The sequence below is a fragment of the Glandiceps talaboti genome, chromosome 9 (assembly GCF_964340395.1).
Source record: "Glandiceps talaboti chromosome 9, keGlaTala1.1, whole genome shotgun sequence".
Classification (NCBI taxonomy): domain Eukaryota; kingdom Metazoa; phylum Hemichordata; class Enteropneusta; family Spengelidae; genus Glandiceps; species Glandiceps talaboti.
The window spans coordinates 1,038,530-1,176,195 of NC_135557.1; the positions used below are offsets into that span (position 1 = coordinate 1,038,530).

Here is a 137,666-nt window from a genome sequence, read left to right on the forward strand (position 1 = left end):
TCACTCCATTTTGATATGTTTATGCTTTCTTTTCTTTTGGTTAGTTAATTTCTTTCATTGAATTCATTGGGTAACTGAATGTATTTTATTTTTTCTAATACATGTAGTGTACCTACCCATTTATATTTACATGTAATAATCACATACAGGTCACTCCATTCCCACACTGGCTTCAATTCTTTAGTGGTTTTCTTCAAACCACATATCATTTATGATGAATACATCTCACTGGCATAGTTACACACACACACACACAACCAAGATTTGTTTCTCAAGAACAACATGCAAAATGATTTACTTCAACACTGATTGATATGATTCCACACTGTATATTTTTTAATCATGGCGAATAAATTACATTTTCAACATGCAAAATGATTTACTTCAACACTGATTGATATGATTCCACACTTTTCACTGTATATTTTTTAATCATGGCAAATAAATTACATTTTCAACATGCAAAATGATTTACTTCAACACTGATTGATATGATTCCACACTATATTTTTTAATCATGGCAAATAAATTACATTTTCATGATTTTTGAAACTACCCCACTTTATCAAAGCCGTTCTAAAACTGACAGAATATGATATGATATATACGATATGATATATACTTTATAAATACCTATCGTCGGAATATCAACCATCCATTGATAATTTGACCTGGTTTCACGTACATATCATCACATCAGATGTACTAGTCTATCAGCTAGCCCTCGGATGTTCTTCCGATAAAATACGACACACAGCCGAACAACGCTATCGAGGATGTTCGGGCAGGCCCTCACATGCGAACTTCGTTCGCTTATAGTAATTTATAGCATCGAAAGAAAGCCCGAACGTCTAGCAGCAAGACTACAGATGTACAGGCCGTCTGTTGCAACGCAAGTGTCGTCTGCTTCAATTTGGCCGACTAACGTGTACACAATTCCGTTTCGCAATGCACAAACCTTTCAATTGGCATTGACAGCAGTCATCTTATTTTCCATTTCAAGGGAATGTTGACAAATTATCCATAATTTCACACCGTATCACCATGTTCAGTTGGGAGCTCGGAGGTCGATGTCGTGACACCAACGCCGTCGCGACTGTTTTGATATGCACGTGCTGGCTGTGTGCCAAAAAGGGGTCAAAAAGATTTGTGTCCGTCATTCTGATTGGTCAGCTTTCTGAGACATGATCTGAGAGGTCACACCAGTAATCGATATTTCCAATGCACGGATATGTATATGTTATTTGCCAAATACCGTTCCATATCTTGCTGCGAGAGGTAATTTTTTCTGGTATAACGGAGAGCCGGAGGCGAGCCGTTATACCAGAAAAATTACCTCGAGCAGCAAGATGTGGAACAGTATTTGGCAAATAACATACTTATACGTCACCTGCGACTATGAATTCATTTTTGAATGTCTAAAAATGCTGTTTCATGTTAAAATAAAATCACTTCCGCGTTATACTGTTGAGCGTAGTATCATGCACCTCTCTGATAACTGCAATGCGGTTGTTTACATGTCAGCCTTAACTTTATCGTCCAATCAGAGTGCGCGTTTGCTCAGTAGTATGGCGTAATGTTTACTATTTGCATATCACTCAGCGATATATTGAAACTTATAACCATCAGCTGAAAAATGAGTGCGTCTTTGTTTTGCGTACTGTATTCCATTAAATGTACATAAATGTTCGTGATATGTTTTGTTGTTCTAGTTAAGCAAAAATTACACCCTCTGTGGTGGTAATTTTCATATCCTTCATAAATTTAGGAATTCATGTTTACGATCGCGTGACGACCGTGCGTTCGCCGTCACTGGACTTCACGGTTGTGTGTGGAATTTTTGACTATTTCCCTGTGACATGAAAAGTACAGTTCAAAGACTTGTTACAATGTATACAACGGTGATATTTTGTTCGATTGACAACAAATTTGGCATTGGAAATGCTGGTTATAGCTCGATCTCTAGTTGTCTGCTAGATTTGTTTACAAGGGGACGTGCAGTGATCACGTGATACAACAAGCAAAAATACGGCTGTTGGTGAAAAATACGCCTGTGTATCTGCAGGGCTCTCGACCAATCAGAATGCGAGATTGGTGACAGGTGACGTATAAATAAAGTTACGTTACAAAGTTGTCGACGTGGTCGCTAATTCCATCAAATTTTACGTTTAAAATGCATAAACGAATATTCTTTCCAGAAGCTTGTATTGAGGTTATACGTTCAAATCTTCACTGAAGGTTCTGAGAGGCATTTCGTTTTAAACCTTTGAAAATAAGCTTCGTAACAAGTTTTACTCACAAACCTCTGTCTAAGCTTCAGTAATAAATTTTCACCGAAGGTTCTTTCGAGACAACTTCGTATAACCTTTGAAAGTAAGCTTCATAACTAGTTGTGAATACAAACCTCAGTCGAAGCTCAATTACAAATCTTTACCGAAGGTTCTTCCGCGGCAACTTAGTTTGACCTTGGAAAATAAGCTTCCAAAATGGTTTTATCCACAAACCTCTTTCGAAGCTTCATTACAAATCTTTACCGAAGGTTCTTCCGCGGCAACTTAGTTTGACCTTGGAAAATAAGCTTCCAAAATGGTTTTATCCACAAACCTCTTTCGAAGCTTCATTACAAATCTTTATTGAAGGTTCTTCCGAGACAACTTAGTTTAACCAAGGGCATGAGGCAACAATTCTGGTGTCTATCAACAATTGAATAACATGAATAAAGACAATATCAAAAAGTTCCGTCAAGTTTATAATTACTTCATTATCTTGAATCAATAATTAATATCCAATTAAAATACACAGAAAAATACATACAGTAACTTGAAACGCGCTGAAATATAAATAGAATACGGCGGACTGGGACGTTAAACATGCGTAATGCTTGTCTCGTCTAACGTGTGTGGATTGTACCGATTGTGTAGCGCCCCTAACGGTCATATAAATTATCTGTCTTGTCGCGCGCTCGCGATCGCGAGCTCGAATGATTCGAATCTTTGCAACCGTCCATACAAGTACTGGATTTTGAAAATTCAATATGCACGAGCTCGACATTTGCTCAATTTGCTCAATTGCTAAAAAAGGAAGGGTAGGACACTCCGGTGTTCTTTTTCGTCGTAAGATTGAAACCACATCGCCCTCGTTCACGGACGCTTTCTGTTTCGGGCAAACTTACGCGTTTTTGTTTACTCAGTTAAATGATGTTGTTACGTTTTCTCTTTCATTCAAAGGTATATTTTGAAGAGACACAGATATGACGAGTAATGATTAATGATTATTTTTACGTAATTTTATGAAAATAATATAGACCGGAATCGACCGTGTGTTCGAGCCTACCGTAACTCTACGGCATCAAATATTGATTAAACCAAGATATTATCAATTGTGTTTTGGTTTATATCCCTCGCAAAAGACGCACCGTTTCGGAGCTTCAGTTCATATAATATGCTGTTTCGGCAATCTGTTTTACTGTCCCGCAAACGCAATCACTCTGGCCACAACGTACTGAAACATGCGAAATATATACCTCACCACAAGAGGGCAGCAGGTGGTATCGAGCTTCGAGCGAAAATTCACGGGTCACATGTTCGAATTGAAGCGTCCTGATTGGTTTATTCGATGCCATGTCCTACCCCTCTGTATTACAAGTTTCAGCAAGGAATGCGTTTGAGCTCGAGCTCGAGCACGGCAAGCAGCGCGTCACGCATCGAAGCGTCAGCTGTCGCGATCGAACTAAGCGTCGATTTTGCATGCACCATGATCATGTTCCATTAAATCATTACAGACAAAATCTATCCATACATTTTCTTTTCCTTTATTCTTTTTTGGAGTCTTCCATATTTATATAAACTTTTTCTGCGATTATTAAAAATGTTTCATTTTTTAAAAGACCGGAAAGTGTACAAATACATACCCAAAATAACAAATATGTGTAGACGTGTATAATGAGTTTATTAAAATAAACTACAAATAAAGAAGTAAGTATGTAAATGTGACTCATAGCTAACTTGGGTCGTTATTACCTGGATATCATTTTTGGGTTTCACCAGAATTGTTGCCTCATGCCCCTGGTTTAACCTTTGAAAGTAAGCTTCACATAAGCTTTACCCACAAACCTTGGTCTAAACTTCAGAGAAAACATTAATTGAAGCTTTATCGAAAAAAAAAAATTTGAACAAGCTTTACAGTGAACCTTCAAGCGACCTTTGAGTGTCACGAAGGTTTGGCAAAGGTGTTGCACTATCGCGTGTGTATGAGCACGAATAACACGCTATGTGATTGTACGGACCACTGCTGCTAGGAAAAAAATTCTTGGCAGGGATATGATGCACAAGTTCATGTCCAATCATGAAAATTTTTTCAAACACATGTCAGGTATGGGATTAGTCTATCAGCTAGCCCTCGGATGTTCTTCCGATAAAATACGACACACAGCCGAACAACGCTATCGCGGATGGAACATCCGAGTTCGGGCAGGCCCTCACATGCGAACTTCGTTCGCTTATAGTTATAGCATCGAAAGAAAGCCCGAACGTCTAGCAGCAAGACTAGTATGGGATGAGATCCACGCCAAAATTAGGTGTTACCTTTATTTCAATATGATTTTATCATTCAGTGCCATTATTTCTTATTCCATCATTCTATCATTGTTATTTCATCATTATTTTATTATTATTTTATCATTATTTTATTATTATTTCATTCTTGTTTAACGATTATTTCATTCTTTAAATATTTGGTCATGATTTCATTCTTATTTCATTCTTATTTGGTCATGATTTCATTCTTATTTGGTCATGATTTCATTCTTATTTCATTATTATTTGGTCATGATTTCATTCTTATTTGGTCATGATTTCATTCTTATTCCATTCTCATTTGGTCATGATTTCATTCTTATTTGGTCATTATTTCATTCTTATTCCATTATTATTTGGTCATGATTTCATTCTTATTTGGTCATTATTTCATTATTATTCCATTCTTATTTGGTCATGATTTCATTCTTATTTGGTTATCATTTCATTCTTATGCCATTATTATATGACAATTATTTCATTCGTATTTGGTCATTATTTCATTCTTATTCCATTCTTATTTGGTCATGATTTCATTCTTATTTGGTCATTATTTCATTCTTACTTCATTCTTATTTCATTCTTGTTTGGTCATTATTTCATTCTTACTTCATTCTTGTTTAACGATTATTTCATTCTTATTTCATTCTTATTTGGTAATGATTTCATTATTATTCCATTATTATTTGGTCATTATTTCATTCTTATTTGGTCATGATTTCATTCTTATTCCATTATTATTTGGTCATTAATTCATTCTTATTTGGTCATTATTTCATTCTTATTTCATTCTTATTTAACCATGATTTCATTCTTATTTGGTCATGATTTCATTCTTATTTGGTTATGATTTCATTCTTATTTCATTCTTATTTGGTGATAATTTCATTCTTATTTCATTATTATTTGGTCATGATTTCATTCTTATTCCATTAATATTTGGTCATAATTTCATTCTTATTCTATTATTATTTGGTCATGATTTCATTCTTATTCTATTATTATTTGGTCATTATTTCATTCTAATTTCATTCTTATTTAACCATGATTTCATTCTTATTTAATTCTTATTTGGTCATTATTTCATTCTTACTTCATTTAAACAATAATGTATGCCCTCCCAGCCCATAATGGACGAAAGCAAACTTTGAACGACATAATGGGCGAGGCGACAGCCGAGCCCATTATGGAGTGCAAAGTTTGCTTGAGTCCATTATGGACTGGGAGGGCATACATTATTGTTATTATTTTATAGTTTTGCCAATTCCTGTGAATTTGTAGACCGAGAAACGCAAAACAACGTATAATATACACAGCGCTGAACATCGTCTGCCATGTTCGGCCCGGAAGCTGAATACTAATCATAGCGACACACGTACGTACACGTACACACACATATACACTTCAATGAACTGCTGTGAACACAAATTTGTTTCATGAATGCGTTGTATTTTTAAACAGTGGAAATGACAATCATAAGTAACAACATACATTTCGAAAAAATACCTAGTCATATGAAGAAACAGAACACATAAGCTTGTATTGTTATGCTCGTTCCGGGGCCGCGATGCCCAATAAAGGAGTACATTATCAGTAATAATGTACAGCGATGACGTCACAAAATTCACTGGAATTGGTAATGCTATAATATAATCTTGTTTAACGATTATTTCATTCTTATTTCATCTTTATTTGGTCATGATTTCATTCTTATTTCATTCTTATTTAACCATGATTTCATTCTTATTTGGTCATGATTTCATTATTATTTGGTTATGATTTCATTCTTATTTCATTCTTATTTGGTAATGATTTCATTATTATTCCATTATTATTTGGTCATTATTTCATTCTTATTCCATTATTATTTGGTCATAATTTCATTCTTATTTGGTCATGATTTCATTATTATTCCATTCTTATTTGGTCATGATTTCATTATTATTCCATTCTTATTTGGTCATGATTTCATTCTTATTTGGTCATGATTTCATTCTTGCTAGAGAAGGGCGGCAACTACGGCGTGATTGGAGAAATTAACAAATGTGGCCCAGGACAATGGTTCCGAGAACACGGAGTTAAAAAGAATGTCAAAAGAATGTTCAATTAATGTCTGAGCAAGTGACAAAAAGTTTCAAGCTGATGAGCGATCTGCATAGTCATGACATAAAAAAGTAATAGTTTCATGTTTGATTAATGACATATTATTTATTAGTGAGCATTATTGGTCTCAAATTTTATAATTATTTCGTTATGAATATGGTGTTTCATAAATATTTCATGACCAAATAAGAATAAAATCATGACCAAATAAAGATGAAATCATGGTTAAATAAGAATGAAATAATGACCAAATAAATATGAAATCATGGTTAAATAAGAATGAAATAAGAATGAAATAATGACCAAATAATAATGGAATAATAATGAAATCATGACCAAATAAGAATGAAATCATAACCAAATAAGAATGAAATCATGGTTAAATAATAATGAAATCATGACCAAATAATAATGAAATCATGACCAAATAAGAATGAAATCATGGTTAAATAATAATGAAATCATGACCAAATAATAATGGAATAATAATGAAATCATGACCAAATAATAATGGAATAATAATGAAATCATGACCAAATAATAATGGAATAATAATGAAATCATAACCAAATAAGAATGAAATAAGAATGAAATCATGACCAAATAATAATGGAATAATAATGAAATCATGACCAAATAAGAATGAAATCATGGTTAAATAAGAATGAAATAAGAATGAAATCATGACCAAATACGAATGAAATAATTGTCATATAATAATGGCATAACAATGAAATAATGACATAATAGTCTAATAATGGCATAAGAATGAAATGATAACCAAATAATAATGAAATAATGACCAAATAAGAATGAAATCATGACCAAATAAGAATGAAATAATGACCAAATAATAATGAAATAATGACCAAACAATAATTGAATAAGAATGCAATCATTTGTATCACCATTTTTGCTGGTTGTTGACTATAAGATTAACATCAAGAAGATTATTAGTTATTTCAATTTCTCACAGATACGATATGTACAGATAACTGGCCATGTTGTCAACATACATTTGAAAGAGGGTGTTATTATAAATAAATCAGCAAGGGAGGGTAGCAAGACAATATTACATGGAAAGGTATGTAAACTATTGAACCACGATACTGCTAGCCTGTTTACTGTACTGTTTAGATACATTGTTAGCTGGTTGTACCTCTTAGCCCTCACATCAACATGCTAGGGAGGTACAACCAGCTAACGATGTATCTCAACAGTTCATAAACATGCTACGATAACGTGAAATTTGAATAAATTATGTCTTTTTATATCATTGTGATGCATATCAGTATAACAAACACTTTTAGATGTTAACATGCATGGCCAACTGGACATTGTGATTTTGACCAATTAATCATTAATGAGTGATCAATATTACTGTTTTGGGGTATGTAGTGTTAATTGTTTGAATAATTCTGTTATTTTTATTTTGTTTTGAACTCAAATTAAACAGTTCTCATGAAGAGGAAGATTGTGCACCTACATTGAATGAATGAATATCCCCCAAAAAAACAATATGGTAACAGACCTGCATGTGATGTATCCCCGAAGTGAAAGACATTTAAGAACAAAACAACCTGAATGATGATACATTCGTCTGAAGTGGTTCCCAGTAAAAGAATACTCTACAAGACCTACAGTTGACCCAGACTACAGTTAAAGAGTTGACCAAGTCAGCTACTGGTAAAACAAGACCTGTACCATATGAATTGAGACCACAACATGTACTTTCCATTAACTTGTTAATACACATGTACTGCTAACAAGAGAGGATGTGTTGGAGAAAAGGACTAAAGTCAGCAGAAAAGGAGTCTGACAAAAACTCATTGTACTAAAAATGAAGTGAAAATCAAATAAAAAAGTGTCAAAATAGAGTTGAAACAAACTTATGAAAACATAGGAAAAACACTTCTTGCACAGAATACAATTTGCACATTGAAATTAAAATTGTATAAAAATGAATTATTTTGTAAATAAATTTATAGTGAACAAAACACTAAAGCAAAAATATTGGAAATAAATGTACCACATGCTAAATGTTATAGAAATGACTTCACAAGTATTGAAATAAATGTATCACATGCTGAGTGTGGTATAGAATAATGTATAGGAAATGAATTTACAATGCACAAAAACTAACACTATTTCCGATTATGAGTAAATGTCAATGCTGGTAGCATTGCATTGCATAATTTATATAAACATATATCAAATAATTATCATATGGCATACTTGCATTCCTATTGCATGTACTACAATCTGTTAATGTATTATACAGTGTTTAATACAATCATAAACTATCACAAAAAAAGTGTGTAATGTATTTATACTACTGTATGTACACATACCTTATATTGTGGAAATTTAAGCACTTCTCTTAAAATAACCTGTGCCTCACAGCCTAGTTTCTTTGTAGGTTGAACAAGAAATCTGTTCTTTCTATAACTGTTATGGTCACCAATATTCTAGTAAATTAAAACATATCAGAACAATTACACACATCACTAGAACAATTTTAAAATGATGCCAATATTATTGAATTTAACAGAAAATTGGCTGTCACAATCGTGTCACTTTTTAACTTCCTGTGCTCAGAGAATTGATACTAAATATTTGTTTGATGAAGTGATAAGTCAATATCCATAAAAAATGTATTTACACATACAAAAGATTAAGTATTAATGAGTCATTATTTTAAGGTACTATATTACATAAAGTCCTATGATAAAAAAAAAACTAACCTCATATATGAATACAAATGTCTGTAAACATGAGAAATATTAACTAAATACATTAATGCCAATATTGATTACATAGATTTGCAGATATTCAAAATCAAATGTAAATGTAACACATGTTGTTATTATATTAAAAGCTAAGTTTTGAATTTTTAATAATTAAAGTTGTTTGTTGACTATCTACGTACATGAACATTGTTTTTTTTCTATTTTATTTTTATTCCAATAGTTTATTGATAATAACACCCCATACAAATGTAGCTTCAAAGGAAATAAATACATATATTTATCGTAAGCATGAACAACATATGTGATTTTTCAACTGCTTTTGAATCAATAAATATATAAGATGTGTCAGTCTATGTATATGAGTTGGGGGATGGAGAGGGTAGGAGTGGTATGATGATTACAAGTGGACAAAGACATCATTTACAGTCTACATACAACAACTATTATAAGTAGACAGAGACACCATTTACAGTCTACATACAACAACTATCATGAGTAGACAAAGACACTATTTACAGTCTACATACAACAACTATTATGAGTAGACAGGGACACCATTTACAGTCTACATACAACAACTATAATGAGTAGACAAAGACACTATTTACAGTCTACATACAACAACTATTATAAGTAGACAAAGACACTATTTACAGTCTACATACAACTATTATAAGTAGACAAAGACACTATTTACAGTCTACATACAACAACTACTATAAGTAGACAAAGACACTATTTACAGTCTACATACAACAACTATTATAAGTAGACAAAGACACTATTTACAGTCTACATACAACAACTATTATGAGTAGACAGAGACATTATTTACAGTCTACATACAACAACTATTATAAGTAGACAAAGACACTATTTACAGTCTACATACAACAACTATTATAAGTAGACAGAGACACTATTTACAGTCTACATACAACTATTATAAGTAGACAAAGACACTATTTACAGTCTACATACAACAACTATTATGAGTAGACAAAGACACTATTTACAGTCTACATACAACAACTACTATAAGTAGACAAAGACACTATTTACAGTCTACATACAACAACTATTATGAGTAGACAAAGACACTATTTACAGTCTACATACAACAACTATTATAAGTAGACAAAGACACTATTTACAGTCTACATACAACAACTATTATAAGTAGACAAAGACACTATTTACAGTCTACATACAACAACTATCATGAGTAGACAAACACACTATTTGCAGTCTACATACAACAACTATTATAAGTAGACAAAGACACTATTTACAGTCTACATACAACTATTATAAGTAGACAAAGACACTACAGTCTACATACAACAACTATTATGAGTAGACAAAGACACTATTTACAGTCTACATACAACAACTATTATGAGTAGACAAAGACACTATTTACAGTCTACATACAACAACTATTATGAGTAGACAAAGACACTATTTACAGTCTACATACAACAACTATTATGAGTAGACAAAGACACTATTTACAGTCTACATACAACAACTACTATAAGTAGACAAAGACACTATTTACAGTCTACATACAACAACTACTATAAGTAGACAAAGACACTATTTACAGTCTACATACAACAACAATTATGAGTAGACAAATACACTATTTACAGTCTACATACAACAACTATTATAAGTAGACAAAGACACTATTTACAGTCTACATACAACAACTATTATGAGTAGACAGAGACACTATTTACAGTCTACATACAACAACCATTATAAGTAGACAAACACTATTTACAGTCTACATACAACAACTGTTATGAATAGACAAAGACACTATTTACAGTCTACATACAACAACTATTATGAGTAGACAAAGACACTATTTACAGTCTACATACAACAACTATTAAAGTAGACAAACACTATTTACAGTCTACATACAACTATTATGAGTAGACAAAGACACTATTTACAGTCTACATACAACAATTATGAGTAGACAAAGACACTATTTACAGTCTACATACAACAACTATTATAAGTAGACAAAGACACTATTTACAGTCTACATACAACAACTATTATGAGTAGACAGAGACACTATTTACAGTCTACATACAACAACTATTATGAGTAGACAGAGACACTATTTACAGTCTACATACAACTATTATAAGTAGACAAAGACACTATTTACAGGCTACATACAACAACTATCATGAGTAGACAAAGACACTATTTACAGTCTACATACAACAACTATCATGAGTAGACAAAGACACTATTTACAGTCTACATACAACTATTATAAGTAGACAAAGACACTATTTACAGGCTACATACAACAACTATCATGAGTAGACAAAGACACTATTTACAGTCTACATACAACTATTATGAGTAGACAAACACTATTTACAGTCTACATACAACATCTATCATGAGTAGACAGAGACACTATTCACAGTCTACATACAACTATTATGAGTAGACAAAGACACTATTTACAGTCTACATACAACAACTATCATGAGTAGACAAAGACACTATTTACAGTCTACATACAACAACTATTATGAGTAGACAAAGACACTATTTACAGGCTACATACAACAACTATTATGAGTAGACAAAGACACTATTTACAGTCTACATACAACAACAATTATGAGTAGACAAATATACTATTTACAGTCTACATACAACAACTATTATAAGTAGACAAAGACACTATTTACAGTCTACATACAACAACTATTATGAGTAGACAGAGACACTATTTACAGTCTACATACAACAACCATTATAAGTAGACAAACACTATTTACAGTCTACATACAACAACTGTTATGAGTAGACAAAGACACTATTTACAGTCTACATACAACAACTATTATAAGTAGACAAAGACACTATTTACAGTCTACATACAACAACTATTATGAGTAGACAGAGACACTATTTACAGTCTACATACAACAACCATTATAAGTAGACAAACACTATTTACAGTCTACATACAACAACTGTTATGAGTAGACAAAGACACTATTTACAGTCTACATACAACAACTATTATAAGTAGACAAAGACACTATTTACAGTCTACATACAACAACTATTATGAGTAGACAGAGACACTATTTACAGGCTACATACAACAACTATTATAAGTAGACAAACACTATTTACAGTCTACATACAACAACTATTATGAGTAGACAAAGACACTATTTACAGTCTACATACAACAACCATTATAAGTAGACAAACACTAATTACAGTCTACATACAACAACTATCATGAGTAGACAAAGACACTATTTACAGTCAACATACAACAACTATTATGAGTAGACAAACACTATTTACAGTCTACATACAACAACTATTATAAGTAGACAAAGACACTATTTACAGGCTACATACAACAACTATTATGAGTACACAAAGACACTATTTACAGTCTACATATCATACAACTATTATGAGTAGACAAAGACACTATTTACAGTCTACATACAACAACTATTATGAGTAGACAAACACTATTTACAGTCTATATACAACTATTATGAGTAGACAAAGACACTATTTACAGTCTACATACAACTATTATGAGTAGACAGAGACACTATTTACAGTCTACATATAACTATTATAAGTAGACAGAGACACTATTTACAGTCTACATAAAACAACTATTATAAGTACACAGAGACACTATTTACAGTCTACATACAACAACTATTATAAGTAGACAAAGACACTATTTACAGTCTACATATAACTATTATAAGTAGACAAAGACACTATTTACAGTCTACATACAACAACTATCATGAGTAGACAGAGACACTATTTACAGTCTACATACAACAACTATTATGAGTAGACAAAGACACTATTTACAGTCTACATACAACAACTATCATGAGTAGACAGAGACACTATTTACAGTCTACATACAACATTTATTATGAGTAGACAAAGACACTATTTACAGTCTACATACAACAACTATTATAAGTAGACAAAGACACTATTTACAGTCTACATACAACAACTATTATGAGTAGACAAACACTATTTACAGTCTACATATAACAACTATTATAAGTAGACAAAGACACTATTTACCGTCTACATATAACTATTATAAGTACAGAAAGACACTATTTACAGTCTTCATATAACAACTATTATAAGTAGACAAACACTATTTACCGTCTACATATAACTATTATAAGTACACAAAGACACTATTTACAGTCTACATACAACAACTATTATAAGAAGACAAAGACACTATTTACAGTCTACATACAACAACTATTATGAGTAGACAAAGACACTATTTACAGTCTACATACAACAACTATTATGAGAAGACAAAGACACTATTTACAGTCTACATACAACAACTATTATGAGTAGACAAAGACACTATTTACAGTCTACATACAATAATTATCATGAATAGACAGAGACACTATTTACAGTCTACATAAAACTATTATGAGTATACAAAGACACTATTTACAGTCTACATACAACAACTATCATGAGTAGACAGAGACACTATTTACAGTCAACATAAAACAACTATTATGAGTAGACAGAGACACTATTTACAGTCTACATACAACTATTATGAGTAGACAAAGACACTATTTACAGTCTACATACAACAACTATCATGAGTAGACAGAGACACTATTTACAGTCTACATACAACTATTATGAGTAGACAAAGACACTATTTACAGTCTACATACAACTATTATGAGTAGACAAAGACACTATTTACAGTCTACATACAACAACTATCATGAGTAGACAAAGACACTATTTACAGTCTACATACAACAACTATTATGAGTAGACAGAGACACTATTTACAGTCTACATACAACAACTATTATGAGTAGACAGAGACACTATTTACAGTCTACATACAACAACTATTATGAGTAGACAGAGACACTATTTACAGTCTACATACAACTATTATAAGTAGACAAAGCCACTATTTACAGGCTACATACAACTATTATGAGTAGACAAACACTATTTACAGTCTACATACAACAACTATCATGAGTAGACAAAGAGACTATTTACAGTCTACGTACAACAACTATTATAAGTAGACAAAGACACTATTTACAGTCTACATATAACAACTATTATGAGTAGACAGAGACACTATTTACAGTCTACATACAACTATTATGAGTAGACAAAGACACTATTTACAGTCTACATACAACTATTATGAGTAGACAAAGACACTATTTACAGTCTACATACAACAACTATTATAAGTAGACAAAGACACTATTTACAGTCTACATACAACAACTATTATGAGTAGACAAAGACACTATTTACAGTCTACATACAACAACTATTATGAGTAGACAAAGACACTATTTACAGTCTACATACAACTATTATAAGTAGACAAAGACACTATTTACAGGCTACATACAACAACTATCATGAGTAGACAAAGACACTATTTACAGTCTACATACAACTATTATGAGTAGACAAACACTATTTACAGTCTACATACAACATCTATCATGAGTAGACAGAGACACTATTTACAGTCTACATACAACTATTATGAGTAGACAAAGACACTATTTACAGTCTACATACAACAACTATCATGAGTAGACAAAGCCACTATTTACAGTCTACATACAACATCTATCATGAGTAGACAGAGACACTATTTACAGTCTACATACAACAACTATTATAAGTAGACAAAGACACTATTTACAGTCTACATACAACAACTATTATAAGTAGACAAAGACACTATTTACAGTCTACATACAACAACTATTATGAGTAGACAGAGACACTATTTACAGTCTACATACAACAACTATTATGAGTAGACAGAGACACTATTTACAGTCTACATACAACAACTATTATGAGTAGACAGAGACACTATTTACAGTCTACATACAACAACTATTATGAGTAGACAGAGACACTATTTACAGTCTACATACAACAACTATTATGAGTAGACAGAGACACTATTTACAGTCTACATACAACAACTATTATAAGTAGACAGAGACACTATTTACAGTCTACATTCAACAACTATCATGAGTAGACAAAGACACTATTTACAGTCTACATACAACAACTATTATGAGTAGACAAACAATATTTACAGTCTACATACAACTATTATAAGTAGACAAAGACACTATTTACAGTCTACGTACAACAACTATTATAAGTAGACAAACAGTATTTACAGTCTACATACAACTATTATAAGTAGACAAAGACACTATTTACAGTCTACATACAACAACTTTTATGAGTAGACAAAGACACTATTTACAGTCTACATACAACAACTATTATGAGTAGACAAAGTCACTATTTACAGTCTACATACAACAACTATTATGAGTAGACAAAGACACTATTTACAGTCTACATACAACAACTATTATGAGTAGACAAAGACACTATTTACAGTCTACATACAACAACTATTATGAGTAGACAGAGACACTATTTACAGTCTACATACAACAACTATTATGAGTAGACAGAGACACTATTTACAGTCTACATACAACAACTATTATGAGTAGACAGAGACACTATTTACAGTCTACATACAACAACTCTTATGAGTAGACAGAGACACTATTTACAGTCTACATACAGCAACTATTATGAGTAGACAGAGACACTATTTACTGTCTACATACAACAACTATTATGAGTAGACAAAGACACTATTTACAGTCTACATACAACAACTATTATAGGTAGACAAAGACACTATTTACAGTCTACATACAACAACTATTATGAGTAGACAAAGACACTATTTACAGTCTACATACAACTATTATAAGTAGACAAATACACTATTTACAGGCTACATACAACAACTATTATGAGTAGACAAATACACTATTTACAGTCTACATACAACAACTATTATGAGTAGACAAACAGTATTTACAGTCTACATGCAACTATTATAAGTAGACAAAGACACTATTTACAGTCTACATACAACAACTATTATGAGTAGACAAAGACACTATTTACAGTCTACATACAACAACTATTATAAGTAGACAAATACACTATTTACAGTCTACATACAACAACTATCATGAGTAGACAGAGACACTATTTACAGTCTACATACAACAACTATCATGAGTAGACAAAGACACTATTTACAGTCTACAAAGCACAACTATAATGAGTAGACAGAGACACTATTTACAGGCTACATACAACTATTATAAGTAGACAAAGACACTATTTACAGTCTACATACAACAACTATTATGAGTAGACAGAGACACTATTTACAGTCTACATACAACAACTATTATAAGTAGACAAAGACACTATTTACAGTCTACATACAACAACTATTATGAGTAGACAGAGACACTATTTACAGTCTACATACAACAACTATTATAAGTAGACAGAGACACTATTTACAGTCTACATACAACAACTATTATGAGTAGACAAAGACACTATTTACAGTCTACATACAACAACTATTATGAGTAGACAAAGACACTATTTACAGTCTACACACAACAACTATTATAAGTAGACAAAGACACTATTTACAGTCTACATACAACAACTATTATGAGTAGACAAAGACACTATTTACAGTCTACATACAACAACTATTATAAGTAGACAAAGACACCATTTACAGTCTACATACAACAACTATTATGAGTAGACAAAGACACTATTTACATTCTACATACAACAACTATTATGAGTAGACAAAGACACTATTTACAGTCTACATACAACAACTATTATAAGTAGACAAAGACACTATTTACAGTCTACATACAACAACTATTATAAGTAGACAGAGACACTATTTACAGTCTACATACAAGTAAGAAGAGTGTCAAATAATTATTAAAGGAAATTTGTAAAAAAAAAAATTTGAATGAGGTCATAATAAATTAATTAGATTGTAAATATTTGATAATGGACTTACAGAGTGACACATGGCATTAATGGTATCAACCATTGAATTCCAACACTTGAGGGGGACCTTTGGAGATTTTCACTGTTATTAATTACTAGAAGGATCAGCGAGCTCAGTGATGGCACATCACAAGGTACTCAGCTGGTCTTTCCACTCATTATGTATTTTATACTAAACTTAATTATTTGGTTATGATTTAACATGTAGTGTGTACATGTATATGAGCTTAAATATGTCTTGGTGAAACACGGTGAATTATGGAAATGATGCAAAAAAAAATATCTATGGAAATCGAAAAAGTATGGAAAAATAAATGATGTGAAAAAACTTAAATATACTAATATTAGAATGAACAGTTTGTGCTAGAAGTATATAGCACTGCTAGTTTAAAATAACTATAGCTGTTCACTTGCGTTGTCTCTCTTCTTTCTTTCTTTGCCTTGATGACAGTCAAGGGTCATTCTGCCACTCGTGATGAAGGGAATACCATCATATGCCACATTATCTATATCTTTGGCATTCTCCCTTAGATTCCGAAAAACTTTATGTGATTTACCTATAGTTTTAGTGTTCAACATTATCATTAAATCTAATATTTGCATTGATACAGTGTCTGACAGATTACCTTTATAAATACCAGTTATATGGACATATTTGTGTGTGTTAGAAAAAATGACATACATGGCATTTTTTAAAACATTAGTTTCAATAATATTTATTCATAAATATTTCATTAAAAAAAATATAATAATAGAATAAAAATAAAAATAATAAAATAAAATAAAAATAAATAATTACAGAAAATTAGTAATCAAATATTAACATCAAGAAAATTATGCATTATAACTATTAAAGTGGCCATATGGATGAGAATTTGGTATTTATTTTGGATTTTTATTTGATTAAACAAATTCACTATGTTTTTCTGATTAAAAAAATAATGTGAAATAACATATACTAAGTCTATGTTCACAACTCAATAAACTAAAAACATTAAACAATGTATAAAATGTTTGTTATTGTATGTACAATAACAAACTTTTTACACTTTTTCCATCTTTTTGCAATGTATTGAGTTATGAACATGGACTTGGTATATGCTCTTTTGCATTATTTTTTCAAGTATAAAAACATAGTGAATTTGTTTTATCAAATAAAAATCCAAATAAATACCAAATTCTCATCCATATGGCCACTTTAACAACAGGAATAATAAAACAACATAATGGCATACAAAAAACACTACATTCTTAAAAATACGTTTATTTATAAAATGTTTTATTCAATAAATTAAAAACAAGTATAAATTATGAGTGAGTGAGGAAGAAATAAAATAAAGGTAAAATGACACTTTAAAAAAACCAAGTTAACAAAATATAAAATAAAACAAAATCTTATGCTATCATGATCTGTGAGATACATATCAATAAAAGATTCAAAATAAGATATAAATGAAATCATTACATGTACACAAAAGAACTTGTTGGAAATGAGTTATTTCAAAATACATTCACTAGTTATTATTAGAAAAAAAAACCCAGAATAACCCAAAAAATAAAAGCAAAATCTTGGTTATTTGTCAATGAAAAACTATTATATATGACAAATTAAATATCATACTATTAAAACATGTGTATTATTATTATTAAAAAACAACAAGAAAAACTATTATATATGACAAATTAAATATCATACTATTAAAACATGTGTATTATTATTATTAAAAAACAACAAGAAAAACTATCTAAATAAGCTGAATATTTATGTCATGAAATTACCGGCTACCTACCAATAACGTCTCTAAATGTATACCAAACGACTTTGTAGATGGTAAACACAAAATTTAGAGTGTGTTTCGATCTCAAATACACGAATCAGTTTTAATGCCTCTTCGACGTTGATTACATAGCCACTGTAATCACAGGCACTCGAATCAATGTGTATGATTTAAAAAATAAATGTATGTATGTAAATAATAATAGTCTTATTTACATACATGTTTTTTTTTCTACACATTGATTCGAGTGATTGTGACTGTAATCATCTGTGCGTTCGATAAACTTTTCTCTCCACGTCATCTTGATTGTTGTTTGCAATAGCAAGTGTATGGATACTTACGTTGATTTGAAAAACAACTGGTAAATTAATAAATATCTTTAAATTCCCGCTGCCAGTAATAGTCTCCGCCCACGTTGTGACGCTCCTGTCAAAACGCGCTAAGACCCCCCCGCGACCTGGTGCAGAACATCCATAGAACAGCCACGGAGAAGGGTGCCCTCTATTTTGGTCTTTGCGTTGTTAAACCACGATCAGGAAAATATGACTACCAACAGGGACATTGGGTCTTTGGTTGGAGCGGTCGATCAAGGTACAAGCAGTACTCGATTTTTGGTAAGTATCACACACTTGCATTCTAAAACTCAAGAATAATATTTAATACCTCAAATCTACGTAAGTAAACTGACAACTCACTAGCAGCGCGCAATTAACTAGCACTGCACAGTACGGGGACTTGGATCTATTTCTAGGGACTGCGCCCCGATAGTCGTAAATATGTACATCGATAACACATCGTTGTGCACAATATCAATATGTCAGTAATAACGAACGCTTTCACGAAAAATATACAATATCTTATAAACAGTTATAGTATGGATATGCTATTAAACGTGTACTGCGAATACCTTCTGCTTGGGTGTAATGTACAGTTAACTAGACCAGATTTACAACCACACACACACACACACACCATGTTAGTACCACCACCCACCGAGCACTCAATGTCGATAGAACTCTCGATAGTTCAGAGTGTCACATAACATTGTCGTTATATTTCATGTTGTTAACTATTAACAGTAAACGTATATATATCAGACAATGCTGACAAGGTCGGTGCAAGTGTCAAAACACGATAGGCATAGCCGGTGTAAGGTTATACTTCTAGTACTACTATACAATCCGACCACAACTATAAAGGTCACGGGGTTTGATCTCTGTTTGATAAATGTTGAGTACGTTGTGGTACCTGGATTCTTATTAATTATTTACTAGATAGTTCAAGTTTGGATATATGGTAATATCTACACAGTAGTATAGCCATGATATAGTACACTCACTGTCGCAGTTTTCGGACAGATGTCGACTCGTACCACGATCCTTGCTGTTTGCTCCGGAACTGTCATATTGTCATGCTCAAGCATTCATAGGAAAGATCTGGTGATACTAAAGATTTGATTTAGCACTAATTATGTAGTAACGGTTTTGAGAGCACTATCGATTAATATTAGCGATCACAAAGTTACCGTATGTAACATCACTGCCGTAGTTGTCGGTGTTTTCGCTGAGATGTTACAAAATCACTTGAATATCATTTCGCTCTTATTTAAATCTACAAATATCTCAAATTAATATGCTCTTCCAGTGCTCAGTTGAAAGTAGATGACATTTTCCATGAAATCTTGTTGTTTTTTAAATGAAAATATGGTAGTTATCTGGAGCGAAGAAGTGTCAGATATCGGACAGTGTTCACGTTTGCGCGCCAAAGACAGAGACTGCCAAGTGATGCCTGAAGAACTGATTGATTCCCGGTGTTGATTTGGTAGTGGGATAGTGTTCATGATAATTCCTCAAAACTTGAAAATTAACTTTTGTGTATTGGTGATTCAAATACCACAATACCAAAGTTTTTGCCCAATATTTCAATCAAATGGAATTCGACATCCATAATTTACACAACAAATACGTAAATCGGCATTGAAGTTCATGTTCGAATACCAATATTGTCATCCGATTACTAAATTATCGATGTAGGGTTATAAATTTGGGGACCATGTCATCCACAAACTTACTTCTGACTTTAAACCCAGTTAAAAAAAAGACCCTAAGGAAAATAACTAAACAGCAATGATGGGTGTTAGTTATTTACAGTTTTTATCCAATAGTAATTGTCAAGTAACATGACCGTGGCCGAAAACTGCAACAGTGAGTGTAGTATTATACAACCCAGAACTCGGCAGGTTTAATTGTGTTAACATTGGTTATATTGACATCATTCAGTTAACATTGGTTATATTGACATCATTCAGTTAACATTGGTTATATTGACATCATTCAGTTAACATTGGTTATATTGACATCATTCAGTTAACCTTGGTTATATTGACATCATTCAGTTAACATTGGTTATATTGACATCATTCAGTTAACATTGGTTATATTGACATCATTCAGTTAACATTGGTTATATTGACATCATTCAGTTAACATTGGTTATATTGACATCATTCAGTTAACATTGGTTATATTGACATCATTCAGTTAACATTGGTTATATTGACATCATTCAGTTAACATTGGTTATATTGACATCATTCAGTTAACATTGGTAATACTTAGTGGTGTAGATTATTTCATAACTAATAGTTAGTGATATGGATGCTATTTAGCTGAAAGCCTACATTATTTTGTTGCAGCATAGACAATGACACTGTGAAACAAGGAGATAACAGAAAACTCTGTCAGAATGCATGTGATATTTTACCCTAGTGTACTATATGTAGGTGTTAGTATAGTTAGATGGCAGTATTAAATTCTGTACTTTCTTGTCCAGGTATTTGATGCCAAAACTGCAGAATTAATCAGTTTCCAGCAAGTAGAAATTGAACAGAAATTTCCCAAAGAGGGGTAAGTGATAATTGTTTAGGCTGTGCAAAGTAACAACTGTGTTTGACATCGTCAACGTATTTCCTTCCTTTGGCAGGAAAATGATTTAGATAAACAAGTATGTAAATGAGGTTAAATGGAGTCAAGACCTGGCTAAATGTCATTCTTTGGTCAGTTTGTACATGCAGAGAGAGATTACTCTTTCCATAATCTGTGGAAGTTTTTCAACACCAGTAATTTTGCGTCACTACTGTCACTCTTTCACTCAGCTTCCATAGCACTCCACCAACTAGTCTAGTTCCTACACATACAAAATGTAGTCTAGTTTCGACTGCATTCTGATTTTACATGTAAACTAAGTTATCTTCACATTACATGTACACTAAGTTATCTTCACATTACATGTACACTAATTTATCTTCACATTACATGTACATGTACATGTATGTCTAGTTTCGACTGCATTCTGATTTTACATGTAAACTAAGTTATCTTCACATTACATGTACACTAAGTTATCTTCACATTACATGTACACTAAGTTATCTTCATTACATGTACATGTATGTCTAGTCAATGTCATTACTCAAAGTGTGAAATGTACTGAGGTAGACAAAAAATTTTCACCTGTACATGTAGATCGCTAAAATGTGATGGGTTGCTGGTTGTTGTTGTTGTTGTTGTTGTTGTTGTTGTTGTTGTTGTTGTCAAAGGGCAAACATTGTTAACCTTTCTCATGTTTCCAGGACTGATATGATATGCAAATGTGCAACTGAACTCCACCTCCAGTCTGCTTGAACTAAAATCACATGGGGGCACGACAGTTTGTTTATATACATTTTGTAAATGCTCTAGGGGGGGGGGAGCACAGAACTCTATGTGAGAGTGATGATATTGACTTGACGTATGCACTGTAGTGTGAAGATAATAAAGTATAAAATGGGAGTACGGTCATCAGGAACTACATTGTACATGTAGACTAGCCGCCACCTGTCGCTGTGTGTTAATAGCCGCCACCCATCATTGAGCGTTACTAGCCAGCACCCATCGTTGTGTGTTACTAGCCGCCACCCATCATTGTGCGTTACTAGCCAGCACCCGTCACTGTGCGTTACTAGCTACCACGTGCCATTGTGCGTTACTAGCCGCCATCCGTCATTGTGACAATGTGCATTACTAGCTACCACGCATCATTGTGCATTACTAGCCTCCATTCGTCATTGTCACAATGTGCGTTACTGGCTACCACGTGCCATTGTGCGTTACTAGCCGCCATCTGTTACCCGTCACCGTGCATTACAAGCCTCCACCCGTCATTTTCACAGTGAGCGTTACTAGCTGCCCTGTGTCATTGTGCATTACTAGCCTTCATCCATCATTGTGACAATGTGCGTTATTAGCTGCCACGTGCCATTGTGCCTTACTAACTGCCACCCGTCATTGTGTGTTACTAGCCTCCACCTGTCATTGTGTGTTACTAGCCTCCACCCATCATTGGGTGTTACTAGCCTCCACCTATCATTGGGTGTTACTAGCCTCCACCCATCATTGTGCATTACTAACCTCCATCCATCATTGTGTGTTACTAACCTCCACCCATCATTGTGTGTTACTAGCCTCCACCCATCATTGTGCGTTACTAGCCTCCATCCGTCATTGTGTGTTACTAGCCTCCACCCATCATTGTGCGTTACTAACCTCCATCCGTCATTGTGTGTTACTAGCCTCCATCCATCATTGTGCGTTACTAACCTCCACCCATCATTGTGCGTTACTAACCTCCATCCGTCATTGTGCGTTACTAACCTCCACCCATCATTGTGTGTTACTAGCCTCCGCCTGTCATTGTGTTACTAGCCTCCACCCGTCATTGTGTGTTACTAGCCTCCACCCATCATTGTGTGTTACTAACCTCCACCCGTCATTGTGTTGCTAGCCTCCACCTGTCATTGTGCGTTACTAGCCTCCACCCATCATTGTGCATTACAAGCCTCCACCCATCATTGTGTGTTACTAGCCTCCATCCATCAATGTGCGTTACTAGCCTCCACCCGTCATTGTGTGTTACTAGCCTCCACCCATCATTGTGTGTTACTAGCCTCCATCCATCAATGTGCGTTACTAGCCTCCACCCGTCATTGTGTGTTACAAGCCTCCACCCATCATTGTGTGTTACTAACCTCCACCCATCATTGTGCGTTACTAGCCTCCATCTGTCATTGTGTGTTACAAGCCTCCACCTGTCATTGTGTGTTACTAACTGCCACCTGTCATTGTGTGTTACAAGCCTACACCCATCATTGTGTGTTACTAGCCTCCACCTGTCATTGTGTGTTACAAGCCTCCACCCATCATTGTGTTACTAGCCTCCACCCATCATTGTGTGTTACTAACCTCCACCCATCATTGTGTGTTACTAACCTCCATCCGTCATTGTGTGTTACTAACCTCCACCTGTCATTGTGTGTTACTAACTGCCACCTGTCATTGTGCGTTACTAGCCGTTATTGACGTACATACATTCTTTGTACCTCTATGGTTTGTGGGAGGCCATTTCTGTACATAGCAGCAGGTCAACTAGTACATGTATATCGGGGTAGTGTGTTGCCATATTCATGGTAAGTTTTGTTTAAGATTTACACTAGTATTTACATGTATGATGGGTGTGTTTGGATGACATGATAGCAAAATACAGAAGGAAGCAGTGCATTGAAAGAAATTGAAGGCATGTGGAGTCTTAGAAGATGAAAGTTTTGACGGAAGTCAATCAGCAAGACACATTTACATATTGCATATTGTAAGTGACCGGTCAATTTCTCCAGCCTGGGGGGTGGGGGGGTGATGTATTCTTAAATTGGGCCAATAAAAAGTCACTGACCCCGCTATCTGTAAAACCAAGAACAGGCTGACCTCCTATCACTTAATTCTAAAACATGATGACCCCCCGCCCCCCATATATAATATTATTATTATTATTATTTTTATTATTATTTATTATTTTAATTTCTTAGAAAACGCACTACACATACGTCACAGTGCGATGTACAGAAACTCTAAAAAGAAATATGCAAAATTTAAAAATACACAATGCAAGTGGTAGGGTAAAGAACACAGTCCTGCGGTGAAATAAATGTACAGCAAAGCAAAAACGAATAAATGATAGTACATATTAAAAAGATAGGTTTTCAAACCGCGTTTAAAAGACTCAAACATTCTTTGCAGTACGAATCTCTACAGGTAACATATTCCACAGTGATGGCGTGCAAACTGAAAAGGCTCTCTGGCCGTATGTCTTACTGAATGTACCGCGGGGTGAAATCAGACGTAACTTGTCTGCAGAGCGGAGATCTCTAGAAGGAACATACTGCTCTATCAGCTCTGTCAAATACACTGGTGCAAAGCCTCTAATTACTTTAAAAGTAATTAACATAACCTTGAACTTAATACGTGCTTCTACTGGCAGCCAATGTAAATCAACTAATACAGGTGTAATATGGTCAAATTTACGGGAACGACTGACTAAACGTGCTGCAGCGTTTTGAAGAGATTGCAAACGGTGAAGCTGATCTTTGTTAATTCCATACAAAAGACTATTACAATAATCTAACTGAGTTGTTACAAATGCGTGGATCAATGTCTCGGTAGTGTCCTGATCGAGAAGTTTACGGATCTTGCCAATTCTGTATAATGAGTAGTGGGCTTTTCTACAAACTTGGTTTATGTGATCGGACATAGTACCATTCCTGTTTAAAATCATGCCAAGATTACGGACCGAGTTCGAAGGGATAATATCAATGTCACCGATCCTTAGGCTAGACAATTCCTTTGCATCAGGTTTCAAGCTTGATGAGAAATGGACAACTTCCGTTTTGTCATCGTTCAGAATGAGTAGATTTGACTTCATCCAGCCACGTACATCGTTGATACATTTCTCGAGAGAGGTACGTACATCATCTGGTTGCCTACATATTCACATGACAGATATTTTTTATCGTGACTCAGTGTGGACAGCTTGACTGTCTTGCATCTACTTTATAAGAGCCCAGGTTAACACTATCATAATTATAACTATTGACTACACAGGGTAAATATATTCCAAAAGGAGTTTAATAGCATCTTGACAGTGAAAGGTATGGGAAAGCTTGAGTAGGGAATATGTACATCTCTTATGGGGTTTTTTAACTTTTAGGGGATCTCTCCCTAGAAGCCCAGGAGCTTTGTAACTCTCAAAAGTCAATTTTGAGACTATTCAGACATTTTCAGACAATAATTTCCAAGCTTTACAAGACAGCACCAACATGTAAAAAGCAACTATATAGGGTTGAAATATTTTTGAAATATACTTTCAAAGTTTGATAGCATCTTGACAGTAAGATATATATATAAAACCAAGGTGTATTATCAAGGTACATGTATGGCCTAAGCCACCTTTATATAAAACCAAGGTGTATTATCAAGGTACATATATGGCCTAAGCCACCTTTATATAAAACCAAGGTGTATTATCAAGGTACATGTATGGCCTAAGCCACCTATATATAAAACCAAGGTGTATTATCAAGGTACATGTATGGCCTAAGCCACCTTTATATAAAACCAAGGTGTATTATCAAGGTACATGTATGGCCTAAGCCACCTTTATATAAAACCAAGGTGTATTATCAAGGTACATGTATGGCCTAAGCCACCTTTATATAAAACCAAGGTGTATTATCAAGGTACATGTACGGCCTAAGCCACCTTTATATAAAACCAAGGTGTATTATCAAGGTACATGTATGGCCTAAGCCACCTTTATTAGCTCCGCTGGCAGCGAAAGCTGAAAGCGTAGCTTTAGGTATAGGTGGGTATTGAGGTATAGAGAGTAGAGTGAATCATAGGTGTCCGTCAAACTTTTATATTTTTACTATCTACTCCGGAAGTGACAGTCGGAATTCTTCGATATTTGGTGTGCATGTTCCCTGGGGGAGGCTATTCAGATTTGTTCATGCCAAGTTGATCTGTGCCATTTTCAATTTTTTATGATTTTTTTTCATAAAATGTCATTTTCATCAACTCCTTGAAAACCTCTTATTAGATTGCTTTGATATCTGGCGTGTTGATGCGCAGGGGGTAGCTTACTCAGATTTGTTAATTTCAAGTCAGCACATCCTCATTTTTATTTTTTATGATTTTTTTTTTGTAATTTGAAAAAAAAATGAATATGTTAATGAGCATAATGACCGATGCCATATTGGAAATCAGTCGACGAGACTTTAAGTAAACTGCCACTTTTCAAAAGACACTATTGACGTCAAACAAGCAATGTAATATGTGCTATAGTCATAATTCTACGCATTGGGCGCCCAAATGACAAGCGTTTGTTCGAAACAGGGTTGTAAACTTCAAATCCAATTCTGCACCCTTCTACATAATCAGCCAGTCCGCAACATCCTCATTTGCATACTCTATCCTGATTCGACCAGAAGCTGAAGGTGACCTCATTTGACCGAGCGATTTTCCACAGCAAGTATCTTGAGTATCAACACAGGACGTTCTTGGTACTCACTAAAATCACACTTCAGACCCACTATAAAAGTGTGATGTTTTCAGATAACATGTAACTTGTGGTTAATTCTATATTGTCGTGCAATTTGGAATGACAGTGAACCAGAATTCAGACAACTTGCGTAAGGAAGGGCATGCCAGGCATGCGGTTGAAGTTATGGCCGACAGTTCACATGTAAAGTTAAACGACATGAACGTGTCTTGCCTTTCCAAAATGCAAATATTTGGCAAGTAAAAATAATTAAAATAATTACAACTTTAATTTGGCTTCAGACTTTGCATTATGTTTTGCGTATCTTTCCCCGTTTTACATGTAAATCCGAAAAGGTTCTCTCTCATCATGTCATCAGTGTCAGTGATCATACCGTGCGGGGCTGCTTTGAGTACGAGCGAAGTGAGGCATGTTGAGGTATTTTGTTGAGAATTATAAATATTGCGAAATGTCAAGTACAAGGTTTAAATACAATGGAATGATGAAAAAAATGGCAGAGTCTGCTGACAGGCGCCGGTCACAAGAAACACTGTGAATTAAAATATCAGATGATGTATGTATTAATCGCCAACAATCCACCCGTATGCACGAGGGACTAACCCGGAAGCAAGTCGTTAACGCTGTCAGCCATACGTTACAGTGGTAACATCGTCCGAGAAATCGCTGCGTTCAGAGTGTCATTATTCACAGAATTGTTGTTTTCGAGTGAAAACCCGTCTTGAATTGTATAACTCTAACAAATGAAGACATGTCAAGTTATATTTTGAAAGTTGTATCGCTAGTTTGAGACGATTTTCTCACGTACTATACAAATGTAGTACTATCGAGGCTTACTTGGAAGTAGTAGGACCTTACTCCAGTTCATCGGGAAGTTTAGCCAGTCCGATAATTCTTTCTGGTTTAGTTTACAACACTTTTGATCACGCAGATTTTGTTGTTGTGATGAAAAGAAATAAAAAAAAAGATCATTTCAACCATTTCGCTGTGTTTTCTTTGTGAAAGGTAACCGAACATAAACGAGTGTTACCACTGTAACGTATGGCTGAGAATGACTCTCTTCCGGGTACTTGAGATTGTCGCCGTACGGAAACTAAGATGGCGATTAATGCATTTCTTCCCTATATATATCTACCACAACTAGTACAAGTTGAATGTTGTTGACTTTGTAAATTTGTTAGAAAATTGAAATTCAAATTGCCTCAAAATTATTTTAGATCCCAAGTTTATTTCATTCATCATTAAAATTTTCCAGGGTTACAGCTGTAAGACACTGGAATTATTTATAGCCAACCTCAAAATCCTCTTTTTTTCTTTTTCTTGTGTGCATTTCCCAGTCATTTTTTTCTGAGATTTTGTGCAATTTTTCATAACAGTAGATTTTTGTCATAAAATGGTGACTATGGTATAAAAGTACAATACATTACCAACTTCTGTGTAAAATGTGTTTTATAGTGAGACATCATATGAAACCACTAACCACTTTATTGCATTGCTAAAACAAAACTGCATAGTGAAGAGCTGAAGACCTGAACCACTTCTACATGTCACCAAAATAAAAAATTAAATTAAAAAAAAAACAGCGGAGCTATTCTGACCGATAGGTCGCTTGTATAAAACCAAGGTGTATTATCAAGGTACATGTATGGCCTAAGCCACCTTTATATAAAACCAAGGTGTATTATCAAGGTACGTGTATGGCCTAAGCCACCTTTATATAAAACCAAGGTGTATTATCAAGGTACATGTACATGCATGTATGGCCTTTTATATAAAACCAAGGTGTTTTAATAAGACCTCTTGTGCTAGTGTATACATACATGTATAACCTGAATAAGACCTCTTGTGACAGTATATAAGTTACGCCCAATCCGTGAAACTGCCCAATTCATGAAATGTGCATGTAACTTTGCCTAGTTCATGGAATGGTCAACCTTATGCACATGATCGTATAGCTTATGATCTAAAAGGGCGAAATTAAATTTTTGGGGCAAGAGTTTTGAACTGGGGTGTTGATTATCGAACTGTATTAAAAACACAAGCTTCACTGAATTATAATAAAATTAGAATTGTGAAGTGATGAGTTTGTAAATACATAATAGTAAAGTTGTTTGATTAGTCCCCGCGGGACGAAGTCCGGGACAGGGACTTGATTATTGGGTTCCGTCCGTCTGTCCGTCCATCCAGAGCTGTTTCTTGGAGATGCCTTGACCGATTTTTTCCAAACTTGGTACAGGGGCAACATACAATGGCGTACATATGCACGTCATGATATGCTCCAATATGGCTGCCTAGCAGCCATTTTGTTTGTAAATTTTCCCTGTCCAAAGCCATAACTCAGATATGCTTAAACAGATCTCATTCAAAGTTGGTATTAGGACAGTGTTCTATGACATACATGTGCACATTCATTGTTGTTGTGATACAATCCAATATGGCCGCCTGGCAGCCATTTTGTTTGTGAATTTTCCATGTCCAAAGCCATAACTCAGACCTGCTTGAACAGATCTCATTCAAAGTTGGTATTAGGACAGTGTTTTATGACATACATGTGCATATCCATTTTCGTTGTGATACGATCCAATATGGCTGCCTGGCAGCCATTTTGTTTGTGAATTTTCCATGTTCAAAGCCATAACTCAGACATGCTTGAACAGATCTCATTCAAAGTTGGTATTAGGACAGTGTTCTATGACATACATGTGCATATTCATTGTTGTTGTGATACGATCCAATATGGCCGCCTGGCAGCCATTTTGTTTGCAATTTTTCTATGTCCAAAGCCACAACTCAGACATGCTTGAACAGATCTCATTCAAAGTTGGTATTAGGACAGTGTTCTATGACATACATGTGCATATCCATTTTTGTCGGGATACGATCCCCCATACCCGACCCATCCTTTATTGTTGTAGGCATGTTCCGTGTCCAATAAGCACACACAACATATCTAAATCTGTTTGATTTAGGTTCACAAGTGTTGTTGTGTGATCAGAGTAGTGATAATTCCTTAAAATCCAATCATAGCGGGGAGTATGTCATTCTCAATGATTTGTTGTAAATCATTCATTTCACCAGTGTACTCACTTAGTTTTATGGTTGTATTTCCTACCAACTTACACAGTATGCCATTCACTCCAAACTATAGTCTTGTATTTCCTACCAACTTACACAGTATGCCATTCACTCCAAACTATAGTCTTGTATTTCCTACCAACTTACACAGTATGCCATTCACTCCAAACTATAGCCTTGTATTTCCTACCAACTTACACAGTATGCCATTCACTCCAAACTATAGCCTTGTATTTCCTACCAACTTACACAGTATGCCATTCACTCCAAACTATAGTCTTGTATTTCCTACCAACTTACACAGTATGCCATTCACTCCAAACTATAGTCTTGTATTTCCTACCAACTTACACAGTATGCCATTCACTCCAAACTATAGTCTTGTATTTCCTACCAACTTACACAGTATGCCATTCACTCCAAACTATAGTCTTGTATGTACATGGTAAATGAACTGAATGCATACAAAATGTTTGATATGATCATACATGTAAATACATGTGTTTGTGTATTCGTGAAATATATCCCATTCAATCTTTTTTTAGTCCCCGCCAGACGAAGTACGGGATGGGGACTTATGGATTGGGTTCCGTCTGTCCGTGCGTCCGTGTGTCCGTGCGTATGTCCATCCACATCCGTCCGTCCACCTGTCCGTCCGCCTGTCCATCCGCAGCCGTTTCATGGAGATGCCTGGACCAATTTTTTTCACACTTGGTACAGGGGCAACATACAATGGCATACATATGCACGTCAATTTGTTTCATGATACGAACCAATATGGCTGCCTAGCAGCCATTTTGTTTGCAAATTTTCCCTGTCTAACGCCATAACTCAGACATGCTTGAACAGATCTCATTCAAAGTTGGTATTAGGACAGTGTTCTATGACATACATGTGCATATTCATTGTTGTCATAATACGATCCAATATGGCCACCTAGCAACCATTTTGTTTGTGAATTTTCCATGTCCAAAGCCATAACTCAGACATGCTTGAACAGATCTCATTCAAAGTTGGAATTAGGACAGTGTTTTATGACATACATGTGCATATCCATTTTCATCATGATACAATCCAATATGGCTGCCTGGCAGCCATTTTGTTTGCGAATTTTCCATGTCCAAAGCCATAACTCAAACATGCTTGAACAGATCTCATTCAAAGTTGGTATTGGGACAGTGTTCTATAGCATACATGTGCACATTCATTGTTGTTGTGATACGATCAAATATGGCCACCTGGCAGCCATTTTGTTTGCAATTTTTCTATGTCCAAAGCCATAACTCAGACATGCTTGAGCAGATCTCATTCAAAGTTGGTATTAGGACAGTGTTCTATGACATACATGTGCATATCCATTTTCATCATGATACGATCCAATATAGCTGCCTGGCAGCCATTTTGTTTGCAAATTTTCCATGTCCAAAGCCATAACTCAGACATGCTTGAACAGATCTCATTCAAAGTTGGTATTGGGACAGTGTTCTATGATATACAATGTACATGTGCATATTCATTGTTGTTGTGATTCGATCCAATATGGCCACCTGGCAGCCATTTTGTTTGCAAATTTTCCATGTCCAAAGCCATAACTCAGACATGCTTGAACAGATTTCATTCAAAGTTGGTATTAGGACAGTGTTCTATGACATACATGTGCATATCCATTTTCGTCGTGATACGATCCCCCATACCCGACCCATCCTTTATTGTTGTAGGCATGTTCCATGTCCAACAAGCAGACACAACATATCTAAGTCTGTTTGATTTAGGTTCACAGGTGTTGTTGCGTGATCAGAGTAGTTCCTTAAAAAACAATCATAGCGGGGACTATGTCATTCTCAATGACTTGTCTTCTTTTGTCATTTATCGGTGTATTCATTCTTTTAAAGAAATCACACAACAGAGGAGCATAAACTGCTACAGTTGGTGAATTGGAGATTGTCTGTATATAGTAGTAAGCTTATGTACCCAACACACACCAATTGTTCAGAGGGAGTGCTTCAAGCTAAAATCAGAGTTGTAACTCTCACATGTCAGTGCACTACTATTCTGCCAAACATCCATTGACAGAAGTACAAAATGTATGTTATGACGTGATGGGGATATTGTAGAAGTCACAGGAAAAGTTAAACCTGCATACCAAACTACAAAGTCAGCATTAAAGAGAAAGGTTGTGAAAGAAGGGGCATGGAGCATGGCAAAAATCAAAGTTCTCACTCTAAGACAATTTTGGTGTGTCTCCAAATAAACCAATGTAATGAAGAATGGCATGACACTGTACTTTGATACCCGTGGTAACCAGTGTATGTAATAGAGACTTTGAACTGTGCATTGCCACTTTGGTATTACCATGAAAACAGTGGTAACTGAACAGTAACACATGACTGTACTATGTGCCAAATAGACAGATTCAATCATAATATTGTGTTGTTGTGTCTTGCTGTGCCATTTTGTTTGTAGTACATCTTGAATAAAGAAGTATTGAAGGTTATAAACTTATATTGTGTCGTTAGTCATTACTTTACAACTAATTTACATATTTTGAATATATAATTAGTTTGTTTTGTAAACTGCCGTCCCTCCTTGGCTTTTCAAATCCTATAAGACGTCAAACAAAGTAATTACTTTGCATGGCCATATGTGGCATGAATGATCGAATGTTCATTAATTGACATTTCACATAATATAAGTGACTTCTTTATCGTAGGAGATTTTAACGTGTTTTTAGCTCCTTGAAGGGCTATTGCAATGGGCTCTGTCTGTCCATCTGTCAGTAATGTTTTTAGCTCCTTGAAGGGCTATTGCAATGGGCTCTGTCTGTCCATCTGTCTGTCAGTAATGTTTTTAGCTCCTTGAAGGGCTATTGCAATGGGCTCTGTCTGTCCATCTGTCTGTCAGTAATGTTTTTAGCTCCTTGAAGGGCTATTGCAATGGGCTCTGTCTGTCCATCTGTCTGTCAGTAATGTTTTTAGCTCCTTGAAGGGCTATTGCAATGGGCTTTGTCTGTCCATCTGTCTGTCAGTAATACATCATTTCTCAGACATGCAATATCTATTTTCTTGTGGGACGCATGCACGTCACTTTGTTTTTTTGACACATGCAAATTTGACCGAATGGCATCCATATTTGTGGTTAAAATCAATATTTACTGCATAATCAAAAACCCAGTGTAATACACAGACACTCCATTTGAGTATCTACCCCATATTATCAGATGTGAGCTATCTTTTTTAGACCTTTGACCTTTGACTAGTCTATCTGCTAGACCTCGGATGTTCTTCCGATAAAATACGACATGACCGAACATCGCTATCGAGGATGGAACTTCCAAGGTCTAGCAAATGTCATCAGGATATAAATAACTGCCAATCAGAGAACCGCATTAGCGACAAGCACAGAGGACAATAGCTAAGTTTTCATGCATATTCATCTTAAGGAGGGGCTTGTAAAAATAACCACCAATGCGTTAACTGAAATGTGTGAATGACAACGCCTACACACTCATCAAACATAATTACCATAAACTGATAAGACATAGTAATGACGTAACTTGTGTTTGTCAACATCTGCATGCAGAGATTGAATATATTAAAGTATGTATATGCATACATGGCCCAACCCACCGCTTAACGTAATCTCAATGGAATGTCCGGTCTGAAAATGACATTTGCTAGACAGTTTGGGCAAGCCCTCACTTATAGTATCGAAGGAAAGCCTGAACGTCTAGCAGCAAGACTAACCTTTGACCTGCTTGACTTAAAAACTGTAGTACAGAGACTTCATTCAAGTGTCTACTACCCTCATAATATCAGATGTGAGCTTTCTTTGGAGACCTTGACCAGTTATCAAAATCTTTACAAGTAATATTAAAGAAAAGAACTATACACAAGCATTATTTTTGGTGCTCATGTAATTTTTACTGAATGGCAGCCATATTTGTAGTAAACAATCACTCTATTTAATACTGCATAACTAAACAACTTCAATGGTAGACTCTATTCATAGACCATCAAAGTAAGATATTACTTATATACTGCAGACACTTTGTAGCAATTATGTGTGGGTAATGTCTTTTAGATCATGTCTCTAGATAATGCTGAAACAAATGAACATACACATGCATTACTTCCTGTACTCATATCAGTTTTTACTCAGTGGCAGCCATATTTGTAGTGAACAATCATGATTTACCACTTAACTCAAAAACTTTAATACATTGAGACTACATTAAAGTGTCTATCTGAGGTGGAGGGGGGGGGGCTATGTCTTCTATGAAAACTTGTTAAACTACATGTACCTAAGGATAGAATCTTTGTAGGCTGTGTTGTACTATCACCTAATTCAAGGTAATTAACATGTCCAATTAAATTGAATTTGTTGTATAATTCCTATGATACAGATGGGTTGAAGAAGATCCCATGCAGATCCTACAATCAGTCTATGATGTATTAGACAAGACAAAACAAAATTTAAAAGATTTGAATATTGATCCATTTAACATCAAAGCAGTTGGAATAACTAATCAACGGGAAACTACAGTGGTTTGGGATAAAACAACGGGAAAACCATTGTACAATGCCATTGGTAAGTAATTATACAATGACATTTGCAAGTAATTATACAATACCATTGGTAGGTAATTATACAATACTATTGGTAAGTAATTATACAATACCATTGGTAAGTAATTATACAATACCATTGGTAAGTAATTATACAATATTGGTAATTATACAATGACATTGGCAAGTTATTGTACAACACCATTGGTAAATAATAATACAATAGCATTGGTAAGTAATTATACAATGACATTGGTAAGTAATTATACACTACTATTGGTAAGTAATTATACAATACCATTGGTAAGTAATTATACAATACCATTGGTAAGTAATTATACAATACTATTGGTAAGTAATTATACAATACTATTGGTAAGTAATTATACAATACTATTGGTAATTATACAATACTATTGGTAAGTAATTATACAATACCATTGGTAAGTAATTATACAATGACATTGGTAAGTAATTATACAATACCATTGGTAAGTAATTATACAATACTATTGGTAAGTAATTATACAATACTATTGGTAATTATACAATACTATTGGTAAGTAATTATACAATACCATTGGTAAGTAATTATACAATACCATTGGTAAGTAATTATACAATACCATTGGTAAATAATCATACAATACCATTGGTAAGTAATTATACAATACTATTGGTAATTATACAATACTATTGGTAAGTAATCATACAATATCATTGGTAAGTAATTATACAATACTATTGGTAGTTATACAATATCATTGGTAAGTAACTATACAATACCATTGGTAAATAATCATACAATACCATTGGTAAGTAATTATACAATACTATTGGTAAGTAACTACAATACCATTGGTAAGTAATTATACAATACCATTGGTAAGTAATTATACAATGACATTTGTAAGTAACTATACAGTACCATTTGTAAGTAACTATACATTACCATTTGTAAGTAATTATACAATACCATTGGTAGGTAACTATACAATACCATGTGTAAGTAACTATACAGTACCATTGGTAAGTAATTATACAATACCATTGGTAAGTAACTATACAATACCATTTGTAAGTAATTATACAATACCATTGGTAAGTAATTATACAATACCATTTGTAAGTAATTATACAATACCATTTGTAAGTAACTATACAATACCATTTGTAAGTAATTATACAATACCATTGGTAGGTAATTATACAATACCATTGGTAGGTAATTATACAATGACATTTGTAAGTAATTATACAATACCATTGGTAAGTAATTATACAATGCCATTGGTAAGTAATTATACAATGACATTTGTAAGTAACTATACAATACCATTTGTAAGTAATTATACAATACCATTGGTAAGTAATTATACAATACCATTGGTAGGTAATTATACAATGACTTTGGTAAGTTATTGTAAAATACCATGTGTAAGTAATTATACAATACCATTGGTAGGTAATTATACAATACCATGTGTAAGTAATTGTACAATACCATGTGTAAGTAATTATACAATACCATTGGTAACTGAATTTCACAAGACAACTAAACGCACTGCCAAGAGTAAAATAACATGCTATCAAAGCAATTAACATATAAAGAATTGATGTTGTATTTGTAGTCTGGTTGGATATGAGGACAGGTCCTACAGTGGAAGAACTGATAGAGAAGGCACCAGGCAAGAAGAAAGAATATCTTCAAGCTTTGTGTGGTTTACCATTAAGTACATATTTCAGTGCAGTCAAGTTACGATGGTTGATGGATAATGTACCTGATGTGCAGCAGGCTGTACTAGAACAACGCTGTATGTTTGGTACAGTGGATTCCTGGCTATTATGGGTATGTATGTTTTGTACAGTGCATTCCTGGCTATTATGGGTATGTATGTTTGGTACAGTGGATTCCTGGCTATTATGGGTATGTATGTTTTGTACAGTGCATTCCTGGCTATTATGTGTATGTGTGTTTGGTACAGTGCATTCCTGGCTATTATGGGTATGTGTGTTTGGTACAGTGCGTTCTGGCTATTATGGGTATGTATGTTTGGTACAGTGGATTCCTGGCTATTATGGGTATGTATGTTTTGTACAGTGCATTCCTGGCTATTATGGGTATGTATGTTTGGTACAGTGCATTCCTGGCTATTATGGGTATGTGTGTTTGGTACAGTGCATTCCTGGCTATTATGGGTATGTATGTTTGGTACAGTGCGTTCTGGCTATTATGGGTATGTGTGTTTGGTACAGTGCATTCCTGGCTATTTGGTACAGTGCATTCCTGGCTATTGTGGGTATGTGTGTTTGGTACATTGCATTCCTGGCTGTTATGGGCATGTATGTTTTGTACAATGCATTCCTGGCTATTATGGGTATGTATGTTTTGGACAGTGCATTCCTGGCTATTATGGGTGTGTATGTTTTGTACAGTGCATTCCTGGCTATTATGGGTATGTATGTTTGGTACAGTGCATTCCTGGCTATTATGGGTATGTATGTTTGGTACAGTGCATTCCTGGCTATTATGGGTATGTATGTTTGGTACAGTGCATTCCTGGCTATTATGGGTATGTGTGTTTGGTACAGTGGATTCCTGGCTATTATGGGTGTGTATGTTTTGGACAGTGCATTCCTGGCTATTATGGGTATGTATGTGTGGTACAGTGGATCCCTGGTTGTTTTATGGGTATGTGTGTTTGGTACATTAGATTCCTGGCTGTTATGGGTATGTATGTTTTGTACGGTGCATTCCTGGCTATTACGGGTATGTATATTTTAGACAGTGCATTCCTGGCTATTATGGGTATGTGTGTTTGGTACAGTGCATTCCTGGCTATTATGGGTATGTGTGTTTGGTACATTGCATTCCTGGCTGTTATGGGTATGTATGTTTTGTACGGTGCATTCCTGGCTATTACGGGTATGTATATTTTAGACAGTGCATTCCTGGCTATTATGGGTATGTGTGTTTGGTACAGTGCATTCCTGGCTATTATGGGTGTGTATATTTTGTACAGTGCATTCCTGGCTATTATGGGTATGTGTGTTTGGTACAGTACATTCCTGGCTATTATGGGTATGTATGTTTGGTACAGTGCGTGCTGGCTATTATGGGTATGTGTGTTTGGTACAGTGCATTACTGGCTATTTGGTACAGTGCGTTCTGGCTATTATGGGTATGTGTGTTTGGTACAGTGCATTCCTGGCTATTTGGTACAGTGCATTCCTGGCTATTGTGGGTATGTGTGTTTGGTACATTGCATTCCTGGCTGTTATGGGTATGTATGTTTTGTACAATGCATTCCTGGCTATTATGGGTATGTATGTTTTGGACAGTGCATTCCTGGCTATTATGGGTGTGTATGTTTGGTACAGTGCATTCCTGGCTATTATGGGTATGTATGTTTGGTACAGTGCATTTCTGGCTATTATGGGTATGTATGTTTGGTACAGTGCATTCCTGGCTATTGTGGGTATGTGTGTTTGGTACATTGCATTCCTGGCTGTTATGGGTATGTATGTTTTGTACAATGCATTCCTGGCTATTATGGGTATGTATGTTTTGTACAGTGCATTCCTGGCTATTATGGGTATGTATGGTTGGTACAGTGCATTCCTGGCTATTATGGGTATGTATGTTTGGTACAGTGCATTCCTGGCTATTATGGGTATGTGTGTTTGGTACAGTGGATTCCTGGCTATTATGGGTGTGTATGTTTCGGACAGTGCATTCCTGGCTATTATGGGTATGTATGTGTGGTACAGTGGATTCCTGGTTGTTTTATGGGTATGTGTGTTTGGTACATTAGATTCCTGGCTGTTATGGGTATGTATGTTTTGTACGGTGCATTCCTGGCTATTACGGGTATGTATATTTTAGACAGTGCATTCCTGGCTATTATGGGTATGTGTGTTTGGTACAGTGCATTCCTGGCTATTATGGGTGTGTATGTTTTGTACAGTGCATTCCTGGCTATTATGGGTATGTGTGTTTGGTACAGTACATTCCTGGCTATTATGGGTATGTATGTTTGGTACAGTGCGTTCTGGCTATTATGGGTATGTGTGTTTGGTACAGTGCATTACTGGCTATTTGGTACAGTGCGTTCTGGCTATTATGGGTATGTGTGTTTGGTACAGTGCATTCCTGGCTATTTGGTACAGTGCATTCCTGGCTATTGTGGGTATGTGTGTTTGGTACAGTGCATTCCTGGCTGTTATGGGTATGTATGTTTTGTACAATGCATTCCTGGCTATTATGGGTATGTATGTTTTGGACAGTGCATTCCTGGCTATTATGGGTGTGTATGTTTGGTACAGTGCATTCCTGGCTATTATGGGTATGTATGTTTGGTACAGTGCATTTCTGGCTATTATGGGTATGTATGTTTGGTACAGTGCATTCCTGGCTATTATGGGTATGTGTGTTTGGTACAGTGCATTCCTGGCTATTATGGGTGTGTATGTTTTGTACAGTGCATTCCTGGCTGTTATGGATATGTGTGTTTGGTACAGTGCATTCCTGGCTACTATGGGTGTGTATGTTTTGTACAGTGCATTCCTGGCTGTTATGGATATGTGTGTTTTGTACAGTGCATTCCTGGCTGTTATGGGTGTGTATGTTTGGTACAGTGCATTCCTGGCTATTATGGGTATGTATGTGTGGTACAGTGGATTCCTGGCTATTATGGGTATGTGTGTTTCATAAAGTGTATTCTGGCTATTATGGGTATGTATGTGTGGTACAGTGGATTCCTGGCTATTATGGGTATGTGTGTTTGATAAAGTGTATTCTGGCTATTATGGGTATGTGTGTTTGTTAAATTAGAATGTCTTTATTACTATGATAATTAATTAGAATGTCTTTATTACCATGATAATAAATTAGAATGTCTTTACTACTATGATAATAAATTAGAATGTCTTTACTACTTTGATAATAAATTAGAATGTCTTTACTACCATGATAATAAATTAGAATGTCTTTACTACCATGATAATAAATTAGAATGTCTTTATTACTATGATAATAAATAAGAATGTCTTTATTACCATGATAATAAATTAGAATGTCTTTACTACTATGATAATAAATTAGAATGTCTTTACTACCATGATAATAAATAAGAATGTCTTTACTACCATGATAATAAATAAGAATGTCTTTATTACCATGATAATAAATTAGAATGTCTTTACTACTATGATAATAAATTAGAATGTCTTTACTACCATGATAATAAATAAGAATGTCTTTACTACCATGATAATAAATTAGAATGTCTTTATTACTATGATAATAAATTAGAATGTCTTTACTACTATGATAATAAATTAGAATGTCTTTACTACTATGATAATAAATTAGAATGTCTTTACTACTATGATAATAAATTAGAATGTCTTTATTACTATGATAATAAATTAGAATGTCTTTACTACTTTGATAATAAATTAGAATGTCTTTATTACTATGATAATAATTTAGAATGTCTTTACTACTTTGATAATAAATTAGAATGTCTTTATTACTATGATAATAAATTAGAATGTCTTTACTACTATGATAATAAATTAGAATGTCTTTATTACTATGATAATAAATTAGAATGTCTTTATTACTATGATAATAAATTAGAATGTCTTTACTACTATGATAATAAATTAGAATGTCTTTACTACTATGATAATAAATTAGAATGTCTTTATTACTATGATAATAAATTAGAATGTCTTTACTACCATGATAATAAATTAGAATGTCTTTACTACTATGATTATAAATTAGAATGTCTTTATTACTATGATAATAAATTAGAATGTCTTTACTACCATGATAATAAATTAGAATGTCTTTATTACTATGATAATAAACTAGAATGTCTTTACTACCATGATAATAAATTAGAATGTCTTTACTACTATGATAATAAATTAGAATGTCTTTATTACTATGATAATAAACTAGAATGTCTTTACTACTATGATAATAAATTAGAATGTCTTTACTAATATGATAATAAATTAGAATGTCTTTATTACTATGATAATAAACTAGAATGTCTTTACTACTATGATAATAAATTAGAATGTCTTTATTACTATGATAATAAACTAGAATGTCTTTACTACTATGATTATAAATTAGAATGTCTTTATTACTATGATAATAAAGTAGAATGTCTTTACTACTATGATTATAAATTAGAATGTCTTTACTAATATGATAATAAATTAGAATGTCTTTATTACCATGATAATAAATTAGAATGTCTTTACTACTATGATAATAAATTAGAATGTCTTTACTACTATGATAATAAATTAGAATGTCTTTACTACTTTGATAATAAATTAGAATGTCTTTACTACTATGATTATAAATTAGAATGTCTTTATTACTATGATAATAAATTAGAATGTCTTTATTACTATGATAATAAATTAGAATGTCTTTACTACTATGATAATAAATTAGAATGTCTTTACTACTATGATAATAAATTAGAATGTATTTACTACTATGATAATAAATTAGAATGTCTTTACTACTATGATAATAAATTAGAATGTCTTTATTACTATGATTATAAATTAGAATGTCTTTACTACTATGATAATAAATTAGAATGTCTTTATTACCATGATAATAAATTAGAATGTATTTACTACTATGATAATAAATTAGAATGTATTTACTACTATGATAATAAATTAGAATGTCTTTATTACTATGATTATAAATTAGAATGTCTTTATTACTATGATAATAAATTAGAATGTCTTTACTACTATGATAATAAATTAGAATGTCTTATTACTATGATTATAAATTAGAATGTCTTTACTACTATGATAATAAATTAGAATGTCTTTACTACTATGATTATAAATTAGAATGTCTTTATTACTATGATAATAAATTAGAATGTCTTATTACTATGATTATAAATTAGAATGTCTTTATTACTATGATAATAAATTAGAATGTATTTACTACTATGATAATAAATTAGAATGTCTTTACTACTATGATAATAAATTAGAATGTCTTTATTACTATGATAATAAATTAGAATGTCTTTACTACTATGATAATAAATTAGAATGTCTTTACTACTATGATAATAAATTAGAATGTATTTACTACTATGATAATAAATTAGAATGTCTTTATTACTATGATAATAAATTAGAATGTCTTTACTACTATGATAATAAATTAGAATGTCTTTACTACTATGATAATAAATTAGAATGTCTTTACTACTATGATAATAAATTAGAATGTCTTTATTACCATGATAATAAATTAGAATGTCTTTACTACTATGATAATAAATTAGAATGTCTTTATTACCATGATAATAAATTAGAATGTCTTTACTACTATGATAATAAATTAGAATATCTTTATTACTATGATAATAAATTAGAATGTCTTTACTACTATGATAATAAATTAGAATGTCTTTATTACTATGATAATAAATTAGAATGTCTTTACTACCATGATAATAAATTAGAATGTTTTTATTACTATGATAATAAATTAGAATGTCTTTATTACTATGATAATAAATTAGAATGTCTTTACTACTATGATAATAAATTAGAATATCTTTATTACTATGATAATAAATTAGAATGTCTTTACTACTATGATAATAAATTAGAATGTCTTTACTACTATGGTAATAAATTAGAATGTCTTTATGACTATGATTATAAATTAGAATGTCTTTACTACTATGATAATAAATTAGAATGTCTTTATTACTATGATAATAAATTAGAATGTATTTACTACTATGATAATAAATTAGAATGTCTTTATGACTATGATTATAAATTAGAATGTTTTTACTACTATGATAATAAATTAGAATGTTTTTACTACTATGATAATAAATTAGAATGTCTTTACTACTATGATTATGAATTAGAATGTCTTTACTACTATGATAATAAATTAGAATGTCTTTATTACTATGATTATAAATTAGAATGTCTTTATTACTATGATAATAAATTAGAATGTCTTTACTACTATGATAATAAATTAGAATGTATTTACTTCTATGATAATAAATTAGAATGTCTTTATTACTATGATAATAAATTAGAATGTCTTTACTACTATGATAATAAATTAGAATGTATTTACTACTATGATAATAAATTAGAATGTCTTTACTACTATGATAATAAATTAGAATGTCTTTACTACTATGATAATAAATTAGAATGTCTTTACTACTATGATAATAAATTAGAATGTCTTTACTACTATGATAATAAATTAGAATGTCTTTATTACTATGATAATAAATTAGAATGTCTTTACTACCATGATAATAAATTAGAAAGTCTTTACTACTATGATAATAAATTAGAATGTCTTTACTACCATGATAATAAATTAGAATGTCTTTACTACTATGATAATAAATTAGAAAGTCTTTACTACTATGATAATAAATTAGAATGTCTTTATTACTATGATTATCAATTAGAATGTCTTTATTACTATGATAATAAATTAGAATGTCTTTACTACCATGATAATAAATTAGAATGTCTTTACTACTTTGATAATAAATTAGAATGTCTTTATTACTATGATAATAAATTAGAATGTCTTTATTACTATGATAATAAATTAGAATGTCTTTACTACTATGATAATAAATTAGAATGTCTTTATTACTTTGATAATAAATTAGAATGTCTTTATTACCATGATAATAAATTAGAATGTCTTTACTACTTTGATAATAAATTAGAATGTCTTTATTACCATGATAATAAATTAGAATGTCTTTACTACTATGATAATAAATTAGAATGTCTTTACTACTATGATAATAAATTAGAATGTCTTTACTACTATGATAATAAATTAGAATGTCTTTATTACTATGATAATAAATTAGAATGTCTTTACTACTATGATAATAAATTAGAATGTCTTTACTACTATGATAATAAATTAGAATGTCTTTATTACTATGATAATAAATTAGAATGTCTTTACTACTATGATAATAAATTAGAATGTCTTTACTACTATGATAATAAATTAGAATGTCTTTATTACCATGATAATAAATTAGAATGTCTTTACTACTATGATAATAAATTAGAATGTCTTTATTACCATGATAATAAATTAGAATGTCTTTACTACTATGATAATAAATTAGAATGTCTTTATTACCATGATAATAAATTAGAATGTCTTTACTACTATGATAATAAATTAGAATGTCTTTACTACTATGATAATAAATTAGAATGTCTTTATTACCATGATAATAAATTAGAATGTCTTTACTACTATGATAATAAATTAGAATGTCTTTACTACCATGATAATAAATTAGAATGTCTTTATTACTATGATAATAAATTAGAATGTCTTTACTACTATGATAATAAATTAGAATGTTTTTACTACCATGATAATAAATTAGAATGTCTTTACTACTATGATAATAAATTAGAATGTCTTTATTACTATGATAATAAATTAGAATGTCTTTACTACTATGATAATAAATTAGAATGTCTTTATTACTATGATTATAAATTAGAATGTCTTTACTACCATGATAATAAATTAGAATGTCTTTACTACCATGATTATAAATTAGAATGTCTTTATTACTATGATAATATATTAGAATGTCTTTATTACCATGATAATATATTAGAATGTCTTTATTACCATGATAATAAATTAGAATGTCTTTATTACCATGATAATAAATTAGAATGTCTTTACTACTATGATAATAAATTAGAATGTCTTTATTACTATGATAATAAATTAGAATGTCTTTACTACCATGATAATAAATTAGAATGTCTTTACTACTATGATAATAAATTAGAATGTATTTACTACTATGATAATAAATTAGAATGTCTTTACTACCATGATAATAAATTAGAATGTCTTTATTACTATGATAATAAATTAGAATGTCTTTACTACTTTGATAATAAATTAGAATGTCTTTATTACTATGATAATAAATTAGAATGTTTTTATTACTATGATAATAAATTAGAATGTCTTTATTATTATGATAATAAATTAGAATGTCTTTACTACTATGATAATAAATTAGAATGTCTTTACTACTATGATAATAAATTAGAAAGTCTTTACTACTATGATAATAAATTAGAATGTCTTTACTACCATGATAATAAATTAGAATGTCTTTATTACTATGATAATAAATTAGAATGTCTTTACTACCATGATAATAAATTAGAATGTCTTTATTACTATGATAATAAATTAGAATGTCTTTACTTCTATGATAATAAATTAGAATGTCTTTACTACCATGATAATAAATTAGAATGTCTTTATTACTATGATAATAAATTAGAATGTTTTTATTACTATGATAATAAATTAAAATGTCTTTATTACTATGATAATAAATTAGAATGTCTTTACTACTTTGATAATAAATTAGAATGTCTTTATTACTATGATAATAAATTAGAATGTTTTTATTACTATGATAATAAATTAGAATGTCTTTATTATTATGATAATAAATTAGAATGTCTTTACTACTATGATAATAAATTAGAATGTATTTACTACTATGATAATAAATTAGAATGTCTTTATTACTATGATAATAAATTAGAATGTCTTTACTACTATGATAATAAATTAGAATGTCTTTACTACTATAATAAATTAGAATGTATTTACTACTATGATAATAAATTAGAATGTCTTTATTACTATGATGATCAATTAGAATGTCTTTACTACCATGATAATAAATTAGAATGTCTTTACTACTATGATAATAAATTAGAATGTCTTTACTACTATGATAATAAATTAGAATGTCTTTACTACTATGATAATAAATTAGAATGTCTTTACTACTATGATAATAAATTAGAATGTCTTTATTACTATGATAATAAATTAGAATGTCTTTACTACTATGATAATAAATTAGAATGTCTTTATTACTATGATAATAAATTAGAATGTCTTTACTACTATGATAATAAATTAGAATGTCTTTATTACTATGATAATAAATTAGAATGTCTTTACTACCATGATAATAAATTAGAATGTCTTTACTACTTTGATAATAAATTAGAATGTCTTTACTACTATGATAATAAATTAGAATGTCTTTACTACTATGATAATAAATTAGAATGTCTTTATTACTATGATAATAAATTAGAATGTCTTTACTACTATGATAATAAATTAGAATGTCTTTACTACTATGATAATAAATTAGAATGTCTTTACTACCATGATAATAAATTAGAATGTCTTTATTACCATGATAATAAATTAGAATGTCTTTACTACTATGATAATAAATTAGAAAGTCTTTACTACTATGATAATAAATTAGAATGTCTTTGGTAGAACCTAACTGGTGGTCTAAATGGTGGACTTCACATCACAGATGTAACCAATGCAAGTAGGACTATGCTGATGAACATTCACTCTTTACAGTGGGATGAAAAACTCTGCAAGTAAGTTTTCATGGCAACATGTTTATTTATTTATTCATTTATTTATTTATGATTGCTGTCATTGACAAATGACATCAATCACATCTTCTAAATCATTTTTAAAATTCATTTGCAGTCAGCAGCAATTTGGTAGACTAAGGTGATATACACCATTGTTTAACAGAATTTGCACAAAGTTTAAAGGTATTTACTGTGCATGTACTGTAATGCTACCCTACACAGTTTATTACAGTACATACACAGTAGGGTAGGATTACAGTACATACACAGTAGGATAGTATTACAGTACATACACAGTAGGGTACTATTACAGTACATACACAGTAGGGTAGTATTACAGTACATACACAGTAGTGTAGTATTACAGTACATACACAGTAGGGTAGTATTACAGTACATACACAGTAGGGTAGTATTACAGTACATACACAGTAGGGTAGTATTACAGTACATACACAGTAGGGTAGTATTATAGTACATACACAGTAGGGTAGTATTACATTACATACACAGTAGGGTAGTATTACAGTACATACACAGTAGGGTAGGATTACAGTACATACACAGTAGGGTAGTATTACAGTACATACACAGTAGGGTAGTATTACAGTACATACACAGTAGGGTAGGATTACAGTACATACACAGTAGGGTAGTATTACAGTACATACACAGTAGGGTAGTATTACAGTACATACACAGTAGGGTAGTATTACAGTACATACACAGTAGTGTAGTATTACAGTACATACACAGTAGTGTAGTATTACAGTACATACACAGTAGTGTAGTATTACAGTACATACACAGTAGGGTAGTATTACATTACATACACAGTAGGGTAGTATTATAGTACATACACAGTAGGGTAGTATTATAGTACATACACAGTAGGATAGTATTATAGTACATACACAGTAGGGTAGTATTACAGTACATGCACAGTAGGGTAGTATTACAGTACATACACAGTAGGGTAGTATTACATTACATACACAGTAGGATAGTATTATAGTACATACACAGTAGGATAGTATTATAGTACATACACAGTAGGGTAGTATTACAGTACATACACAGTAGGGTAGTATTACAGTACATACACAGTAGGGTAGTATTACAGTACATACACAGTAGGGTAGTATTACAGTACATACACAGTAGGGTAGTATTACAGTACATGCACAGTAGGGTAGTATTACAGTACATACACAGTAGGGTAGTATTACAGTACATACACAGTAGGGTAGTATTATAGTACATACACAGTAGGGTAGTATTACAGTACATACACAGTAGGGTAGTATTACAGTACATACACAGTAGGGTAGTATTACAGTACATACACAGTAGGGTAGTATTACAGTACATACACAGTAGGGTAGTATTACAGTACATACACAGTAGGATGGTATTACAGTACATACACAGTAGGATAGTATTACAGTACATACACAGTAGGGTAGTATTACAGTACATACACAGTAGGATGGCATTACAGTACATACACAGTAGGGTAGTATTACAGTACATGCACAGTAGTGTAGTATTACAGTACATACACAGTAGGGTAGTATTACAGTACATACACAGTAGGGTAGTATTACAGTACATACACAGTAGGATAGTATTACAGTACATACAGAGTAGGGTAGTATTACAGTACATACACAGTAGGGTAGTATTATAGTACATACACAGTAGGGTAGTATTATAGTACATACACAGTAGGGTAGTATTACAGTACATACACAGTAGGATAGTATTATAGTACATACACAGTAGGGTAGTATTACAGTACATACACAGTAGGGTAGTATTACAGTACATACACAGTAGGGTAGTATTACAGTACATACACAGTAGGGTAGTATTACATTACATACACAGTAGGATAGTATTATAGTACATGCACAGTAGGGTAGTATTACAGTACATACACAGTAGGATAGTATTATAGTACATACACAGTAGGGTAGTATTACATTACATACACAGTAGGATAGTATTACAGTACATACACAGTAGGGTAGTATTACAGTACATACACAGTAGTGTAGTATTACAGTACATACACAGTAGGGTAGTATTACAGTACATACACAGTAGGGTAGTATTACAGTACATACACAGTAGGGTAGTATTACAGTACATACACAGTAGGGTAGTATTACATTACATACACAGTAGGGTAGTATTACAGTACATACACAGTAGGGTAGTATTACAGTACATACACAGTAGGATAGTATTACAGTACATACACAGTAGGGTAGTATTACATTACATACACAGTAGGGTAGTATTACAGTACATACACAGTAGTGTAGTATTACAGTACATACACAGTAGGGTAGTATTACAGTACATACACAGTAGGGTAGTATTACAGTACATACACAGTAGTGTAGTATTACAGTACATACACAGTAGGATAGTATTACAGTACATACACAGTAGGGTAGTATTACAGTACATACACAGTAGTGTAGTATTACAGTACATACACAGTAGGATAGTATTACAGTACATACACAGTAGGATAGTATTACAGTACATACACAGTAGTGTAGTATTACAGTACATACACAGTAGGATAGTATTACAGTACATACACAGTAGGGTAGTATTACAGTACATACACAGTAGGGTAGTATTACAGTACATACACAGTAGGATAGTATTACAGTACATACACAGTAGGATAGTATTACAGTACATACACAGTAGTGTAGTATTACAGTACATACACAGTAGGATAGTATTACAGTACATACACAGTAGGATAGTATTACAGTACATACACAGTAGGGTAGTATTACAGTACATACACAGTAGGATAGTATTACAGTACATACACAGTAGTGTAGTATTACAGTACATACACAGTAGGATAGTATTACAGTACATACACAGTAGGGTAGTATTACAGTACATACACAGTAGGGTAGTATTACAGTACATACACAGTAGGGTAGTATTACATTACATACACAGTAGGGTAGTATTACAGTACATACACAGTAGGGTAGTATTATAGTACATACACAGTAGGGTAGTATTACAGTACATACACAGTAGGGTAGTATTACAGTACATACACAGTAGGGTAGTATTACAGTACATACACAGTAGGGTAGTATTATAGTACATACACAGTAGGGTAGTATTACAGTACATGCACAGTAGGGTAGTATTACAGTACATACACAGTAGGGTAGTATTACAGTACATACACAGTAGGGTAGTATTACAGTACATACACAGTAGGGTAGTATTACAGTACATACACAGTAGTGTAGTATTACAGTACATACACAGTAGGGTAGTATTATAGTACATACACAGTAGGGTAGTATTACATTACATACACAGTAGGGTAGTATTACAGTACATACACAGTAGGATAGTATTACAGTACATACACAGTAGGGTAGTATTACAGTACATACACAGTAGGGTAGTATTACATTACATACACAGTAGGGTAGTATTACAGTACATGCAATGTAGGGTAGGATTACAGTACATACACAGTAGGGTAGTATTACAGTACATACACAGTAGGGTAGTATTACATTACATACACAGTAGGGTAGTATTACAGTACATACACAGTAGGGTAGTATTACAGTACATGCACAGTAGGGTAGGATTACAGTACATACACAGTAGGGTACTATTACAGTACATACACAGTAGGGTAGTATTACAGTACATGCACAGTAGGGTAGTATTACATTACATACACAGTAGGGTAGTATTACAGTACATACACAGTAGGGTAGTATTACAGTACATACACAGTAGGGTAGTATTACAGTACATACACAGTAGGGTAGTATTACAGTACATGCACAGTAGGGTAGTATTACAGTACATACACAGTAGGGTAGTATTACAGTACATACACAGTAGGGTAGTATTACATTACATACACAGTAGGGTAGTATTACAGTACATACACAGTAGGGTAGTATTACAGTACATACACAGTAGGGTAGTATTACAGTACATGCACAGTAGGGTAGTATTACAGTACATACACAGTAGGGTAGTATTATAGTACATACACAGTAGGGTAGTATTACATTACATACACAGTAGGGTAGTATTACAGTACATACACAGTAGGGTAGTATTACAGTACATGCACAGTAGGGTAGTATTACAGTACATGCACAGTAGGGTAGTATTACAGTACATACACAGTAGGGTAGTATTATAGTACATACACAGTAGGGTAGTATTACAGTACATACACAGTAGTGTAGTATTACAGTACATACACAGTAGTGTAGTATTACAGTACATACACAGTAGGGTAGTATTATAGTACATACACAGTAGGGTAGTATTACAGTACATACACAGTAGGATAGTATTACAGTACATACACAGTAGGGTAGTATTATAGTACATACACAGTAGTGTAGTATTACAGTACATACACAGTAGGGTAGTATTACAGTACATGCACAGTAGGGTAGTATTACATTACATACACAGTAGGGTAGTATTACAGTACATACACAGTAGGATAGTATTACAGTACATACACAGTAGGGTAGTATTACAGTACATACACAGTAGGGTAGTATTATAGTACATACACAGTAGGGTAGTATTACAGTACATACACAGTAGTGTAGTATTACAGTACATACACAGTAGTGTACTATTACAGTACATACACAGTAGGGTAGTATTACAGTACATACACAGTAGGGTAGTATTACAGTACATGCACAGTAGGGTAGTATTACATTACATACACAGTAGGGTAGTATTACAGTACATACACAGTATGGTAGTATTATAGTACATACACAGTAGGGTAGTATTACAGTACATACACAGTAGTGTAGTATTACAGTACATACACAGTAGGGTAGTATTACAGTACATACACAGTAGTGTAGTATTACAGTACATACACAGTAGTGTAGTATTACAGTACATACACAGTAGGATAGTATTATAGTACATACACAGTAGTGTAGTATTATAGTACATACACAGTAGGGTAGTATTACAGTACATACACAGTAGGGTAGTATTATAGTACATACACAGTAGGGTGGTATTACAGTACATACACAGTAGGGTAGTATTACAGTACATACACAGTAGTGTAGTATTACAGTACATACACAGTAGGATAGTATTATAGTACATACACAGTAGGATAGTATTACAGTACATACACAGTAGGGTAGTATTATAGTACATACACAGTAGGATAGTATTACAGTACATACACAGTAGGGTAGTATTATAGTACATACACAGTAGGGTAGTATTATAGTACATACACAGTAGGGTAGTATTATAGTACATACACAGTAGGGTAGTATTACAGTACATACACAGTAGGGTAGTATTACATTACATACACAGTAGGGTAGTATTATAGTACATACACAGTAGGGTAGTATTACAGTACATACACAGTAGGGTAGTATTACAGTACATACACAGTAGGGTAGTATTACAGTACATACACAGTAGGGTAGTATTATAGTACATACACAGTAGGGTAGTATTACAGTACATACACAGTAGGGTAGTATTACAGTACATACACAGTAGGGTAGTATTACAGTACATACACAGTAGGGTAGTATTACAGTACATACACAGTAGGGTAGTATTACAGTACATACACAGTAGGGTAGTATTATAGTACATACACAGTAGGGTAGTATTATAGTACATACACAGTAGGGTAGTATTACAGTACATACACAGTAGGGTAGTATTACAGTACATACACAGTAGGGTAGTATTATAGTACATACACAGTAGGGTAGTATTATAGTACATACACAGTAGGGTAGTATTACAGTACATACACAGTAGGGTAGTATTACAGTACATACACAGTAGGGTAGTATTACAGTACATACACAGTAGGGTAGTATTACAGTACATACACAGTAGGGTAGTATTATAGTACATACACAGTAGGGTAGTATTACAGTACATACACAGTAGGGTAGTATTACAGTACATACACAGTAGGGTAGTATTACAGTACATACACAGTAGGGTAGTATTACAGTACATACACAGTAGGGTAGTATTACAGTACATACACAGTAGGGTAGTATTATAGTACATACACAGTAGGGTAGTATTACAGTACATGCACAGTAGGGTAGTATTACAGTACATACACAGTAGGGTAGTATTATAGTACATACACAGTAGGATAGTATTACAGTACATACACAGTAGGGTTGTATTACAGTACATGCACAGTAGTGTAGTATTACAGTACATACACAGTAGGGTAGTATTACAGTACATGCACAGTAGGGTAGTATTACAGTACATACACAGTAGTGTAGTATTACAGTACATACACAGTAGGGTAGTATTACAGTACATACACAGTAGGATAGTATTACAGTACATACACAGTAGGGTAGTATTACAGTACATGCACAGTAGGGTAGTATTACAGTACATACACAGTAGTGTAGTATTACAGTACATACACAGTAGTGTAGTATTACAGTACATACACAGTAGGATAGTATTACAGTACATACACAGTAGGGTAGTATTACAGTACATGCACAGTAGTGTAGTATTACAGTACATACACAGTAGTGTAGTATTACAGTACATACACAGTAGGGTAGTATTACAGTACATACACAGTAGGATAGTATTACAGTACATACACAGTAGGGTAGTATTACAGTACATGCACAGTAGGGTAGTATTACAGTACATACACAGTAGGGTAGTATTACAGTACATACACAGTAGGGTAGTATTACAGTACATACACAGTAGGGTAGTATTATAGTACATACACAGTAGGATAGTATTACAGTACATACACAGTAGGGTAGTATTACAGTACATACACAGTAGGGTAGTATTACAGTACATGCACAGTAGGGTAGTATTACAGTACATACACAGTAGTGTAGTATTACAGTACATACACAGTAGGGTAGTATTACAGTACATACACAGTAGGGTTGTATTACAGTACATACACAGTAGTGTAGTATTATAGTACATACACAGTAGGGTAGGATTACAGTACATACACAGTAGGGTAGTATTACAGTACATACACAGTAGGGTAGTATTACAGTACATACACAGTAGGGTAGTATTACATTACATACACAGTAGGGTAGTATTATAGTACATACACAGTAGGATAGTATTATAGTACATGCACAGTAGGGTAGTATTACAGTACATACACAGTAGGGTAGTATTACAGTACATACACAGTAGGGTAGTATTATAGTACATACACAGTAGGGTAGTATTACAGTACATACACAGTAGGGTAGTATTACAGTACATACACAGTAGGGTAGTATTACAGTACATACACAGTAGGGTAGTATTATAGTACATACACAGTAGGGTAGTATTATAGTACATACACAGTAGGGTAGTATTACAGTACATACACAGTAGGGTATACGTAGTATTACAGTACATACACAGTAGGATAGTATTACAGTACATACACAGTAGGGTAGTATTACAGTACATACACAGTAGGATAGTATTGCAGTACATACACAGTAGGGTAGTGTTACAGTACATACACAGTAGGGTAGTGTTACAGTACATGCACAGTAGGGTAGTATTACAGTACATACACAGTAGGGTAGTATTACAGTACATACACAGTAGGGTAGTATTACAGTACATACACAGTAGGGTAGTATTACAGTACATACACAGTAGGGTAGTATTACAGTACATACACAGTAGGGTAGTATTACAGTACATACACAGTAGGGTAGTATTACAGTACATACACAGTAGGGTAGTATTACAGTACATACACAGTAGGGTAGTATTACAGTACATACACAGTAGGATAGTATTACAGTACATACACAGTAGGGTAGTATTACAGTACATACACAGTAGGGTAGTATTACAGTACATACACAGTAGGGTAGTGTTACAGTACATACACAGTAGGGTAGTATTACAGTACATGCACAGTAGGGTAGTATTACAGTACATACACAGTAGGGTAGTATTACAGTACATACACAGTAGGGTAGTATTACAGTACATACACAGTAGGGTAGTATTACAGTACATACACAGTAGGATAGTATTACAGTACATGCACAGTAGGGTAGTATTACAGTACATACACAGTAGGGTATTATTACAGTACATACACAGTAGGGTAGTATTACAGTACATACACAGTAGGGTAGTATTATAGTACATACACAGTAGGGTAGTATTATAGTACATACACAGTAGGGTAGTATTACAGTACATACACAGTAGGGTAGTATTACAGTACATACACAGTAGGGTAGTATTACAGTACATACACAGTAGGGTAGTATTACAGTACATGCACAGTAGGGTAGTATTACAGTACATACACAGTAGGGTAGTATTACAGTACATACACAGTAGGGTAGTATTATAGTACATACACAGTAGGGTAGTATTACAGTACATACACAGTAGGGTAGTATTACAGTACATACACAGTAGGGTAGTATTACAGTACATACACAGTAGGGTAGTATTATAGTACATACACAGTAGGGTAGTATTACAGTACATACACAGTAGGGTAGTATTATAGTACATACACAGTAGGGTAGTATTATAGTACATACACAGTAGGGTAGTATTACAGTACATACACAGTAGGGTAGTATTACAGTACATACACAGTAGGGTAGTATTACAGTACATACACAGTAGTGTAGTATTACAGTACATACACAGTAGTGTAGTATTACAGTACATACACAGTAGTGTAGTATTATAGTACATACACAGTAGGGTGGTATTACAGTACATACACAGTAGGGTAGTATTACAGTACATACACAGTAGGGTAGTATTACAGTACATACACAGTAGGGTAGTATTATAGTACATGCACAGTAGGGTAGTATTACAGTACATACACAGTAGGGTAGTATTACAGTACATACACAGTAGGGTAGTATTACAGTACATGCACAGTAGGGTAGTATTACATTACATACACAGTAGGGTAGTATTATAGTACATACACAGTAGGGTAGTATTACAGTACATACACAGTAGGGTAGTATTACAGTACATACACAGTAGGGTAGTATTACAGTACATGCACAGTAGGGTAGTATTACAGTACATACACAGTAGGGTAGTATTACAGTACATACACAGTAGGGTAGTATTATAGTACATACACAGTAGGGTAGTATTACAGTACATACACAGTAGGGTAGTATTACAGTACATACACAGTAGGGTAGTATTACAGTACATACACAGTAGGGTAGTATTATAGTACATACACAGTAGGGTAGTATTACAGTACATACACAGTAGGGTAGTATTACAGTACATACACAGTAGGGTAGTATTACAGTACATACACAGTAGGGTAGTATTACAGTACATGCACAGTAGGGTAGTATTACAGTACATACACAGTAGGGTAGTATTACAGTACATACACAGTAGGGTAGTATTATAGTACATACACAGTAGGGTAGTATTACAGTACATACACAGTAGTGTAGTATTACAGTACATACACAGTAGGGTAGTATTACAGTACATACACAGTAGGGTAGTATTATAGTACATACACAGTAGGGTAGTATTACAGTACATACACAGTAGGGTAGTATTACAGTACATACACAGTAGGGTAGTATTACAGTACATACACAGTAGGGTAGTATTACAGTACATACACAGTAGGATAGTATTACAGTACATACACAGTAGGGTAGTATTACAGTACATACACAATAGGGTAGTATTATAGTACATACACAGTAGGGTAGTAGTACAGTACATACACAGTAGGGTAGCATTACAGTACATGCACAGTAAATACCTTTAAACTTTGTGCAAATTCAGTTATTGAAATACCTCTAAACTTACCTCTAAATTTGCCTACTAAACTTTGTACCAATTCTTTTATTGAAATACATCTAAACTTATCTCTAAACTTACCTGTAAACTTTGTACTAATTCTGTTATTGAAATAACTCTAAACTTACCTCTAAACTTACCTGTAAACTTTGTACCAATTCTGTTATTTAAATAACTCTAAACTTACCTGTAAACTTACCTGTAAACTTTGTACCAATTCTGTTATTGAAATAACTCTAAACTTATCTCTAAACTTACCTGTAAACTTTGTACCAATTCTGTTATTGAAATAACTCTAAACTTACCTCTAAACTTACCTGTAAACTTTGTACCAATTCTGTTATTGAAATAACTCTAAACTTACCTGTAAACTTACCTCTAAACTTACCTCTAAACTTACCTCTAAACTTTGTACCAATTCTGTTATTGAAATAACTCTAAACTTACCTGTAAACATACCTTTAAACTTACCTCTAAACTTTGTACCAATTCTGTTATTGAAATAACTCTAAACTTACCTCTAAACTTACCTGTAAACTTACCTGTAAACTTACCTGGTAACTTACCTGTAAACTTACCTGTAAACTATGTACCAATTCTGTTATTAAAATAAGTCTCAACTTTTTTTGTACCAATTCTGTTTATATGCATTTAATATATCTGATCCTCTTTTTACTTGATGTCAACAGCTTTTTCAACATTCCAATGTCAGTTTTACCTGAAATAAGAAGTTCAGCTGAAGTATATGGAAATCTGTGTAATGGACCACTATCTGGTATACCCATTGCTGGGGTAAGTCACAGTGTGCAATTATCCCCCCCCCCCCCCATTGATGTGTTTAGTTAGTATTGTAATGGACCACTATCTGGTATACCCATTGCTGGGGTAAGTCACAGTGTGCAATTATCCCCCCCCCCCCCCCCCCCCCCCCCATTGATGTGTTTAGTTAGTATTGTAATGGACCACTATCTGGTATACCCATTGCTGGAGTAAATGTTTAGTTAGTGTTGTAATGGACCACTATCTGGTATACCCATTGTTGGGGTAAATGTTTAGTTAGTGTTCTAATGGACCACTATCTGGTATACCCATTGCTGGAGTAAATGTTTAGTTAGTGTTGTAATGGACCACTATCTGGTATACCCATTGTTGGGGTAAATGTTTAGTTAGTGTTGTAATGGACCACTATCTGGTATACCCATTGCTGGGGTAAATGTTTAGTTAGTGTTGTAATGGACCACTATCTGGTATACCCATTGTTGGGGTAAATGTTTAGTTAGTGTTCTAATGGACCACTATCTGGTATACCCATTGCTGGAGTAAATGTTTAGTTAGTGTTGTAATGGACCACTATCTGGTATACCCATTGCTGGAGTAAATGTTTAGTTAGTGTTGTAATGGACCACTATCTGGTATACCCATTGTTGGGGTAAATGTTTAGTTAGTGTTGTAATGGACCACTATCTGGTATACCCATTGCTGGGGTAAATGTTTAGTTAGTGTTCTAATGGACCACTATCTGGTATACCCATTGCTGGGGTAAATGTTTAGTTAGTGTTGTAACCACTATCTGGTATACCCATTGCTGGGGTAAATGTTTAGTTAGTGTTGTAATGGACCACTATCTGATATACCCATTGTTGGGGTAAATATTTAGTTAGTGTTGTAATGGACCACTATCTGGTATACCCATTGCTGGAGTAAATGTTTAGTTAGTGTTGTAATGGACCACTATCTGGTATACCCATTGCTGGGGTAAATGTTTAGTTAGTGTTGTAATGGACCACTATCTGGTATACCCATTGCTGGAGTAAATGTTTAGTCAGTGTTGTAATGGACCACTATCTGGTATACCCATTGTTGGGGTAAATGTTTAGTTAGTGTTGTAATGGACCACTATCTGGTATACCCATTGCTGGGGTAAATGTTTAGTTAGTGTTGTAATGGACCACTATCTGGTATACCCATTGTTGGGGTAAATGTTTAGTTAGTGTTCTAATGGACCACTATCTGGTATACCCATTGCTGGAGTAAATGTTTAGTTAGTGTTGTAATGGACCACTATCTGGTATACCCATTGCTGGAGTAAATGTTTAGTTAGTGTTGTAATGGACCACTATCTGGTATACCCATTGTTGGGGTAAATGTTTAGTTAGTGTTGTAATGGACCACTATCTGGTATACCCATTGCTGGGGTAAATGTTTAGTTAGTGTTCTAATGGACCACTATCTGGTATACCCATTGCTGGGGTAAATGTTTAGTTAGTGTTGTAACCACTATCTGGTATACCCATTGCTGGGGTAAATGTTTAGTTAGTGTTGTAATGGACCACTATCTGATATACCCATTGTTGGGGTAAATATTTAGTTAGTGTTGTAATGGACCACTATCTGGTATACCCATTGCTGGGGTAAATATTTAGTTAGTGTTGTAATGGACCACTATCTGGTATACCCATTGCTGGGGTAAATGTTTAGTTAGTGTTGTAATGGACCACTATCTGGTATACCCATTGCTGGGGTAAATGTTTAGTTAGTGTTGTAATGGACCACTATCTGGTATACCCATTGCTGGGGTAAATGTTTAGTTAGTGTTCTAATGGACCACTATCTGGTATACCCATTGCTGGGGTAAATGTTTAGTTAGTGTTGTAATGGACCACTATCTGGTATACCCATTGCTGGGGTAAGTATTTAATTAGTGTTGTAATATACCACTATCTGGTATACCCATTACTGGGGTAAGTATTTAGTTAGTATTGTGATGGACCACTATCTGGTATACCCATTAGGCCAAAAAAAAAAAAAAATCTGGTTCTGGTCAGGGTAAACTTTCTAAAGTGGTGCGACGACGCGCGGTTTTTTTTTTTTCCTAATTTTTTTTTTTTTTTTGGCAAATTAGTAAATACACATTTTTGACACTTTACATGCTCTCGGAAGATGTCATACAACTCTGGAAGTTGGCGCTGTTGTATGGCAAGTTTTATACGATGCGGATCAATCATCCATCAGGGCATCACTAGTCACATTTACAAATTTATCTTATCGCCCAGTGATTTGCAGTTATAATCCCATCCAAGATAATAATGAGTCTTGCCTTGCAACCACTGTATAATGTCATTGTGCAACTTGTAACGTTAAATAACGAGAAATAGGTCTGTCCAACGGACGTAGAGGAGGCAGTGTTTTCTTTCGAGCACCATCCATCATCAGTCTGATACGCAGTCTGTATACGCTACGATGTTCGACACGTCTTTCCATCTCATCGCAGATGGAAAGACGTGTCGAACATCGTAGCGAATACATCCAGAGGTAACTGCTTACACTACAGGAAAATCTTTGTATTCAGAAGGCAGAACGAAATGATCACCAGAACTAAGAAGACCTCGAAAGTCAGCTGAATTGATATCAACATTTCGATTGCTCACGACGTACTCAAACTTCAGACATTTTCGAAACATATGAGCGGTTTACCACTTAGCACAGTGAACACACTATTTCCCGTGATTCCCATCAACCACACTCATCGTACATATTACGTACACATATCGTACAGGGGGTTATGGGTATGCAACAGTACTAGAAGAAAAGGGTACTCGTTACCAAATAGAAGTGCGCCATCACACAAGTTAATTTTTCCGCTAGCCTTGCATACAGTGTTGATCGACGGGGAATTGTAAATAAGGAACGGGAAAGCAAAAATTATCGGAAAAAAAGGATCGACGCGGGGGTATTCAGGGCACGCGTGCGCTGACCAGAACCAGACATTTTTTTTTTTTTGCCTTTAATATATACTAGGGTAAATATTTAGCTAGTGTTGTAATGGACCACTATCTGATATACCCATTGCTGGGGTAAGTGTGTAGTTAGTGTTGTAATGGACCACTATCTGGTATACCCATTGCTGGGGTAAATATTTAGTTAGTGTTGTAATGGACCACTATCTGGTATACCCATTGCTGGGGTAAGTGTTTAGTTAGTGTTGTAATGGACCACTATCTGGTATACCCATTGCTGGGGTAAATATTTAGTTAGTGTTGTAATGGACCACTATCTGGTATACCCATTGCTGGGGTAAATATTTAGTTAGTGTTGTAATGGACCACTATCTGGTATACCCATTGCTGGGGTAAGTGTTTAGTTAGTGTTGTAATGGACCACTATCTGGTATACCCATTGCTGGGGTAAATATTTAGTTAGTGTTGTAATGGACCACTATCTGGTATACCCATTGCTGGGGTAAATATTTAGTTAGTGTTGTAATGGACCACTATCTGGTATACCCATTACTGGGGTAAATGTTTAGTTAGTGTTGTAATGGACCACTATCTGGTATACCCATTGCTGGGGTAAGTATTTAGTTAGTGTTGTAATATACCACTATCTGGTATACCCATTACTGGGGTAAGTATTTAGTTAGTATTGTGATGGACCACTCTCTGGTATACCCATTAGGCCAAAAAAAAAAAAAAATCTGGTTCTGGTCAGGGTAAACTTTCTAAAGTGGTGCGACGACGCGCGTTTTTTTTTTTTTTTCCTAATTTTTTTTTTTTTTTTTTGGCAAATTAGTAAATACACATTTTTGACACTTTACATGCTCTCGGAAGATGTCATACAACTCTGGAAGTTGGCACTGTTGTATGGCAAGTTTTATACGATGCGGATCAATCATCCATCAGGGCATCACTAGTCACATTTACAAATTTATCTTATCGCCCAGTGATTTGCAGTTATAATCCCATCCAAGATAATAATGAGTCTTGCCTTGCAACCACTGTATAATGTCATTGTGCAACTTGTAACGTTAAATAACGAGAAATAGGTCTGTCCAACGGACGTAGAGGAGGCAGTGTTTTCTTTCGAGCACCATCCATCATCAGTCTGATACGCAGTCTGTATACGCTACGATGTTCGACACGTCTTTCCATCTCATCGCAGATGGAAAGACGTGTCGAACATCGTAGCGAATACATCCAGAGGTAACTGCTTACACTACAGGAAAATCTTTGTATTCAGAAGGCAGAACGAAATGATCACCAGAACTAAGAACACCTCGAAAGTCAGCTGAATTGATATCAACATTTCGATTGCTCACGACGTACTCAAACTTCAGACATTTTCGAAACATATGAGCGGTTTACCACTTAGCACAGTGAACACACTATTTCCCGTGATTCCCATCAACCACACTCATCGTACATATTACGTACACATATCGTACGGGGGGTTATGGGTATGCAACAGTACTAGAAGAAAAGGGTACTCGTTACCAAATAGAAGTGCGCCATCACACAAGTTAATTTTTCCGCTAGCCTTGCATACAGTGTTGATCGACGGGGAATTGTAAATAAGGAACGGGAAAGCAAAAATTATCGGAAAAAAAGGATCGACGCGGGGGTATTCAGGACACGCGCGCGCTGAACAGAACCAGACATATTTTTTTTTTTTGCCTTACTAGGGTAAATATTTAGCTGGTGTTCTAATGGACCACTATCTGATATACCCATTGCTGGGGTAAGTGTGTAGTTAGTGTTGTAATGGACCACTATCTGGTATACCCATTGCTGGGGTAAATATTTAGTTAGTGTTGTAATGGACCACTATCTGGTATACCCATTGCTGGGTAAATGTTTAGTTAGTGTTGTAATAGACCACTATCTTGTATACCCATTGCTGAGGTAAGTGTTTAGTTAGTGTTGTAATGGACCACTATCTGGTATACCCATTGCTGGAGTAAATGTTTAGCTAGTGTTGTAATGGACCACTATCTGGTATACCCATTGCTGGGGTTAATGTTTAGTTAGTATTGTAATGGACCACTATCTGGTATACCCATTGCTGGGGTAAGAGTTTAGTTAGTATTGTAATGGACCACTATCTGGTATACCCATTGCTGGGGTAAATGTTTAGTTAGTGTTGTAATGGACCACTATCTGGTATACCCATTGCTGGGGTAAATGTTTAGTTAGTGTTGTAATAGACCACTATCTTGTATACCCATTGCTGAGGTAAGTGTTTAGTTAGTGTTGTAATGGACCACTATCTGGTATACCCATTGTTGGGGTAAATATTTAGTTAGTGTTCTAATGTACCACTATCTGGTATACCCATTGCTGGGGTAAATGTTTAGTTAGTGTTGTAATGGACCACTATCTGGTATACCCATTGCTGGGGTAAATATTTAGTTAGTGTTGTAATGGACCACTATCTGGTATACCCATTGCTGGGGTAAGAGTTTAGTTAGTGTTATAATGGACCACTATCTGGTATACCCATTGCTGTGGTAAGAGTTTAGTTAGTGTTGTAATGGACCACTATCTGGTATACCCATTGCTGAGGTAAGAGTTTAGTTAGTGTTGTAATGGACCACTATCTGGTATACCCATTGCTGGGGTAAGAGTTTAGTTAATATTGTGATGGACCACTATCTGGTATACCCATTGCTGGGGTAAATGTTTAGTTAGTGTTGTAATGGACCACTATCTGGTATACCCATTGCTGGGGTAAATGTTTAGTTAGTGTTGTAATATACCACTATCTGGTATACCCATTGCTGGAGTAAGTGTTTAGTTAGTGTTGTAATGGACCACTATCTGGTATACCCATTGCTGGGGTAAATGTTTAGTTAGTGTTGTAATATACCACTATCTGGTATACCCATTGCTGGAGTAAGTGTTTAGTTAGTGTTGTGATGGACCACTATCTGGTATACCCATTGCTGGGGTAAATGTTTAGTTAGTGTTGTAATATACCACTATCTGGTATACCCATTGCTGAGGTAAATGTTTAGTTAGTGTTGTAATGGACCACTATCTGGTATACCCATTGCTGAGGTAAATGTTTAGTTAGTGTTGTAATGGACCACTATCTGGTATACCCATTGCTGGGGTAAACTTTTAGCTAGTGTTGTAATGGACCACTATCTGGTATACCCATTGCTGGGGTAAGTATTTAGTTAGTGTTGTAATAGACCACTATCTTGTATACCCAATGCTGGAGTAAGTGTTTAGTTAGTGTTGTAATTGACCACTATCTGGTATACCCATTGCTGGGGTAAGTGTTTAGTTAGTATTGTAATGGACCACTATCTGGTATACCCATTGCTGGGGTAAATGTTTAGTTAGTGATGTAATGGACCACTATCTGGTATACCCATTGCTGGGGTAAATGTTTAGCTAGTGTTGTAATGGACCACTATCTGGTATACCCATTGCTGGGGTAAGTGTTTAGTTAGTGTTGTAATGGACCACTATCTGGTATACCCATTGCTGGGGTAAATATTTAGTTAGTGTTGTAATAGACCACTATCTTGTATACCCAATGCTGGAGTAAGTGTTTAGTTAGTGTTGTAATGGACCACTATCTGGTATACCCATTGCTGGGGTAAGTGTTTAGTTAGTATTGTAATGGACCACTATCTGGTATACCCATTGCTGGGGTAAATGTTTAGCTAGTGTTGTAATGGACCACTATCTGGTATACCCATTGCTGGGGTAAGTGTTTAGTTAGTGTTGTAATGGACCACTATCTGGTATACCCATTGCTGGGGGAAGTATTTAGTTAGTATTGTAATGGACCACTATCTGGTATACCCATTGCTGGGGTAAATGTTTAGCTAGTGTTGTAATGGACCACTATCTGGTATACCCATTGCTGGGGTAAATATTTAGTTAGTGTTGTAATAGACCACTATCTTGTATACCCAATGCTGGAGTAAGTGTTTAGTTAGTGTTGTAATGGACCACTATCTGGTATACCCATTGCTGGGGTAAGTGTTTAGTTAGTATTGTAATGGACCACTATCTGGTATACCCATTGCTGGGGTAAATGTTTAGCTAGTGTTGTAATGGACCACTATCTGGTATACCCATTGCTGGGGTAAGTGTTTAGTTAGTGTTGTAATGGACCACTATCTGGTATACCCATTGCTGGGGGAAGTATTTAGTTAGTATTGTAATGGACCACTATCTGGTATACCCATTGCTGGGGTAAGTGTTTAGTTAGTGTTGTAATGGACCACTATCTGGTATACCCATTGCTGGGGTAAGTGTTTAGTTAGTGTTGTAATGCACCACTATCTGGTATACCCATTGCTGGAGTAAATATTTAGTTAGTGTTGTAATAGACCACTATCTGGTATACCCATTGCTGGGGTAAATGTTTAGTTAGTGTTGTAATGGACCACTATCTGGTATACCCATTGCTGGGGTAAGTGTTTAGTTAGTGTTGTAATGGACCACTATCTGGTATACCCATTGCTGGGGTAAATGTTTAGTTAGTGTTGTAATAGACCACTATCTGGTATACCCATTGCTGGGGTAAATGTTTAGTTAGTGTTGTAATGGACCACTATCTGGTATACCCATTGCTGGGGAAAGTGTTTAGTTAGTGTTGTAATGGACCACTATCTGGTATACCCATTGCTGGGGTAAATGTTTAGTTAGTGTTGTAATAGACCACTATCTGGTATACCCATTGCTGGGGTAAATGTTTAGTTAGTATTGTAATGGACCACTATCTGGTATACCCGTTGCTGGGGTAAGTGTTTAGTTAGTGTTGTAATGCACCACTATCTGGTATACCCATTGCTGGGGTAAATGTTTAGCTAGTGTTGTAATGGACCACTATCTGGTGTACCCATTGCTGGGGTAAGTGTTTAGTTAGTGTTGTAATGGACCACTATCTGGTATACCCATTGCTGGGTAAATGTTTAGTTAGTGTTGTAATAGACCACTATCTTGTATACCCATTGCTGAGGTAAGTGTTTAGTTAGTGTTGTAATGGACCACTATCTGGTATACCCATTGCTGGAGTAAATGTTTAGCTAGTGTTGTAATGGACCACTATCTGGTATACCCATTGCTGGGGTTAATGTTTAGTTAGTATTGTAATGGACCACTATCTGGTATACCCATTGCTGGGGTAAGAGTTTAGTTAGTATTGTAATGGACCACTATCTGGTATACCCATTGCTGGGGTAAATGTTTAGCTAGTGTTGTAATGGACCACTATCTGGTATACCCATTGCTGGGGTAAGTGTTTAGTTAGTGTTGTAATGGACCACTATCTGGTATACCCATTGCTGGGGGAAGTATTTAGTTAGTATTGTAATGGACCACTATCTGGTATACCCATTGCTGGGGTAAATGTTTAGCTAGTGTTGTAATGGACCACTATCTGGTATACCCATTGCTGGGGTAAATATTTAGTTAGTGTTGTAATAGACCACTATCTTGTATACCCAATGCTGGAGTAAGTGTTTAGTTAGTGTTGTAATGGACCACTATCTGGTATACCCATTGCTGGGGTAAGTGTTTAGTTAGTATTGTAATGGACCACTATCTGGTATACCCATTGCTGGGGTAAATGTTTAGCTAGTGTTGTAATGGACCACTATCTGGTATACCCATTGCTGGGGTAAGTGTTTAGTTAGTGTTGTAATGGACCACTATCTGGTATACCCATTGCTGGGGGAAGTATTTAGTTAGTATTGTAATGGACCACTATCTGGTATACCCATTGCTGGGGTAAGTGTTTAGTTAGTGTTGTAATGGACCACTATCTGGTATACCCATTGCTGGGGTAAGTGTTTAGTTAGTGTTGTAATGCACCACTATCTGGTATACCCATTGCTGGAGTAAATATTTAGTTAGTGTTGTAATAGACCACTATCTGGTATACCCATTGCTGGGGTAAATGTTTAGTTAGTGTTGTAATGGACCACTATCTGGTATACCCATTGCTGGGGTAAGTGTTTAGTTAGTGTTGTAATGGACCACTATCTGGTATACCCATTGCTGGGGTAAATGTTTAGTTAGTGTTGTAATAGACCACTATCTGGTATACCCATTGCTGGGGTAAATGTTTAGTTAGTGTTGTAATGGACCACTATCTGGTATACCCATTGCTGGGGAAAGTGTTTAGTTAGTGTTGTAATGGACCACTATCTGGTATACCCATTGCTGGGGTAAATGTTTAGTTAGTGTTGTAATAGACCACTATCTGGTATACCCATTGCTGGGGTAAATGTTTAGTTAGTATTGTAATGGACCACTATCTGGTATACCCGTTGCTGGGGTAAGTGTTTAGTTAGTGTTGTAATGCACCACTATCTGGTATACCCATTGCTGGGGTAAATGTTTAGCTAGTGTTGTAATGGACCACTATCTGGTGTACCCATTGCTGGGGTAAGTGTTTAGTTAGTGTTGTAATGGACCACTATCTGGTATACCCATTGCTGGGGTAAATATTTAGTTAGTGTTGTAATGGACCACAATCTGGTATACCCATTGCTGGGGTAAGTGTTTAGTTAGTGTTGTAATGGACCACTATCTGGTATACCCATTGCTGGGGTAAGTGTTTAGTTAATATTGTAATGGACCACTATCTGGTATACCCATTGCTGGGGTAAGTGTTTAGTTAGTATTGTAATGGACCACTATCTGGTATACCCATTGCTGGGGTAAGTGTTTAGTTAGTGTTGTAATGCACCACTATCTGGTATACCCATTGCTGGAGTAAATATTTAGTTAGTGTTGTAATAGACCACTATCTGGTATACCCATTGCTGGGGTAAATGTTTAGTTAGTGTTGTAATGGACCACTATCTGGTATACCCATTGCTGGGGTAAGTGTTTAGTTAGTGTTGTAATGGACCACTATCTGGTATACCCATTGCTGGGGTAAATGTTTAGTTAGTGTTGTAATAGACCACTATCTGGTATACCCATTGCTGGGGTAAATGTTTAGTTAGTGTTGTAATAGACCACTATCTGGTATACCCATTGCTGGGGTAAATGTTTAGTTAGTGTTGTAATGGACCACTATCTGGTATACCCATTGCTGGGGTAAGTGTTTAGTTAGTGTTGTAATGGACCACTATCTGGTATACCCATTGCTGGGGTAAGTGTTTAGTTAATATTGTAATGGACCACTATCTGGTATACCCATTGCTGGAGTAAATATTTAGTTAGTGTTGTAATAGACCACTATCTGGTATACCCATTGCTGGGGTAAATGTTTAGTTAGTGTTCTAATGGACCACTATCTGGTATACCCATTGCTGGGGTAAATGTTTAGTTAGTGTTGTAATGGACCACTATCTGGTATACCCATTGCTGGGGTAAGTGTTTAGTTAGTGTTGTAATGGACCACTATCTGGTATACCCATTGCTGGGGTAAATGTTTAGTTAGTGTTGTAATAGACCACTATCTGGTATACCCATTGCTGGGGTTAATGTTTAGTTAGTATTGTAATGGACCACTATCTGGTATACCCGTTGCTGGGGTAAATGTTTAGTTAGTGTTGTAATAGACCACTATCTGGTATACCTATTGCTGGGGTAAATGTTTAGTTAGTATTGTAATGGACCACTATCTGGTATACCCGTTGCTGGGGTAAGTATTTAGTTAGTGTTGTAATGCACCACTATCTGGTATACCCATTGCTGGGGTAAATGTTTAGCTAGTGTTGTAATGGACCACTATCTGGTATACCCATTGCTGGGGTAAGTGTTTAGTTAGTGTTGTAATGGACCACTATCTGGTATACCCATTGCTGGGGTAAATATTTAGTTAGTGTTGTAATGGACCACTATCTGGTATACCCATTGCTGGGGTAAGTGTTTAGTTAGTGTTGTAATGGACCACTATCTGGTATACCCATTGCTGGGGTAAGTGTTTAGTTAATATTGTAATGGACCACTATCTGGTATACCCATTGCTGGGGTAAATGTTTAGTTAGTGTTGTAATGGACCACTATCTGGTATACCCATTGCTGGGGTAAGTGTTTAGTTAGTATTGTAATGGACCACTATCTGGTATACCCATTGCTGGGGTAAGTGTTTAGTTAGTGTTGTAATGGACCACTATCTGGTATACCCATTGCTAGGGGAAGTATATACTAAGTATTATAATGCACCACTATCTGGTATACCCAATGCTAGGGGAAGTATTTGTTAGTCCCGCCAGACGAAGTCCGGGACGGGGACTTATGAATTGGGTTCCGTCTGCCCGTCTGTCCATCCGTCCATCCAGAGCTGTTTCTTGGAGATGCCTGGACGGATTTTTTTCAAACTTGGTACTATGGCATACATATGCACATCAATTTGTTTCATGATATGATCCAATGTGGCCGCCTAGCAGCCAATTTGTTTGCGAATTTTCCCTGTCCAAAGCCATAACTCAGACATGCTTGAACAGATCTCATTCAAAGTTGGTATTAGGACAGTGTTCTATGACATACTTGTGCATATCCATTTTTGTCATGATATGATCCAATATGGCTGCCTAGCAGCCATTTTATTTGCGAATTTTCATGTCCAAAGCCATAACTCGTATATTCTTGAATTGATCTCACTCAAAGTTGGTATTAGGACAGTGTTCTATGACATACATGTGCATATCCATTTTTGTTGTGATACAATCCGATATAGCTGCCTGGCAGTGATTTTTTTGGTGTAGTTTTCATGTCTAAAGCCATAACTCAGACATCCCCCGTACCCAACTTATCCTTTATTAGTCCCCGCCGGACAAAGTCCGGGACGGAGACTTATGGATTGGGTTCCGTCTGTCTGTGCGTCCGTCCGTCTGTCCGCCCGTCCGTTCGTCCGTCTGTATGTCATAGTGTTCTATGACATACATGTGCATATCCATTTTCATCGTGATACGATCCAATATGCCTGCCTGGCAGCCATTTTGTTGGCGAATTTTCCATGTCCAAAGCCATAACTCAGACATGCGTGAACAGATCTCATTCAAAGTTGGTATTAGGACAGTGTTCTATGACATACATGTGCATATCCATTTTCTTCATGATACGATCCCCCATACCCGACCCATCCTTTATTGTTGTAGGCATGTTCCATGTCCAACGAGCAGACACAACATATCTAAGTCTGTTTGATTTAGGTTCACAAGTTTTGTTGCGTGATCAGAGTAGTGATATCAAGATAATGACAACATAAACTGCCAGTTCCTTAAAACCCAATCATAGCGGGGAGTATGTCATTCTCAATGTTAGTGTTAGTATTTGTACTGTTTCCTAAACCTTGCAAAGTCTATTATTTGTACTGTGTTGTTTATCTGACTTAAGTTATTCTGTTTGACTACAGGTGTTAGGTGACCAACAGGCTGCACTGGTAGGCCAGACATGCTTCACCAAAGGAATGGCTAAAAATACGTAAGTCTGTAATGAATTACGTCTATAGACATTGATATACATGTATAGACACTGATATACATCTATAGACACATATCTATAAAGACTGATATACATCTATAAAGACTGATATACATCTATATACACTGATATACATCTATAGACACTGATATACTTCTATAGACATTGATATACATCAATAGACACTGATATAGATGTATAGACACTGATATACATCTATAGAGACTGATGTACATCGATAGACACTGATATACATCTATAGACACTGATATACATCGATAGACACTGATATACATCGATAGAGACTGATATACATCGATAGACACTGATATACTTCTATAGACACTGATATACATCTATAGACATTGATATACATCAATAGAGACTGATATACATCTATAGACACTGATATACATCTATAGACACTGATATACATCTATAGACACTGATATACATCTATAGAGACTGATATACATCTATAGACACTGATATACATCTATAGAGACTGATATACATCTATAGACACTGATATACATCGATAGACACTGATATACATCTATAGACACTGATATACATCTATAGAGACTGATATACATCTATAGAGACTGATATACATCAATAGACACCGATATACATCTATAGACACTGATATACATCTATAGAGACTGATATACATCGACAGACACTGATATACATCTATAGACACTGATATACATCGATAGACACTGATATACATGTATAGAAACTGATATACATCTATAGACACTGATATACAGCTATAGACACTGATATACATTTATAGACACTGATATACATCCATAGGCACTGATATACATCTATAGAGACTGATATATATTTATAGAGAGTGATATACATCTATAGAGACTGATATACATCTATAGACACTGATATACATCCATAGGCACTGATATACATCTATAGAGACTGATATACAGCTATAGACACTGATATATCTCTATAGACACTGATATACATCTATAGACACTGATATACTTCTATAGACACTGATATACTTCTATAGACACTGATATACATCTATAGAGACTGATATACATCGATAGACACTGATATACTTCTATAGACACTGATATACTTCTATAGACACTGATATACATCTATAGAGACTGATATACATCGATAGACACTGATATACATCTATAGACACTGATATACATCGATAGACACTGATATACATGTATAGAAACTGATATACATCTATAGACACTGATATACAGCTATAGACACTGATATACATTTATAGACACTGATATACATCCATAGGCACTGATATACATCTATAGAGACTGATATACATCTATAGAGAGTGATATACATTTATAGACACTGATATACATTTATAGACACTGATATACATCCATAGGCACTGATATACATCTATAGACACTGATATACATCTATAGACACTGATATACATCTATAGAGACTGATATACTTCTATAGAGACTGATATACATCTATAGAGACTGATATACATCTATAGACACTGATATACTTCTATAGACACTGATATACTTCTATAGACACTGATATACATCTATAGAGACTGATATACATCGATAGACACTGATATACATCTATAGACACTGATATACATCTATAGACACTGATATACTTCTATAGACACTGATATACTTCTATAGACACTGATATACATCTATAGAGACTGATATACATCGATAGACACTGATATACATCTATAGACACTGATATACATCGATAGACACTGATATACATGTATAGAAACTGATATACATCTATAGACACTGATATACAGCTATAGACACTGATATACATTTATAGACACTGATATACATCCATAGGCACTGATATACATCTATAGAGACTGATATACATCTATAGAGAGTGATATACATTTATAGACACTGATATACATTTATAGACACTGATATACATCCATAGGCACTGATATACATCTATAGACACTGATATACATCTATAGACACTGATATACATCTATAGAGACTGATATACTTCTATAGAGACTGATATACATCTATAGAGACTGATATACATCTATAGACACTGATATACATCTATAGACACTGATATACTTCTATAGACACTGATATACATCTATAGACACTGATATACTTCTATAGACACTGATATACATCTATAGACACTGATATACTTCTATAGACACTGATATACATCTATAGAGACTGATATACTTCTATATACACTGATATACATCTATAAACACTGATATACATCTATAAACACTGATATACATCAATAGACACTGATATACATCGATAGAGACTGATATACATCTATAAAGACTAATATACATCTATAGAGACTGATATACATCTATAGAGACTGATATACTTCTATATACACTGATATACATCTATAAACACTGATATACATCTATATACACTGATATACATCAATAGACACTGATATACATCGATAGAGACTGATATACATCTATAAAGACTGACATACATCTATAGAGACTGATATACAGCAATAGAGACTGATATACATCTATAGAGACTGATATACATCTATAGACACTGATATATATCTATAGACACTGATATACATCTATAGAGACTGATATACATTTATAGAGACTGATATCCATCTATAGGGACTGATATACATCTATAGAGATTGATATACATTTATAGAGACTGATATACATCGATAGACACTGATATACATCAATAGACACTGATATACATCTATAGACACTGATATACATCTATATACACTGATATACATCAATAAACACTAATATACATCTGTAGAGACTGATATACAGCTATAGAGACTGATATACATGTATAGAGACTGATATACATCTATAGAGACTGATATACAGCTATAGAGACTGATATACATGTATAGACACTGATATACATCTATACACACTGATATACATCTATAGAGACTGATATACAGCTATAGAGACTGATATACATGTATAGACACTGATATACATCTATAGAGATTGATATACATCTATAGAGACTGATGTACATCTATAGACACTGATATACATCAATAGAAACTGATATACATCTATAGAGACTGATATACATCTATAGACACTGATATACATCTATAGACACTGATATACATCTATAGAGACTGATATACATCTATAGAGACTGATATACATCTATAGAGACTGATATACATCTATAGAGACTGATATACATTTATAGAGACTGATATACATCTATAGACACTGATATACATCGATAGACACTGATATACATCTATAGACACTGATATACATCTATAGACACTGGTATACATTTATAGAGACTGATATACATCTGTAGAGACTTATATACATCGATAGACACTGATATACATCTATAGAGACTTATATACATCTATAGAGACTGATATACATCAATAGAGACTGATATACATCTATAGACACTGATATACATCTATAGAGACTGATATATATTTATAGAGACTGATATACATCTATAGACACTGATATACATCTATATACACTGATATACATCTATAGACACTGATATACATCAATAGACACTGATATACATCTATAGAGACTGATATACATCTATAGAGACTGATATATATCTATAGACACTGATATACATCTATAGAGACTGATATATATCGATAGACACTGATATACATCTATAGACACTGATATACATCGATAGACACTGATATACATCTATATACACTGATATACATCTATAAACACTGATATACATCTATAGAGACTGATATACATCTATAGAGACTGATATACATGTATAGACACTGATATACATCTATAGAGATTGATATACATCTATAGAGACTGATATACATCTATAGACACTGATATACAGCTATAGAGACTGATATACATTTATAGACACTGATATACATCTATAGACACTGATATACATCTATAGACACTGATATACATCTGTAGAGACTGATATACATCTATAGAGACTGATATACATCTATAGAGACTGATATACATCTATAGACACTGATATACATCCATAGACACTTATATACATCTATAGACACTGATATACATCAATAGACACTGATATACATCTATAGACACTGATATACATCTATAGACACTGATATACATCTATAGACACTGATATACATTTATAGAGACTGATATACATTGATAGACACTGATATACATCTATAGAGACTGATATACATCTATACACACTGATATACATCTATAGACACTGATATATACCTATAGACACTGATATACATCAATAGACACTGATATACATCTATAGAGACTGATATACATCTATAGAGACTGATATACATTTATAGACACTGATATACATCTATAGAGACTGATATACGTTTATAGACACTGATATACATCTATAGAGACTGATATACATCTATAGACACATATCTATAAATACTGATATACATCTATAGACACTGATATACATCTATAGTCACTGATATACTTCTATAGAGACTGATATACATCTATAAACACTGATTTACATCGATAGACACTGATATACATCTATAGACACTGATATACATCAATAGAGACTGATATACATTTATAGAGACTGATATACATCTATAGAGACTGATATACATCTATAGACACTGATATACAACTATAGACACTGATATACTTCTATAGACACTGAAATACATCAATAGAGACTGATATACATTTATAGAGACTGATATCCATCTATAGGGACTGATATACATCTATAGAGATTGATATACATTTATAGAGACTGATATACATCGATAGACACTGATATACATCAATAGACACTGATATACAGCTATAGAGACTGATATCCATCTATAGGGACTGATATACATCTATAGAGATTGATATACATCTATAGACACTGATATACATCTATAGAGACTGATATACATCTATAGAGACTAATATACATTTATAGAGACTGATATACATCTATAGACACTGATATACATCGATAGACACTGATATACATCTATAGACACTGATATACATCTATAGAGACTGATATCCATCTATAGGGACTGATATACATCTATAGAGATTGATATACATCTATAGAGACTGATATACATATATAGACACTGATATACATCTATAGACACTGATATACATCTATAGAGACTGATATACATCTATAGACACTGATATACATCTATAGAGACTGATATACATCAATAGAGACTGATATACATCTATAGAGACTGATATACATCAATATAGACTGATATACATCTATAGAGACTGATATACATCTATAGACACTGATATACATCAATAGAGACTGATATACATCTATAGACACTGATATACATCTATAGAGACTGATATACATCTATAGACACTGATATACATCTATAGACACTGATATACATCTATAGACACTGATATACATCTATAGACACTGATATACATCTATAGAGACTGATATACATCTATAGAGACTGATATACATCAATAGAGACTGATATACATCTATAGACACTGATATACATCTATAGACACTGATATACATCTATAGACACTGATATACATCTATAGACACTGATATACATCTATAGAGACTGATATGCATCTATAGACACTGATTTACATCTATAGACACTGATATACATCTATAGAGACTGATATACATCTATAGAGACTGATATACATCTATAGACACTGATATACATCTATAGAGACTGATATGCATCTATAGACACTGATATACATCTATAGACACTGATATACATCTATAGACACTGATATACATCTATAGTCACTGATATACATCTATAGACACTGATATACATCTATAGACACTGATATACATCTATATACACTGATATACATCTATAGACACTTATATACATCAATAGACACTGATATACATCTATAGACACTGATATACATCTATAGAGACTGATATACATCAATAGACACTGATATACATCGATAGACACTGATATACAGCTATAGACACTGATATATCTCTATAGACACTGATATACATCTATAGACACTGATATACATCTATAGACACTGATATACATCTGTAGAGACTGATATACATCTGTAGAGACTGATATATATCTATAGACACTGATATACATCTATAGACACTGATATACATCTATAGAGACTGATATACATCAATAGAGACTGATATACATCTATAGACACTGATATACATCAATAGAGACTGATATACATCTATAGACACTGATATACATCTATAGAGACTGATATACATATATAGAGACTGATATACATCTATAGACACTGATATACATCTATAGAGACTGATATACATCTATAGAGACTGATATACATCTATAGACACTGATATACATCTATAGACAGTGATATACATCTATAGACACTGATATACATATATAGAGACTGATATACATCTATAGACACTGATATACATATATAGACACTGATATACATCTATAGACACTGATATACATCTATAGAGACTGATATACATCGATAGAGACTGATATACATCTATAGAGACTGATATACATTTATAGAGAGTGATATACATCTATAAACACTGATATACATCCTTAGAGACTGATATACATCTATAGAGAGTGATATACATCTATAGACACTGATATACATCTATAGACACTGATATACATCTATAAACACTGATATACATCTATAGACACTGATATACATCAGTAGACACTGATATACATCAATAGACACTGATATACATCTATATACACTGATATACATCTATATACACTGATATACATCTATAAACACTGATATACATCTATAGACACTGATTTACATCTATAGACACTGATATACATCTATAGAGACTGATATACATCTATAGACACTGATATACATCTATAGAGACTGATATACATCAATAGACACTGATATACATCTATAGACACTGATATACATCTATAAACACTGATATACATATATAGACACTGATATATATCTATAGAAACTGATATACATCTATAGAGACTGATATACAGCAATAGACTGATATACATTTATGGAGACTGATATACATCTATAGACACTGATATACAGCTATAGAGACTGATGTACATCGATAGACACTGATATACATTTATAGAGACTGATATACAGCTATAGACACTGATATACATCTATAGACACTGATATACATCTATAGAGACTGATATACATCTATAGAGACTGATATACATCAATAGAGACTGATATACATCTATAGACACTGATATACATCTATAGACACTGATATACATCTATAGACACTGATATACATCTATAGACACTGATATACATCTATAGAGACTGATATGCATCTATAGACACTGATTTACATCTATAGACACTGATATACATCTATAGAGACTGATATACATCTATAGACACTGATATACATCTATAGAGACTGATATGCATCTATAGACACTGATATACATCTATAGACACTGATATACATCTATAGACACTGATATACATCTATAGTCACTGATATACATCTATAGACACTGATATACATCAATAGACACTGATATACATCTATAGACACTGATATACATCTATAGAGACTGATATACATCAATAGACACTGATATACATCGATAGACACTGATATACAGCTATAGAGACTGATATACATCTATAGAGACTGATATACATCTATAGACACTGATATACATCTATAGACACTGATATACATCTGTAGAGACTGATATACATCTGTAGAGACTGATATATATCTATAGACACTGATATACATCTATAGAGACTGATATACATCTATAGAGACTGATATACATCAATAGAGACTGATATACATCTATAGACACTGATATACATCTATAGAGACTGATATACATCTATAGACACTGATATACATTTATAGAGACTGATATACATCTATAGACACTGATATACATCAATAGAGACTGATATACATCTATAGACACTGATATACATCTATAGAGACTGATATACATCTATAGACACTGATGTACATCTATAGAGAATGATATGCATCTATAGACACTGATATACATCTATAGACACTGATATACATCTATAGAGACTGATATACATCTATAGACACTGATATACATCTATAGACACTGATATACATCTATAGAGACTGATATACATCGATAGAGACTGATATACATATATAGAGACTGATATACATTTATAGAGAGTGATATACATCTATAAACACTGATATACATCTATATACACTGATATACATCTATAAACACTGATATACATCTATAGAGACTGATATACATCCTTAGAGACTGATATACATCTATAGAGAGTGATATACATCTATAGACACTGATATACATCTATAGACACTGATATACATCTATAAACACTGATATACATCTATAGACACTGATATACATCAGTAGACACTGATATACATCAATAGACACTGATTTACATCTATAGACACTGATATACATCTATAGACACTGATATACATCTATAGAGACTGATATGCATCTATAGACACTGATATACATCTATAGACACTGATATACATCTATAGACACTGATATACATCTATAGTCACTGATATACATCTATAGACACTGATATACAGCTATAGACACTGATATACATCTATAGACACTGATATACATCAATAGACACTGATATACATCTATAGACACTGATATACATCTATAGAGACTGATATACATCAATAGACACTGATATACATCGATAGACACTGATATACAGCTATAGACACTGATATACATCTATAGACACTGATATACATCTATAGACACTGATATACATCTATAGACACTGATATACATCTGTAGAGACTGATATACATCTGTAGAGACTGATATATATCTATAGACACTGATATACATCTATAGAGACTGATATACATCTATAGAGACTGATATACATCAATAGAGACTGATATACATCTATAGACACTGATATACATCTATAGAGACTGATATACATCTATAGACACTGATATACATTTATAGAGACTGATATACATCTATAGACACTGATATACATCAATAGAGACTGATATACATCTATAGACACTGATATACATCTATAGAGACTGATATACATCTATAGACACTGATGTACATCTATAGAGAATGATATGCATCTATAGACACTGATATACATCTATAGACACTGATATACATCTATAGAGACTGATATACATCTATAGACACTGATATACATCTATAGACACTGATATACATCTATAGACACTGATATACATCTATAGACACTGATATACATATATAGAGACTGATATACATCTATAGACACTGATATACATATATAGACACTGATATACATCTATAGACACTGATATACATCTATAGACACTGATATACATCTATAGACACTGATATACATCTATAGACACTGATATACATCTATAGAGACTGATATACATCGATAGAGACTGATATACATATATAGAGACTGATATACATTTATAGAGAGTGATATACATCTATAAACACTGATATACATCTATATACACTGATATACATCTATAAACACTGATATACATCTATAGAGACTGATATACATCCTTAGAGACTGATATACATCTATAGAGAGTGATATACATCTATAGACACTGATATACATCTATAGACACTGATATACATCTATAAACACTGATATACATCTATAGACACTGATATACATCAGTAGACACTGATATACATCAATAGACACTGATATACATCTATATACACTGATATACATCTATATACACTGATATACATCTATAAACACTGATATACATCAATAGACACTGATATACATCAATAGACACTGATATACATCTATAGACACTGATATACATCTATAAACACTGATATACATCTATAGAGACTGATATACATCAATAGACACTGTTATACATCGATAGACTGATATACAGCTATAGAGACTGATATACTTCGATAGACACTGATATTCATCTATAGACACATATCTATAAACACTGATATACATCTATAGACACTGATATACACTATAGACACTGATATACATCTATAGAGACTGATATACATCTATAGAGACTGATATACATCTATAGACACTGATATACATCTATAGAGACTGATATGCATCTATAGACACTGATATACATCTATAGACACTGATATACATCTATAGACACTGATATACATCTATAGTCACTGATATACATCTATAGACACTGATATACATCTATAGACACTGATATACATCTATATACACTGATATACATCTATAGACACTTATATACATCAATAGACACTGATATACATCTATAGACACTGATATACATCTATAGAGACTGATATACATCAATAGACACTGATATACATCGATAGACACTGATATACAGCTATAGACACTGATATATCTCTATAGACACTGATATACATCTATAGACACTGATATACATCTATAGACACTGATATACATCTGTAGAGACTGATATACATCTGTAGAGACTGATATATATCTATAGACACTGATATACATCTATAGACACTGATATACATCTATAGAGACTGATATACATCAATAGAGACTGATATACATCTATAGACACTGATATACATCAATAGAGACTGATATACATCTATAGACACTGATATACATCTATAGAGACTGATATACATATATAGAGACTGATATACATCTATAGACACTGATATACATCTATAGAGACTGATATACATCTATAGAGACTGATATACATCTATAGACACTGATATACATCTATAGACAGTGATATACATCTATAGACACTGATATACATATATAGAGACTGATATACATCTATAGACACTGATATACATATATAGACACTGATATACATCTATAGACACTGATATACATCTATAGAGACTGATATACATCGATAGAGACTGATATACATCTATAGAGACTGATATACATTTATAGAGAGTGATATACATCTATAAACACTGATATACATCCTTAGAGACTGATATACATCTATAGAGAGTGATATACATCTATAGACACTGATATACATCTATAGACACTGATATACATCTATAAACACTGATATACATCTATAGACACTGATATACATCAGTAGACACTGATATACATCAATAGACACTGATATACATCTATATACACTGATATACATCTATATACACTGATATACATCTATAAACACTGATATACATCTATAGACACTGATTTACATCTATAGACACTGATATACATTTATAGAGACTGATATACATCTATAGACACTGATATACATCTATAGAGACTGATATACATCAATAGACACTGATATACAGCAATAGACTGATATACATTTATGGAGACTGATATACATCTATAGACACTGATATACAGCTATAGAGACTGATGTACATCGATAGACACTGATATACATTTATAGAGACTGATATACAGCTATAGACACTGATATACATCTATAGACACTGATATACATCTATAGAGACTGATATACATCTATAGAGACTGATATACATCAATAGAGACTGATATACATCTATAGACACTGATATACATCTATAGACACTGATATACATCTATAGACACTGATATACATCTATAGACACTGATATACATCTATAGAGACTGATATGCATCTATAGACACTGATTTACATCTATAGACACTGATATACATCTATAGAGACTGATATACATCTATAGACACTGATATACATCTATAGAGACTGATATGCATCTATAGACACTGATATACATCTATAGACACTGATATACATCTATAGACACTGATATACATCTATAGTCACTGATATACATCTATAGACACTGATATACATCAATAGACACTGATATACATCTATAGACACTGATATACATCTATAGAGACTGATATACATCAATAGACACTGATATACATCGATAGACACTGATATACAGCTATAGAGACTGATATACATCTATAGAGACTGATATACATCTATAGACACTGATATACATCTATAGACACTGATATACATCTGTAGAGACTGATATACATCTGTAGAGACTGATATATATCTATAGACACTGATATACATCTATAGAGACTGATATACATCTATAGAGACTGATATACATCAATAGAGACTGATATACATCTATAGACACTGATATACATCTATAGAGACTGATATACATCTATAGACACTGATATACATTTATAGAGACTGATATACATCTATAGACACTGATATACATCAATAGAGACTGATATACATCTATAGACACTGATATACATCTATAGAGACTGATATACATCTATAGACACTGATGTACATCTATAGAGAATGATATGCATCTATAGACACTGATATACATCTATAGACACTGATATACATCTATAGAGACTGATATACATCTATAGACACTGATATACATCTATAGACACTGATATACATCTATAGACACTGATATACATCTATAGACACTGATATACATATATAGAGACTGATATACATCTATAGACACTGATATACATATATAGACACTGATATACATCTATAGACACTGATATACATCTATAGACACTGATATACATCTATAGACACTGATATACATCTATAGAGACTGATATACATCGATAGAGACTGATATACATATATAGAGACTGATATACATTTATAGAGAGTGATATACATCTATAAACACTGATATACATCTATATACACTGATATACATCTATAAACACTGATATACATCTATAGAGACTGATATACATCCTTAGAGACTGATATACATCTATAGAGAGTGATATACATCTATAGACACTGATATACATCTATAGACACTGATATACATCTATAAACACTGATATACATCTATAGACACTGATATACATCAGTAGACACTGATATACATCAATAGACACTGATTTACATCTATAGACACTGATATACATCTATAGACACTGATATACATCTATAGAGACTGATATGCATCTATAGACACTGATATACATCTATAGACACTGATATACATCTATAGACACTGATATACATCTATAGTCACTGATATACATCTATAGACACTGATATACAGCTATAGACACTGATATACATCAATAGACACTGATATACATCTATAGACACTGATATACATCTATAGAGACTGATATACATCAATAGACACTGATATACATCGATAGACACTGATATACAGCTATAGACACTGATATACATCTATAGACACTGATATACATCTATAGACACTGATATACATCTATAGACACTGATATACATCTGTAGAGACTGATATACATCTGTAGAGACTGATATATATCTATAGACACTGATATACATCTATAGAGACTGATATACATCTATAGAGACTGATATACATCAATAGAGACTGATATACATCTATAGACACTGATATACATCTATAGAGACTGATATACATCTATAGACACTGATATACATTTATAGAGACTGATATACATCTATAGACACTGATATACATCAATAGAGACTGATATACATCTATAGACACTGATATACATCTATAGACACTGATATACATCTATAGACACTGATGTACATCTATAGAGAATGATATGCATCTATAGACACTGATATACATCTATAGAGACTGATATACATCTATAGAGACTGATATACATCTATAGACACTGATATACATCTATAGACACTGATATACATCTATAGACACTGATATACATCTATAGACACTGATATACATATATAGAGACTGATATACATCTATAGACACTGATATACATATATAGACACTGATATACATCTATAGACACTGATATACATCTATAGACACTGATATACATCTATAGACACTGATATACATCTATAGACACTGATATACATCTATAGAGACTGATATACATCGATAGAGACTGATATACATATATAGAGACTGATATACATTTATAGAGAGTGATATACATCTATAAACACTGATATACATCTATATACACTGATATACATCTATAAACACTGATATACATCTATAGAGACTGATATACATCCTTAGAGACTGATATACATCTATAGAGAGTGATATACATCTATAGACACTGATATACATCTATAGACACTGATATACATCTATAAACACTGATATACATCTATAGACACTGATATACATCAGTAGACACTGATATACATCAATAGACACTGATATACATCTATATACACTGATATACATCTATATACACTGATATACATCTATAAACACTGATATACATCAATAGACACTGATATACATCAATAGACACTGATATACATCTATAGACACTGATATACATCTATAAACACTGATATACATCTATAGAGACTGATATACATCAATAGACACTGTTATACATCGATAGACTGATATACAGCTATAGAGACTGATATACTTCGATAGACACTGATATTCATCTATAGACACATATCTATAAACACTGATATACATCTATAGACACTGATATACACTATAGACACTGATATACATCTATAGAGATATATCTATAGATGCTGAGAGACATCTATAGACACTGATATGCATCTGTAGAGACTGATATACTTCTATACAGTGTATTTCATAAAGATAACAGGAATTCTTAGACAAGTGAACAAACATTTTGAAAAGTGTATGCAAATGTGCCTAGCAACAAGACCACACCCATAGCAACAGCCGAATGGTCACGTATATTGCAAAGATAACAACAGGGATAAATAGACAAATGAATAAGTATTCAAAAATGTATGGAGATATACCTAGCAACAAGACCAAGCCCATAGCAACAGCCAAATAGTCACATATATTGCAAAGATAATAGCAGGGAATCATAGACAGGTGACTAAACATTCAAAAAATGTAATCAAATATGTCTAGCAACATGAACACACCCATAGCAACAGCCAAATGAACACACAAATATAACAACAGGGTTGGATAGGCAACTAAGCAAATGAACACCTATACCTAACATGGCTCAGCATGTAGGTAAACACTTTTAAAAACTGTACAGTTGTGCTACAATACCATTTGTGGTATTTTTATACATAGATATGGCACTGGTTGTTTTTTACTGTACAATACCGGTGAAGAGGCTGTTTTATCTAAAAATGGATTACTCACAACTGTTGGCTATAAACTTGGTAAAGATAAACCAACTGTATATGCATTGGAGGTAAGAATGATAAACCAACTATACAGTTAAACAAATACAGTTTGGTGCTGCACACCGTACATAGAAATAAGGCGACTGATAGTTGGATGGTACAAGAGAACTTGTAATGAACAATGAAAACAATCAAAACTTAGATATCTGAATGTTTAGATATCTGAATGTTTATATATCTGAATGTTTAGATATGTAAATGTTTAGATATCTGAATGTTTAGATATGTAAATGTTTAGATATGTAAATGTTTAGATATCTGAATGTTTATATATCTGAATGTTTAGATATGTAAATGTTTAGATATCTGAATGTTTAGATATCTGAATGTTTAGATATGTAAATGTTTAGATATGTAAATGTTTAGATATGTAAATGTTTAGATATCTGAATGTTTAGATATGTGAATGTTAAGATATGTGAATGTTAAGATATGTGAATGTTAAGATATCTGAATGTTTAGATATGTAAATGTTTAGATATCTGAATGTTTAGATATCTGAATGTTTAGATATGTAAATGTTTAGATATCTGAATGTTTAGATATCTGAATGTTTAGATATCTGAATGTTTAGATATGTAAATGTTTAGATATGTAAATGTTTAGATATCTGAATGTTTGGATATGTGAATGTTTAGATATGTAAATGTTAAGATATGTGAATGTTTAGATATGTGAATGTTTAGATATGTAAATGTTTAGATATGTAAATGTTTAGATATGTAAATGTTTAGATATCTGAATGTTTAGATATGTAAATGTTTAGATATGTAAATGTTTAGATATGTAAATGTTTAGATATGTAAATGTTTAGATATGTAAATGTTTAGATATCTGAATGTTTAGATATGTAAATGTTTAGATATCTGAATGTTTAGATATCTGAATGTTGAGATATCTGAATGTTTAGATATCTGAATGTTTAGATATGTAAATGTTTAGATATGTAAATGTTTAGATATCTGAATGTTTAGATATCTGAATGTTTAGATATGTAAATGTTTAGATATCTGAATGTTTAGATATCTGAATGTTTAGATATGTAAATGTTTAGATATGTAAATGTTTAGATATGTAAATGTTTAGATATGTAAATGTTTAGATATGTAAATGTTTAGATATCTGAATGTTTAGATATGTAAATGTTTAGATATCTGAATGTTTAGATATGTAAATGTTTAGATATGTAAATGTTTAGATATCTGAATGTTTAGATATGTAAATGTTTAGATATGTAAATGTTTAGATATGTAAATGTTTAGATATCTGAATGTTTAGATATGTAAATGTTTAGATATCTGAATGTTTAGATATGTAAATGTTTAGATATCTGAATGTTTAGATATCTGAATGTTTAGATATGTAAATGTTTAGATATGTAAATGTTTAGATATCTGAATGTTTAGATATCTGAATGTTTAGATATGTAAATGTTTAGATATCTGAATGTTTAGATATCTGAATGTTTAGATATGTAAATGTTTAGATATGTAAATGTTGAGATATCTGAATGTTTAGATATGTAAATGTTTAGATATCTGAATGTTTAGATATGTAAATGTTTAGATATGTAAATGTTGAGATATCTGAATGTTTAGATATGTAAATGTTTAGATATCTGAATGTTTAGATATGTAAATGTTTAGATATCTGAATGTTTAGATATGTAAATGTTTAGATATCTGAATGTTTAGATATGTAAATGTTTAGATATGTAAATGTTTAGATATGTAAATGTTTAGATATGTAAATGTTTAGATATCTGAATGTTTAGATATGTAAATGTTTAGATATCTGAATGTTTAGATATCTGAATGTTTAGATATCTGAATGTTGAGATATCTGAATGTTTAGATATGTGAATGTTTAGATATGTAAATGTTTAGATATGTAAATGTTTAGATATCTGAATGTTTAGATATCTGAATGTTTAGATATGTAAATGTTTAGATATCTGAATGTTTAGATATGTAAATGTTTAGATATGTAAATGTTTAGATATCTGAATGTTTAGATATGTAAATGTTTAGATATCTGAATGTTTAGATATGTAAATGTTTAGATATGTGAATGTTTAGATATGTAAATGTTTAGATATCTGAATGTTTAGATATGTAAATGTTGAGATATCTGAATGTTTAGATATCTGAATGTTTAGATATGTAAATGTTTAGATATGTAAATGTTTAGATATGTAAATGTTTAGATATGTAAATGTTTAGATATCTGAATGTTTAGATATCTGAATGTTTAGATATCTGAATGTTTAGATATCTAAATGTTTAGATATCTGAATGTTTAGATATCTGAATGTTTAGATATCTGAATGTTTAGATATGTAAATGTTTAGATATGTGAATGTTTAGATATCTGAATGTTTAGATATGTAAATGTTTAGATATCTGAATGTTTAGATATCTGAATGTTTAGATATCTGAATGTTTAGATATGTAAATGTTTAGATATGTGAATGTTTAGATATCTGAATGTTAAGATATCTGAATGTTTAGATATGTAAATGTTTAGATATGTAAATGTTTAGATATGTAAATGTTTAGATATCTGAATGTTTAGATATGTAAATGTTTAGATATGTGAATGTTTAGATATCTGAATGTTTAGATATCTGAATGTTTAGATATGTAAATGTTTAGATATCTGAATGTTTAGATATCTGAATGTTTAGATATGTAAATGTTTAGATATCTGAATGTTTAGATATGTAAATGTTTAGATATGTAAATGTTTAGATATGTAAATGTTTAGATATGTAAATGTTTAGATATGTAAATGTTTAGATATGTAAATGTTTAGATATGTAAATGTTGGTATTATCTAAGTATGTATCAGTATATTATCTAAGTATGTATCAGTATATTATCTAAGTATGTAACAGTATATATATTATCTAAGTATGTATCAGTATATTATCTAAGTATGTAACAGTATAGTATCTAAGTATGTATCAGTATATTATCTAAGTATGTATCAGTATATTATCTAAGTATGTATCAGTATATTATCTAAGTATGTAACAGTATATTATCTAAGTATGTATCAGTATATTATCTAAGTATGTAACAGTATATATATTATCTAAGTATGTATCAGTATATTATTTATTTGGTTTGTAGGGCTCTGTAGCAATAGCTGGTGCAGCTGTACGATGGCTTAGAGACAATTTAGGTATCATCAAAGAAGCTGCTGACATAGGTGAGGTATTAATTCTTAATATAATTACACTATTGTGACATTCTGAGTTAGGTAGTTGTAAACACTTAGTAACACTTACATTCTGAGTTAGGTAGTTGTAAACACTTTGTAACACTTACATTCTGAGTTAGGTAGTTGTAAACACTTTGTAACACTTACAGTCTCAGTTAGGTAGTTGTAAACACTTTGTAACACTTTCATTCTGAATTAGCTAGTGATAAACACTTTGTAACACTTACATTCTGAGTTAGGTAGTGATAAACACTTTGTAACACTTACATTCTGAGTTAGGTAGTTGTAAACACTTTGTAACACTTACAGTCTGAGTTAGCTAGTGATAAATACTGTGTAACACTTACACTCTGAATTAGCTAGTGATAAACACTTTGTAACACTTACATTCTGAGTTAGGTAGTGATAAACACTTTGTAACACTTACATTCTGAGTTAGGTAGTGATAAACACTTTGTAACACTTACATTCTGAGTTAGGTAGTGATAAACACTTTGTAACACTTACATTCTGAGTTAGCTAGTGATAAACACTTTGTAACACTTACAGTCTGAGTTAGCTAGTGATAAATACTGTGTAACACTTACACTCTGATTTAGCTAGTGATAAACACTTTGTAACACTTACATTCTGAGTTAGCTAGTGATAAATACTTTGTAACACTTACACTCTGAGTTAGCTAGTGATAAATACTTTGTAACACTTACATTCTGAGTTAGGTAGTTGTAAACACTTTGTAACACTTACAGTCTGAGTTAGCTAGTGATAAATACTGTGTAACACTTACACTCTGATTTAGCTAGTGATAAACACTTTGTAACACTTACAGTCTGAGTTAGCTAGTGATAAATACTTTGTAACACTTACACTCTGAGTTAGCTAGTGATAAACACTTTGTAACACTTACGTTGAGTTAGCTAGTGATAAATACTTTGTAACACTTACATTCTGAATTAGCTAGTGATAAACACTTTGTAACACTTACACTCTGATTTAGCTAGTGATAAACACTTTGTAACACTTACAGTCTGAGTTAGGTAGTGATAAACACTTTGTAACACTTACAATCTGAATTAGCTAGTGATAAATACTTTGTAACACTTACATTCTCAGTTAGCTAGTGATAAACACTTTGTAACACTTACATTCTGAGTTAGCTAGTGATAAACACTTTTTAACACTTACATTCTCAGTTAGCTAGTGATAAACACTTTGTAACACTTACATTCTGAGTTAGCTAGTGATAAACACTTTTTAACACTTACATTCTCAGTTAGCTAGTGATAAACACTTTTTAACACTTACGTTCTGAGTTAGCTAGTGATAAACACTTTGTAACACTTACATTCTGAGTTAGCTAGTGATAAACACTTTTTAACACTTACATTCTGAGTTAGCTAGTGATAAACACTTTGTAACACTTACAATCTGAATTAGGTAGGGATAAGCACTTTGAAACACTTACAGTCTGAGTTAGCTAGTGATAAACACTTTGTAACACTTACGTTCTTAGTTAGCTAGTGATAAATACTTTGTAACACTGACAGTCTTAGTTAGCTAGTGATAAATACTTTGTAACACTGACAGTCTGAGTTAGCTAGTGATAAATACTTTGTAACACTTACAGTCTGAGTTAGCTAGTGATAAATACTTTGTAACACTTACACTCTGAATTAGCTAGTGATAAACACTTTGTAACACTTACGTTCTTAGTTAGCTAGTGATAAATACTTTGTAACACTGACAGTCTTAGTTAGCTAGTGATAAATACTTTGTAACACTGACAGTCTGAGTTAGCTAGTGATAAACACTTTGTAACACTTACATTCTGAGTTAGGTAGTGATAAATACTTTGTAACACTTACAGTCTGAGTTAGGTAGTGATAAACACTTTGTAACACTTACTTTCTGAATTAGGTAGTGATAAACACTTTGTAACACTTACACTCTGAGGTAGCTAGTTATAAATACTTTGTAACACTTACACTCTGAGTTAGCTAGTGATAAACACTTTGTAACACTTACACTCTGAGTTAGCTAGTGATAAATACTTTGTAACACTTACACTCTGATTTAGCTAGTGATAAATACTTTGTAACACTTACACTCTGAGTTAGCTAGTGATAAACACTTTGTAACACTTACATTCTGAGTTAGCTAGTGATAAATACTTTGTAACACTTACACTCTGAGTTAGCTAGTGATAAACACTTTGTAACACTTACATTCTGAGTTAGCTAGTGATAAACACTTTGTAACACTTACATTCTGAGTTAGCTAGTGATAAACACTTTGTAACACTTACACTCTGAGGTAGCTAGTTATAAATACTTTGTAACACTTACACTCTGAGTTAGCTAGTGATAAACACTTTGTAACACTTACACTCTGATTTAGCTAGTGATAAACACTTTGTAACACTTACACTCTGAGTTAGCTAGTGATAAATACTTTGTAACACTTACATTCTGAGTTAGCTAGTGATAAACACTTTGTAACACTTACTTTCTGAGTTAGCTAGTGATAAACACTTTGTAACACTTACGTTCTGAGTTAGCTAGTGATAAACACTTTGTAACACTTACATTCTGAATTAGCTAGTTATAAACACTTTGTAACACTTAAACTCTGAATTAGCTAGTGATAAACACTTTGTAACACTTACACTCTGAATTGGCTAGTGATAAACACTTTGTAACACTTACATTCTGAGTTAGCTAGTGATAAATACTTTGTAACACTTACATTCTGAGTTAGCTAGTGATAAACACTTTGTAACACTTACAGTCTGAGTTAGCTAGTGATAAACACTTTGTAACACTTACATTCTCAGTTAGGTAGTGATAAATACTTTGTAACACTTACATTCTGAGTTAGCTAGTGATAAACACTTTGTAACACTTACAGTCTGAGTTAGCTAGTGATAAACACTTTGTAACACTTACATTCTGAGTTAGCTAGTGATAAACACTTTGTAACACTTACAGTCTGAGTTAGGTAGTGATAAATACTTTGTAACACTTACATTCTGAGTTAGCTAGTGATAAACACTTTGTAACACTTACATTTTGAGTTAGGTAGTGATAAATACTTTGTAACACTTACATTCTGAGTTAGCTAGTGATAAATACTTTGTAACACTTACACTCTGAGTTAGGTAGTGATAAATACTTTGTAACACTTACATTCTGAGTTAGGTAGTGATAAACACTTTGTAACACTTACATTTTGAGTTAGGTAGTGATAAATACTTTGTAACACTTACACTCTGAGTTAGGTAGTGATAAATACTTTGTAACACTTACATTCTGAGTTAGGTAGTGATAAACACTTTGTAACACTTACATTCTGAATTAGCTAGTGATAAATACTTTGTAACACTTACATGTCCATACTCTCTTTGTTTGTTTGTTAACCAGTCAGTGACACTTACATACTGACAGCTATAAACTACTAGAAAATAACTTGGGTTGGTGATCACCAAGCAAAGAATTAATTATCTGTTCTTGAGGTTCAGATTTAGATGGTATAATGATCTGGCAGACTAATTATCAAAACTTGTCATTCACAGATCAAAGTTAATCACATATTTATTTTTCTTCATTTACACATGTAATCTCATCCACAAAGTATGTATGTTCAACTTACTCTACATGTCTATCGTATTGCTGATAATAAATCATTAAATGTGCCATTTTGCCATAGTTATTGTGATGTAAGATTTAAGCCTCGTTTTTTTTTTTGTGTGTGTGTGTGTGTGTGTGTTTGATAACTGTTAAAAGTAGGTTTAGGCTTCACTGTACAATCCATGAAATATCAAGTAAGAATGTAGGAATTATGGTAAACACTAAACAAACAAACAAACAAATTATTATGGTAGTCATGTTTTACTAATGTTACACATATCACTAAGCAAACAAACAAACAAATTATTATGGTAGTCATGTTTTACTAATGATACACATATCACTAAACAAACAAACAAACAAATTATTATGGTAGTCATGTTTTACAAATGATACACATATCACTAAACAAACAAACAAACAAATTATTATGGTAGTCATGTTTTACTAATGATACACATATCACTAAACAAACAAACAAACAAATTATTATGGTAGTCATGTTTTACTAATGTTACACATATCACTAAACAAACAAACAAACAAGTTGTTATGGTAGTCATGTTTTACTAATGATATACATATCACTGAACAAACAAACAAACAAGTTATTATGGTAGTCATGTTTTACTAATGATATACACATATCACTAAACAAACAAACAAACAAATTATTATGGTAGTCATGTTTTACTAATGATATACACATATCACTAAACAAACAAACAAACAAATTATTATGGTAGTCATGTTTTACTAATGTTACACATATCACTAAACAAACAAACAAACAAATTATTATGGTAGTCATGTTTTACTAATGTTACACATATCACTAAACAAACAAACAAACAAGTTGTTATGGTAGTCATGTTTTACTAATGTTACACATATCACTAAACAAACAAACAAACAAGTTGTTATGGTAGTCATGTTTTACTAATGATATACACATATCATTAAACAAACAAACAAACAAATTATTATGGAAGTCATGTTTTACTAATGTTACACATATCACTGAACAAACAAACAAACAAATGATTATGGTAGTCATGTTTTACTAATGTTACACATATCATTAAACAAACAAACAAACAAGTTATTATGGTAGTCATGTTTTACTAATGTTACACATATCACTAAACAAACAAACAAGTTGTTATGGTAGTCATGTTTTACTAATGTTACACATATCACTAAACAAACAAACAAACAAGTTATTATGGTAGTCATGTTTTACTAATGATACACATATCACTAAACAAACAAACAAACAAATTATTATGGTAGTCATGTTTTACTAATGATACACATATCACTAAACAAACAAACAAACAAGTTATTATGGAAGTCATGTTTTACTAATGATATACATATCACTAAACAAACAAACAAACAAATTATTATGGAAGTCATGTTTTACTTATGATATACACATATCTCTAAACAAACAAACAAATAAATTATTATGGAAGTCATGTTTTACTAATGATACACATATCTCTAAACAAGCAAACAAATAAATTATTATGGAAGTCATGTTTTACTAATGATACACATATCTCTAAACAATCAAACAAATAAATTATTATGGAAGTCATGTTTTACTAATGATACACATATCTCTAAACAATCAAACAAACAAATTATTATGGAAGTCATGTTTAGTCCCCGCGGACGAAGTCCGGAACGGGGATTGGGTTCCGTCTGTCCGTGCGTCCGTCCGTCCGTCCGTCCGTCCGTCCGTCCGTCCGTCCGTCCGCAGTTGTTTCTTGGAGATGCCTGGACCGCTTTTTTTCAAACTCGGTACAGGGGCAACATACTATGGCATACATATGCACGTCAATTTGTTTTATGATACAATCCAATATGGCCGCCTAGCAACCATTTTGTTTGCGAATTTTCCCTGTCTAGAGCTATAACTCAGACTTGCTTGAACAGATCTCATTCAAAGTTGGTATTAGGACAGTGTTCTATGACATACATGTGCATATTCATTGTTGTCATGATACGATCCAATATGGCCGCCTAGCAGCCATTTTGTTTGTGAATTTTCATGTCCAAAGCCATAACTCAGACATGCTTGAACAGATCTCATTCAAAGTTGGTATTAGGACAGTGTTCTATGACATACATGTGTATATCCATTTTCGTCGTGATACGATCCAATATGGCTGCCTGCCAGCCATTTTGTTTGTGAATTTTCCATGTCCAAAGCCATAACTCAGACATGCTTAAACAGATCTCATTCAAAGTTGGTATTAGGACAGTGTTTTATGACATACATGTGCATATCCATTTTCGTTGTGATACGATCCAATATGGCTGCCTGGCAGCCATTTTGTTTGCGAATTTTCATGTCCAAAGCCATAACTCAGACATGCTTGAACAGATCTCATTTAAAGTTGGTATTAGGACAGTGTTCTATGACATACATGTGTATATCCATTATCGTCGTGATACGATCCAATATGGCTGCCTGGCAGCCATTTTGTTTGTGAATTTTCCATGTCCAAAGCCATAACTCAGACTCCATTTTCATCGTGATATGATCCCCCATACCCAACCAATCCTTTATTGTTGTAGGCATATTCCATGTCCAATAAGCACACACAACATATCTAAGTCTGTTTATTTTAGGTTCACAAATGTTGTTGCGTGATCACAGTAATAATAATAATAATAATAATAATAATAATAATAATAATAATAATAATCTTTATTTATACTGGATAGTTCTTTAAGCATATAAACACTTGTCTCCCAAGAAGTCCAGTGAGGGCCATCCCTCATGGGTTCAGTGTTAATGCAGGAGGAAACCGGAGTACCCGGGGAAAACCTGCGTTGTTCGGTAGAGTCAAACTGAACGACACTCTTCTTACTTACAGCGTGGTAAATTTAATCAAACCCTGAATGGGGTTCGAACCCCGACCGCAGTGGTAAGAGGCAAGTGGTTTAACCACTCGGCCACCGACAACCCTAGTTGTGATAATTCCTTAAAACCCAATTATAGCGGGGACTATGTCATTCTCAATGACTTGTTTACTAATGTTACACATGTCACTGAACAAACAAACAAACAAACAAGTTATTATGGAAGTCATGTTTTACTAATGTTACACATATCACTAAACAAACAAACAAACAAGTTATTATGGAAGTCATGTTTTACTAATGATACATTTATCACTAAACAAACAAACAAACAAGTTATTATGGAAGTCATGTTTTACTAATGATACATATATCACTGAACAAACAAACAAAGAAGTTATTATGGATGTTATGTTTTCCTAATGTTACACATATCACTAAACAAACAAACAAACAAACAAATGATTATGGAAGTCATGTTTTACTAATGTTACACATATCACTAAACAAACAAACAAACAAGTTATTATGGAAGTCATGTTTTACTAATGATACATTTATCACTGAACAAACAAACAAACAAGTTATTATGGAAGTCATGTTTTACTAATGATACATATATCACTGAACAAACAAACAAAGAAGTTATTATGGATGTTATGTTTTCCTAATGTTACACATATCACTAAACAAACAAACAAACAAACAAATGATTATGGAAGTCATGTTTTACTAATGTTACACATATCACTAAACAAACAAACAAACAAGTTATTATGGAAGTCATGTTTTACTAATGATACATTTATCACTGAACAAACAAACAAACAAGTTATTATGGATGTCATGTTTTCCTAATGTTACACATATCACTAAACAAACAAACAAAGAAGTTATTATGGATGTCATGTTTTCCTAATGTTACACATATCACTAAACAAACAATCAAAGAAGTTATTATGGAAGTCATGTTTTACTAATGATATACGTATATTACTAAACAAATGTCAGATGTCAGTCAGGATTTAGGCCAGGTTACTCCATGGCAACAGCCCTTACACATGTTACAGATATTCTATTTAATAATATTGATCGTAAACAACTCACTGGTGCAATATTTCTAGATCTGAAGAAAGCATTCGATACAGTCAATCATGGACTGCTGCTTCAGAAACTACATCAATTTGGTATACAAGACAGTGCATTGGCATGGTTCCGTGCCTATCTAACAGTCCGTACACAAGTTGTAGAGTTAAATTCCACATTATCAGAAAGCATGGGCATTTCTTGTGGGGTACCCCAAGGTTCAATCCTGGGACCTTTATTTTTCACTCTTTATATCAATGACTTGCCGGAAACAGTTATAAAGAAATTATGTACGCAGATGACACAGCTATTTTCTATTCAGGCAAATCAGTTGCCAATATTGAAGTGACACTCACAGAGGAAATAATGCATGTCAAAGCCTTGCTTGACTCAAACAAGTTAACACTGAATAAAGTAAAACCAAGACCATGCTTTTCGGTACTTCACAAAGACTAAAATTAAGTTCAGTTTTGCAAATTCGAATACAGGGAGACCTAGTAGAGCCAGTATTTGATTTCCAATACTTAGGGGTTTGGCAGGATTCAAAATTGAAATTTTCAACACATATTTCCAAAATTTCTGCTAAAATTTCTCTAAAACTTGGTCAACTGTCGAGAATCAAACACTTTTTGCCGATGGGACTTAGGAAGATGATGTTCGATACCTTAGTCCTTCCCCATTTCAATTATGCTGTGAATGTATGGTGTAATACGAATCAAAAATATTTGAAGACACTTGAGTTCCTCCATAAACGAGCTGGTCGACTGTTCCTCGAAGTTTCCCATGATACTAGTACGGATTGGGTATATGAAAACTTGGGTTGGGTCAGCCCTCAAATGAGATGGTAACGCCAACTGGCAACACTTGTCTACAAATCCGTAACAGGCAATGCACCTAGTTACCTCACTGAAATGTTCAATCTTTCCTACCAAATTCATCTTCATAACACAAGACAGGCCAGTAAAGGTAACATATACATCCCTACAGTTAAAACGGAATATGGGAAACGGGCATTTCACTATAGTGGTGCTGTTCTATGGAACAATCTACCCCTATCCATAAGATCAGCTCCGAACTCATCGATATTTAAAAGACATCTTAAGAATGTAGTCTGGTAATGTGGATGGATATCTTTTAAAGTACACTGTGCATCTGTAACTTTTTGTCCTGGTTTGTCCCTTTGTTCAGTCCCAGTGTTCTATGACATACATGTGTATATCCATTTTCGTCGTGATACGATCCAATATGGCTGCCTGGCAGCCATTTTGTTTCCAAATTTTCCACGTCCAAAGCCATAACTCAGACGTGCTTGAACAGATCTCATTCAAGGTTGGTATTAGGACAGTGTTCTATGGCATATATGTGCATATCCATTTTCGTCATGATAAGATCCAATATGGCTGCCTGGCAGCCATTTTGTTTGTGAATTTTCCATGTCCAAAGCCATAACTCAGACATGCTTGAACAGATCTCATTCAAAGTTGGTATTAGGACAGTGTTCTATGACATACATGTGAATATCTATTTTCATCGTGATACAATCCAATATGGCTGCCTGGCAGCCATTTTGTTTTTGAGAAAATTCCATGTCCAAAGCCATAACTGGGACATGCTTCAAGAGGTCTCCCCCCCCCCCCCCCACCCATCCCATCCTTTATTGTTGAATGGTTTATTCCATCACGTCATCTTGAAGAGTAGGCATGTCCCATGTCCAAAGAGGAGACACAACATGAGTAAGCATGTTCCATGTCCAATGAGCAGACACAACATATCTAAGTCTGTTTGATTTAGGTTCACAAGTGTTGTTGGGTGATCAGAGTAGTGATATCAAGAAAATGACAACATAAACTGCCAGTTCCTTAAAACCCAATCATAGCGGGGACTATGTCATTCTCAATGACTTGTTTTAACATGACCATTCACCTCTTGCTAACCCTTTGTTTTAACATGGGAATGACCATTAACCTCTTGCTAACCCTTTGTTTTAACATGGCTTGAACCATATAACACAACTTATTTATTGACAAAGTAAAATCAATTCATCTCAGTAGCACTCAACATTGACAGCAATGAATCCCACAAATTTCATGTAGAACTGCCGAGCAAACAAAACTCTGCTATCAGAAAATAGCCCTGACCAAAAGCCTCACTCAGTATTATAGACATAAGATAGATCAAATTCCATTATCCAATCAAATCATAGATATGAGATATATCAGACTCCATCATCCAATCAAATATTCCTTTGTCTTATCTTTGATTACAGAACCGTTAGCTGCCAGTGTAGAGAGTACACATGGTACATATTTTGTACCAGCCTTCTCTGGACTTTATGCACCATATTGGCAAAGTGATGCAAGGGGGTAAGACAAATCTACCAATCATATACTCTCTTTCTTTTTTTTTCTTTTTTTCTTTTTTTTGATGGTTGCATAACACTAACAATCCAGAGTGTTATATTTTATTTTAAATGTGATTACTATTCTTAGATTTTTTACGTGTTTAAACACTATGGTCTTCTATTTCATTAATGTTTATGCCCCCAATGTTGAAAGTAATCAACTGCAGTTTATTAGTAATATTATTAATCGCATGAATAGCCTGAACTTGGGGTCGGAAGACAATATCATTATAGGTGGTGATTTTAATGTAATTTTAAATCACAAATTGGATAAGTTTAGAGGTTCATCTGACCTTGGAACACAAAAGGGAAAAAGTGCCAGTAAAATTGCAGAACTAATGAATACTTTTGATTTACAAGATATATGGAGGTTAAAGCATCCTACCTTAAAGCGTTTTACATGGAGGGGAGGTAATCCCATTATTCAATCTCGGTTGGATTACTGGCTTATTTCTAATAGTCTTCATGACTATGTTGAAGATACTGACGTTCTACCTTCAATCAAGTCAGATCATTCTGCCATCTTTCTTCACATTAATAGTTTTAAGTGTGGTGAAAGGGGACGGGGGTACTGGAAGTTGAACTCAACAATTATTAATGAAGAAGAATACATTAATCAGATTAACACAGAGAAGGACACTTGGATTGATGAATTTCAAGAAATTACGGATTGCAGGGTTAGATGGGAACTTATCAAGTACAGAATAAGACGCTTTAGTCAGAAATATAGTAAAGAAAAAGCAAAGGGTAGAAAAGATAAAGAGGCCGAATTGGAGAAGGGCTACAGTAAGCTTGAATATAGTCTGGCTGAAACGAAAGACATGATTGAAATAGAAAGGATTCAATTAGAAATGAGAAGAATGGAGCAAGAGCTGAAAGAAATTGATGATTACAAAACTACCAATCAAATACTCTCATTTCTCGACATATCTACCAATCAAATACTCTCATTTACAGTCACATGTACCATGCAAATACTCTCATTTCCAGTCACATCTACAAATCAAATACACTCATTTCTAGACACATCTACCAATCAAATACTCTCATTTCTAGATACATCTGCCAATCAAATACTCTCATTTTGAGACACATCTACCAATCAAATACTCTCATTTCTAGACACATCTACCAATCAAATACTCTCATTTCTAGACACATCTGCCAATCAAATACTCTCATTTTGAGACACATCTACCAATCAAATAATCTCATTTCTAGACACATCTGCCAATCAAATACTCTCATTTTAAGACACATCTACCAATCAAATACTCTCATTTCTAGACCCATCTACCAATCAGATACTCTCATTTCTAGACACATCTACCAATCAAATACTCTCATTTCTCGACATATCTACCAATCAAATACTCTCATTTACAGTCACATGTACCATGCAAATACTCTCATTTCTAGACACATCTACCAATCACATACTCTCATTTCTAGATGCATCTACCAATCAAATACTCTCATTTCTAGACACATCTACCAATCAAATACTCTCATTTCTGGACACATCTACCAATCAAATACTCTCAGAGCACTGAGACACAGTGTATTGTAAAGAGCACTGAGACACTGTAGTTTGTTTTTAAGAAATTAAATTATTTAATTATTATTATTATTATATGTGAGACGTATACACACCACTTTCTTTTACAACCAAATCAAATATAACCGAATGACGGCCATATTTGTTTTTAAATGTCACAATATGCATCATAAATATAGAGGTATCATACGTGATCTGTGGATTAACAAAGTTAAAATTGATTCCAGGATTATCTGTGGATTAACACAATTTACATCTAAAGCTCACATTGCAAGGGCAGCACTTGAAGCTGTTTGCTTTCAAACCAGAGAGGTAAGTATCAATATGAAAGTTTTTGAAAGGTAGATTTGTCTAGAAATGAGAGAATTTGATTGGTAGATGTGTCTGGAAATGAGAATATTTGATTGGGAGATGTGTCTAGAAATGAGAGTATTTGATTGGGAGATGTGTCTAGAAATGAGAATATTTGATTGGTAGATGTGTCTGGAAATGAGAATATTTGATTGGGAGATGTGTCTAGAAATGAGAGTATTTGATTGGTAGATGTGTCTAGAAATGAGAGTATTTGATTGGGAGATGTGTCTAGAAATGAGAATATTTGATTGGTAGATGTGTCTGGAAATGAGAGAATTTGATTGGTAGATGAGTCTGGAAATGAGAGTATTTGATTGGTAGATGCATCTGGAAATGAGAATATGTGATTGGTAGATGTGTCAGAAAATGAGAGTATTTGATTGGTATATGCGTCTGGAAATGAGAATATGTGATTGGTAGATGTGTCAGAAAATGAGAGTATTTGATTGGTAGATGTGTCTAGAAATGAGAGTATTTGATTGGTAGATGGGTCTTAAAATGAGAGTATTTGATTGGTAGATGTGTCTGGAAATAAGAGTATTTGATTGGTAGATGTGTCTGGAAATGAGAGAATTTGATTGGCAGATTCTTCTGGAAATGAGAGTATTTGATTGGTAGATGTGTCTTAAAATGAGAGTATTTGTTTCGTAGATTCTTCTGGAAATGAGAGTATTTGATTGGTAGATGTGACTGGAAATGAGAGTATTTGATTGGTAGATGTGTCTGGAAATGAGAGTATTTGATTGGTAGATGTGACTGGAAATGAGAGTATTTGATTGGTAGATGTGACTGGAAATGAGAGTATTTGATTGATAGATGTGTCTAGAAATGAGGGTATTTGATTGGTAGATGTGTCTAGAACGGAGAGTATTTGATTGGTAGATACGTCTAGAAATGAGAGTATTTGATTGGTAGATGTGTCTAGAAAAGAGAGTATTTGATTGGTAGCTGTGTCTAGAAATGAGAGTATTTGATTGGTAGATGTCTAGAAATGAGATATTTGATTAATAGGTAAGTGTACTTCAAGTAAATTTTAATTGAATGGTTTAGATTCTAGATGCTATGAATCAAGATTGTGGAATTCCAATGCAGAAAGTACAAGTAGACGGAGGAATGACAGCTAATAATTTATTAATGCAGTTACAGAGTGATATACTTGGTATACCAATAGGTATGTACATGTAATAATATATACATAGTGATATACTTGGTATACCAATAGGTATGTACATGTAATAATATATACATAGTGATATACTTGGTATACCAATAGGTATGTACATGTAATAATATATACATAGTGATATACTTGGTATACCAGTAGGTATGTACATGTAATAATATATACATAGTGATATACTTGGTATACCAATAGGTATGTACATGTAATAATATATACATAGTGATATACTTGGTATACCAGTAGGTATGTACATGTAATAATATATACATAGTGATATACTTGGTATACCAATAGGTATGTACATGTAATAATATATACATAGTGATATACTTGGTATACCAGTAGGTATGTACATGTAATAATATATATATAGTTATATACTTGGTATACCAGTAGGTATGTACATGTAATAATATATACATAGTGATATACTTGGTATACCAGTAGGTATGTACATGTAATAATATATATATAGTTATATACTTGGTATACCAGTAGGTATGTACATGTAATAATATATACAGAGTGATATACTTGGTATACCAGTAGGTAAGTACATGTAATAATATATACATAGTGATATACTTGGTATACCAATAGGTATGTACATGTAATAATATATACATAGTGATATACTTGGTATACCAGTAGGTAAGTACATGTAATAATATATACATAGTGATATACTTGGTATACCAATAGGTATGTACATGTAATAATATATACATAGTGATATACTTGGTATACCAGTAGGTAAGTACATGTAATAATATATACATAGTGATATACTTGGTATACCAGTAGGTATGTACATGTAATAATATATACATAGTGATATACTTGGTATACCAGTAGGTAAGTACATGTAATAATATATACATAGTGATATACTTGGTATACCAGTAGGTATGTACATGTAATAATATATACATAGTGATATACTTGGTATACCAGTAGGTATGTACATGTAATAATATATACATAGTGATATACTTGGTATACCAGTAGGTAAGTACATGTAATAATATATACATAGTGATATACTTGGTATACCAGTAGGTAAGTACATGTAATAATATATACATAGTGATATACTTGGTATACCAGTAGGTATGTACATGTAATAATATATACATAGTGATATACTTGGTATACCAGTAGGTATGTACATGTAATAATATATACATAGTGATATACTTGGTATACCAGTAGGTATGTACATGTAATAATATATACATAGTGATATACTTGGTATACCAGTAGGTATGTACATGTAATAATATATACATAGTGATATACTTGGTATACCAGTAGGTATGTACATGTAATAATATATACATAGTGATATACTTGGTATACCAGTAGGTATGTACATGTAATAATATATACATAGTGATATACTTGGTATACCAGTAGGTAAGTACATGTAATAATATATACATAGTGATATACTTGGTATACCAGTAGGTATGTACATGTAATAATATATACATAGTGATATACTTGGTATACCAGTAGGTAAGTACATGTAATAATATATACATAGTGATATACTTGGTATGCCAGTAGGTATGTACATGTAATAATATATACATAGTGATATACTTGGTATACCAGTAGGTAAGTACATGTAATAATATATACATAGTGATATACTTGGTATACCAGTAGGTATGTACATGTAATAATATATACATAGTGATATACTTGGTATACCAGTAGGTAAGTACATGTAATAATATATACATAGTGATATACTTGGTATGCCAGTAGGTATGTACATGTAATAATATATACATAGTGATATACTTGGTATACCAGTAGGTATGTACATGTAATAATATATACATAGTGATATACTTGGTATACCAGTAGGTAAGTACATGTAATAATATATACATAGTGATATACTTGGTATACCAGTAGGTAAGTACATGTAATAATATATACATAGTGATATACTTGGTATACCAGTAGGTAAGTACATGTAATAATATATACATAGTGATATACTTGGTATACCAGTAGGTAAGTACATGTAATGATATATACATAGTGATATACTTGGTATACCAGTAGGTAAGTACATGTAATAATATATACATAGTGATATACTTGGTATACCAGTAGGTATGTACATGTAATAATATATACATAGTGATATACTTGGTATACCAGTAGGTATGTACATGTAATAATATATACATAGTGATATACTTGGTATACCAGTAGGTATGTACATGTAATGATATAGTTATATACTTGGTATACCAGTAGGTATGTACATGTAATAATATATACATAGTGATATACTTGGTATACCAGTAGGTATGTACATGTAATAATATATACATAGTGATATACTTGGTATACCAGTAGGTATGTACATGTAATAATATATACAGGGTGATATACTTGGTATACCAGTAGGTATGTACATGTAGTAATATATACAGGGTGATATACTTGGTATACCAGTAGGTATGTACATGTAATAATATATACATAGTGATATACTTGGTATACCAGTAGGTATGTACATGTAATAATATATACAGGGTGATATACTTGGTATACCAGTAGGTATGTACATGTAATAATATATACATAGTGATATACTTGGTATACCAGTAGGTATGTACATGTAATAATATATACAGGGTGATATACTTGGTATACCAGTAGGTATGTACATGTAATAATATATACATAGTGATATACTTGGTATACCAGTAGTTATGTACATGTAATAATATATACAGGGTGATATACTTGGTATACCAGTAGGTATGTACATGTAATAATATATACAGGGTGATATACTTGGTATACCAATAGGTATGTACATATAATAATATATACATAGTGATATACTTGGTATACCAGTAGGTATGTACATGTAATGATATATACATAGTGATATACTTGGTATACCAGTAGGTAAGTACATGTAATAATATATACATAGTGATATACTTGGTATACCAGTAGGTAAGTACATGTAATAATATATACATAGTTATATACTTGGTATACCAGTAGGTAAGTACATGTAATAATATATACAGAGTGATATACTTGGTATACCAGTAGGTAAGTACATGTAATAATATATACATAGTGATATACTTGGTATACCAATAGGTATGTACATGTAATAATATATACATAGTGATATACTTGGTATACCAGTAGGTATGTACATGTAATAATATATACATAGTGATATACTTGGTATACCAGTAGGTAAGTACATGTAATAATATATACATAGTGATATACTTGGTATACCAGTAGGTATGTACATGTAATAATATATACAGGGTGATATACTTGGTATACCAGTAGGTATGTACATGTAATAATATATACAGGGTGATATACTTGGTATACCAGTAGGTATGTACATGTAATAATATATACAGGGTGATATACTTGGTATACCAGTAGGTATGTACATGTAATAATATATACATAGTGATATACTTGGTATACCAGTAGGTATGTACATGTAATAATATATACATAGTGATATACTTGGTATACCAGTAGGTATGTACATGTAATAATATATACAGGGTGATATACTTGGTATACCAGTAGGTATGTACATGTAATAATATATACAGGGTGATATACTTGGTATACCAGTAGGTATGTACATGTAATAATATATACATAGTGATATACTTGGTATACCAGTAGGTATGTACATGTAATAATATATACAGGGTGATATACTTGGTATACCAGTAGGTATGTACATGTAATAATATATACAGGGTGATATACTTGGTATACCAGTAGGTATGTACATGTAATAATATATACATAGTGATATACTTGGTATACCAGTAGGTATGTCCATGTAATAATATATACAGGGTGATATACTTGGTATACCAGTAGGTATGTACATGTAATAATATATACATAGTGATATACTTGGTATACCAGTAGGTATGTACATGTAATAATATATACAGGGTGATATACTTGGTATACCAGTAGGTATGTACATGTAATAATATATACATAGTGATATACTTGGTATACCAGTAGGTAAGTACATGTAATAATATATACATAGTGATATACTTGGTATACCAGTAGGTAAGTACATGTAATAATATATACATAGTTATATACTTGGTATACCAGTAGGTAAGTACATGTAATAATATACATAGTGATATACTTGCTATACCAGTAGGTAAGTACATGTAATAATATATATATAGTGATACACTTGGTATACCAGTAGGTAAGTACATGTAATAATATATATATAGTGATACACTTGGTATACCAGTAGGTAAGTACATGTAATAATATATACATAGTGATATACTTGGTATACCAGTAGGTATGTACATGTAATAATATATACATAGTGATATACTTGGTATACCAGTAGGTAAGTACATGTAATAATATATATATAGTTATATACTTGGTATACCAGTAGGTATGTACATGTAATAATATAGTTATATAGTGATATACTTGGTATACCAGTAGGTAAGTACATGTAATAATATATATATAGTGATATATTTGGTATACCAGTAGGTATGTACATGTAATAATATATACATAGTGATATACTTGGTATACCAGTAGGTATGTACATGTAATAATATATACATAGTGATATACTTGGTATACCAGTAGGTATGTACATGTAATAATATATACATAGTGATATACTTGGTATACCAGTAGGTATGTACATGTAATAATATATACATAGTGATATACTTGGTATACCAGTAGGTAAGTACATGTAATAATATATACATAGTGATATACTTGGTATACCAGTAGGTAAGTACATGTAATAATATATACAGGGTGATATACTTGGTATACCAGTAGGTATGTACATGTAATAATATATACATAGTGATATACTTGGTATACCAGTAGTTAAGTACATGTAATAATATATACATAGTGATATACTTGGTATACCAGTAGGTATGTACATGTAATAATATATACATAGTGATATACTTGGTATACCAGTAGGTAAGTACATGTAATAATATATACATAGTGATATACTTGGTATACCAGTAGGTAAGTACATGTAATAATATAGTGATATACTTGGTATACCAATAGGTATGTACATGTAATAATATATACATAGTGATATACTTGGTATACCAGTAGGTATGTACATGTAATAATATATACATAGTGATATAATTGGTATACCAGTAGGTATGTACATGTAATAATATATACAGGGTGATATACTTGGTATACCAGTAGGTATGTACATGTAATAATATATACAGGGTGATATACTTGGTATACCAGTAGGTATGTACATGTAATAATATATACATAGTGATATACTTGGTATACCAGTAGGTATGTACATGTAATAATATATACATAGTGATATACTTGGTATACCAGTAGGTAAGTACATGTAATAATATATACAGGGTGATATACTTGGTATACCAGTAGGTATGTACATGTAATAATATATACATAGTGATATACTTGGTATACCAGTAGTTATGTACATGTAATAATATATACATAGTGATATACTTGGTATACCAGTAGGTATGTACATGTAATAATATATACAGGGTGATATACTTGGTATACCAGTAGGTAAGTACATGTAATAATATATACATAGTGATATATTTGGTATACCAGTAGGTAAGTACATGTAATAATATATACAGAGTGATATACTTGGTATACCAGTAGGTAAGTACATGTAATAATATATATATAGTGATATACTTGGTATACCAGTAGGTAAGTACATGTAATAATATATACATAGTGATATACTTGGTATACCAGTAGGTATGTACATGTAATAATATATACATAGTGATATACTTGGTATACCAGTAGGTAAGTACATGTAATAATATAGTGATATACTTGGTATACCAATAGGTATGTACATGTAATAATATATACATAGTGATATACTTGGTATACCAGTAGGTAAGTACATGTAATAATATATATATAGTGATATACTTGGTATACCAGTAGGTAAGTACATGTAATAATATATATATATAGTGATATACTTGGTATACCAGTAGGTATGTACATGTAATAATATATACATAGTGATATACTTGGTATACCAGTAGGTAAGTACATGTAATGATATATATATAGTGATATACTTGGTATACCAGTAGGTAAGTACATGTAATAATATATATATATATAGTGATATACTTGGTATACCAGTAGGTATGTACATGTAATAATATATATATAGTGATATACTTGGTATACCAGTAGGTATGTACATGTAATAATATATACATAGTGATATACTTGGTATACCAGTAGGTATGTACATGTAATAATATATATATAGTGATATACTTGGTATACCAGTAGGTATGTACATGTAATAATATATACATAGTGATATACTTGGTATACCAGTAGGTAAGTACATGTAATAATATATACAGGGTGATATACTTGGTATACCAGTAGGTATGTACATGTAATAATATATACATAGTGATATACTTGGTATACCAGTAGGTATGTACATGTAATAATATATACATAGTGATATACTTGGTATACCAGTAGGTAAGTACATGTAATAATATATACATAGTGATATACTTGGTATACCAATAGGTATGTACATGTAATAATATATACATAGTGATATACTTGGTATACCAGTAGGTATGTACATGTAATAATATATACATAGTGATATACTTGGTATACCAGTAGGTATGTACATGTAATAATATATACATAGTGATATACTTGGTATACCAGTAGGTATGTACATGTAATAATATATACATAGTGATATACTTGGTATGCCAGTAGGTATGTACATGTAATAATATATACATAGTGATATACTTGGTATACCAGTAGGTAAGTACATGTAATAATATATACATAGTGATATACTTGGTATACCAGTAGGTATGTACATGTAATAATATATACTGTGGTTGCATACATAAAGAAACAAGGAGGGACTCAGTTAAAGCAATGCAATGGCTCACTTTCATGAGTGTGTAGACAATGAGACGTGAGTATTTGGGTATACTGTCATGGGCTGTGAGAGTGTGTAGACAATGAGAAGTGAGTATTTGGGTATACTGTCATGGGCTGTGAGAGTGGGTAGACAATGAGAAGTGAGTATTTGGGTATACTGTCATGGGCTGTGAGAGTGTGTAGACAATGAGAAGTGAGTATTTGGGTATACTGTCATGGGTTGTAAGAGTGTGTAGACAATGAGAAGTGAGTATTTGGGTATACTGTCATGGGCTGTAAGAGTGTAGACAATGAGAAGTGAGTATTTGGGTATATTGTCATGGGCTGTGAGAGTGTAGACAATGAGAAGTGAGTATTTGGGTATACTGTCATGGGCTGTGAGTGTGTAGACAATGAGAAGTGAGTATTTGGGTATACTGTCATGGGTTGTAAGAGTGTGTAGACAATGAGAAGTGAGTGTTTGGGTATACTGTCATGGGCTGTGAGAGTGTGTAGACAATGAGAAGTGAGTATTTGGGTATACTGTCATGGGCTGTAAGAGTGTAGACAATGAGAAGTGAGTATTTGGGTATACTGTCATGGGCTGTGAGAGTGTGTAGACAATGAGAAGTGAGTATTTGGGTATACTGTCATGGGTTGTAAGAGTGTGTAGACAATGAGAAGTGAGTATTTGGGTATACTGTCATGGGCTGTGAGAGTGTGTAGACAATGAGAAGTGAGTATTTGGGTATACTGTCATGGGCTGTGAGAGTGTGTAGACAATGAGAAGTCAGTATTTGGGTATACTGTCACGGGCTGTGAGAGTGTGTAGACAATGAGAAGTGAGTATTTGGGTATACTGTCACGGGCTGTGAGAGTGTGTCGACAATGAGAAGTGAGTATTTGGGTATACTGTCATGGGCTGTGAGAGTGTGTAGACAATGAGAAGTGAGTATTTGGGTATACTGTCATGGGCTGTGAGAGTGGGTAGACAATGAGAAGTGAGTGTTTGGGTATACTGTCATGGGCTGTGAGAGTGTAGACAATGAGAAGTGAGTATTTGGGTATACTGTCATGGGCTGTGAGAGTGTAGACAATGAGAAGTGAGTGTTTGGGTATACTGTCATAGGCTGTGAGAGTGTGTAGACAATGAGAAGTGAGTATTTGGGTATACTGTCATGGGCTGTGAGAGTGGGTAGGCAATGAGAAGTGAGTATTTGGGTATACTGTCATGGGCTGTGAGAGTGTGTAGACAATGAGAAGTGAGTATTTGGGTATACTGTCATGGGCTGTGAGAGTGTGTAGACAATGAGAAGTGAGTATTTGGGTATACTGTCATGGGCTGTGAGAGTGTGTAGACAATGAGAAGTGAGTATTTGGGTATACTGTCATGGGCTGTGAGAGTGGGTAGACAATGAGAAGTGAGTATTTGGGTATATTATCATGGGCTGTGAGAGTGGGTAGACAATGAGAAGTTAGTGTTTGGGTATACTGTCATGGGTTGTAAGAGTGTGTAGACAATGAGAAGTGAGTGTTTGGGTATACTGTCATGGGCTGTGAGAGTGTATAGACAATGAGAAGTGAGTATTTGGGTATACTGTCATGGGCTGTCAGAGTGTAGACAATGAGAAGTGAGTATTTGGGTATACTGTCATGTGTTGTAAGAGTGTGTAGACAATGAGAAGTGAGTGTTTGGGTATACTGTCATGGGCTGTGAGAGTGTGTAGACAATGAGAAGTGAGTATTTGGGTATACTGTCATGGGCTGTCAGAGTGTAGACAATGAGAAGTGAGTATTTGGGTATACTGTCATGTGCTGTGAGAGTGTGTAGACAATGAGAAGTGAGTATTTGGGTATACTGTCATGGGCTGTGAGAGTGTGTAGACAATGAGAAGTGAGTGTTTGGGTATACTGTCATGGGCTGTGAGAGTGGGTAGACAATGAGAAGTGAGTGTTTGGGTATACTGTCATGGGCTGTGAGAGTGTAGACAATGAGAAGTGAGTATTTGGGTATACTGTCATGGGCTGTGAGAGTGTGTAGACAATGAGAAGTGAGTATTTGGGTATACTGTCATGGGCTGTGAGAGTGTGTAGACAATGAGAAGTGAGTATTTGGGTATACTGTCATGGGCTGTGAGAGTGGGTAGACAATGAGAAGTGAGTGTTTGGGTATACTGTCATGGGCTGTGAGAGTGTAGACAATGAGAAGTGAGTATTTGGGTATACTGTCATGGGCTGTGAGAGTGTATACAATGAGAAGTGAGTATTTGGGTATACTGTCATGGGCTGTGAGAGTGTGTAGACAATGAGAAGTGAGTATTTGGGTATACTGTCATGGGCTGTGAGAGTGGGTAGGCAATAAGAAGTGAGTATTTGGGTATACTGTCATGGGCTGTGAGAGTGTGTAGACAATGAGAAGTGAGTATTTGGGTATACTGTCATGGGCTGTGAGAGTGTGTAGACAATGAGAAGTGAGTATTTGGGTATACTGTCATGGGCTGTGAGAGTGTGTAGACAATGAGAAGTGAGTATTTGGGTATACTGTCATGGGCTGTGAGAGTGGGTAGACAATGAGAAGTGAGTGTTTGGGTATACTGTCATGGGTTGTAAGAGTGTGTAGACAATGAGAAGTGAGTGTTTGGGTATACTGTCATGGGCTGTGAGAGTGTGTAGACAATGAGAAGTGAGTATTTGGGTATACTGTCATGGGCTGTCAGAGTGTAGACAATGAGAAGTGAGTATTTGGGTATACTGTCATGTGCTGTGAGAGTGTGTAGACAATGAGAAGTGAGTATTTGGGTATACTGTCATGGGCTGTGAGAGTGGGTAGACAATGAGAAGTGAGTATTTGGGTATACTGTCATGGGCTGTGAGAGTGGGTAGACAATGAGAAGTGAGTGTTTGGGTATATTGTCATGGGCTGTGAGAGTGTAGACAATGAGAAGTGAGTATTTGGGTATACTGTCATGGGCTGTGAGAGTGTGTAGACAATGAGAAGTGAGTATTTGGGTATACTGTCATGGGCTGTGAGAGTGTGTAGACAATGAGAAGTGAGTATTTGGGTATACTGTCATGGGCTGTGAGAGTGGGTAGACAATGAGAAGTGAGTATTTGGGTATACTGTCATGGGCTGTCATGGGCTGTAAGAGTGTGTAGACAATGAGAAGTGAGTATTTGGGTATACTGTCATGGGCTGTGAGAGTGTAGCCAATGAGAAGTGAGTGTTTGGGTATACTGTCATGGGCTGTGAGAGTGTGAAGACAATGAGAAGTGAGTATTTGGGTATACTGTCATGGGCTGTGAGAGTGGGTAGGCAATGAGAATTGAGTATTTGGGTATACGGTCATGGGCTGTGAGAGTGTGTAGACAATGAGAAGTGAGTATTTGGGTATACTGTCATGGGCTGTGAGAGTGTGTAGACAATGAGAAGTGAGTATTTGGGTATACTGTCATGGGATGTGAGGGTGGGTAGATGAGAAGTGAATATTTTTGTATACTGTCATGGGCTGTGAGAGTGGGTAGACAATGAGAAGTGAGTATTTGGGTATACTGTCATGTGCTGTGAGAGTGGGTAGACAATGAGAATTGAGTATTTGGGTATACGGTCATGGGCTGTGAGAGTGTGTAGACAATGAGAAGTGAGTATTTGGGTATACTGTCATGGGATGTGAGAGTGGGTAGATAATGAGAAGTGAATATTTTTGTATACTGTCATGGGCTGTGAGAGTGGGTAGACAATGAGAAGTGAGTACATGTATTTGGGTATACTGTCATGGGCTGTGAGAGTGGGTAGGCAATGAGAAGTAAGTATTTGGGTATACTGTCATGGGCTGTGAGAGTGGTTATGCAATGAGAAGTGAGTATTTGGGTATACTGTCATGGGCTGTGAGAGTGGGTAGACAATGAGAAGTGAGTATTTGGGTATACTGTCATGGGCTGTGAGAGTGTGTAGACATTGAGAAGTGAGTATTTGGGTATACTGTCATGGGCTGTGAGAGTGTGTAGACAATGAGAAGTGAGTATTTGGGTATACTGTCACGGGCTGTGAGAGTGTGTAGACAATGAGAAGTGAGTATTTGGGTATACTGTCATGGGCTGTGAGAATGTAGACAATGAGAAGTGAGTGTTTGGGTATACTGTCATGGGCTGTGAGAGTGAGACAATGAGAAGTGAGTGTTTGGGTATACTGTCATGGGCTGTGAGAGTGTGAAGACAATGAGAAGTGAGTATTTGGGTATACTGTCATGGGCTGTGAGAGTGGGTAGGCAATGAGAATTGAGTATTTGGGTATACGGTCATGGGCTGTGAGAGTGTGTAGACAATGAGAAGTGAGTATTTGGGTATACTGTCATGGGATGTGAGGGTGGGTAGATGAGAAGTGAATATTTTTGTATACTGTCATGGGCTGTGAGAGTGGGTAGACAATGAGAAGTGAGTATTTGGGTATACTGTCATGTGCTGTGAGAGTGGGTAGACAATGAGAATTGAGTATTTGGGTATACGGTCATGGGCTGTGAGAGTGTGTAGACAATGTGAAGTGAGTATTTGGGTATACTGTCATGTGCTGTGAGAGTGGGTAGACAATGTGAAGTGAGTATTTGGGTATACTGTCATGGGCTGTGAGAGTGTGTAGACAATGTGAAGTGAGTATTTGGGTATACTGTCATGGGATGTGAGAGTGGGTAGATAATGAGAAGTGAATATTTTTGTATACTGTCATGGGCTGTGAGAGTGGGTAGACAATGAGAAGTGAGTACATGTATTTGGGTATACTGTCATGGGCTGTGAGAGTGGGTAGACAATGAGAAGTGAGTACATGTATTTGGGTATACTGTCATGGGCTGTGAGAGTGGGTAGGCAATGAGAAGTAAGTATTTGGGTATACTGTCATGGGCTGTGAGAGTGGTTATGCAATGAGAAGTGAGTATTTGGGTATACTGTCATGGGCTGTGAGAGTGGGTAGACAATGAGAAGTGAGTATTTGGGTATACTGTCATGGGCTGTGAGAGTGTGTAGACAATGAGAAGTGAGTATTTGGGTATACTGTCATGGGCTGTGAGAGTGTGTAGACAATGAGAAGTGAGTATTTGGGTATACTGTCATGGGCTGTGAGAATGTAGACAATGAGAAGTGAGTGTTTGGGTATACTGTCATGGGCTGTGAGAGTGAGACAATGAGAAGTGAGTGTTTGGGTATACTGTCATGGGCTGTGAGAGTGGGTAGGCAATGAGAAGTGAGTATTTGGGTATACTGTCATGGGCTGTGAGAGTGGGTAGACAATGAGAAGTGAGTATTTGGGTATACTGTCATGGGCTGTGAGAGTGTGTAGACAATGAGAAGTGAGTATTTGGGTATACTGTCATGGGCTGTGAGAGTGGGTAGGCAATGAGAAGTGAGTATTTGGGTATACTGTCATGGGCTGTGAGAGTGGGTAGGCAATGAGAAGTGAGTATTTGGGTATACTGTCATAGGCTGTGAGAGTGGGTAGACAATGAGAAGTGAGTATTTGGGTATACTGTCATGGGCTGTGAGAGTGGGTAGACAAGACTTTCATTTGTATTGTCTTAAATAAGAAGACAGTGAGATTGGCCTAATTGCATTGAGTGACAGATAAGTGTGAGATTGAAGCAGAAAATGTTTTCTTTCAAGAACTTCTAATCACAGTACATATATGTTAAAGCAATGCAATGTCTATGTGCGATTATTTACAGTGAAACCTGCTATGCCTGAAACTACAGCTCTAGGTGCAGCAATGGCTGCTGGGTATGCTATTGGTGTTTGGAGTTTGGCAGCAGAAGATCTAACAGCCATCACCACAGATACATACACACCAGTTATAACACAGGAAGGTGAGTCACCATATCTACGCACTCACCAATCATAATGTAGTAAAGGTGAGTTTACCATAGCTACGCACTCACAAAGCATAATGTAGTAAAGGTGAGTTACTATAGCTACGCACTCACCAATCATAATGAAGTAAAGGTGGGTTAACATTGCTACGCACTCACAAATTATAATGCAGTAAAGGTGAGTTACCATTCATTGAATTGAATTTGAATTGAAATTTATTTCATCAGATAACAAAAAACAAAACAATAAATAAATAAATAAATAATACATTACACTTTCAAACAAATTGGACAAAAGGAAATATACATGTGTTAGCTAATGGGGACCATGAAAATAGTTCAGCAGAATTAGTCGTGTCCATGGCCCGTACATTCAATTTTAGATTAATTCAAATTCATAAATGGACGCAACGAAGAAAATTAAGTAAAAAATAAACACAGCACGCATTCACGCACACTCATACACACACACGCACGCACATACATACATATGCATACACACACACGAGAAGAAATAAAGCAAAAACCAGAAATGTTGTAAAAACGCCAAAGAGTATAAATTAAGGTTGGTGTGTAGAATTTAAAATATAATTTCTTAGTTCATTTTTGAACTGTTGCCTGGACATGTTAATTTTTAGGTGACTTGGTAAAGAGTTCCAGTGCTTTGTCGCTGCATATTTGAAATTGTGTTGGGTGATGGTCAATTTTATCGATGGTGGACGAAAGTTACCACTGGAGGCTGAACGGTTTTGATATGTATGAATGGGACGGTCAAAATACTTTTCTATGTTGTGGGGATAACGATTATTTCTAAGATCATACACGAAAATACAGGAGGAAAATTTACTAAGTTGAAATATATTTAGAACATTAAGTTGGTTAAAAAGGGGTTCAGAGTGTGCGTTGAAATCAGTGAATGTTATCAAGCGGACAAATTTCTTTTGTAGTCGGAATATTGGGTCGAGAAGAGTTTGGTAAGTATTGCCCCAAATCTCTAAACAATATGTTAAGTGTGGTAAAATAAATGAATTATATATCATGATAAGGGTCGATCTGGGAACAAAGTGACGTAAACGTGAAATAATTCCTACTTTTTTGTTAACAACTTTGATGATATTTTCTATGTGAGATTTCCAAGAAAGAGAAGGATCAATAGAAACACCGAGGTAACTTGCAGATGAAACTTGCTCTATCGTCGTACTGCCAACATAAAGATTACCTTCCAAAGTTATATTTCTCTGTGGCGTTTTAATCAACATGAAATTGGTTTTCCCTTCATTAATAGTAAGTTTGTTAGCCATGCACCATCTAATCACATGTTGGAACTCTTCATAGATAGTGTTGAGGTTAAGTTTTGGGGAATACAATGGTCGAAATAAATTTGTATCATCGGCGAAAAGTCTGAAATTGAAATAGTTGGTGGAGTTGCAAATATCATTGATATAAATGAGAAAAAGGGTCGGGCCGAGAATTGATCCCTGAGGCACGCCACACTGGATTTGCTGTGGACTTGAAGATTTCCCGCCAACAATTACGGATTGATGACGTTTATAAAGGTAGCTACGAAACCAGTTTAGCGATTCACCCCTAATCCCATAGATATGTAACTTACATAATAAAATTTCGTGATTTATGGTGTCAAAAGCTTTCTTGAAATCGATAAATATTCCAAAGGTTGTATTTCCATTGTCCATCGTATTAGTTAATTCTGCGACAATGTCGACAAGGGCCAATTTAGTGCTGTAGCGTTTGCGAAAACCATACTGAATATCTGATAGGATGTTGAATTTGTCTAAATAGGAAACAATTTGCTTATGAACGATAATTTCGAAAATTTTGCTGAAAACGGGTAGTACTGAAATAGGTCTGTAATTCCCAACGTTAAGAGGGGACCCCTTTTTATACAATGGTGTAACTTTTGCAAACTTAAGTGCCTCGGGTAACATTCCTTTGGTAAGTGACATATTAATAATATGCGAAAGGGGACTAGAAATGTGATTAGCTGCATGCTTGGCCAACAAGGGATGGATGAGATCGTAACCAGACACTTTGTTTGTGTCAAGGGACAGTAATTCTTCTGCAATATCTTCAGCAACAACTGGTCTAAAAAAGAAAGAGTTGTTGTAATTTCCTGTTACGAACTGTTCAAAATCGATATCGGACGATATGTTAGATGCTAAGTTAGGACCAACATTTGGAAAAAAATCACAAAAAGTGTTAGCTATTTTTGTAGGGTCTGTTTCGATCTCATTCCTGTCTGGCAAATGCAACTTATAATGTAGTGAAGGTGAGTTACCATAGCTACACACTCACAAATTATAATGTAGTAAAGGTGAGTTACCATAGCTACGACTCACAAATTATAATGTAGTAAAGGTGAGTTACCATAGCTACGACTCACAAATTATAACGCAGTAAGGCAAGTTACCATAGCTACGCACTCACAAATTATAATGCAGTAAGGCAACTTACCATAGCTACACACTCACATAACTCCATATCCTTTATACTGACATACAACTCATACACTTTGAATTATGTTGGTTTTGATTCCTATTTTGATAAAGACTGTTCCCCTGGCAATCTAATCTTGGTGTCAATGGTATTCTTTATTGATTTGTGTCAACAGAACGTGATGCAAGGTATGGCAAGTGGAAGTTAGCAGTTCAAAGGTCAATGAAATGGGAAGGTCATACTTCAGTTGAAGCAGAAATACAAGGTATGTGTACTAATCATCATAATAAACCCAGGAATGAGGGAATGGACTCCAACTATCTGTCCATATGTCTGTCCAACTGTGTGTCCATCTGTCTGTTCAACTATGTGTCCATCTGTCTGTCCAACTGTGTGTCCATCTGTCTGTTCAACTGTGTGTCCATCTGTCTGTCCAACTGTGTGTTCACAGGTGTTGTTGCGTGATCAGAGTAGTGATATCAAGAAAATGACAACATAAACTGCCAGTTCCTTAACCTTTTCACCACCAATTGCCCCCTGGGAATGTTTGTTCTCCACCACCCCCCTCACTGACCACCAGGTGAAAGTGAGTGTTATGTAATCAAATTGATATAAAAATACTTAGAGTTGCTCATTTTTAAAAAATGAGGTATCATTTCATTGGAAAATAAATTCTCTACATCACACTTGCAAATACATGCATTCAAATTCCACAAACACAACCGAAATATGAATTAAATTAATAAAATATGAATAAAACTAACACAAGTCGTTTATTTATTGACATATCACAAATAAACAAGATATTTATATTACAAATAAAATTCAAAATACCAACATTTATGTTCCTACAAAACTTCTCTTTACTGGTGAAATTGGCGAAAATTTGGCAGAAAATGACATTTTGAGTCATAAAAATTTGAACGAAATTAATTAACGGCTCACTAATCCGATTATGACGCAACAGACGGTGCCGCACCGGCAATGAAAGTGTCTTAAAATATCTAAAGTTGTCACCTTGATACCTGTTGAAAAGGTGGTTTTTGTAAATATAATTCATTATTTAACAGAACAAACTAAAAATTATTACTCAATTTATGCCAGAAATCGGCAAAAAATGACCGTATTAAAGTCAGTAGCATCGGCGCCAAAATCGGATGGGCAAAATGGCTTTATTTGCCGACGCACATACCGACCGACGGAAATATGCAGTCTGTAATTTGAACCCACGCCGCGGTAATGTTTTCGTCACATTGAGTACATTGAGTTCACACAGCCATCTCCTTTCATTCATAAATGCCATCAAAGTTAAAATTAAACAGAATTTTTCATGAACAGAGTCGTTATTTACATCGCAAATGATGTTAGGGGAGACAATTTTCGGTGTGGCCATGTTGAAATTTGAATTTTACCGTTAAAAAACGCATTCAAAAATGTGATCGGAAAATCTTCAGATTGTGTGTAATCTACCGCCCACATTGTACCACTGACCAGTATAAATTGAACTTGTATGTGTATTATTCATTATTGAACATTACCACAAAGAAATATGACCAAAATAATTACTTTTGGAGCTAAATACTGGCCCCAAGGCCATAGTATGAGCGAATACTACGGGTCAACAAGTTACGCAATTTGCCAACTTTCACTACGGCAACGGTGAATTCCCCGCCGGTAGATCACTCGGCCCTCGCGTAGTTCTGAAGCCTATACCGTTCCCATAACTGACCTGATGTATTCAACAATGTTTTTGAGTAAAAATTCAGTGGAAATTTCTCAGGACAGTTGTCAAAATGACATCGTAGGAGATGCTACGTGAGCCGTTAATTACTTCCGCGTTGTTGAAATTCGATCTTTCTGGCGAAAAATGCACACAAAAATTACGATCGCTCGTCTTTCCAATCGTGCTAGAAAACCATCCACTAACATGTGTTCAAAATGGCAGACTATATAAACAAGGCTAATACGCATGTGTGGAACTAGTTATGGCAATAGCTGCCGTTAAACGGTTTGAACGTCGTAGTAGTTGAATGACCTTTGGCGTTCCCGCTGTAGAGGGAATCGGTGGGTGCCCTAGAGCGTTCCCGCTGTAGCGGGAATCGGTGGTGAAAGGGTTAAAACCCAATCATAGCGGGGCTATGTCATTCTCAATGACTTGTTTAAATAATGTGAAACATTGGTGATGGAGTATACTTCAGATAACTTACAAATTTATTGTTTTTTGGTTAGGTTAGATTATCGCCGTTCAAGTCTTCCAGCTGCAGTATTCCTTATATCTAGTGTAGTATTACTATTATTAGCAACCGATAAGTCATGATGGAATGGATGGTGTCTTAGCTGTCATCTGACGACTACTATTATTAGCAACCGATAAGTCATGATGGAATGGATGGTGTCTTAGCTGTCATCTGACGACTACTTTTATTAGCAACCGATAAGTCATGATGGAATGGATGGTGTCTTAGCTGTCATCTGACGACTACTTTTATTAGCAACCGATAAGTCATGATGGAATGGATGGTGTCTTAGCTGTCATCTGAAGACTACTATTATTAGCAACCGATAAGTCATGATGGAATGGATGGTGTCTTAGCTGTCATCTGACGACTACTTTTATTAGCAACCGATAAGTCATGATGGAATGGATGGTGTCTTAGCTGTCATCTGACGACTACTATTGGAAACCATAGGATCACAATCATCAACATAAGACTAAACTATTACTATTAGGCCTAAAAGAAAAATTGTTTGTTCCGGTTACACTACCTAGTTATTCTTGCCGACCCTAAACTTTTTTTTTACATATTTGGGGAAAAAATGATATAATCGCTAAAATTGTGAAGTCTCGCAAGGAATAGTGGATGAGGAAACTGACATCAACTTAAACAGACAATATAAAACTATTCTTCCAATCAGTAATGGCTGTACATCTGATAGGAGGAAATAAACAACGCTACATCTGATAGGAAGAAATAAACAACACAAAGACCATATGGAAAATAATGGAAAACATAACTACCTGAACTTGACACTCGCATATGAAAAAAAAATGTATTAAAAAATAAAATGAAAAATCTACCTACCCCACCTATTCTAAAATTGTATGTTTATCAGAAACACACATTTTTTTTGTTAGGCCTTATTGGATCAACATTTTTCATTTTAAAAAGAGAATTTTATCGTGCAACTCAATATGCTTGCCACATCATATATGTATTTCAACCTCTGGAGGGCGCTATACTATTCCCTGTTTTATTTTGTTCACCTGTACTGTTCTAAACTCATCATGGTTACAATAGAGGTTAATTCATGTCATTGTATTGGGTATCTTTAAAATATCCAATGTCATTTCTATACACACAATGTATCTAACAAACTGTACTAAAATTATTTGCAATAAATGAAATATTTCCATGTTGCTTTTTTCTCCATCGAGTCTTTTTTAGCACAACTTAACTGATAAGGTTCAGTAGTACCATAGGCATGGCAAAATGTCTGTCTGTCTGTTTGTCTCTGTGTGTGTGTGTGTGTGTGTGTGTGTGTGTATGTGTGTAAACAACTTAAAGTCAAAAACCACTGGACCTATTGCCATGATATTTGGTGGGTATATTACCTTCAAGTTGGGTGTCTAGTTGGGAAATTGTTCAAATGAAAATGATCTGACCATTGGTGTGTGATATGGGTAAAGTGATTTTTGGGCCAAGAATTTAAACTCAGAAACTACTGGCCAGATCGGTCTGAAATTTGGTGGGAACATTCTTAAGGGTGTTTAGATTAAGATTTGTTCTTGACATGATGATTCCATCAGTGATATGCAAATTAGGGCTAAAAATGTGTCTTTTTGGTCAAAAATCTTTAATTTCAAAACTACCGAGCAGATTGGGCTGAAATTTAATGGGGAAGTACCTGAGGATGTATAGATGAAGAAATATTAAGCATCTAATAATCTCATGAGAGATATGTAAATTAGGTGTAAAAATGTGATTTTTGGTCAAAAACATATATCTCAAAAAGTACTTGGTCAATGAGATTGAAACTTGGTGAGATGTTTCTAGAAGTGATATTCTGCAGATTTTCTTCATGTCATCATTTTAACACAATTCACCCTAGCAACCATGACCTTAGAAACAACCAAATGGCAGTATATTTTGGTCAAATAACGTGATAGGCAAGTGATTAAACATTCAAAAAAATGTATGCAAATTTCTCTAGCAACAATGACCATGCCCATAGCAACAGCCAAATGGTGGTGTATTTCACAAGGATGACAACAGAGATTCTTGGACAAGTGAAGGAACATTTAAAAAGTGTATGTAAATATGCCTAGCAACAGCACCATGCCCATGGCTACAGCCAAATGATCATGTATATTGCAAAGATACTGGATTAATAGACAAACATTCAAAAAAATGTGTGTAAATGTGCCTAGCAACAAGACCATGCCCATAGCAACAGCCAAATGATCACATATATTGCAAAGGTAATGGATTAATAGACAAATTAATAAACATTCAAAAAATGTATGTAAATTTGCCTAGCAACAAGACCATGCCCATAGCAACAGCCAAATGATATGTATATTGCAATGATAACAATAGGGTTGGATAGGCAACTGGATAGTCATTCATCAAATGAACACCTATACCTAGTATTGCAAAGATAACAACATGGTTGGATAGGCAACTGGATAGTCATTCAGCAAATGAACACGTGTGTGTATGTGAGTGTGTAAACAACTTAAAGTCAAAAACCACTGGACTGATTGCCAAAGTGAAACATTAACATACAGTTGTGTAATAAAGTTAGAATTATATAAAATGTCTTGTGTGTATTCAAAAAATGGGATTTTGGTCAAATATCTTAAACTCCAAAACCGGAGATCGATCTGAAATTTGGTTGGAACATTCTTAGAGGTGTTCAGATTAAGAATTGTTCATGACACGATGATCCGATCAGTGATATGCAAATTAGGGGCTAAATAACGTGTCTTTTTGGTCAAAAATCTTTAATTCCAAAATAATTGAGCAAATCGGGTTGAAATATGGTGTCAATGTTCTCAGTGAATTGTTCATGACAGGATGATCCCATCAGTGATATGCAAATTAGGGCTAAAATATGTCTTTTTGGTCAAAAATCTATAATTCCAAAACTACTGATCAGATTAGGCTGAAATTTGTTGGAACGTTCTTAGAGGTGTTTAGATTAAGAATTGTTCATAACATGATGATTCCATCAGTGATATGCAAATTAGGTCTTGTTATGATGCCTGACATATTTTGTGAATGTATTTATTTGAAATTAATTTGATGAGCTTGGTCGAGAGAAATGTCTTGGTGGAGAGGACACATATTTAAATTGCAAAGTGCAAAGTAGGTCACACTGGAGAGCGTTCATGCCCAGGTGAAGATTAATGTTCCTGGAATGCAAGATAATAATTAATGCAAAGCCTTTGGCCAGGTGTTAAGTTGCCATATAAGAAGATGCAGCTCGAGATTTCGGCAGAGACTGTGAAGATCTGATTGGACAAGACTGCCAACCTAGAATGGAGATACGAGATTTCGGCAGAGACTGTGAACATCTGAGTGGACAAGACTGCCAACCTCAGTGAATGGAGATATCCGTCAGAAGTGTTTGAAGGCTGAAAGTATAAAGTAAACAGTGGAGTAAAGTGCCTGTACGGACTGAGGAAACGTGGTGAAAGTTCAAGCTTGCGGTTCCGAGGTACTGGATGAAATAAGGTACATATTGCCACGTCAGTGTGACTATGTTCAACTGTGTCGCCTTCTAACGTAGACAATTCTTGGACTTCTTCCATCCTACAACTGAACTATATTGTGAACTCCTTCATTGACACTCTTTCAAATTACTCATCCGGCAAAACTTCGAAATCATAGTAACTTTTGAACATAGTGTGGACTGTCGACCAAGCAAGGTATTTAGTAGTAGTGTTTGTAAATTTTGTTTCATTCTTTGTCATTTAATTGTGTAAATAGTTGAGGTTATAGTAAACTCCTTTCTTTCAACTTCATTCCACTGTTTGGGTAATTTCTACCGTAGCAGTCTAAAAATGTGTCTTTTTTGGCAAACATATATAGTTCCAAAACTACTGAGCAGATTGGGCTGAAATTGAATGGGGGAAGCATCTGGGGATGTGTAGATGAAGCTGTATTCATAACGTGATGATCCCATCAGCGATATGCAAATTAGGTCTAAAAACCTCCATTTTGGTCCAAAACTTATATCTTGAAACTGCATGTTTAAATCTTAATGTCTTAATGATATTTGTTTAGTTCAAAAAACAGATTGTGCGTATTATATCAGCCAGTAATTATGATTCTCATAGTGCTCATTTATTCAAGAAACTTAAAATTCTTGATATACACGTCAATCAATTCAAGTTACAAGTTGCTATTTTCGTTCATGACGCACTCCATGACAGACTCCCCTCGCATTTTAAGTCACACTTCTCCCCTTTAGAGCATGTTTATTGTAATCGGTCAAAAGATAAAAATATTCTTCATCCTCCTAAATTCAAAAATAAATTAGACCAGACGTCAATCAAATTTGTTGGTGCTATTAAAAATTATTTGTTACAAGGCTTATTAAAAAAAATTCTGGATTGTACTACTTTGTTATGTGTGTGTTGTTATGTGTGTGTTGTTATGTGTGTGTTGTTATGTGTGTGTTGTTATGTGTGTGTTGTTATGTGTGTGTTGTTATGTGTGTTGTTATGTGTGTGTTGTTATGTGTGTGTTGTTATGTGTGTGTTGTTATGTGTGTGTTGTTATGTGTGTTGTTATGTGTGTGTTGTTATGTGTGTGTTGTTATGTGTTTGTTGTTATGTGTGTGTTGTTATGTGTGTGTTGTTATGTGTGTGTTGTTATGTGTGTGTTGTTATGTGTGTGTTGTTATGTGTGTGTTGTTATGTGTGTGTTGTTATGTGTGTGTTGTTATGTGTGTGTTGTTATGTGTGTGTTGTTATGTGTGTGTTGTTATGTGTGTGTTGTTATGTGTGTGTTGTTATGTGTGTGTTGTTATGTGTGTGTTGTTATGTGTGTGTTGTTATGTGTGTATTGTTATGTTTGTTGTTATGTGTGTGTTGTTATGTGTGTGTTGTTATGTGTGTGTTGTTATGTTTGTTGTTATGTTTGTTGTTATGTGTGTGTTGTTATGTGTGTGTTGTTATGTTTGTTGTTATGTGTGTGTTGTTATGTGTGTGTTGTTATGTGTGTGTTGTTATGTGTGTTGTTATGTTTGTGTTGTTATGTGTGTATTGTTATGTTTATTGTTATGTGTGTGTTGTTATGTGTGTGTTGTTATGTGTGTATTGTTATGTTTGTTGTTATGTGTGTGTTGTTATGTGTGTGTTGTTATGTGTGTGTTGTTATGTGTGTGTTGTTATGTGTGTGTTGTTATGTGTGTGTTGTTATGTGTGTGTTGTTATGTGTGTGTTGTTATGTGTGTGTTGTTATGTGTGTGTTGTTATGTGTGTGTTGTTATGTGTGTGTTGTTATGTGTGTGTTGTTATGTGTGTGTTGTTATGTGTGTGTTGTTATGTGTGTGTTGTTATGTGTGTATTGTTATGTTTGTTGTTATGTGTGTGTTGTTATGTGTGTGTTGTTATGTGTGTGTTGTTATGTTTGTTGTTATGTTTGTTGTTATGTGTGTGTTGTTATGTGTGTGTTGTTATGTTTGTTGTTATGTGTGTGTTGTTATGTGTGTGTTGTTATGTGTGTGTTGTTATGTGTGTTGTTATGTTTGTGTTGTTATGTGTGTATTGTTATGTTTATTGTTATGTGTGTGTTGTTATGTGTGTGTTGTTATGTGTGTATTGTTATGTTTGTTGTTATGTGTGTGTTGTTATGTGTGTGTTGTTATGTGTGTGTTGTTATGTGTGTGTTGTTATGTGTGTGTTGTTATGTGTGTGTTGTTATGTGTGTGTTGTTATGTGTGTGTTGTTATGTGTGTGTTGTTATGTGTGTGTTGTTATGTGTGTGTTGTTATGTGTGTGTTGTTATGTGTGTGTTGTTATGTGTGTGTTGTTATGTGTGTATTGTTATGTTTGTTGTTATGTGTGTGTTGTTATGTGTGTGTTGTTATGTGTGTGTTGTTATGTTTGTTGTTATGTTTGTTGTTATGTGTGTGTTGTTATGTGTGTGTTGTTATGTTTGTTGTTATGTGTGTGTTGTTATGTGTGTGTTGTTATGTTTGTTGTTATGTGTGTGTTGTTATGTGTGTGTTGTTATGTGTGTTGTTATGTTTGTGTTGTTATGTGTGTATTGTTATGTTTATTGTTATGTGTGTGTTGTTATGTGTGTGTTGTTATGTGTGTATTGTTATGTTTGTTGTTATGTGTGTGTTGTTATGTGTGTGTTGTTATGTGTGTATTGTTATGTTTGTTGTTATGTGTGTGTTGTTATTTGTGTGTTGTTATGTGTGTGTTGTTATGTGTGTGTTGTTACTGTTGGAAATTGTGTTATCTTTATTTCTATATATAATATATATTTTTTTCTTTCACTGTACTTATTCTCCATATCTGATATTTTCTAACTACATGTATTGCATAACAGGAACAGTTATCACTTAAATTATTTTTGCTAATTGTACACTTGGTAATGAGGCTGAACTCGATTAGTTGCTAAATTCAACTATTTTCAGTCTTTTTCTCTTTTCAACTTTGGACATTGAGTAGATTGTTATAATTTATTCATATGATTCATGAGAATAAAGTATTATTATTATTATTATTATTATTATTATTATTATTATTACAAGTGAAGGGGTTTAAATAGTATATAGTAATAAAGCATTGTGTGAGAGACAATTTAGAGGAATGGTGCCTTTTGGTCCTATTGTCAATAAAATGTATCAGTTTGAGCATATATTTGCTATGCCGGCTCATATTTGCTATGCTGATTGACGTTTGAGGGCGCCCTTTCACAACTTTATCTGTACATACTTCTGCATTCAATTTGTGAGAATCTAAAATATAGTAAAAGTAATTTCAAAATTGCATGTTAGGAAAATGAAAAAGTTAAGGGGTGTAATATTATATCATAATGAAAATGTATGGGAGGACTTTAGTTGAATATCACTGAAGTTGAAGTTTACTACTCAATTAATTTTGCGACATTTCTCATTCAAGCTCAAGTTATAACAGTTTGGAGTTTGGTTACTCCTCTGTATATGAATATAAATATAAGTATTATTTAATGTATTACTAATTATGCACACTCCACACTTTAATAACTGAACTTTTAATAATTCAAATCTAATGTATGTCATAATACTGTGGAGTGTGCCCTGTCGACAAAAGTCTAAATGTTTGTATATACTATTAGCAGTTCTTTGCAATGACAAAACATAGATCAGTGTGGAATATCCTCAGGAATCTATAGAGTTTGTTCGAACCTAAATTATTTATTCTATATGCCAGTGTAACTGACTGTGACTTCACATGTTTCGGACTAGTTTGACTTATACCAATATTTCTCCCGGGGCGGAACCAGTGGCCATTTCTGATAGGGGTGTGTCGTCATAGGCCCAATTTTAGACCCACTTTGACCAAAAATCAATATCCCATTTAGACCATTAATTTACAGGGGTTTTTTTTAGCATAAAGTTTAGACAAAATACATTTTCCTGAGGGGCAACATTTTTGGGCAACTAATGGCAAATACGATTTGGCAAAGGACAAAGGGCCACATTTTAGACCAAACAAAATCAAATATAATGCAAAGTGGACCCGTTTTAGACTCTTGAGTTCGAAAAAAACCCTGACCCCATTTTAGACCAAATGGCTAGAAAACGAAACCAAAAGTGTGGCACATAAATGTATACTCAAATAAGGGACTAGCCCCCCCCCCCCCCCCGATATTTGTCTGAATAGCTCGCATCACGACCGAGCAAGGTTATAGACAAATACATTGTTCTGTAATGATTTATAAAGTTGCTGATGACATTCCCTGAAAACAATATTTGCAATGCGTCTCACAATATTTGTAATATTATTCCGAAATCACTGCTGTTTTCAAATCATCGTAGACTTTCACAACATACTGTTACAAATATTCCATGAAGTGTTTAATATAGTAGTATTTCTACTATGCAGCAGTACATTGACAGGTACAAAATTTTGATTATACAGTGTTGCAAAGTTTACTGAAAAGATAATCGATCTTTTCCGACCCCCTGCAGGCGCTCTGAGCTGTGTGAGTGTTATAAAATTTGAGCCAGGTTTTTGAGCTATTGCCGTGCTTATTTTATTGTGGAGTCAAATGATGTATCCATTCGTGGCAAATTTTGGCCTCAGATGTCTGTTTGCTATGAAGACAGGTGTACTTGATATTTAAGGACCATTTACAAAAATAATAGTTACCAACGTTAGATTTGTTTACGAATTGCGTCACTGTACCCATCAATGTCGCTCATCAGATTTCACACTAAATGATTGTGTTGCTTCCCATCAGAAAATTTAACTGAAGGTAAAGGAAATTTTGATCGTAACATATTCAGTCATGAAATCATCAGGTTTCTGGCAATTTCCATGACTTTTTTTTAGAAAGATTACAGTTCAATAACATTTGGAAGCAACAGCATAAAGTTAGCGCTAAATATTACGTGATAACAATCAATCCCAGTCAACCAGATGCACATGGTGGTATGTTTGTGCCTCATGTGTATGGTACCGGACGGACTAGCCTGTCTGTCAGTGTCACATTTTGCTTCTTATCTTCAAGATGTTTTAAGAAAATGAAAATAGTCGTTGTCTGATCAACAGAATTTCTCTTCCACTGAAGTTTAGACAACATTTAGTTGTATTCTCATGTAAACGTTGTTGATCATGCATGATATGTCACACTGACCTCGTTTCCTTCGACGTCTTTATGAAACTAGGTCAAGGGTTAAATTCACCGAGAACGAACACTTTCGCTACATTGCTAGTCTTGTTTTGCCGCGTAATCATCAAATATTTTCCAGATAATTATGAATAAATTTCTTATTTTACACTTTGGGCTTTTTAGTTTTGTCTGATAACCAGCCACCTTGAATATTATGTACTCACTTTATTTCACTTTCTCTTGATTGGGTTCATTACCATCCACACAGTGACATGAAGCAGTTTCATTGTCTTTCAAAAACGTACCCATCCCGTTTGTACTGAAGACTTACTGTACATGTACATGTGGCGTGGTGTATCGTCTACGACTCTATTTGCCTTGTATTAGTTGTAAAATGAAATAAAATTTGAACGTGCTGAACAGAACTTTGGCCAGGCATGTCTTATTTTTGTTTTATTTATTTATTTTTTTGTTTTGACGTAACTGTACTGTGTTGTGTCTATATGAACCTGTGTTTGCCATGATCCAGCTGGTAGACACAACAATGGCAACACTGAATTGCAACATCAGTACAGCATTGCGTCTTTTTATGTTGATTTCGACAATGATTCATGCTATGTATCAAAATAAAAGCTATCAACTTTCCGTAGTTTGAAAGCAAGACAGACAATCGGACTACGCATTATTGTTCAAATACAAAAACAAAACAAAATATTATCGTGAAGCTGACTTGCCTTCTTTATATCAGTTCAAACACAATTTTCGATTTCACTTTGATCATGAGCCACAACCGGGGAACTCCTAAATCGGTCAGGGAACTCAGTTATATTTACATGCTTACTGGCTCGGTAAAGGTCATTATTGTGATGGGCAAGTATAGTGTGTATACTATTTTTTTTGGCGTGTTGTGTTTTTTGGTTCATTGTGCACGATTGAAATAGAAACAGGTGAATTGCACATAAAATCGTAAGTGCTAATTCGTATTGGGGAAGGAAACGAGGTCAAGTCAAGTAATTTTAGCAACTTGTAAATTAATGATTATTCCTAGTCGTTCGGCAAAGTCGTGTAAACAATAAACTAGTGAGTTGGTTGCTTTCATTGCCTATCATTTTGTGTATATGATGTGTGTATGGCACACCTCGTACTGCATGCTGCGTACACACATAAATGCAGTGCACATAACATGCGTGATTCGCGTGATAACTATAGCTACATTGTAATACATTCTAGTGACGTCAGTCGTCTTGCACGCGCAAAATAAACCAGTCGCCATCTTGATAATTCTGCACTTGTCAGCAATCTTCACGACTGAGAAATTCTGGATAATAATATTGATATTCCTGTAACTATCGATGTAGTGATACTGTGATCCATCTCAACTATATTGTGTCCTTATCGTTTGAATTTGGCATGTGTCACTGGGACCCCGAAATATGTACGTACGCATATGCACATCATGTTGTCAGTTGAGTTGGAGAATTTAAAAGCAGACGATATTTTGTTGGATAAAATCCAAGTACAAACAATAATATACAGTATGGAGTCAACGATCATGTCAACTTGTACTCAAATGTGTGTGTGATAAAAGACTTAACCATGCTGCGTAAATAGAATTGTCAAGAACTGGTGGTATTTTAGGTATTTACAATTTATTCTGGTGATTTTAGAGTTTTAGAATTGCATAGGTTTGATACAGATAATTTCAAAAATCATGAAACCTTGTTACAACATATATCACCAACCCATACATTCAAACAGCAATGATGTTTTTTCCTAAATTTGAAATTTTTAAAGTGTTTTATGTCTAATTTTTCAAAAAATCACATACTATGGTTATTTTGGTTACCATGGCAACTGATGTTCATTAAATGACCACTTTTTTAGTTCCGCTGTCAGTGAAAGCTGAAAGCGTAGCTTTAGGTATAGGTTGTATAGAGTATAGAGTGTATAGGTGAATCATAGGTGTCCGTCAAACTTTTATATTTTCACTATCTACTCCGAAAGTGACAGTCGGAATTCTTCGATATTTGGTGTGCATGTTCCCTGGGGGGAGGCTATTCAGATTTGTTCATGCCAAGTTGATCTTTGCCATTTTCAATTTTTTATGATTTTTTTTCCAAAAATGACATTTTCATCAACTCCTCATAAACTTCAAGTCAGATTGCTTTGATATCTGGTGTGTTGATGCACAGAGGGTAGCTTACTCAGATTTGTTAATTTCAAGTCAGCACGTCTTCTCCTATTTTTTATGATTTTTTTTTTGAAATTTGAAAAAAAATGAATATGTTTAAGTTAATGAGTATTATGACCGACGCCATATTGGAAATCAGTCCGCGAGACTTTGGGTAAAGTGCAACTTTTCAAAAGACACTATTGACGTCAAACAAGCAATGTAATATGTGCTATAGCCTTAATTCTACGCATTGTGCGCCCAAATGACAAATATTTGTTCCAAAAAGGGTTGTAAACTTCAAATCCAATTCTCCATCCACCCCTCCTACAGAATGGTTCATTCCAGTATATGCACCTCATCATGATCAAGTTTGAATGCCTGAACTGAAGTGTATGGGACGATTTTTGACAGAGTCAGTCGTCAATAAAAACGATAATACTCTTTCTAAAATTACCACATTTTGAAAGGGAAAGTACTTTGTGGTTCATTTATGGAGTTTTGTTTTTGTACGATCAATATTGGTGGCAAAATTACAGCATCAAAATTGCTGATGTGGTAGTTCCGTACGGCGACAATCTCAAGTACCCGGATGCACGAGGGACTAACCCGGAAGCAAGTCGTTGCCAGCTATACGTTACAGTGTTAACATCGTCCGAGAAATCGCTGCGTTCAGAATGTCATTATTCACAGAATTGTTTTTTTCGAGTGAAAACCCGTCTTGAATTGTATAACTCTAACAAATGAAGACATGTCAAGTTATATTTTGAAAGTTGTATCGCTAGTTTGAGACGATTTGCTCACGTACTATCGAGGCTTGGACCTTACTCCAGTTCAGCGGGAAGTTTAGCCAGTCCGATAATTCTTTCTGGTTTAGTTTACGACACTTTTGATCACACAGATTTTGTTTTTGTGATGAAAAGAAATTTAAAAAAAGATCACTTCAACCATTTCGTTGTGTTTTCTTTATGAAAGGTAATCGAACATGAACGAGTGTTACCACTGTCACGTATGGCTTAGTCCTGCTTGCATGCGGAGTAATCCGGGACTCGATTCTGACAATTGTCCCTCCTACCTCCGTGTTTAGAGTCAAGTCAGTAATACAGACTCGTGCACCGTCATGTAAGCAGGACTACGTATGGCTAAGAATGACTCTCTTCCGGGTACTTGGGATTGTCGCCGTACGGAAACTAAGATGGCGATTAATACATTTCTTCCCTATATATATCTACTACAACTAGTACAAGTTGAATGTTGTTGACTTGGTAAATTTGTTAGAAAATTGAAATTGAAATTGCCTCAAAATTATTTTAGATCCCTAGTTTATTTCATTCATCATTAACATTTTCCAGGGTTAAAGCTGTAAGACACTGGAATTATTTATAGCCAACCTCAAAATCTTTTTTTTTCTTTTTTTTGTGTGCATTTCCCAGTCATTTTTTTCAGAGATTTTGTGCAATTTTTCATAACAGTAGATTTTTGTTATAAAATGGTGACTATGGTATAAAAGTACAATACATTACCAACTTCTGTGTAAAATGTGTTTTATAGTGAGACAACATATGAAACCAGTAACCACTTTATTACATCGCTAAAACAAAACTGCATAGTGAAGAACTGAACCACTTCTACATGTCACCAAAGTAAAAAAATTTTTTTTTTTAAAAACAGCGGAGCTATTCTGACCGATAGGTCGCTTGTTTTGAAATAAACTGATTGATTGATTGATTGATTGATACATACATACATACACACACACACACACACATACATACATGTATACATACATACATGCATGCATGCATGCACGCACGTACGCACGCACACACACACACACACACACACATACATACATACATACATACATACATACATACATACATATTGGAGAGGAGAGCGGGAGAAAATGTACATGTGTATGAAAGCCTACCCCTGTGCATTCAAAAGATGACATACAGCATATAAAACATTTAGTTGTAGTCTTAGTAACTAAACACATGGCATGCCAACAAAACAATGAAATCTGTCTATACAATGGCAAACACAGTCAGGATTTTGGTGTTTGGGTTATTTTATTGTCATTTGTAAGGAAACTGGTGTAGTAAATATTGATGTACGTTTACACAGTGCCAGCATTATTGGTCAAAGTTTAAACTGGTGTAGTAAATATTGATGTACGTTTACACAGTGCTGACATTATTGGTCAAAGTTTAAACTGGTGTAGTAAATATTGATGTACGTTTACACAGTGCTGGCATTATTGGTCAAAGTTTAAACTGTCATTGTACAATAATTCCATTTACTAATAGAGCAGTCAAAACTATTAATGTAATATAAGCATTATTACAAATATATCAAATTAATTATTGACATCAATGTGTATGTACTAGTTGTACTGTGGAAAATGGTATTACATAGCTTTATGCAAATGATATACAAATTACTGTGATCATTCCTTGTGTTTTGTACATAAAATTGTATGCTATGATTTTCACAGTAATTTCCTGTTTCAGATAAACATGTACCAGTAATTGGGTGTCCGTATATGTACTCAAGGGTATTTGCATACATACTTACAGTGTTTACTGTTGTACATTCACTCACTATGCTTACAGTGTTTACTGTTGTACATTCACTCACTATGCTTAGTGTTTACTGTTGTACATTCACTCACTATGCTTACAGTAAATACTGTTGTACATTCACTCACTATGCTTACAGTGTTTACTGTTGTACATTCACTCACTATGCTTACAGTGTTTACTGTTGTACATTCACTCACTATGCTTAGTGTTTACTGTTGTACATTCACTCACTATACTTAGTGTTTACTGTTGTACATTCACTCACTATACTTACAGTGTTTACTGTTGTACATTCACTCACTATGCTTACAGTGTTTACTGTTGTACATTCACTCACTATGCTTACAGTAAATACTGTTGTACATTCACTCACTATGCTTACAGTAAATACTGTTGTACATTCACTCACTATGCTTACAGTGTTTACTGTTGTACATTCACTCACTATGCTTACAGTGTTTACTGTTGTACATTCACTCACTATGCTTACAGTAAATACTGTTGTACATTCACTCACTATGCTTACAGTGTTTACTGTTGTACATTCACTCACTATGCTTACAGTAAATACTGTTGTACATTCACTCACTATGCTTACAGTGTTTACTGTTGTACATTCACTCACTATGCTTACAGTAAATACTGTTGTACATTCACTCACTATACTTACAGTGTTTACTGTTGTACATTCACTCACTATGCTTAGTGTTTACTGTTGTACATTCACTCACTATGCTTACAGTAAATACTGTTTTACATTCACTCACTATGCTTACAGTAAATACTGTTGTACATTCACTCACTATACTTACAGTGTTTACTGTTGTACATTCACTCACTATGCTTAGTGTTTACTGTTGTACATTCACTCACTATGCTTACAGTAAATACTGTTTTACATTCACTCACTATGCTTACAGTAAATACTGTTGTACATTCACTCACTATGCTTAGTGTTTACTGTTGTACATTCACTCACTATGCTTAGTGTTTACTGTTGTACATTCACTCACTATGCTTAGTGTTTACTGTTGTACATTCACTCACTATGCTTACAGTGTTTACTGTTGTACATTCACTCACTATGCTTAGTGTTTACTGTTGTACATTCACTCACTATGCTTAGTGTTTACTGTTGTACATTCACTCACTATGCTTACAGTGTTTACTGTTGTACATTCTCACTATGCTTACAGTGTTTACTGTTGTACATTCACTCACTATGCTTAGTGTTTACTGTTGTACATTCACTCACTATGCTTACAGTGTTTACTGTTGTACATTCACTCACTATGCTTACAGTGTTCACTGTTGTACATTCACTCACTATGCTTACAGTGTTTACTGTTGTACATTCACTCACTATGCTTACAGTGTTTACTGTTGTACATTCACTCACTATGCTTACAGTGTTTACTGTTGTACATTCACTCACTATGCTTAGTGTTTACTGTTGTACATTCACTCACTATGCTTACAGTGTTTACTGTTGTACATTCACTCACTATGCTTACAGTGTTCACTGTTGTACATTCACTCACTATGCTTAGTGTTTACTGTTGTACATTCACTCACTATGCTTACAGTGTTTACTGTTGTACATTCACTCACTATGCTTACAGTGTTTACTGTTGTACATTCACTCACTATACTTACAGTGTTTACTGTTGTACATTCACTCACTATGCTTACAGTAAATACTGTTTTACATTCACTCACTATGCTTACAGTGTTTACTGTTGTACATTCACTCACTATGCTTAGTGTTTACTGTTGTACATTCACTCACTATACTTAGTGTTTACTGTTGTACATTCACTCACTATACTTACAGTGTTTACTGTTGTACATTCACTCACTATGCTTACAGTGTTTACTGTTGTACATTCACTCACTATGCTTACAGTGTTTACTGTTGTACATTCACTCACTATGCTTACAGTAAATACTGTTGTACATTCACTCACTATGCTTACAGTGTTTACTGTTGTACATTCACTCACTATGCTTACAGTGTTTACTGTTGTACATTCACTCACTATGCTTACAGTAAATACTGTTGTACATTCACTCACTATACTTACAGTGTTTACTGTTGTACATTCACTCACTATGCTTACAGTAAATACTGTTGTACATTCACTCACTATACTTACAGTGTTTACTGTTGTACATTCACTCACTATGCTTACAGTAAATACTGTTGTACATTCACTCACTATACTTACAGTGTTTACTGTTGTACATTCACTCACTATGCTTACAGTGTTTACTGTTGTACATTCACTCACTATGCTTACAGTGTTTACTGTTGTACATTCACTCACTATGCTTACAGTGTTTACTGTTGTACATTCACTCACTATGCTTACAGTGTTTACTGTTGTACATTCACTCACTATGCTTACAGTAAATACTGTTGTACATTCACTCACTATGCTTACAGTGTTTACTGTTGTACATTCACTCACTATGCTTACAGTAAATACTGTTGTACATTCACTCACTATACTTACAGTGTTTACTGTTGTACATTCACTCACTATGCTTAGTGTTTACTGTTGTACATTCACTCACTACAGGGCTCGAAATTCGCGGTAGTCCCGCGTCCACAGACTACCAATGTTTGTCTCTGGGCTACCAAATTATGTGAGTGGTAGCCCAGTTGGGCTACTAAGTTTTGAATGAAACTGTGACAGCCTGACTCCGACGCCTTCCCGGGGGCCTCCGAGGTCGCAGTCATGTGGGACCTGTTCTCCCAAAATTAGCGTCAAAATCAGTGCGTCTTTTCCAAATTTGCATCCACACTACATGTACACGAAATACATGTACACTGTACACGTCATTCTTCCGTACATCGTACACACAGCTTGTACTTCCAAAATGTCACAACAAAACATTTATATGTAACAATATTCTGTATAGCGATTTAATGTTATCTTTCTATACTTTCAATTTTCTATGGTAATCACTCTCTGGAAATATGATCTCTGGCCCGGGCCCTTTCGGCTCTTCTCAGAGTCTGAGTACAGTACACTCTCGGTACAGCATTGCAGTAACTAAATTCCATCACATGAATGACAGCTTTAACTTTCAACTTGACAGAGACACAGTTGTAATGGTGTTTGATAAAATCTTATGCTGCTGATGAGAATTAACTATACACCTGTCCTACAGATTCGTTTATTCTTGAAAGATGCCTAAAACATTCCGTGTGTAAACCACGCTTATGCAACCACAGAGAGCTTGCAGTGGTGAATGGTAAAATTCACGTAATGCATTTGATCTAGTAGTAGTAGCAAAGCTCAAAAGAAAGTTGAAGTTTTAGTGAGAATGAAATGGTGACGTGATGGTTTGAATTTATCTGAGTGAAGTTTTCACCATGGACCGTCTGCCGATGTGGTCTTAGACTCTGATTATCTCTTCGCCCATGAATGGAAGGGCCTTTGCCATAATGGCCGTCGTGTATTGATACAAAACCTGTCTAACCCGTCTGTTAATAAGTAACCAATTACGTGGATAGATAATGATAACAGCACATAGTTTCTAAACTACCCAAGACGTAGTCTCCACATCAGGAAATGGCCATGGGGCTTATGAAACTGTTTATACGTTTTCCATACGTTGAATCATATTCAAATTTTGCAGGTCTCACTGCACCAAGAGATTTAGCTAATAGTTACTAGTAAGAACTACGACTAGATGACTTATTCTTCATTGCAATAATAACCGTACGTTGTTTGCTAACAGTAAGCCTCACATGTCCCCTCTTTATAACACGTCCTCAGAGACGCATACATGCAAAAAATTGCGTCCCCAATGTCAAATATGGCGTGAAATACACACAAATAACGCGTTAACGTGACTTCTCAAGTTATTCAATCAATCACCGAATTCAATACATCATATAGTTACATATATACACAAACACCATTAATTTAGGAATGCATGCATATGGGCTACCAGTCACTGCTCTCGGGCTACCAAATTTAAATGATGGTAGCCCACCTGGGCTACCAAGAAAAAAAACGAATTTCGAGCCCTGTCACTATGCTTACAATAAATACTGTTTTACATTCACTCACTATGCTTACAGTAAATACTGTTGTACATTCACTCACTATGCTTAGTGTTTACTGTTGTACATTCACTCACTATGCTTACAGTAAATACTGTTTTACATTCACTCACTATGCTTACAGTAAATACTGTTGTACATTCACTCACTGTGCTTAGTGTTTACTGTTGTACATTCACTCACTATGCTTAGTGTTTACTGTTGTACATTCACTCACTATGCTTAGTGTTTACTGTTGTACATTCACTCACTATGCTTAGTGTTTACTGTTGTACATTCTCACTATGCTTACAGTGTTTACTGTTGTACATTCACTCACTATGCTTACAGTAAATACTGTTGTACATTCACTCACTATGCTTACAGTGTTTACTGTTGTACATTCACTCACTATGCTTAGTGTTCACTGTTGTACATTCACTCACTATGCTTACAGTGTTTACTGTTGTACATTCACTCACTATGCTTACAGTGTTTACTGTTGTACATTCACTCACTATACTTACAGTGTTTACTGTTGTACATTCACTCACTATGCTTACAGTGTTTACTGTTGTACATTCACTCACTATGCTTACAGTGTTTACTGTTGTACATTCACTCACTATGCTTACAGTAAATACTGTTGTACATTCACTCGCTATGCTTACAGTAAATACTGTTGTACATTCACTCACTATGCTTACAGTAAATACTGTTGTACATTCACTCGCTATGCTTACAGTGTTTACTGCTGTACATTCACTCGCTATACTTAGTGTTTACTGTTGTACATTCACTCACTATGCTTACAGTGTTTACTGTTGTACATTCACTCACTATGCTTACAGTAAATACTGTTGTACATTCACTCACTATGCTTACAGTGTTTACTGTTGTACATTCACTCACTATGCTTAGTGTTTACTGTTGTACATTCACTCGCTATGCTTAGTGTTTACTGTTGTACATTCACTCACTATACTTACAGTGTTTACTGTTGTACATTCACTCACTATACTTACAGTGTTTACTGTTGTACATTCACTCGCTATGCTTAGTGTTTACTGTTGTACATTCACTCACTATGCTTACAGTAAATACTGTTTTACATTCACTCACTATGCTTACAGTAAATACTGTTGTACATTCACTCACTATGCTTACAGTGTTTACTGTTGTACATTCACTC

The 137,666-nt window shown here is 33.8% G+C and overlaps 1 protein-coding gene across 3 annotated transcripts; it reads left to right on the top strand.

The window, feature by feature from the left end:
* The first annotated feature begins 19,769 nt into the window (after nt 1–19,769).
* Nucleotides 19,770–120,229, top strand: LOC144440502 (glycerol kinase-like). Of its 3 annotated transcripts, XM_078129883.1 has the most exons (15): nt 19,770–19,859; nt 22,078–22,151; nt 35,144–35,328; nt 36,938–37,155; nt 46,750–46,859; nt 57,455–57,557; nt 69,879–69,946; nt 85,073–85,196; nt 88,323–88,401; nt 98,269–98,365; nt 100,189–100,273; nt 101,366–101,486; nt 114,227–114,364; nt 116,997–117,086; nt 119,056–120,229. In XM_078129883.1, exons 1-15 carry the CDS (start codon nt 19,788–19,790, stop codon nt 119,136–119,138), a joined length of 1,647 nt encoding a protein of 548 aa, XP_077986009.1. In that variant the 5' UTR covers nt 19,770–19,787; the 3' UTR covers nt 119,139–120,229. The 3 variants fall into 3 exon arrangements, with proteins under 3 accessions (XP_077986009.1, XP_077986011.1, XP_077986012.1); XM_078129885.1 differs by lacking the exon at nt 22,078–22,151 and having other exon boundaries at nt 19,780–19,859; XM_078129886.1 differs by lacking the exons at nt 19,770–19,859; nt 22,078–22,151 and adding an exon at nt 24,665–24,748.
* Nucleotides 120,230–137,666: the final 17,437 nt, after the last annotated feature.

Bases quoted from the DNA above. Each gene is read 5' to 3' on its own strand.
- LOC144440502 (XM_078129883.1), top strand. From the start codon at position 19,788: ATGACTACCAACAGGGACATTGGGTCTTTGGTTGGAGCGGTCGATCAA. The intron at 35,329-36,937 runs GTAAGTAATTAT...TTGTATTTGTAG, and splicing joins ACCATTGTACAATGCCATTG to TCTGGTTGGATATGAGGACA. The intron at 69,947-85,072 runs GTAAGTCTGTAA...TTTTATACATAG, and splicing joins AAAGGAATGGCTAAAAATAC to ATATGGCACTGGTTGTTTTT.